The following is a 129698-nucleotide window of genomic DNA, read 5'->3' on the forward strand; positions in this document are numbered from 1 at the left end:
TCCGTTCTGTATCCGTTTAGCACTATTCGAATCTGTCCGAAAATTAATCGGATGCGGATGCGGATATAGCACTATCCGAGCAGAATCTGATCCGTTTACATCCCTACCTACCCCGTTGTGTTCACAAAACCGTCTGTCATGAAGAAGTCGGAGAGATCATCCACGTGTTCAATCCAACAATGTTTCCTGTGATGCAGATGTAATTCTTAGGTAGGATGAGACAACGTAAGTAGTCCTTGACGGCCACTAGTTGGTGACGTTTCGTTCATTCGTTGGTTTCATTAGCTAGACCCAGAGAGCAAGTAACCATTAGCTCGGTTTGTTGGAGGCATTGTCGGTTGAGTGCATGCCCCCCCCCCAGCAGGTCAAGGGCTCGACTCTCTTGGATTGCATTTGTGCTATAAATGGCACCCCCTCTCCCCCTTCCCTCCTTGGTAGTTGTAGATTCTATTGGCTTGTCTTAGCCTTCCTGAATTCAAGCTTAGATTAGACTAGGATTGACCCAAAAAAAAAAACAAAAAGCTAAACCTAGATCTGGCAATCTTGGTGAGCCATGAAAACCTTTCCCTCCCCGAAGGCCATGGATTTTACAGAGCTGGAAAAGGTTTTTTTGTCGTTGAGTGTGTCAATATGTTAGTTGTTTGTTAGTGTGAAGACGTTGATTTCATTGCTGGAGATGGCGATGCAATTAATAACTCTGTAATCTTTCGTACCTCAAGACCTAACGCAATTAAAACTGTTGTCCAACTATTTCTAAATGGACATGTGACCTAAATCTCTATTTGACAGTGGACACAAGGAACCTATGTGATATGGATGAGGATCCTTTGTCCATAGATAAGTAATCATAAGTTTTCGGATGGGGGTCATGTATTTTACTTTGTGATGGTAGTTTTGATCATTTTATTAGTTTAACTCTCAGTTGGTAGCTGCATATTTGAACTATGGTTTTATAGGGAAGCCATAAGAGTTAGAGATACGGGGGGATACTTCAAGGGTTGCAAGGAGCAAAGGAACATGGATGGGCAAAGGTAGAGGTTTGGATGGACTACCAAGAAATTGTACTGTGATTAATGCAAGGAAACTGTGAAAGATTGTCGTGAGAATATTTTCTTTGTTCTATATGATACTTATGAACTGATGAAACTTTTCTCTAATATACGTATTTTAAAGAAAGATAAGAAAATTGTTTCAATTGCTTGGGCAAGGAGGGCTAGAACCTCTTTTTTTGGATAGAAGTGCTAGAACTGATAGAATGTGCAGATATATTACTCTGAATGTTTAACTTCTTTTGTTTAGTCACGTTTTAATTTTATTTTCATCAGAAAAAATAATTGGCAATATAACTTTGATTCTAAATCAAATACAGTTGGTTCTGAAATTTAGAACTTAATTAAACTACTAGGGATATAAAGTTCAAAAATTTTCTCATAGAAATTTTGTATCAACAAACCCCATATCGAAAATCTGGTTTTAGAATAATTTTCGGTGGTTCTTTCATCTGAGGCTATAATATATAAATAGTCAAAAATATTTGTAGCAGGACGTAGAGGTGAGGTGAGTTCTGCATGGGAGGGAAGAGACAAAGGGGAAGATGAATTCAAATGGGTTTTGCCTTTTATCTTCAAATTTGTGAATCTCATAGATTGCTTCAATAAGGGGATGAAGGATGAAATAGAACAGAGCAAACCACAACAAATCATCATCCGAGTTACGAGCAATACAACCTAAATCCCATTTTCTTATATTGGAATCCGTAGCACCACCATCTCTCTCTCTCTCCTACACATGAAATCATATTTAGAGGAAGGGTTCCATTCTTCTCTTCCTCTACAATGTTCTCCTTTTGTTCTCCGAAGGGATCTTACATTGGGATACTAGTGGGGCATAATGTTCTTGTTGAGTTTTATGTCATGTATTCTATAGACCCACACAATTATTATTGGTCTTGTATACGTTTTAGGTCAAATTTTGGGTCCGTTACATGTGCATGAGTAAAATTGTAATTGTATAAGGATTAGGATTTTTAGGATACCAATATTTTGTCTCTGTGGGAAAAACCTTAGATACAAATAAAGGAGATTACTTAGTGAGGTGGAGAGTGGTGTACAAGGTTTCTCTGGCTTAGTGAAAAATTATTTGGTTATCTTAGGTGGATGCAGGCATTCGTGCCAAAATCATGTTAAATTCTTGTATTTGATTGTTTGCTCCTTTTTTTGATCATGTTTGCACATTCATCCCAACTAGTGGATCAAAATGAGATTCGACAGATTGTCACAACTGGTACATGGGGATCTAAGAACAAGTTGTATGCAAGGAGCTAGTGAAAGAATGTATAGTAGTTGGTAATTATTTTTCTTCATAAGAGTGCTCGGAAGGGATATAGGGATCTCATGATGTTGTGTCGGTGATAGAAAAGTGAGTGCACACAACCCTTAGAAAGAGGGAAGTTGCTAATGGTAAAGGAAGAAAAAAAAAAAAAAAAGCGAGGAGACGGTATGAATGGTAAAAAAAAAAAAAACATAAGTAGGAAAAATTTTCTTGTTGCATGAAAAACAAAATGGAAACATAAAAAAAAAATAAATAAATAAGAAAAGGAAATGAGAGAAGAATAATGGTGGGAAGAAAAAAGAACATGAAGAAGAAAAGGGGAGGGGATGTATGGTAAAAAGGGGGATTATTATCCTCTCCAATTCCTTAGAGCTCAGCAGTGCGGTAGTACTAGGTGGAGATGCCGACACATGGCAGCTCAGATGAGCTGCCAAAAGAGGGGGATTATTATCCTCTCCAATTCCTTAGAGCTCAGCAGTGCGGCAGTGCTAGGTGGAGATGCCGACACATGGTAGCTCAGATAACACATGGCAGCTCATCTGAGCTGCCATGTGTCGGCATCTCCACCTAGTACTGCTGCACTGCTGAGCTCTAAGGAATTGGAGAGGATAATTTTCCTAAAAGGGTTTCCTGAGTACCTCTCAAGCAACCCAAGTAAGAGAGAGGGATTCGTCCCTAGTATACAATAAAAAGGAGAGAGTGGGAGGGGGTTGTTTTGAAAATAACAAGAATTTGTCTAGGGTGTTGTTCGTTGCAAAACGTGTCCTAAATTTTTCTGGCATGCTAGACTCATTGAACAGTCCAGATTGGGCAGATTTTGTTTTATTAAGTTGTGCTAGTCCATGCAAGATCAATGTTGATTAGGTTTGTTGAGATTTTTTATTTTTTTGATGATTAGATAGAACAGACTACCTTGTTAAGCTTATCAAAATGACCCAAATATCTATAATATGCCAGTTCGAATGAGGACCCAAATTTTGTGGATAAATGGACCCAAAGGTACCATTTTCATGTAAAATTTCAGTCCAAACAAAATTCTCCAAGTGATATAATATCGTTTTCAAAATTTAGGACTATGGAGAGTGAATAAATAATGATTAAAGTATTATAGGCGTGCTTGGACATATAAAGAGAGGCAAGCCAATACAAGGGTGAGTATTGTTTATTGAATTGGACTTTGAAATTTGACATGGCTTAATCTATCCAATTGTCACAATTGCCACATTATCATTTCAAGTGGCATAATGAGGATGAGACATTTTGATAAGCTTTTATGGGCAGTGAGAATGGAGGGTTTTTTTCCTGATCAAAATAACATAGAATAAGCATAATTATTTGAGAATTTTTTGTTTTGATAGCCCTTTTTTGATAAAGATTAAAATAAATGGATACCATAAAGCAAATTGAGGAGAGCGGCTAGTGCAGTGAGTCTAGCTCCCCCACTTGAAGGTAGGGTTGTAAACGGATCGGATTCGGCTCGGATAGTGCTATATCCGCATCCGCATCCGATTAGCTATCGGACGGATTCGAATAATGCTAAACGGATACGGACACGGATACGGATCGGATATTTTATCCGTTTACATGTAAATATAGCTTTTCGGATAGCTATAGCCTATTCGTATCCGCATCCGTTTAGCTTTTGGACAGATTCGGATAGTGCTAAACAGATACAGACACGGATACGAAAACGGATTTCGGCTATTCATTTACACCCCTACTTAAAGGTCTTAAGATTCAGTCCTATCCGATTTGTGAATCCGGTCTACATGGCAGTTGGTGTTGGTCAATTGACCATTAGATTAGATTGGCTGTAAATCATATGGATTAGCCACATGGAAAACTTCAAACATTTTCAATAAAAAACTCCATGCATGCTTGTATTTTGCAGTCCTCTGTGTATGTCCATGAATGTCAATAGTTTCTAAATTTTGAAAGATTTTTTTGTCATTTGATGAAATTCGTCGGGCCTGATACTTTACATGTAAATAGTGAACATTTAGATTTTCATATCCGCTGAATTTGGGCCGCATCCGGTCTACCACGCGGCAGATATTTGGGCCATTAGGATAGGCTTATCAGTGGCTCATTCGAAAAAAAATGACCTGATTATTCTTATCTTTTAAAACATAGTAAAAATAAATTACTAATAATTATATGATTTCAAAATGTAATCAAAGTGGACTTTTTAAAACGATACATCATATTCATACATGACTACTATTCAAATACCGAAAAGATATCCCATTCGTTTTCGTTATCAGATTATCTAGATAAAGATTAGACTAAATGTATACTATAAATCGAATTGAGGACAGCGGCTAGCGCAGCTGGCTTGAGGCTAGTACGGTGAGACTAGCCCCCCCTCCTCTTGAAGGTCTTAAGATTCAATCCTATTAGATTTTATGAATCCTGTCTACAAGACAAAATGACCAAGAAGCCCTTCCCAAAGAAGGAAGATAGAGCCAATGGTATATTGGATCTTGTAGATTTGACTGTTTGTGGACCCATGAATGTCCAAGGAGGTTGGTTTTGAGTTTGAGACTTCCTGTTCCTCATCTAAGTCTATAATCCCCCCACTCAACATCTCACCCAAAAAAAAAAAAAAAAAAAAAAAAAAAATTTCCAAGTATCCATTTACGTATCTATTTTGAACACCCCTAATAAGTTATAGACTCGTAGTACCCCCCAAAAAAAAAAAATGCACATTGCCTGGTTACTGGTTAGGTTAGGTCCAACCAGGAGTGGGAAGGCCAATGGTGAAGGCCCTGAGCAGAGAACTAGAAATTGGGCTTAACTACAAAGCTGACCCAAAAATCACTATGGGCCCCCATATGCAAGCTACAGACCAGCCCAACCCAACCCCAGCACCGTTGGGCGTTGGTACCCAAGGGCCAAGGCGGCGTAACAGTTAACACCATCATAACGTTAACGTCCTAAGAAGCTAAGAGCTCTGTTTGTAGTTTCAACTCGAGTACGGGAATAAGGAAAGGAAATAAAGGTCTTAATCAGTTCAGGACCCAAACACAAGCCTCTCTCTCTCTCGTCTCGCTCTTGTGTTTGTCAGAAAGCCGATCAGGGCTTCGCGGGAAAAAGGAAAACAATAAATAGAAAATCTTGATTCATAGCGTCTTGGGGCTAAGTTCAGAGCTCGATACCATCAGATTTTGAGGAAAAAGTGAGGTACAGAGAGAGAGCGAAGAATGGGAAGACCGAAGGGAGAGGGAGCGAGGAGCAAGAACCGTCCTTCGAGCAGCAGGTTCTTGAGTTCTAACTCTTTTTCTGTTTTTCTTCCCGATATTGATATTGTTGTTGTCCTTTTTCAGCTCCTTTCCGTAAAATTGAAAACAAAATTTTAATTTTGGATTTCGAACTCTTATCAGCCTCGCTGCCTCGCTTTTACCTACGGGAGCAACTTCCGTCGGATTCGGCGGCTATGTTGGAAGTTCTCGGCTTGATTCTACTCATATAAGCGAAGACGCCAATCCTTTTCCGGTGTGTTGTCTTACTTTCCTCTGACATACATTGTTTTCCCTTTTGTTCTATGGTTGAAGTCTAAATTCTCTCGACATTCAAAATTTCACAAACATTTTTTTGGTATTAGTAATTGTCACATGTGTTTCGGAATATACTAAAAATATCAGAATGGATTCTCAAGTGACATGAATCTTCGATTCTCCGGTGGGATAGTGAAGACTTGCTTGCTTGGGTGTCGGTTGCTCTATCCTTGGTGGTTCTAAACCAAAGATTATAGATTGTGTGATGTTTGTCCAGGATAACTAGGGAAGTGTCTCTTGCTGCCACTTCTTTTATTGGTAGTCTCTTTCTAATGCGGTGTTGATTTTATGGCATGTAGGATGTGGATGGTGAAGTGGCGTTACACTTAAAGAGGCTAGGCAGAAAGGATCCGACAACAAAGGTAGAAAATCACAACTAATTGTTACAAGTTTAGAATTCTGGTGTCTTGTTTTGTTTACTTTGTGCTCTCCATCAGTGCTTAGGTTCATTATAGACATTTTCTGTTTTGGTATCCATCCCTGATAAATTTTACTTATTCGACCCAAAAAAAGAAAAAAAAAGAGAAGGTGTGATTTTCGGGTGCACTTGTCAGTTGCATGCGCTTTTATATATTTGATTGATGAAAGTTTCCATGTTGTTGAGCCTGCTCATGCTTGAACCAGTCTCTAGCCACACAGTTTTCTATAAACCAAGATAGAACAATCCTCTGAGTGCCTCTAACCGCTATGTTACCACCTTCTGGAGTGCCATCAATGCCACTGATGTAGAATGGGTCTAAAAGATGAAGTAATTTTTTGATGAGTAAAAGATGAAGTAATTGCCCCACAGGTCTATACTAGTGATCTCAATCAGCTATTGAAGAGGAATTCTTTGAGAACATGATTTTCAATTCCACAATATGCAGATTGGATGCACAGTTTCTCCAAAAATCTGGAGAAGGGGACATGAATTTAAATCAATTTTGCTTGATATATTTCCAAGACTCCAACATCCAGAGAAGGGGACATGACTTTAAATCAGTTTCGTTTGATATATCTCCGAGACCAAAGTTCCTCTTTGAAAGTGAAAGGCAACCTCAAATTGGAAGTGCTTGATGATTATGGAAGTGTACGTTGCATAAATTGTCTCTCTTCACCACCGCTTACCTTTCTTTAAATTACCTCTTTCCACCACCGTGAACCCCAATTAAATTCAGGCATGATACAATTTTTAGTTAAAATAGTTGTTGAGAGAACCCAAGTACTTTCTTTCGGATCCTTGAAACAACTCTTGATGTTGAAGAAAATTTTGTACATTGGTGAAAAAGTAAATCAAATTAAGGGAAATGCATGCATTTATATGTTTTCAATTGTATTATTATGCAATTCTAGTAATGCAAGCCAAAGAAAACAGTCAACAAGAAATTATGATAGAAAGGAAACATTAAAGGACTATTGAGTTAGCTTATACCCAAGTGATATACAGAAGTTTCCAAACAAATGTTTAGCTGTATCCTAGCAAGTGTCCAAGTTGAGACGTAACACACACTAAATCTACCACTTGGGGAGGGGGGGGGGGGGTGGAGTGTCCTGCAAGTCATAGCAGAAAAGTTGATATTCAATGCTTAGCCTAACCAACCTAGGCTTCTGCAGGCTCCCACCATAAAAAGGAACTACACAAAATATCTCTTCCAATACACCAATAGTAATAGTTAAAACTTAAGGTGTATTCTTCTACTACTAAAAGCAACACGGATCATTTTGGGTCTGGTCACCCTTTATGAAATGAATGGAAGTACCCTTGTCTTTGTTTGTTATGTAGTAAAGCTTTTATTGATTTAAGAAGACTTTTTTTTTTTCTTGAGAGAGGGGAATGGGTAGCAACTTTTAATAATCAAAGAAATTGTTACACAAGCATATAGTAAAATAAAAAACAGAAGCCTAGGGCTGACCACAACTAAAAGAGAGAATACAATCTGACATCCCTCCTCTCATAAAGGAAAGGCACTCCCGGAACACCATCTATATCTCATTAAGAAGACATTGGATAATTATTATCTACTTATTTAATTTTACTTATACATTTTTAGGTTTCAAATGCATTTGATTTTCCTTCGTGAAATGACTTAATTACCTTTAATAGTGTTATCTAGAAATAGGTTTGTTGAAGAAAACTAATATGTATATTTTTCTTCCATGTAAGTTCTCTATCACATTGCTAGGTTTTAAATTCATTTAATCATTTTTGAGGTATTGTGATAAATAGAGCAGCATATTGGGTTTTGGTTCTCCTATGTCTCGAGGGATTTTGTTTGAACGGTAGATAAGGGAATTCTATTTCCATGACCAATGCTCCTATGGGTTCAATCAATACTTCAAGACAAAGGAGAACCAAAACCAATTGTTTTTTACTTATATTTAGAAGCAAACTTGAGGTTAATATGCATGATCTAATTCATTGTGAAGCTTTGGAAATAAACCCAGTCTTCTATTTTCCGTCTAACTGATGACTGAACTTTACCCCCTCCATTCAATTCATTATTTAATTAACATGCTGCAATTGTACAAGGACTTAACTTATCTTTGCAAGTTAAAGTTGTGATTAGAATAAGCAAAAGTATTGCAAGATCTAGTTTCCAGAGAATCATTTTGGTGTTATTTCATTATTTATCATCGTTTGATGTTTCACTTTATCCGATAAAAAGAAATTGTTCTTTGTTTTTTTTTACAGCTTAAGGCTTTGACATCTCTATGTGAACTTTTTAAGCAAAAATCTGGCGAGGAAGTTGCACAGATTATCCCACAATGGGTATACTTGTTATCTCTTCTATCTCTCTTGTAATTCCTTTGTGAGTGTTGAGATTGATATTGTCAAGATAGTTTCATGTAAATTACTTGAGTTTATTTAATTATTTTTTTTGAGATATAACAAACAGTGTGATGCGGATCCAGGGTCTGGAAGCCCTACTCAGATCGCTTATGGGCACACCCAAATAACATAAGTCCAAATAATAGAGGAGCAATGGCAATTTCGTAATAACCAGAATTTTCTAAGGGGCTGTTAGGTAAATAAAGAAGAAGGGATGCATAGGGGATTACTATTTACTAACTAAGGACAAACTTGGAAACAAATATATGGTATGGGACATGGGGGAATATAAGGTGATGGAAAGGGTATATTTGTCAATAGAGCAATAAATACCAAGGAGAAGGAATTGTGAGATATGAAGGTAGTAAGAGGAAATTGAAAACTATGACAGAGGGAAATCGGTAGTAAGAGGAAACTGAAATAAAAGGAACAATTAAAGAGAATAATAATGAAGATGGGGAAGTAAAGACGGAGATGAGAGAGGATCAGAAGAGAGGGAAGGGAGTACACACTCACCAGTTCTTGGTTACAACCAACAAACTCAATTTTCATTCAATATTCTCAAATCTGAGTGTTGCGTAGGTTACAAATTGTATTTAAAGATGAAATAAAGAGTCCTAATGACAAGTTAAAACTGAAATTATATCCTAAATCAACTCTATCTTTAATTAGCCTATTAAAACATAAAATGACTCTACCACTAATAGGTAACCCATTCAAAGTAAAAGACTACAAGAGAAAATCCCAATAATAATTCTAAATAAATAAATAACTAAATATCCTACTAAACCTAAAAACCCATTTGGACCTGGTTTGTCTTCATATGGATCCCCCAATAGGTTTAGCCCGGTCCAAGAAATTGCTCATGCATCACAGTGCTTGGCTTCTTGCTTCTATTGGAGGCTTCTTGTGAAAAAAGGAAGTTGCAATAGCTGCTTTTCATTGCTTTACACATGGAACAAGAACTCACCGAGATCTCGGTGGTCTAGGTCATCTCTGTGGGAAACGGGTATACAAACACTTATTTATGCCAGAAGCCAAGACAAACACTTATTTATGCCAGAAGCCAAGACAAACACTTATGCTAGAAACTAGGACACTTATTTATGCCTAATATCATTTAAGTAAATGTTTTTATGTTTACTTAAGATATTATTCATAAATAAGCAAATATCCCCTATTTGAATCCAATAAAAATAGTTAAAAAATCAAATTCCAAAAGGATAAAAAGTCAACCCCCCACAAAAACAGGATTTTCGGCGGTAGGTGCAATTTTCAACTTTTAAATGCTGGGAGTTTTCTCAAATCTATAAATTCCATAAATTAATTTGGTAAAACATTGCTAAAAACCAGAAGTGCAGTATAATATTCATTTGTTTTGATATGTAAAAAAATATTTTCATTTAGAGCGATTTTGATAGCATTCACGCACATCAAATTAAGTTTGACCGAAACATAACTCCTTCAATATAAATCAGATTTAAGCAATCTTGGATTTGTTTGAAAGCTTTGTTGGAAATATAAAAATATTTTCATTCAGCCAAGCACTGTGGGAGGTACTTGCCCTTTAGATTGACCTTCATATCATCCCAATTAGTAATGGGTGTGTCTCTATCTCAATTCCTCTACTCCTGTAATCTCCACCGCTCTCTGGCTGGTCCAACAAGTTTAGTCGTGACTAACTTGATTTTTCTAGCTTCTACCATGTCATACTAGTCAAAGTAGTCATCAATCGTATTTACCCAGTCAAGGAACAAATGTGGATCAAGCTTCCTGTTATACTCCTTCAACTCTAGCTTCACCTTCTGTGAATCATAAGGTCGTCTAGGGGGAAAACCAGCGTTTTTGTCGAAGAACATTGTCATGTGATCTTCAATGTAACCGGTGGTGCTTGTGGTGTAATAGTTCTCTGTGGCAGCCTTCCCTGGTTTCGGTGGGTGCTCTGAGATGCAGTTGGTGTAGGGTAATGCTCACCTCTGTGGTCCTCTGGAGTGGGCTGTTATGGGGATAATGTATCAACATGTTGTGACACGGTGTTCAGATGTTGCTCCATAGATACCATTCGATCAGACAATATATATCAGCCAACTGTTGCATTGAAACTTGATCTCTCGAATCTTTAGGGTAAGAACTTGGTGTAACCGTTGCTCTGATACCAATTCAATGAGGGGGGGGGGTAGGTAGGATGAACCCTAGGTTCAAGTTACACCCCTCTTACAAGATCCCAAGTAAATCCAAGTAAAAAAAGTCAACAAAAGTCAATATTTTCCGATGAAGATCATACTTTAACCAACACTGACAAACAGTTAGAATAGGTGGTCCCCAGAATTCAGCAGAGATCCAAGGACTGGATTAATCACAATCAAAGAATAATCACATCTGAAACACAAATTTCAAGAACGGAAGAAATTTAATTGCAGACAATCAGAGTCTCCGACCAGTCAACAATTCTGGTCGAAGGTCAGCCTTGGACGACTCTTTCAATCCCCAAAATATAAACCAGATCCAACGGTTAGATTTAAGATAATAAATTAATCTTCAGGTCTGGACTCAAAACGGAGTAATTTAAGAGAAATCGTATTAATCGGATCAGTAGACCTGATCATCACAATACCCTCTGGTCAAAGGTCTCTTTTAGGGACCTTGAACACCTCAAAAGCTCACCTTGATCTGATGGTCAGATCTTTCTCAGGTGAAGATTCGAATCTTGCAGAAAAAAGGTCTAAAACAGAGCATCCGCAAGGTTAAAACTTAAAACAATGACACCTCTGAGACAAATCAACACAAACAGAATAATAGGAATATCAGTTGATTATTAAAGGTTGAATTACTCGAATCAGGGAATCAGTCATGGGAGAGCAATATCGATTAATAAGAAGTTCAAAACAGTAACTTACTTGCAAGGAAACAGAGTATAAGAAAGGATAGATAGCTAATGGCTTCCCACCAATAACCTGGACCAGAAACTCACTGTTCCCAAGGATCTCTCACCCTATACTGAATCTCACAACAGTTCCATTGAAGAAGACAAGAAATCTCTATTGATCAAATTGTGAGGAGCCAACGGCTCTTACAAGTTATATATAGAAAACTAATAAAACAACCTAATCTTATTAGGAATGTAAAATCCTAATTGCTAATAGCAAATAAATAGTAAACAGCTCACACATAGGTAAGAGAGTTCAAAACTAATTAGACAACTTAAAAGCAAGGTTCTAAGACTCGGGTCTCGGTGGCATCTCGGCCAAGCTAGAAACCGAGTCGAGTCGAGATCTCGGCGAGTTGCTGCATTTTTTTTTTTTTTTGACTCGGACCCTCAACTTGGTGGGTTTTACACATTTTGGGTCTGAAACTTGGTATCCAGCCTATTTCAGGCCATTTAAACACAATGACATGCCCAGATTTGCCAAAAAAAAAGTCCAAATATGAGTTTTACTTTGGAATCCTACAAATAGGTGATGATTCTTGGACTGTTGGAGTTGAATCTTCACTTTAGCACTTGAATCACACTTCAAACAATGCAATCCACCCAAGATTTGAAAGAAAGAGGAAGAAATTTGAGGGAGAGAGTTGTTTGAGTGTTTTCCCCTTTGTTTAGAGAGCTATGGACAGAACTATTGACATTTCCGTGTTCTGTCCATTGCCCTCTTTTAATAAAAATGGGCACATGGGTCAAATGGGCAATTAAAATGGGTAAAAAACCATGTTCTAACCCGATACCGAGATCTCGGCGAGATATTGAACTTTTAAAACTAAAAAAAAACTGGAAAAAATGTGTACCTAGGCAATACCGAGATCTCGCTGAGAAAGTGTAATTTTAGAATGCGTATGGCATCTCGTCTCGGGATCTCACGAAACCGAGAAACGCGAGTTCTCGAACCATGCTTAAAAGACAACTTTAAATAAAAGACTAATTAATACTAAGCCCATGAGCTGGCTGGACTTAGCCGAGCTGGTTCTTCTTCTTCTTGTGGGAGTAAGTAAGATACTCCTTGCCTGCATCAAGAACCCTTTGGAATCTTTGCCTTGGTGCAACATGCTGGACTATCTGGAATGAGAGGAACTCTAGAATTTTAAGAGGAGCAAAATCTGCAACGGGAAATTTAGATCTGGATATCATAAGAACAGTACTTTTTGGGCTCATATTACTCTAGAGTGTAAGAATTGCACAGGGGCTGAATAGTAAATGGTAGTCCTTAATTTTTGATTGGCTGGTTTATCACCTTTTTTAAATGGTTCTATTTCAATTGGTACCTTGCCGATCCTTCTTCAATACAAAATCCGCAAAACTGAAAGTTCACTTTGTAGTATTTAATTTGTTCATTCTTTCTTTTATCTTTTCTAGTTTTACTACTCATCCATCTCATCATCCTTATTTCAGCTACACGAAGTTTGTTTATATGTTGTTTCTTCACTCCATATTCAGTTCCATAAATCATTGTTGGTCATATAACTGTCATATAAAACAAGTATGGTTTTGAATAGAGCTGATTGGGGGGGGGGGGGGGGAAGGATCCATGTAGCTGACCATATTTAGATGGGATAAGACTGAGTTGAGTTGGGCTGTGCTCCATTTTTTGGTGACTTGACAATTACTCCCTTTCTATCTCAGGCATTTGAATACAAGAGGCTCTTGCAGGACTACAATAGAGAGGTTCGGCGAGCTACTAATGAGACCATGACTAGTCTTGTCATCACTGTTGGGTTTGAACTTATCTTATGCATATTAAATTCTTTTTTGGTTGTTTAATATGGAACTATCATCCACTTGTCATCGGTGTTGGGCTTGAATTTATCTTATGCTTATTAGATTCTTTTCTGGTTCCTTAATATGGCACTGTCATCTCTTGGATATTTGCAAAAATTGATACAACAGTCTTGGGTATCTAGTAATCTGCTTGATAACTAATCTTCAAGTTTGGCTCCGTTAAGAGGACCGTGATAATGCTAATCTGTTATATATGCCCACAAATAAGATTAAATGATATTAACTTGTGTGTGAAAAATTGATACAGCATAGTCTTGGGTTTCTAATAATCTGCTTGATAACTAGTCTTCAGGTTTTGAGGGCTAAAATTGTTTTGATCATTGTTTTTGAAATGGATGCTATCATTTCTCACCTCACTTTAATGGGTACCTTTGACATAGAGACTTTAAGTGGATCTCTCTATGTTCTAATGTGCCTCTTGGTGAAGATAGTGTATTATCTGTTGTACCTGTTTCTAGTGAAACTGCATTTATGTTTGTTAGTGATTGAATAAAATGTAAAACAATAATCCACATCCCACTGTACAAGTAGAAAAGGCATATAAAATTACATTTTTTTGAATGCCGTGCATTTCGACACCTTCATAATCTCTGTAGGACAAACAATGGAAAGGTATTATCCTGAAATTAGTCTAACAGAGATATGCCTCCGATCCATTGGGTTCTGTTTACTGCACAGTCCACACCCTATGTGGGTATTTTCATATGGCTCTGATCAGAAATTAATCTGACAGATACGCCTATGAGAGATGAGTTGACTAGAGACATTCATGATCAGATCCCTTGGTGGATGCTTTTTGCTGATAATATAGTGTTGGACCTTTGGTGGATGAAACAAAAGCGTGGATAAATGCCTAGTTGGAATTATGGAGATCAACCTTGAAATCAAAAGGTTTTAAGATAAAGTAGAACAAAAACAGAGTATGTGGTATGTAACTTCAGTAACAACAGGACTGAAAGTGAGGTGGTGAAAATTGATGATACGGAGTTGCTGCAAAGTGAAAATTTTAGGTACCTAGGTTTAATCATAACTAAAGAAGGAGAAATAGAGGGTGATGTTGCGCAAAGAATTAAAATAGGATGGATGAAGTGGAGGGGTGGATGCGTCCGGAGTGTCGTGTGATCGACGTGTTCCTTTAAAAGTCAATTGGAAAATTTTGTAGGATAGTTATACAACCAGCAATGACGTATGGAACTGAATGCTGGCAGTGAAGAAACAACAAATAGATTGTTAGAGGTTAGTCATGATAGGGGGAGTGTACTTATTGTGGTATGTGTTGGCGTGTGTTGAATTATAGAGTTGTGTTTTAAGTTTATTTCTTTAGTTGTTTAGTTATTTAGTTTCATTGTAATTAGACTAGTACTCTTAGTAGGTTTCCTACTAAGAGTGTATTAACTAATGGTATAAATATTGGGATGGACAATGATAGGAGTACTCTGAATCCTATTGTGGTCTAGTCTTTTCCCTTTCTTCTTTCATCGTATTCTCTCTTTCTCCTTCACTTGTTATCTTCTTCAAGTTCTAAGGACTGGTTTTTAGCTTCTCCGTTGCTACATGGTATCAGAGCCACATTAATCGGTGCTATCTTCTATCTCTGGTTTGATAGTCTCTCAGAGAATTTTTCTTGAGATTGCAGCAACCTATGCTGCCATACATATTATATGAAGATAAATAGAGTCTCCTTGTATACATTACCTACTATTGAATTTCAATGTAGTCATCTACAGGAATTGATTTCTATCAACATAAAGGCTGGCGGTGCTCTGTTTCTATTATGTTATTTTGGCAGAATTAAGATTGGAACTTATCTTGCATCAAGCCACAGATTCTTCATGCTATTTTAGGGTTTTGTTGATCTTCATAGTCAGTACCTTTGATCCCCTGATTGATGCTGATCAGAGCCTCTGATGTTATGAAACAGATTTTTCCCAAGGCATGGCGATACTCTGTTTTTTTGACTTTTCTAGACAGCATCGATTTTGATATTATTAAATATCAGACCACCAATATTGTCTATTTTTTGGGCAGTGTTTGCCCATCTGAAAGGCAACTTTGACATTGCTTTGGTATCAGTCTGACACTTCGATATTCTGATCACTGAAATCACCAAAAAATCTGGCTTGGTAATTTTAGGTACTCTTATATTGCTGCTGGACCTTATTCTGCATCAGATTTACTTGATAGTGTGGGGTTTTTCTCTCCTCTTCGATTATTATGTATATCCAGATTTGGAAACCTATCAAAACAGGTTATCATAGTTGATTGTTACCTACCTATCAGAACAGTTTTTTACCACTGCCTTCTATTGATCTCCATTGTGATTGGCTGCTGATTTAGTTGCCGCCTTGCTGTTTATATCTGGTATTCTCTAATTGGTGATTCAAAACCCCCCATGGACTCTTTCAACATCCAAATTACGTCTATTAAACATTGGTGCATCAAATTATTTAATCTGTTCATAGGCTGTTGCCGTGTAAATCACCACCTGGTAAAAATGGATTATCTGACTAAGCCACCCCCTGCTTTGCTGCTGAGTATCTAGAATGGACATCAGAGAATGCCACAATACTTTGTTGGCTATGGAATAGTATAGAGCCTTTTGTAGCTGTCAATGTGATGTTTCATACCACTGCTGAGGGTATCTAGGCTGACCTAAAAGAAAGCTATTCTCAGGATAAGAACATGTCTTCTCCTTCAAGCAGAGTGGAAAATCCATTGGTGACTACTATAGTTCCTTGGAAAGGCATGTGGGAGGAACTAAATGTGTACCGACCTCTCTTTACTAATCTTGAAGTTCTTAAATCTCAACATGCTGAGTTCTTGGTTGCCAAAACTTTATCTGGATTAGACTCTGTCAACCAGTGAAAAGCCAAATTTTGGCTAGTGAGAAGATACCATCCATAAATGAGACATTTTTTCGGATTTGACAAGTTCTGTCTCCCTCCTTCACCAAGTTTGACTGGACCTCTAACAATAATTCAGCCTTTGTTTCAAATAGTAGGGGTCGTGGTGATGCAGTTAGATGTAGGTTTAATTAGGGATAACAATGTAATTTTTTTTTTAATCTTTATCTTTTTAGAATCCAACAATTGTTTCAGTTTAGATTAGTTAGAGTCGGAGTCGAATTCTATTTCAGGTTCAAAATAGGAATAGGATTTCTTTTTGTTTAATTTTATAAAAGGGCATGTAACCTACGATGGGAACCTGAATTGTTTTGAATGAAATCGAATGAAGGTGCTTACCTTGTAGCTGTCCAGAGCTGTGTGCGCAGGTCATTCCCCTCTGATATTTTCTTTACTTCTTCTTCTTTCTCCTTTCCTGTGAACCTCTTTCTTAGGCTTTATTTCTGTCATATTATCGTCTATTTACCCCTGCTCCATAACTGGCGGTAATACCAGCCCTGAAAGAACTGTTTCGAACTCTCAACTGGAGAATGAATCTGACCTGAAACTTCTCTGGTTGGATTATCACTCTAAGGCAACCCTGTATGAAAGTTTTTTGCTGGAAATCTTAATTGGATCGAAGAGCACAGACTGAATTCAGAACCAGTCCTGAACTCATCCGCCAAGAGCAGTTTCAGCAGCTTTACTTCTCCTGCTTGTTACTTGTTTGGGTTGATTGCTGCTCGTGATCGATAGATCCAGATGATAGCTCCCTTCGCTTGAGATCTTGTGTCGATTGGATATTTGGATTAGCATGAGCCATGAGGTGAGAACTATCGACTCGAAGTCCACTGGTTCACCGCTATTTGCTGCCCTTTTATGTTTCACCGTGAGGAAGAAGAAGAATCTTCTATTTGATTTTGAAGACCTGATTTCCTGGTATTTACCAATATAGTTGGATTTAAATTGTCTGAGTGGGCCCACAAGCGGTCCAATAAGGATTTGGGACCCCAGATCCGCATCACGTGGTCGTGGCACTGGTTTCTCTGATGAGGTCATAGTTCATGGGGAGGTCGAGGCAGAGGACAGCCACTCAATTAAGGTAACACATCAGTGTACTCACTGTGGTAAGATGAATCATACTATTGATACATGTTGGGCGAAGCATGGTAAACCTGAGTGGGCTCACCAACTGTCTGCTATTGCTACTACTACATTTGATCAAAATACTACTGCAGTCTGCAACATTATCCTTGGACAGCAATCAGGCTTTTACCTCTGGAGTTAATCAGTTTGTTTCCCCGTTAAACGATGAACTCAATTAATTACGTAAGCGTGTTCAACAGATTGAGACATTTGCTTTTACATCCATTGCTACCATCGCTCATACAGGTACTGACACACTTCTTGCCTCTTCCTCTTCTACAACATGGGTCATTGACTCTGGTGCCACTTCTCACATGACTGGTAAGTTCCATGTACTATCTTCACTTCAAAAGATTAATCACCCTTCTAGAGTCATACTTGCTGATGGCTCGTCAACTTAGGTATCCACTTTTGATTGTGTTAACTTTATTTTTTCTTCCTATGTTGAAATTTGTTCTTCATGTTCCTAAATTACCCTTAAATCTTATCTAGTTATCTCTGCAGTCAATTGACTAAATCCATTAACTGTTCAGTAATATTTTATCCGATATGTTGTGCCTTTCAAGATTTCCAGACAAAGAAGGCGATTGGTGGAGGGCGTGAGAAGGATGGTTTATATTATTTCAACGACGTCGATCCTACCTTTTCTTCTATTGTATCTAATCTGTCTTCCCCTCTATAATGGCATTACCAGTTGGGACATCTTTCTATTTCCAAACTCCAATGTATTGTTCCCAGTTGCAATCATATCCCTCTACTTGAGTGTGAGCTTGGAAAGCATCATCATACTTTGTTCCCTCCTTGTGAAGTCTCTCAAAGTTCCTCATTTTATTTAGTTCATTTTAATGTTTGGGATCCGTGTCATATCAAGAGTTGTTTAGGTTTTTTATTTTGTTACTTTAACAGAACAGAACCCTAGGTCTGACCAGCAGTGAAGAACAAAGAAGAAGAAGAAGAAGAAGAAGAAGAAGATGGAGAAGAGAAGAGAAGAAAAGAGAGATCGTTTGAGAGGGTTAAACTCCCTCATGATTTCTGTGTAAGTAAATAGTGAGGGGGGCAATCTTATTTATAATCTCAGCATTAATGAATTACAAGTAAACTGCCCAAAATACCCTTAAGACAATGGAATATACTAGAAATACAAATAAGACTAAAACACCCCCAGAAACCCTATAAACTCTAATCGACAACTCTTAACACTCCCCCTCAAGCTGGAGCGTAGACATCACCAAGATCCAGCTTGGAACAACCGCTTAAGAACTGAGGTCGAAACAAAGCCTTCGTAAACATATCTCCAAGCTAAAACTGGGAACGAACAAAGGGAGTAGTAATTAGCTTCTTTTGAACAGCATCTCGAACAAAATGACAGTCAACTTCAATGTGCTTGGTTCGTTCATGAAAAACGGGGTTGTTGGCAATATAAATGGCAGCTTGGTTATCATAGTACATCTCCATGGGCTGATCACTAGAATAACCAAGCTCACGAGCAAAAGAACGAACCCACATCAATTCTACAGTTGTATGAGCCATAGCTCTGTACTCAGCCTCAGCATTGGAACGAGCAACAGTGGTCTGTTTCTTGCTCTTCCAAGTAACCAAATTACCTCCAAAGAAAGTACAATAACCTGTAGTCGATCTTCTATCGCCATCAGAACCAGCCCAATCAGCATTAGAGAACCCAATAATGCTGGTGTGACCATGGCGACAGTAAACCAGCTCCTTACCTGGAGCACCCTTGAGGTAGCGTAAAATACGACAAGCAGCATCCCAATGTTCTTGTTTCGGTGTCTGCATGAACTGACTAACAACACCCACAACAAAGGACATATCGGGACGAGTAACAATAAGGTAGATAAGTTTACCGACCAGGTGTCGATACTGATGTGGGTCACTAAATTCCTTGTCATCAGAAGTACCAAACTTGACATGTGGATCCATAGGAGTATCAATAGGTTTGCAACTCAACATTCCTGTCTCATACTCTCATCAAGTAAATCAAGAACGTACTTCCTCTGGGACAGGCTAAGACCTCGAGAACTGCGAACAACCTCAATACCAAGAAAGTACCTGAGGCTACCCAAATCCTTGATCTGGAAGTTATCATGCAAATACGTCTTCACCTGTGCAATCCCAGAAGCGTCATTACCAGTAACAATAATGTCATCGACATAAACTGCTAAGATGACCACGTTAGACCCCTGACGTCTAACAAAGATAGAGTGATCAGAATAGCATTGAGAAAACCCACAACCAGCCACAACACTACTGAATTTATCAAACCATGCGCGGGGAGACTGTTTCAGTCCATAAATGGCCTTATGAAGGTGACAAACCCGTACACTATCCTCCCCCTGAGCAACATAACCAGGAGGTTGCTCCATGTACACCTCCTGTAGATCACCATATAAGAAGGCATTCTTCACATCCATCTGAAAGAGAGGCCAATTAAGATTGACAGCCAAGGAAAGCAAAATGCGGACAGAATTCAATCTCGCAACAGGAGAGAAGGTCTCGAAGTAGTCGACCCCATAAGGTCTGTGTAAACCCCTTGGCAACTAAACGGGTCTTGAGCCGCTCCACAGTGCCATCTGGATTGTACTTAATCGTGTACACCCAACGACACTTAACAAGATCCTTACTAGGCGGTAGGTCAACCAATGATCAAGTCTTACGAGAGACCAAGGCATCCATCTCCACATCCATAGCATTTTTCCACCCAGGGTGGGATAAAGCAATTGTATAAGAGTGGGGAATAAAGGTAGAATGAAAAGCAGCAACAAAAACAAGATGATGAAGTGGGAGATGAGAACTAGAAACATAATTGGCCAATGGGTAAAGGGGGGTCTGAGTGCAAGTGCGAGTATCTTTCCTCTTTGTAATAGGGAGATCATCAATGTCTAAAATGGGATCCGCAGGCAAGGAGTCAGCTGGTGGCGGTGGAGAGGCAGCCTCAATAGGTGGAGGTGGCAGTGGTAGCGGCTGCTGTTGGGTACAATGCCTGTAGACCTGCACCTGCGTGGGACCAGGATTTGCAACCAATGGGATAGGAGGAGGAACAAGTTCAGCCACAACACGATCAACCCCACAAGTATCAATAACAAGATCCACACCAATGGAAGAATCAGCAAAATAAGGAGAGTTTTCGAAGAAGGTAACATCAGCGGAAACAAATTGTTGGCGAGAGATGGGATCAAAACACCTATAACCCTTCTGGGTACGAGAATAACCAAGAAACAAACACTTGATAGCCCTAGGAAATAGTTTATCAAGACCAGGGTGAAGCACATGAACAAAACATTGGCAACCAAAGACACGAGGGGGAAGAGAGAAAACAGCTCGATCAGGAAAAACAATATTAAATGGAATTTGATTATTAAGAACAGAGGAAGGCATATGATTAATCAAGAAACAAGCGGTTAAAAGTGCATCAGCCCAATAAAGTTTAGGAACATTCATATGAAACATCAAGGACCTAGTAATGTCTAACAAATGGCGGTTTTTGCGCTCTGCCACACCATTTTGTTGAGGTGTGTAAGAGCAACTAGTTTGATGAATGATGCCATTGTCAGAACAAAAAGAGGAAACCTCACGTTGAATTATCTCTAGGGCATTGTCAGGACGCAAAATTTTTAAATGAACACCAAATTGAACACGAATTTCATTATAAAATTGTTTGAAAATAGAAACAAATTCAGATCTATCCTTCAAGAGGTACAACCATGTCATACGAGAATGATCATCAATAAAACTAACAAAATAATAAAAACCTAACCGACTTTTGACCCTACAAGGACCCCAAATATCAGAATGGACTAACTGAAACAAAGAAGCACTCCTAGACTCTGGACTCAAAGGAAAAACAGTATGATGATGCTTGCCAAGCTCACAAGCTTCACACTCAATGCGGGAGACAGATTTGTAGCTAGGAACAAGAAGGCACAGCTTGGATAAAGAAGGATGTCCTAGCCGATAGTGCCAATGTAAAGGAGAAATGTCCGAAGAAGTAGCAACCGCTGCCGTAGAAGTAGATGCCAAATCAAAGTAATAGAGGCCACCCTTCTCATGTCCGCCACCAATCGTCGTTTTTGTTGCAAGATCCTGAAAGACACAATGAGAAGGATGAAAGGTTATAGAACAATTCAAGGTCTTAGTTAATTGACTAACAGAGAGAAGATTAAGAGGAAGCTTAGGTACATGAAGGACATTAGACAAGGAAAGGGCAGAAGATAAGGGGATGTCCCCATGACCAGTAACAGGTATAAAAGATCCATCGGCAATAGAAATCCGAGATGGGACAGCGGACTGTGTAAAAAATGAAAATAAATTGGGCTTACCAGTCATGTGAGAAGAGGCACCGGAGTCAATGACCCACGGAGAAGATGAGGAGGCGAAACATGGGTAGATGTACCTGAGTGGGCAAGAACAGCTGTAGATGTAGAGGAGGATGCCTCAAGTTGCTGCACTCGTTGTAATAGTTGAGAAACCAGGTCATTGGAGAAACTACCACCATCAGTGGAAGACCCATAAGTAGTGTCAGGAGGTTGCATAGGATCAACCGCTCCATCAGAGACTGCAGCGTTAGCAAATTGCTCACGTGCCTATTGTGGTTTGCCATGTTTCCGCCAACATTTTTCAACAGTGTGGTTAGGACGACCACAATGAGAACACCATTGAGATCCACCATCACCAGAGGAGGAACCAGCAGAATTGGAAACAGCCCCACGACTACCATGACCAGCCCCACGACCATGACCAGATCCAGAACCACGACCTCGGGAAGAGGTACCACCACCACGACCACGCCCTCCAGTAGAGATAAAGAGGGCAGAATTATCCTTGGAGACAGGAGTTGGATCAGACTTCACCACCGAAGGAGAAACAACTCTCTGGATTCGACAATATGCTTCATTCATAGATGGAATCTTCTCCCCAGCCAATAATTGGCTTTTGACGAATTGAAGATCAGGATCCAATCCAGAGAGAAACTTAGCAACCAAAAACTCAGTCGTTGAGATTTAATCACAGAGGCATCAGTGGAGATAGGCTGGTACACATTGAGTTCTTCCCACATTCCCTTCAGTGAACTGTAGTATTCACCAAGAGACTTTCCTTCTTGCTTGAAAGAGAAAAATTTCTCATACAGATCATAAATTCGAGACAGATTGGTATCTTGAGAATAGCTTTCCTTGAGTTCTTCCCAAACACCCTTGGCAGTTTTATGAAACATAACATTAGAGGCTATGGATGGTTCCATGCTATTCCAAAGCCAGCAAAGAAGGGTTGCATTTTCAGCCTTCCAATCATCATATTTGTCATCAGTAGAGGCTGGCGGTGTCATAGTGAGATAAGACATCTTCCGGCGAGCAGTAACATAAATTTCAAAGGCTTGAGACCAAAGAAGGTAGTTGGAGGCACCATTCAGCTTGATTGTAGTAATTTGAATATTAAAGTTGTCCGTGGGAGGCTTAGGATCAGCCATGAGGTCAAGTAATATTGTCAGAAAATACCTAGGATAGATAGAGAGCAGGGACAGCCAACAATAATGAAGACAAACCAAAAATCGATTTCAGCCCAAACCCAGATTAGGGTAAAAAGTCGACAAATGCAGAAAGGAGGCTGAACAGCCCAAAATACAATCAATTGTTGGTGTAGACAATCACTAAATAATGAGGAATAAAAGTCCCAAAACCAGCAGCCAATATGGAGAAGAAATCCTAGGAGAAAAAGAAACTTGATTCTCACAAGGTTTTGAGAAATCGATCACTTCATGCAGCAGAAATCTCGAACTGCACTTGGCACAGAAAACACGATCATCCTTCAGCAAAGCAGGGAACCTTAGTCCTTCATTACGGTATGACTAGGGTTCAGACAAGAATATACAACATCTGGTTGCTGCAGACCACGATAAGGGAGCAAGAGGAAGGAGAAGCCTTCAAAACAGCAACAAAGGAAAGTCCTGTTGATCAGAATTAGTGCTCTGATACCATGTAACAGAACAGAACCCTAGGTCTGACCAGCAGTGAAGAACAAAGAAGAAGAAGAAGCAGAAGAAGAAGAAGATGGAGAAGAGAAGAGAAGAAGAGAGAGATTGATTGAGAGGGTTAAACTCCCTCACGATTTCTGTGTAAATAATCGTGAGGGGGGCAATCTTATTTATAATCTCAGCATTAATGAATTACAAGTAAACTGCCCAAAATACCCTTAAGACAATGGAATATACTAGAAATACAAATAAGACTAAAACACCCCCAGAAACCCTGTAAACTCTAATCGACAACTCTTAACAGTTACCTTTGTTGATGATCATTGTAGGGTGACTTGGTTATATCTGTTAAAGGATCAATCCAAATTTTTGTTTGTTTTAAACGATTTTATAATGAAATAAAGACTCAGTTTGGTGTGTCAATTAAAGTTTTATGCTCTAACAATGCTCTTGAGTATACTCAACGAGAAATATCCAAATTTTGTTATAATCTTGGGATGATACATTAAACTAGTTGTATATATACTCTTAAACGTAATGGTGTGGCTGAGAGAAAAAATTGGCATTTGTTGGAAGTTGCTCAATCTCTTATATTTCATATGCGTGTTCCAAATTTTATTGGAGTGATGCGGTTTTGACTGCCTGCTATTTGATTAATCGCATGTCATCTGCTGTTCTTAACAATCTATCTTCCTTTTTTGTGGTTTTTCCCAAATCGTCTTTGTTTGGCTTACCACCATGGGTGTTTGGTTGCACGTGTTTTGTTCACAACCTCCGTCCTATTCTTAATAAATCCCCACGTGTTACCAAATGTGTTTTCTTTGGATAAACTCGCACTCGAAAGGCTATCAGTGTTATGATCCTGTTATGCATCAACATTTTGTCAGTGCTGATGTTTCTTTTTTTGAATCTGCACCTTATTTTCTTATGCAAGTCCTAAGTTGGATGCTGATCTTCTAGATCCACCACTTATTCCTATATCCCTTTCTCTTATTGACTCCGCTATTTTTACTTTCCCACACAAGCAATTTCAGGTATACAAGCGTCGATCTAAGTCAACTTCAACAGTTCCGGCTGTTCCTACGATACCACCCTCTACTTCATCATAACCTTTGCCTGGAGAACCTACCTCCATTGACTTGCCAGTCGCGCTTCGTAAAGTTATTTGAACATGTAATCAACAATCTAATTTTGTCTATCCTATTGCTAAATTTGTAACAATTTCTCATCTTCCTTCTTTGCTTCGTAATTTTGCTTTGTCTTCATCTAGTGTGTCTGTGCTTGCTAAGTATCAGAAAGTATTGTTGCATCCTGGTTGGAAGAACGCCATGGATGTAGAAATGGATGCGTTGTTAGATCGTAAGACATGGTCTCTAACTGACTTAGCCACATGGAAGGAACTTGTGTGGTGTTGTTAGGTGTACACTGTTAAGTATATAAGTATATACTAGATGGTTCTGTTGAGCAACTGAAAGCTCGCTTGGTTGCCATAGGATATACTCAAACGCATGGCATCAACTATTTTGAGACCTTCTCTCTAGTAGCTCATCTTAGCTCTGTTCGTGTTCTAATATCCTTGGCTATTAATGTTGATTGGCTTTTGTTTCAACTTGATATGAAAAAATGTTTTTCTTTATGGTGATCTTAAGGAGGAGGTGTATGCGGAGCAAGCCTCTAGGTAAGTTGCTCTGGGGGAGAATGTATCAAAGGTTTGCCGTCTTCACAAGGCTATTTATTGGTTGAAATATTCCCCTCATGCTTGGTTTAACAAATTCAGTAAGGTCATTGGTGGTTATGGGTTCACACAGTGCCTCTCTGATCGTTCTGTATTCATTTGTCGACATGGGTCCAAGGTGGTTATTCTGGTTGTGTATGTAGATGCTATCATTATTTTTGGTAATGACTTTTTTGGGATTAAGGTTGTCCAGGCGTATTTGCATCGACATTTTCATATGAAAGATTTGGGAATGCTCAGATATTTCGGTATTGAAGTTGTTTGTAGTGCAAAGGGAGTCTGTCCCTCTTAGAGGAAGTATGTGCTTGATCTTCTATCTAGATTGGGATGTTGGACTCGAAGCCTGTGGATACGCCTATAGATCCTCATTTGAAGCTTGGAGCGTGGAAAGACAAAAAAAGTGCGGATTAACATGAGTAAAAGCGACTTGTGGGAAAACTTATTTATCCATTACTCGACCTGATATTTTATTTGCTATGGGTATTATTAGTTAGTCCATGGAAACTACCAAACAAGCCTATTGGATGCTGCTTGTTGCATTTTGAGGTATCTTAAAGGTGCTCTTGCGAAAGGTCTTGTTTATCGGCGTAATGGTCATTATACTGATATTATGGTTATTCTGATGCTGATTGTGCTGGTGCTGAAGGTGATCAGAGATCTACTATTGTATACTGTATGTTTGTTGGTGAAATCCTTGTTACATAAAGGAGTAAAAAGCATACTATAATGGCTAGATCGAGTGCAGAGGCTAAATATAGAGCTATGGAACATATGTGGTTGAAGTCTTTTATTCAAGAGTTGGGATTTTCAGTTACTAAACCTATGGAGATGTATTGTGTTAATCAAGTTGCGATTTATATTGCGAGTAACCCAATTTTCCATTGGAGGGCTAAGCATGTTGAGGTCGACTGTAATTTTTTAAGGAATGTTATGCAAAAACTGATCTTTGCTATTTTGTTAACTCCACCGATCAACTTGGTGATATTTTCTCTTAGACGCTGCTTCGGCCTGTGTTTCTTACTGGTTGTTCCAAGCTGGGTATGGGAGATATATATACTCCAGCTTAAGGGGGAGTGTTAGAGGTTACTCATGATAGGGGGAGTGTCCCTATCGTGGTATGTGTTGGTGTGTGTTGAGTTATAGAGTTGTGTTTTTAGTTTATTTCTTTAGTTGTTTAGTTATTTAGTTTCCTTGTAATTAGACTTGTACTCTTTGTAGGTTTCCCACTAGTCTATTAACGAATGTTTATAAATATTGGGAAAGACCACGATAGGAGTATTTTGAATCCCATCATGGTCTAGTCTTTTCCTTTTCTTCTTCCATCGTATTCTCTCTTTCTCCTTCTCTTCTTCAAGCTCTCTAAAGACTGGTTGTTAGCTTCTCTGTTGCTACGTAGATAAACTTAGTGTAGCTGAAATTTGGATGTTGAGATGGATGAGTAGTAAAACTAGAAAGGATAAAATAAGGATTTAACAAATTAGAGCTAATTAAATAGTGGCTTCGATACATGGTAAGTTGTGAGAAAGTCGTTTGAGGTTGCATGGGCATGTGCAACTGAGGCCTTTGAATTTTCAACTATGGAAGGGTGATTTGATTCAAATTGAAGGAGCTAAAATATCCAGGGATAGGCCTAAAATGACCCTAGGAGTGGTGGTGAGGAAAGACAGGTATAGCTTAGGATTAGTAACAAGTATCGCGTCGAATAGAGCTGATTGGAGGAAAAGGATCCATGTACCAAACCTCATTTAGTTGGGATAAGGCTGATTTGAGTTGAGTTGAGTTAAGTTGTTTACTTGTTTTCATGTCTCTCTCATGTTTTTTTTTTTTTTTTGCGCTTGCATTAGCACATGGATATCACCTTGGCTTTTTGGAGTGGGAAATAGCCTTTTGATTATGCTATGTTCTGGTGTTTCTGATCATATATACATGTTCAGAGATTATTGCTTTATCTTTGGACCTTGAAAATTCATTATTTGTTGTATTTATTTAAGAATTCTATTGTGGGGTTTACCCCCAATCCCCATGGGAAATAATGTGTTGCAAGTCTTCAATAGTGTCTTTTTGAATCTTGATGAAACACACAGAAACAGTCGAGGTGCAAGTTCATGATAAATGAGCAGGGTTAAAGTAGCTCTAGATAGGAGAAGGATCGTACTAAAGGCCAAGCAATAGGGATCTATAAGGGGCTGCTTGTTCAAATGGGCAGAATTAGGGAAATTAAGGCAGAATTAGGGTTAGGTTTAGGGTAATGAAGGTAAGTCTTATATGCTTTTAATAGGAAGGTCTATGGGAAGCTAATGGCATAGGTTTGATGTTGTTTGAATGAGAAAATTAAAAAAAAAAAAAAATTAGGGTTAGGGGTTCGGGTTTTGGGAAACAGGGAAAGCAGCTAAAACTAGGGTTTAGGATTGGGATTTTGGGATGGGCTTTGGGTCGAGTGTAGGGGACAGTGGGAGGGAGGTTTGACCCAAGTTTGGGCTGGATCTGATGGCTAGGTCAGGCTGAAGGGTTTGTGGAGCTTTAATGGAGAAGAGGGAATTAGGGTTTCAGATGGAAGGAAGGGACTGAGGTTTGGATCGAGTGAAAGGGGTGGGGGGGGGGGGGGGCTGTAGACAATGTTTGAATGAAAATTAATGAAGAAACAAGACTGGACAGAGGTGATCTTACTGGAAGTTGCAGGTCTTCAATGGCAACAACTGAGAACTTAGGAGGATAGAACCACCTTCAAACTTAGGGATCCTCCAGGCCGTCACGGCGCAAGGAGTTGTAGGAAATCCACCTACCCTTTCCACCTTGATAGAACCACAAGGATGCAACCTCACAAGGAGCAGCAGCAGCAACAATGGTGGCAGCACAATTCTGTTTTTTTTTTTTTTAAATTACTCAACCGTGGGGGAGCCTCCCACGATATTCTTTTATTTATAACATGGCCATAGACCAAATCCTAATACAATCTAATTACTCCCCTCACTTAAATCGTGGAGGGGTGGGGACCTAATAAAACAACTTAAAAACTTGAAATAAAAAGACCTAATTGTCCCTAACAACTTAAAATAAAAGACTTGTAAAAATCACTTAAATTGAACCATGGTTTGAACCGGTTCAATTTAAGTTTACAAATAGGCTGAAATAAAAATTAAATATGGAAAATACTAAAATGCAAACCTAAACTACGGCTCCCAAACTAAGCTCTAATTTCAGGGCTTCTTCTTCTTCTTTTTTCTTCCTTCGGGTGTGGGCACTTGGTGCTGCATCAGGGGTTGCTTACCCTGGGTTTCTCTTGTCCTTTGCTTTATATTCTCCTTAGTTGAGGTGGGTTGTGGTGGAGGCTGGTTATTGCTTTTTAGAGGTGGAGCTCTGCCAAGGTTTAGGGTGGCCTGGAGCCTGGAGGTGATGGCATATCTTAACTCTGTTTCTTCTCTTCTATTTGCTGGTGGTTTGGTTTTGCCTCTCCCCTTTATGCTCTCTCTTTATAATCGTTTCTTTATTCTGTTTCCAATTAAATGAAAAACAAAGAAACCATGCATTTAGATTCCATGTAGCAAGTTGCTCCTTTTATCTCATCTTTGTAGATGTTTTCTGTTGATATTCTTGATATTATGAATGACTTCCACAGGAGAGGGTTAGCTCCACATTTGAAGTCCTTGATGGGACCATGGTGGTTTTCCCAATTTGATCCAGTTCCCGAAGTTTCTCAGTCTGCAAGGCAATCATTACAGGTGTGGCAAACGTTTTTTATATATGAGCCTTTGTTGTTAAAAGAGTTGCTGCTGCGCTGATATGTTTAGGAATTTACCTTCTCTCGTCCTATGGTTCTCTTGGTTGTGTATTTTCAAGCTATTGGGAAATTTTCTTCTGTGTTGATTAAATATAAAAAGAGTTGAGCTTTGCTATGTCCCTTTTAATTTTTGACATAGACGGTCGATCTTAGTTTGTCTTTTCTGACTGCTGTCTTTTAGATTCGCTGGCATCCTAGAAAAGAGTACACTGTTATGATACAAATACAATTTCTTGAGAGGCCTTGAGGAATATTAAAGCATTTTATTAGTGAGATGAATTGTGCTCCTCAAACTGAGCTCCTGTTGAATAATTATGCTTCTTTGTTCTGTCAAAGAAAAAAGGGGGGTAGGACAAGGGAGATAGAGTCAACTGTTGAATATGTGTATTTCACTAGTAATAGGGGCTTGTAAGTGGTAAACCTATTTACATTGTCATGAAACATGTTGTTCGCTACCGTTTCACCTAAAAGCTCGAACTGTTAGGGAAGGGCAGCGTCAATGTATACATCAACACTCCCCCGCACGTGCAGGCCAAGATCCCATGGTCCTTGCACGTGGAGCTTGCGCAACATTTACTTCGCACAGCACTGAGGGAGAAGAGATGTCGGGACAACTCTTCTGATGCATTTCTCAAGAGTCGAACACTTGACCTCCCTGCGGTGATACCATGTTCACCGTTTCACCTAAAAGCTCGAATTGTTAGGGAAGGGCAGTGTCAATGTATACATCAACACATCTGAATGTTGTGGACAAGTGAAGTTGTTTACAAGATGATGTGATCTATGGAGTTCATTTGTATATATTAGTTATTAGATTTTCTTTGCAGGTTAAGGTTTCCACTTCCCACATATCTTCCCCCAATGACCCCTTACCCCAACAAATTTTTTTATTGTTGAGGATATCTACGTGCCTGTAACTGCCCATTTGTTTGCATCTAGTTGGGGGTTTCATCATATGGATCAGGTATGGATTTTATTTCATTTAATAGGGTCAAGGCTGATTTTCAGGAACCACTGGACCTTGAGGGATATTTTTGTTTCCCCTTCTGCCATGTCCAAATGCTATCCCAAATGCTTGCTATCAAGAAGCTGTTTGGAGAGGAGTTTTCAATGAAAAATATGATGCTAATAGTAGAGAATGGAACTCAATAAAAGTAAGAACTTATATGGTTCTAGTGTGTGGGGATTACACATTCTCTAATATATGTAGCGACTTGTTAGTGACAGCTGGAATGCATTACTAGTTTACTACCTGCCACATCAGCAAACATGGGTGGATCCATGTGATAGAGGGCACCATCTCACCAGTCAGGTTTTAGCCCAAACAGGGAGGGAAAGTGCCTTAACATTAGTTTGAAATTACAGAAAACCACAAACACTCCATGTGAGCTGACACTTGTAATTCTATGTTGAACTCACATTTTAACCATTTCCACTGCTTGTTTCAGGCTGAAATTTGACCAGTGAGATGAGTGTGGGCTCTCTTATCACATGGCGCACCCATGTCCATCCAAGTTTGCCAAAGGGCAAGAGAACATGAACTCATACCAAAATAAAAAATCACTAACAGGTCGTTATCTATATTTTCCCTTTATGAAAGTACCTTCATGGAGGTTTTACCTGTGGTGGATAATGGTAAGTGTGAGAATGTGGGAAGATAATTGCAGACGAAGGTGAAGCTACATTAGCACACAGCTCTAGAACTTGCTTCCATTCAGGTCATTTTGAAAATCTGAAAGGGCAGATAGAATGCTGATTTGGAATCTTTTAAGAAATAAACAGCCCTGCAGACAGCAATATGAGGCCAGAAAATCAAAGGAAACAAAGCTAATACCTAGTAGGGTTATGACTGAAAGCGGAATTAGGAAATGCATGGCCATGTTTTAAATTTCTGAAGATGCCCATTGTAGTAGCATTGGTGAAGACTCGAGAAAGTCTAACAAGAAGATCAAAAGGGATTTTCACATTTAAATCATTCTTCTAAAGGAACAAAAAAATCTCTCACCTATAAAAGGAATTTGGAAAAAAAGTTGGGGCTTCCATATGGAATTTGATTGATTTTAAGATAAGCTGCTACATAATGGAGTGTACTTGGCAAATGAGTGTGTAATGTGTGAAAATGATGAGATAGATGCACATTGTTTCTTTGTGGATTGCCTCGTAAGTTATAACAGAGGCTTTATGGTGGTTAGTTTTTGGTGTATCTAATGTCACTTGAGGTGGTGTAAGGGGTTGAAGGGAATTTTTACTCGTTGAGCCTCATATCCCTTTCGGGACAAAAGGCAGGTTGTGGAAGATGGCCCATTTATAGTCTAATGTCACTTGAGGGTCACTTGAGGGAATGAAAGTTAATTTTCCCTGTGGAATTAATCATAGTATTCGTTTTCTTGTAATTTTGAGGAGTAGGCTTAAAGAATATATATAAATTTCCTGTTACCATTTTTTTGGGGGGCGGGGGAGGGGTGTGTGTGTGTGGAGTAGAGACCTACACACAAAAAAAAGAAAGAAGGTTTGTGTATTAGGTTTTCATTGTTTGGTTTGGTCATTTACTTTAAGCTAACTTTTCACCGATGGATAACAGGCAGCTTTTCCAGCGCAAGATAAGAGACTCGATGCTTTGATTTTATGTACGAATGAGATATTTCTTTATTTGGAAGAGAACTTAAAGCTCACTCCACAGACTATGTCTGATAAAGCTGCTCCATTGGACGAACTTGAAGAAACACATCAGCAGGTGCGCATCTAGTTTCTGCATTGTCATTTTTCCTTACCTATAAGATATTTGGCTGAAATGATTCACCTTTGGTTAATGATTAGCACAAATTCATGTGGTAATTCTGATGAATAATCCTCTCTCATTTGCTCAAGGTTCTAAAACTCATCTCGTTTCGGTGTTTTGGTTAGGTCGAAACCACCTTCGGCGAATTTCGCCGAAACCTTGCATTTTTTCTCAGCTTATTTTGTTTTGATCTTTCGGTGGGAAAATGGCCACATTAGGCTCCAAAACTTTCGGGAAACCTTGTTTTAGGCTTAATAAACATATGCAAATCTTCAAATTGCAAAAAAAAAAAAAAACAAAAAACAAACACAAATTGGTGTTTAAATTTGCACCCTTGGTTGTTAGTAAACATCAAACCCAGTTGTATATTTTATGTAATGTTTTCTATTCTACACATTGTTTTAGTACTATAAGAATACTTGGCAAGTAAAACCAGTAAATTATGCAACAATGGATGAAGCAAGGAACTAAAACTCGGAACTCAACCAAGTTTCGACCCTGGGAAAAACCGAGTTGACCCGAGATATCTCGAGATCTCGGTCGAGTTGGTGCATTTTTTTTTTCAACTCGAAACCTGGTTTCGGTGGGTTATAGACCTAGTTTGTGTCTGAAACTTGGTACTCAGCCTATTTTAGGCCATTTAAACACAATGACACTATCAGATTTTGCAAAAACAAAGTCCAAATAGGAGTTTCACTTAGTGGGAAACCAGGACTTTAAGCCTAAAATCATTTAAGTAAATGTTTTGTATTTCATTTACTTAAGATATTATTCATAAATAAGAAAATATCCCCTATTTGAATATAATAAAAATAGTTAAAAAATAAAATTCCAAAAGGAAAAAAAGTCAACCCCCTAGTTCAAGAACAAAAACTGGATTTTCGGCGGAAGATGCAATTTTCAACTTTCTAATGCTGGGGTTTTTCTCAATTCTAAAAATTCCATAAATCTTAATATGGTAAGACATTGCTAAAAACCAAAAGTGCTGTAATATATTCATTTGTTTTGATGTCCAAAAAAATATTTTCATTCAGAGCGATTTTGACAGAATTCGTGCACACTAAATTAAGTTTGACCGGTACATAACTCCTTCAATATAAATCAAATTTAAGCAATCTTAACTATTTTTATTGGATTCAAATAGGGGTATTTGCTTATTTATAAATAATATCTTAAGTAAATAAAATACAAATACAAATACAAAATCATTTACTTAAATGATATTAGGCATAAATAAGTGTCTGTCCTGGTTTTTGGCATAAATAAGTGTCTGTATACCAAGGTTTGCATAGATAGTTGTCTGTATACATAGATTTCCCAATGAGATCTCAGAGATCTCGAGATCTGGCACTCATATAAAGAAGTTTGGGTCGAGATTCCGCCGAGATCTCGCTCGAGTTGTTGCACTTTTTTGTTTCGTATGCCATCTCGTCTTGACCCTTGAAAAAAACGAGATCTCGCGACCTATTTATGCCAAAAACCAATGAGCAATACATAGACACCCAAGTACAGTGAACAATGCATGTCACACGCACCCTAGTCGTTCATGTCCCAACGATACAAGATTGTGACTGTCTACTGATATGAATTATGACGTGGTGGATCGAGTTCACTCATGGTCCGATGGAGCCGACGTGCATTGACCTCCGATTGTATGCTAAATGCATGTCACTCATAGTTCAAGGTCTCGCCGAGATCTTGGGTCTTATCCTTTTTTTTTTTTTGTGTTATTGAGTCGAAAGCATAGGGGAGTTAGGGAATCAACAAGGCTTCGGTCAAACTTTCAGCATCTTGCCGAGATTTCGGACCAAAATCTCTTATTGGTCGAAACTGTTACCATACTGTTGATATAAAAGCCTCAACTCGACAAGACTTGGTCAAAATTTCAACCAACGTTTGTCTTGGTGGGTTTCGACTGTGAATACACAACCCCCAAAATGCTGATTTTTTGATCAAATCTTACACAACCAAGCTTGTAACAAGAAGTGGATTTTTAAAAAACTTAGGGTTTTACTTGAATTATAAAAATTTCGTTCCTATTGCTTAGTTAAGCTGTTTTACTTCAATTATATGTGTTCTAATGCTAAAGATTGTGTGGAATTGGTATATATATATATATATAGTGTACACTACCAACCTAGGGTCCTAAGTCAAACTACCATTTTGGGTGTGATTTTTAAAAAGCTAAGGCCCCGTTTGTTTGCCAGATAAAAAGGGGTAAGAAACTTGTGAGGGTGGGACCCATATGTTGTGGGTTGGGTTGACAAGGAAAGGAAAGGAAAAGAAATAATGGAAAATGCATTTTGTAGTGGAGTGGGATTTAGTGGGAGAGAGAGGACATGGACATGGGGTGGGATTCCATGGGAAAGAAAGGAAATAAGAAGAGGAGAGAGATAAACTCAAACGTAACTTTTTCATTAATAGTGCCAAAGTCCTACCAATTTTGGTAGGACTTTGAAAGTGAATGGGGTGGGAAAAAGAGGGGTGCCACCTCACCAGACGAGAATAAATGCATTTAATGAGCTTGTCTGGAAGTTTCCCATCCCATGTATACAAACACACACATCCTTGGTATTTTGTGGGGAAATAGTGCACTTTTCCCACCCCTTTTTGCCTATCCCACTTTTATCCGGCAAACAAACTGACCCTAAGGGTTCCACCATATTTATAGGGCCTAAAATAGTCCGTCCTGCAAGTTTTATGACCTAATTAGGTCATATGGCCACCGAAACCAAGGGCCAAAATTTGACATAAAAATGCACCAACTCGGCCGAGATCTCACCGAGTTACCGAGACAACTCGGTTTTTTGGCTATCCGAAACCAGCTGAGATACCGAGACCTTGAACCTTGATGCCACATCATATGTGCAAGAAGAAACGAGAGTAGTTCTCCACAGCTGCCCTGCAAATAGTCTCATCTACATATTGCAGGTAACCTATCATTGGGTATAGGTCACTGTAATGTGAAGAACCAGCCACTGAACCATTTTCAAAAGATGGTGTTGGCAGCATGTACGGCTGTAGGCTGGGTAGGAGAAGTTGTCGACAAAGGACGGTCTAGTATGTCCCTGTGAGTGGGCATCATACTCAAAATTAGGAACGGATGAAGAAGATGCATGCTCCCCAACGCTAGTGAAATGACCATATGGATTGTACTCTAACCAGTCGCTCTCTCCAGTATAGGATGGCCACTTCCTCTATTGTCCCCTATACTCATGCCTCCAAGAATGCTAGAAAAACTATTAACATCCATACTGTCAGCCTGCTCATCTGCTTAGAACCGGCGACGAGGCCCTTGTGTAGCCTGCACGTGGGGCTGGACGTACACTGTGGTCTGTGGAACGTGTCCTGTGTGGCATGATCAAAATAGGTCTCCCTAGTGAATCGAATCGACTCTGGCTCTTGCACTGCCACTGCTTGGTCATACTCCTCTTGTAGTCCTACATATCTATCACCACCACCATCATCATCATTGTCATCTCCATCACCTACATGAGTAGACGATTACGGTATGCGAGTCTGACCACCTAATGAAGTGGACCAGTTAGGGTCATCATCATCATCATCATCCTTGCTAGGTGTGGGATCGAACGGTCGGGGTGTCTGTGAGTGTATCCGACCATCTGTAGCCATGTACTCTTCAACATCAACACCCTTCTCACTGGCTATATAGGGTTCAGGCCTACCCACAGCCTAATCCATCACCGACTCACCTCTATCCCTTGCCCACTCTACTAAGGGATCCTCATCTTTTGATTCAATCTGAAAAACATCGGCGAGCTCGATCTGGTTAGTGTCATTGTAACGCCCCAACCCCATACCAAGCCACGATCTTGTCTACTTTGGGGTGAACCCCTCACGGTTTTAAAACTCGTCGTGACCTTGGAGGAGTACTTAGGGTTATCAACTAGCCTAGTCTTCGACTGTGGGACTAAAGAGCCTGCCCCCCTTAACGCCTCTCTCGTTTCTTGCCCAACCTTTGGGGTTCAACTGATTTGAGTCGTTTCTTGGGCATGACATTCTCCCCCCTTACGGCACAACATCCCCGCTGTGGCCCCACACGGTGTTGGGGTCTACTCTGATACCATTGTAACGACCCAACCCCTCCCCTAGCATGATATTGTCCGCTTTGACCCTAAGGCATGGAACTGAATCTCGGTTTTGCAGCTGATCGAGATGAGTTGAAGGGAGAGTTTAAAAAATGTAATGTTTTGACTAGTTTCGACCTTGTTTTGACCATATTTCGGTAATTTCGCAAGTTTTGACCTGAACACCTGTATAAATCCACTTATGCCCATCAAAACTTGAGGAAACCTGGCTCAAAACAAGTATAAATACTTATTTATGCCAAAAACCAGGACAAACACTTATTTATGATTTACTTAAGACATTGTTCATAAATAAGCAAATACTCCCCTATTTGAATCCAATAAAAATAGTTAATAAAATCAAATTCTAAAAGGATAAAAAATCAACCTCCAGTTTAAGAACAAAAACTGGATTTTCGGCGGTAGGTGCAATTTTCAACTTTTAAATGTCTGGGTTTTTTGTCAAATTTAAAAATTCCATAAATCTTAATATGATAAAAAATTGCTAAAAACCAAAAGAGCGGTAAAATATTCATTTATTTTGATGTCAAAATTTATTTCCATTCAGAGCAATTTTAAACAGCATTCGCACACACCAAATTAAGTTTTAGTAGAACATAACAACTTCGATATAAATCAGGTTTAAGCAATCTTGGATTTGTTTGAAAGATTTGTCCATGATTGCTTATATCTGATTTATATTGAAGGAGTTATGTTCCGGTCAAACCTTACTTGATACCATGTCCAAGAACAATATACACTATCAAACTTTGGTCAAATCCACAAGTATTGTTTTGAGTGCTCTCTATGTGAAACTAATGCATGGATTGGGTTCAGTAAGTCAAAAATAGGCTGCACAACAAGAATCAGGGCACAAAAAAAAAAAAAACTTTTGGGCCTTGAAACCAAGGTTCGAGTTAGCTTGGAGAAAGTACCAAGTTTCAACCGAGATACGGTCGAAACCAAGTTAATCTCGATTTCTGGCTGGTCGAAACCTGGGTCTTAACTCAGATTTGGAACCTTGCCCCAAGGGCCTCATAACTTTTAAATGCATCATACCAAGTAGATAACCCCAGGCCTCCCCAACATGTCACGACGCGTTTTAAAACCGTGAGGGGTTCACCCCAAAGCAGACAATATTGTGGCTTGGTGTGGGGCTGGTGCGTTACAATGATGCCTTGACAACTATTGTCGCATATAAGAATAGTTATATAAAATTACCATTGCTATATTATATATATTACGTATGAAAAATTGGATCTCTGTCCAACGGATTACACCTGCCAAGAAAAAATATTTTGTTTTGGTTTGACCCGTAGTTACATACATAGTTCGAGAACTCGTTTCGTTTCGGTATTTCGGGCTGACCGAAATATTCGAAATTTCGGATATTTCGGTCGAAATATTGTATTTTTCTGGTATGTTTCGATAGGTCATTTCGGTGGGTTTTAGGCCAAGTTAAGGCCTGAAACTTCATGGAAACCCTAATTTAGGCTATATAAACACATTTAAATGTTCAAATTGCAAAAATAGTCACCCAAAATGGTGTTTTGGATGTGCACCATTGATTGGCAACGTACGGTCGAACCCTAATGTATAACTTAGTTAATTACACATTTACACATTCACATTGTACATTAAACAAGTAAATTGACTTGGAACTAAGTTGGAAACATAATGACTCATAAGTTAAGTCATAAATCATAATATTAAGTACATAAGACATCAAGTCAATAACAAGTTAACAAATAACAACTTAAGAGTTAAGATTTCAGAAGATGATATCAAACATTCCAAATCACAATATGTCAATCACCTTAAAAAAACCAAGCAAAAGTGTAAAACCAGAGTTGTTTCTCAGTCTCGGTCGAAATTTCGACCGAGACTGACAAAACATGTTCATTTATATAAAGCAATTTCTCGAGAAACTCGAAATCTCGCGAAATTTTGAAAAAATCTCGAGATATCTCGAAATTTTGAGAATTTTGATCGAATTTTGGTATTTTTTTTTATTCGAGGTGGCATTTCGTTTCAAGGAGGTCGAAATATCTGAAATTTCCAAAATCTCGATCGAGATTTTGCGAGATTTTGAACTATGGTTACATATGAAAGAGCAAAGAGAATAAATTTAGCAACGCTTTTCTCACAAGATCTGTTGCAGGAAAGGGATAATGTGCAACTTCGAGTTGTCAATTATATCCTTTATGGAAATGGCAAACACTATGTTTACATATGGATCCCTACCTTGTTACATTATGTTAGCAGAACAGATTAGGGTTGTAATGCTTGAATGATCAATGTGATCAGCCAAGCTCTTTCTTTATAATAAAATCTCAATAGGAAAAATTACATATGTGCTCCCACTCTAACCGACTCTACTAGTTAGAGTCGGTGGAGGGGAAAAAAACCAAATATGCCCCCACGGCATACTCTTACAATTTAACACTCCCCCTCAAGTTGGAGCATAGATATCACACATGCCTAACTTGAACAAAAAAGGATGAAAATTTTCCCTCCTAATCCCTTAGTGAACACATCAGCCAATTGATCATCAAACTTCACAAAGGGTACGCAAACCAATCCACTTTTAAGCTTCTCCTTGATGAAGGGTCGGTCAATCTCCACGTGCTTGGTGCGGTCATGCTGCACTGGATTATGGGCAATGCTGATCGCAGCTTTATTATTAAGTATAACATCATTGGAAGAGGAGTAGGAACACCAAGGTCTTGGAGTAAACTTCGAAGCCATAACAACTCACAAATTCCTTGGGCCATTGCACGAAATTCTACCTTAGCACTTGATCTAGCCACAACATTTTTCTTCTTGCTACGCCATGTAACTAGATTGCCACCAATAAAAGTGCAATACCCTGTAATAGACTTTCGGTTTGGAGAACCCGCCCAATCAGCATCGTTGAAAGCTTCAACCCAAAATTATCATGAGATAAGTATTCCCTTTCCTGGTGCTGACTTCAAGTAGCGGAGAATACGAAGGACAACATCCATATGAGTGGAATAGTGATCATACATAAATTGGCTTACCAAGCTCACAGCAAGGCAATGTCAGGTTGCGTATGAGAGAGATAAATCAACTTTCCTACTAACCATTGATAACGGCCCTTGTCAACTGGTTCACCATCACATTCCTTAAGCCGGTATTAACCTCCAAAGGTGTGTCACTAGGGTGACAGCCAAATGATCTCATTTCGGATAGGAGATCTAGGATGTATTTCCTCTGGGAAAGAAATTATGCCCTTTTGACTACCGGGCAACTTCAATCCCAAGAAAATACCTTAGCTTTCCCAGATCCTTTATTTTAAACTCTCGTCCCAGAAAATCCTTGAGATGAATAATCTCACCATTGTCATTCCCAGTGACCACGATGTCGTCAACATATATGATGAGAATGGTAACCTTGTCACCAGATCATTTGATGAACAAGGTGTGATCAACATTGTTCTGTCTGAATCCTACAGAGGTCATAGCCTTGTGAAATCGGCCAAACCTAGCTCGAGGGGACTGTTTCAGCCCATATAACACACGCTTCAGCTTGCAGACTTTGCCACTGGTTGTATCAGATGAAAAACCAGGAGGAACTTCCATGTACACCTCCTCATCAAGTTCTCCATAAAGAAAGGCATTCTTCACATCAAGTTGCCGAAGATCCCACCCCAAATTTACAGCACATGATAACAAGACCCGCACAATATTAAGCTTTGCCACTGGGGCAAAAGTCTCCTGGTAATCAATTCCATGGCTGTGTGAACCCTTTAGCAACCAGTCTTGCCTTGTATCTGTCCACACTACCATTAACCTTCTGTTTGACCATAAAAACCCACTTACATCCAACTGATTTCTTCCCTGGAGGAAGAGCCACAAGATCCCATGTATTATTATTTTTCAAAGCCTTCATTTCTTCTACCATAGCTGCTTTTCACTTTGCATCTGCAATAGCCTCTTGCCAATGTTGTGGAATGCGAACAGAGGAAAGAGAGGAAACAAAGGTACGATAGGAACTAGGATGTTGGGTGCAAATCCTGGAACATTTACAAAGAGCAATAGGTAACTGAGGAGAAGACTCAGGAGAAGAAATATTATCAGGAGAATTCGGTTCTGGTTCAAGGGACTCCAATTGAACAAGTGCAAGTATTGTAGTGGTGGTGGTCTCAACTTGCTTGTTTCTGGCGTGACTCCTCTGATAGATCTGACGATTGGGATCGTCAATTTTCTTTTGAACACGTGGAGTAAGCCCCCCATGAATTGAAACAACAGTATCTTCACCATCCTCCCCCTGAGAAGCAGCTTTATCAGGAATAGGGACAGCAACACTATCAAGTGACCGAATAGGAATAGTCTCCAAGAACTAGCACATCATGCACATCTTTACTATTGTACTCCCCTCGTAGAGGTGGAGAGGAATAGTAGGAGACAGTCTCATGAAATATAACATCCATACTCACTATGGTATGGCGAATAGGTGGATAATATAGCACTTGTATCCTTTCTGGGTAGGAGAATAGCCCAAGAAGATGCAGCGCAAACCACAAGGCTCCAATTTACCAGGGAAACGTGTGTCCCTGACATAGTAAACACAACCAAAGATTTTGGGAGGAATAATAAATGAGGAGGATCCCTGCAACACTTCAATAGGTGCACAAGCATCCAAAAGGCGAGTGGGCATACGATTTATGAGGTAGGCAACGGTAAGGATAACATCACTCCAATACTGAGAAGGAACATGACGAGCAAACTTGAGTGCACGAGCAACTTCCAATAAATGGCAACTCTTCCGTTCGGCCACCCCATTTTGAGCAGGGGTATCTACACATCTTGTTTGGTGAACTATCCCATGGTCAACAAGATACTTCTGGAACTGGCCCTTTGTGTATTCTTTGTCGTTATCACTCCAAAGAATTTTAACGGTAGCTTGATGCTGGGTTTGAACCATTTTGTGAAACAACGGAAAGCATCAGAACACTTCACTCTTATGCTGCATCATGTAGACCCATGTAGTGCGAGAGTGGCAGTCAATAAAGGTTACTAACCACTTATGACCGGAAATTGAAGCTCTGCGAGAAGGACCCCACACATCAATATGCACCAAATGGAAAACAGAAACACTTCTTTTATTAACTGGTAAATAAGTAGACCGAGTCTGTTTGGCCAAAAGACAGGCCTCACAAAAAAACTCGTCTTTATTACAATGCTGGACTAACTTAGGAAAAACACAGGACAAAGTTCCCAAAGGTGGATGACCAAGTCGGCAAAGCCAGTGATGGAGTTCTAAAGAGGCCGAATGGAGCTGATGTAACTGAGAAGGTAATGCAACAGTAGTAGTAGTAGTAGGAGAACCATCTTCAACCAAGTAAAGACCACCATGCACGTTACCACATCCAATCGTCTTCCTTGTCACCAGATCCTGAAAAATGCAATTGGATGGAAAGAAGGTTACTTTGCAATTCTAATCTCTAGTTAAGCTACTAATGGAAAGAAGATTAGTAGTAAAATTAGGAATGTACAATACAGAGGATAAGGTAAGAGATGGAGAGCAGCATATGGAACCCTTTCTGGATACAGAAGAAAGAGATCCATCTGTTACTCGAACTTTATCTTTTCCTGAAGGAGAATATTTATGAAAAAGACTTGAAGCATCTGTCATATGGTCAATGGCACCGGAGTCGATGATCCAAGGGTTGGAGACAACCGATGCACAGTGACCCCCGAAAGGGATACCTGAGTGAGCAAAATGGGAACCTGAAGGATTAGGAGCTGTTGCAGCGGTAGTGGATGATGCAGTGGCAGCAGATGAGCCCTTCAACATTCGACGGAAAGCTTGGAGTTCTTCCTGGGAGAGACCAATTTCGGTAGTGGGTGCTATGGTGACTGTCTCAGTGTGATTAGCCTTTGTCTTGGACTTACCACGGGCAGCATGTTTGGCCTCAAAATCAGTAGGTTTTCCATGGAGCTTCCAGCAGGTAGGTTTGGTGTGATATGGTTTGTTGCATGTTCACATTTAATTGGCCCCTTGGATGAAGCATCAGTGCGAGAAGATCCATCAGTATTGGAAGTAGGGCTGGAAGCAACCTGTAATGCAGATCGATCAGTAGTGGGTTCTTAGAGCATGGCAGCTCGACGGCTCTCCTCAGTATGCACCAAGGCATAGGACTGCTCCAGGGTGGGAAAAGGTGATCTTCTAAGGACTTAAACACGAATCTGATTGTAACATTCAGACCAGCCAAGAAATCATACTCTGATCTTGTCCACATACTTGCGATAAGCGGCAATGTCGGTTGCTCTAGTAGGCTAGTAGTCAATATAATAATCCAATTGTTGCCACAGGCTACGGAGGGCAGCATAGTATTGAGAGATGGACAATTCTTTGTGTGTGGTGGCATGATTTCTTACAGAGTTCATACACCTGAGCATCATTCCCCACTTGTCCGTAGGTTTCTTTTGCAGCTGTCCATATCTGAGTAGCAGTATCCAACAACAAATATCCACTAGCAAGATCTGGTTGCATGGAATTAAATAGAAAGGACATTACCAGAGAATCATTGGAAATCTATCGATCCTGAGCAGGCCCTTCTTCAAATGGTTTTGCAGTATTCCCAGTGATGTGTCCCATAAGACCTCGACCAGTAATAGTCAAGTATGTAGACCTAGACCACATCAGTCATCAGGTAGTTGGCACCATAAAGTTTGATTGAAGAAGCAAAGGGAAGGTATTCATTGCGAGTCTGTCCTTCAGATCCAGAGGTGGCAGTGGTAAAGTTAGACATCATGACGCAATAAAAACAATAGAACCAGCAAGAGGTGCAGATCGATGAAGGCAAGGCTACCTCCCCAAAAAAATCAGATCGATTTTTGGGAAAAATACTCTGAGATGGGAAAAATCAATAACTTCAATTATAGTTGACAGAAAGGGCTAAAAAAGGGATCGAGTGCTCCTTTAGGGTATACCAGGCTTCCCTCAAAAAATCAGCAGCTTCTGTAAAGGGCATCCCCAAAATCGATAAAGTCAGGGTTTTGGAGAAAAACCCTGAAAAGTTGAGATCGATAGAGGGGATAGATCTTCTGTTGCTGATGAAAAAATTGGTAGATGCTGTCCAAGATTGCTGATATGGATCTCCAACAAGGGAAGACTTGATCTTCAATACTGAGAAGAACTCTATCTTCAAGAGAGATGAAGATTCCAAAATTGCAGAAAGGGGGGAGCAGCTATTGATCCAAAATAACTTTTAACTCATTGATTGATTGAGGTAAAGTGGAGGGCTGCAACTAGATCAATTGATCAACTCATTAGTGCTGCCCTTTGAGAAAGGTTAGAACCAAGGAAATAAAGAGAGGGAAGGAGATTGAGAGAAGAAGAGAAGAGAGAGGGAGGCGATGGAAGGGGGGGAGGCTGTTCTGTAACCTAGATCAGATGTTTTGGCTTTGATACCATGTTAGCAGAATAGATTAGGGCTGCAATGCTTGAATGATCAATGTGACCAGCCAAGCTCTTTATTTATAATAAAGTCTCAATAGGAAAAATTACATATGTGCCCCCACTCTAACCGACTCTACTAGTTAGAGTCGGTGGAGGGGAAAAAACCAAATATGCCCCTATGGCATTCTCTTAAAATTTAACACATTCCATTTAGGATTAGGAATAGGCGTAATCGGACTTGCTTTTTACATATCTCTCGTTATTTGGGTACCATATTCACTTCTTTGTGCTGCTATTGAATCGAGAAATAGGTTTGATTGTACATCTTTGATATATATAAGGTATCCTCCGGATAATTCAAATTGAAGCAGTGGATGCCCGCTTTTAATTGGAATAAGAATTTGGATCTTATCTCTTTTCGATGTGCGCTTAAACAAGAAAAGACTTTCTGCTCAAATTTCTCTTATTTACATTTCATTTGATTTCATTTAATTCAATGACCTTGACAACTATGCTTAAAGTTATTGCTGTGATTCCTCATTACATGAAAGGTACACTTTAAAGGGCTATCCATGGACACCATTAGTCAGTTCTAGAGCAAGGTACTAAAACTCGGGTCTCGGTACCAACTCGGCTCTTGGAAAAACCGAGTCGAGTCGAGATCTCGCCGAGTTGGTGCATTTTTTTTCTTCGTTGAGTTAGGTAAATACATAGTAGATGGATCATTTCCATGGGTCAACCCGAGATCTGGACCCAAGATCTCGCCAAGATATGTCGAGTTCTGTCGAGTTAGGTGAGGTATTTAAGTGGTAGGTGGGTTAAAAATTTGTTTTGAAACCAAGACCCGAACCGAGATCCGAGATCTCGCTGAGATCTTGGCGAGATATTGCACTTTTGAGACTTGCAGGCAATATCGTCTCGGTTTTTTCAAAAATCGAGAAACTCGGCGAGATCTCGCAAGTTCTCGAACTATGTTCTAGAGTAGCACATTGCAATTTCTCTTGATGCATGGTCGAACATCATCTCCTTTCATTTGTGGATGTAGGCAGGATTCTCGAACCTTGTTAAATTCTTGCACTGTTGTGGATTTGTTTGTGTTTGCACTTTTATTTTGGTTGTGTTGCTTTTTCAGTTGCATTTTGCTTGCACTCTCAAGCATTGTTCGAAATATTCAAAATTTCGAATAGTTCGGTCGAAATATTGTATTTTTCTGGTATGTTTCGGTAGGTCATTTCGGTGGGTTTTAGGCCAAGTTAAGGCCTGAAACTTCATGGAAACCCTATTTTAGGCTATATAAACACATTTAAATGTTCAAATTGCAAAAATAGTCACCCAAAATGGTGTTTTCGACACCGTGAAGTTGTAGATCGGCTTCCGGTGTCTAACATATATTTATTTCATCACAAACAAACATATTGATCATGCATTTCCGTAAAAAAAAACCAATTTTGAGAATATGGTTTTACCTGGAATAGTGGAAAGGCTTCACAGATGTGCTAAGAAGTTTGAATCTTGTGTTCTCCAAGTGGTTCCGGCGTAGATGCGGCAAGGATTCAAATGGGAAGTGGAAGAATGGAGAAGAAATGAGCAAAAACCAAGCAAAAACCAAAAAACCCGAGCTGTTTTGAAGTCTCGTTTCGACTGAGACTGACAAAATGTGGTCTTTTATATAAAGGGGTTTGACGAAAAATTCGAAATCTCGCGAGATTTTTCCAAAATCTCGAGATATCACGAAATTTCGAGAATTTCGTTCGAGATATTGTATTTTTTCGATTCGAAGTAGCATTTCGTTTCGAGCAGCTCGAAATATCCGAAATTTCCGAAATCTCGATCGAGATTTCGCGAGATTTTGAACTCTGCTCTCAAGCACATGATGTTTACCGAGGAAGGAAATGATCTTGGTTAATCCATTTGAAGAGTAGCCACAAGAAAATGCAGGGTACTGATAGCAGAATTAACTTAAAATGAATTGGAGCAGATTATTCATGATGGCATTTTTCATAAAGCATATAATTCATGATGGAATTTTACAACGTATATTTGAATATCATGAGGGAAGATCTGATGAATGGTCTTGGGAAGTTAGTTTCCGGCAGTGTATTAAATTCAACATTCCAGATTTCTATGCAAGAGAATGTAGTAGATGCTTAAAAAGTGGCTGTGTGGCCAAGTTTCTTTTCAAAGTCCAATAGGATTTGAGCAAGGTGGCCCCACTCCTCCAATCCATTACTTTTAACAGCCGAGGTTTAGCTAGCTAGATCATGATCTAGAAGGAGAAGAATTAGGACCAACTGAAGGCTTCTGAGTAAGATAATAGCTATGGATGCATATCTCCTCCGACATGTTGATAAACTTGTGTTCTTTGGCCCATCTCATGACCAAGTGTTCAACCAAGTTTGTTATCTTGGGTATCATTGAGGTTGGTTGAGACAATTTCTGGATTGACGGTGAAGACAAGGAAAAGTGTTCTGATAGATGTTGGTTAAGTGGAGGACATTGTATGTGCGGGTGCTGGTTTTTTGTTGCTCTATTGCAAGTGCTTCATGTAACATTTATCCACTATATGGAACATGGTGTTAGATTGAGCAAAAGGGTTGCATGTTGGAAAGACTTTCATTCTGAGTCGCCACTTGAGGTTCCTAAATTGGTCGCCACACAAATGGAGAAACTTCGAAGGAATCTTTTTGTGACTGGTCTGAGGGTATTAGAAAAGTGTCACTTATATAAGTGGAAGGGAATGCCAGCCAAAAGATTTCATTTTGGAATTTGGAATATTGATGTCATGAACACAGCTTCTCCGATTATATTATTGTCAAAGCAACACATTCCATTTAACACACTGAACCATATTTTATGCTTACACATGATCCCTTATGCATTTGTATGCTAGTTTATTTCTTGTTCTTCTATCTCCTGATTTGAAATTCAGTTGGGTGCAACATCAATAAATTCAGTATATTTCCTTTTTCTGGTAGTAGTGTAATCCTGGATTCATTATGTTGAATACAAATACCATCTCTTATCTGTTGGTAATATAAATTCTTTCCAAGGTGTTAATCATCTTTTCTAACACCATAATTTTGCTTTCTGGTTCTTCGATCATAGGTGGTCTCTTCGTCATTATTGGCATTAGCCACACTTATTGATATCCTGTTTGGAACACAATTACGGAGACCAGGTTTTGACAACATTACTGCTGAACCAAAAAATGCGTCAAAGGCTAGGGAAACTGCTATTTCTTCTGCTGGAAAGATATTCTCCACCCATAAATATTTTGTGGACTTTCTCAAATCTCAAAGCCCTGGCATTCGTTCAGCTACATATTCAATATTGGGGAGTTTTATCAGACATGTTCCTCATGCTTTCAATCAAGAAACTATTAAGACTTTATCCGTCACAATACTTGGTGCTTTCCAAGAAAAGGATCCAGCGTGCCATTCTCCTATGTGGGAGACAGTTTTGCTTTTTTCTAAAAAATTTTCCGACAGTTGGACTAATGCCAATATTCAAAAGACTGTATTAAATCGATTTTGGATTTTCTTGAGGAATGGCTGCTATGGGTCACAGCAAGTTTCTTATCCAAATTTAATTCACTTCTTAGATACCATACCTCCTAAGGCAATAATTGGAGAGCAGTTTCTGCTAAACTTCTTCCAGAATCTATGGGCTGGAAGGAACCAATCCTATCCCTCATCTCTAGATCGATTGGCATTCTTCAAGGCATTTCAAGAATGTTTTCTTTGGAGTGTACATAATGCATCAAGGTATTTGTTCTCCTAACTTTTATTTTCGTATAGTTTTTAGGACATTCCTTGACTGTTGTGGAAATGCTGATGATCATGGATGTTCTATGTTTTTGTTTTTGGTTTTTTTTAACTGCTATGTATTCTTTGTTGTGCATTAGAGAGATTTAAGGTTTATCTACATCTCCAATGTCAGAATTTTTTTCTTTTCTTTATTTTAGGACATAACCGCTTATTTGTGTGCAGATATTGTAATGGAGTGGATGCTATTTCTCAGTTCCGGGTCAGTCTTATGGAGAATATCCTTCTCCTGCTTTTGTGGCATGACTACCTTTTGTTAGTCAACCCAAAGAGTCAGGGTTCTGTCTTCTCTGACAATGGCAAGTTCAATGGTGGCTCATCTGAGGATAGCATTCAATCTTCAGGAGAAAGGACTAAGGAACGCAGGTATCCCATGAGTGATATGCAAGAATTAGGGAAATGCATTATTGGAATTCTGTCAGATCTTTCTACAAAGGAAGGCAATTTGCTCAGCACCTTTTGTGCGAAGTTTCAAGAGGATTGTCTGGAGATGCTTCGGCAAGAAGAGCACTTACAGAAATCCTCTGAACATATTGAACAGGTTGTGAACTTTTTCTCCTTACTGGGGAATGAGGCAGTGCAGAAAGGTGAAAAATGGCCATTGGATTATTTGGCTGGGCCATTGATGGCAAAATCTTTTCCACTGATTAGATCTATGGTAAGTTGCTGTGTTGTATGTGGCTTTGTAGCTAATTTCTGCCTTGACTACTCTTAGATTGGTTCAATACTGAAATTACTTAATCACATGCTCACATGCTTTCTTCTGCTTTTGTAAGATGTGGTAGTTTCTTCATTTAATTATTGATTTCTCACTTCACTCCATATTCCATGGTATCTAATACCGGTGGGCATAGACTGATGCATGTTCCTTTGTACACCCATGTCTTCCAACTTGCAGCATACTGGCACTGAACTACATCCTTAGGCATGCAAGGGCCAATAAATGTACAATACACCTATTGTATTTGCACAATATGACAGATGTTGGGAGTGCGATATGAAATTGCTGTCCTATCCCCAAGACCTGAAATCTCAACTTGCACCTTTCCAGTCCTAGTATTTTTTCTACATAGGTTGAGTCATTGAGAGCATTTAATTTGCTCTTTGTGCAGTCATGTTATTGGATATAGACACACAAGGGTGCCTCTTGGGGCCAAGAAGTCGGTTTCGACACATTATTTTGGGTTTCAACCGAAATCTGGTTGAAATTCTGTAGTGGTCAGTGGTTGGTTTTGTTTGCCCATTTTGGTGGTCAAACAGCCATATTTTAGGCTGAAACTTGGTAGAAGCATCCTTAAACACAGTGGAACCTTTAGATTGTTGAAAAACACACTTAAATTGTTAGTTTGGTTTCGTATCCTAGGTTGGTAGTGTACGCCGTACCTTGCCTGTATATTTGTCAAAGATAGCCTATGCTACACATGATTTAGTACTATTAAATACAAAATATAATGAAACCATTTAAAATATGCAATTGCAAGTGACAAATGGACAAAAATTATTTAATATTATTAATTTTCAAAATATTACATCAAAGGTACAAGTACAGAGTCATTGACTTCACAAGTTGACATCAAAGGTGCAAGTAAGCAAAAGTCCCGTGCCCTTCCTCCTAGTCTCCTATTCTATGTCAATACCATATAGAGTTCCAGGCAGGCTCGAAAGAAGAGGAAGATTGCTGCTGCCGACGAAAGCGTTCTTCCGACTTGATCACTAAAGTTGGCCATGTCATGGTGTGTAGGAAGAAACGCTCAAGGTCCATCACAATAGCCTGATATGTCTCATCATCCACTTACTCTAGGTATCCCAACCTTAGATATAGATCATCGGGTTAGGAAGATGATGCGAACGTGCCTCCATCGTAGTTGTTTGATGGACTGGACTGATAGGTCTGTTGGGGGCCTTGAAAGGAGAAGATGCTATCCACGAATGATGCCACACCTTATGACTGATCATTATGAGTAGTGTGGAATGAAGATGTACTCACCATACCCATCATACCTGATACTGGATGTGTTTGTGGGAAATGATGGTGCACGCCATTGTCCCAACTACCCGAACCCATTACCCTCCAGGCTGAGGCCTTCAAGTGTGTTAGACATGGAAAAAAAACATCTATCTCCTTGTCAACGCTGTCATGCTCCTTGATGCAGATTCATCACCAAATAGGGCTTGTTTGCTTAGGAATAAGTCTAGGGTTGGGTTATATACATGTTGGGCCTTTGATCCCATGGGTTTTCTATGTAATAGGCCACTTTTAGGAATTAGTGGTCATGTGATCACTTAAGTGATCAGGTGACTTGGTTAAGTGGTCATGTGACTATTTAAGTTTGGCTGGCTTATGATTTATGACTCTACAAGTCCAGCCATGTTTTAAGTGTATTTCCTTTGTTATTTCAGTTTCCTAGTCAGTTTAAGTTACCTAGTAGGTTAAGGATTGGGTTACGCCTTTCCTTTTTAGTGTAGTAGTCTATTTTTGAGTCTTTTATACAAGGTTGTAAGGGGGAGCAAGTATTGAACACGAATTTTGATATTAATGAAAAGCTTTTGATGCTCCTCTTCTCCATTGAAGTTTTTTGTCATGTGTTTGCTCAAGGCTGGTGGGATCGTTGTTTGATCCAATTGACACCTTGCGGTGGGAAGCCCTGGTGGTTCGTTGGTGGGATTGATGTTGATCCAATCGTCACCTTGCGGTGTGAAGCTCGGGTGGTTCTTTTGAAGCTCTCCTTCAAGTTCTAGTTAAAGATTCAATTTTTATCCAAGTTTCTCAATCAAACAAGCAGCTGCCAAAGAAATTCTGCAACAACAGTGAGTTTGAATCATCCCCATCCCCAGCAATTCTTCTTCTAATCCTCTCACAGCCCAAACCCTAAATTCCCCCTTTTTGTTTTCAATTTTCCCAAGACCTAAATTCTGCCTAGACCTAACCAGCCATCAAAACCCTTCCATATTTAGTTTGAATTCTCCCCTCACCCACTGGGAAACTCGATCTAAGTTTCTCCCTCATCTTACCATCATAAACCCTAAAAATCCATCTTTTCCTCTTTTCAAAAACCCAAAACCCTAACCCTAACCTGCTGCCCATTCAAGTTTACATACTTCCCTCCATCAAAACATCTCAGGACCTTCACTGATAGACTCCCCTACATCAACTTGACCTAACCCTACCATCAAACCCTAGGTCCCATTAAACCCTAACCCAAATTTCACAATTTTCACCTATTTTGACCTAGCCGATTTTCCTAGTTCATAGCAGATCCTGGTTATTGGCTCCTAGTTGGTCTTCTACCAGTCTAGGAGACTAGGACTACATTACTCCTCATCTGATCTGAACCTGTGGCGCGGATCTCTGGTATAACTTGCACGTGTGGGGGCCTGTGCATCATGGTCGGCATCCTAGGTAGCATGATCAAACCATAGTTCAAAATCTCTCCTAGATCTCGGCGAGATCTCAAAAAACTCGAGAAACTCGAGCTTCTCGAGACGAGTTATTATACGAAACAAAAAAATGTAAAAACTCAAAAAACAAGACCGAGATTTCGAATATTTCAAGAATCTTGGTGAAAATCTCGAATATTTCGAGAATCTCGACCTCCTCAGTACTCATAGAGTCATAGTATTGTATTGTTGGGACTTGGGAGTTAAGACGTGGAAGACTAGGATAGTAAGGTGTCTATGACTTATGTATTATTCATTGTACTTAGGTTGGGTGTCTATGTAATATGCATTGTGAACTTTTCATTGTATCTTGTGGTTTGTAGTAGAAACTTTAAGTCTTTAACTATTTCTTAAATAATTATTCTTTTATGTGCATAATTTACTTGTTTTACTTGCTAATTATGTCTCATATCATTCAGACAATGTGTAGAATAGACAATATTACATTAAGGGTTCGGCCTTTACTTCCAACCAAGGGTGCAAATCCAAAACACCAAATTGGGTGTTTTTTTTTTCTTCAATTTGAACCTTTAAATATGTTTATTAAGCCTAAAACAAGCTTACCTTAAAGTTTCGGAGCCAACTATGGCCATATGCCCACTGAATCATAATTCCGAAACATAAAAAAAAATACACTGTCTCGCCGAGATCTTGTAAAACTTGACCTGGTCGAGACCGAGTTTTAGAACCTTTGATCAAACTAAGTCTCTCCTATGAATCGGATAGTCTTCGGCTCCACCTCTGCCTGGTAATACTCCTCTCGAAGGCTCACCATCACCACCATCATCATCATCACCATCAACATCATCTCCACCAGCCGAGGGCGACGGTGTGCTAGTGCGGCCACTAGAATGCAACTAGTCAACAGCCTCATCATCCCCGTTAGGCTAGGATTCAAAAGGTCGGGTTTTTGTGTGTGGACTCAACCCTCTCGAAAAGACATGAACTCGCTAACGTTGTCTCCCATCTGAATAGCAACCTCAGGGTCGGGCCTACCACCGGCCAGATCCATCATCGGGTTACTGCGATCCTCACCCACTCGTAAAAGGGATCCTCCTCATCTCACTCCAACTGGAAGATGTTGCTGAGTTCAATTAGGTCTTTTTCGTTCTCCATCCCCATGTGTGTGTGGGTTACATCTTCAATCTCATGTTGTAGTGCACATACACCAGCAACTCAAGACGTTTATGACCCAATCAGGTCTACCTCTTCAAGTGAATAAGTGAAAATGTACTCCAGTTGTTCTCGCATCCAAAGGCGGAACATGTCTGGGAGAGCACATCATTGCTATCTTCTTCAGGTTAGGTGTATCTCTCCCATTAAGCACCCACCATTCACCTGCATTAGAATATTCTTGGTAAGTGCTAGAACTTGGATACATATAAAGGCCGTACCCAGTGCACAAAGCTCCCACGTTTAGCAAGGTCTGGGGAGGGTCAAATGTATGCAGCCTTACCCTTGTTTCCAAAGAGGCTGTTTCCAGGACTTGAACCCGTGACCAAGCGTTCAACAAGTGAGCACTTGACCAACGTGCCAAGCACGACCTTCTAGAACTTGGATACATACATATATGAAATAGTGAATTGAACAAAGACACTAAGTTAATGGATCTACCAAGAGCAGTTTTTTCCCAACCAGTTTGCGCTGCAATACAACCAAAGTGCACCCCTAAAGGTCTTTATCTATTTCCGTTGCAAACATTGATAAGTCAAGTAGTCAACACCAATGTGTTAATGAAACTAATTGAATTGATTGTAATACTTCAGAAACTACAAGCATACCTCACTAAGGGGTGCACTTTGGCCGATTGGATATCTGCGTCCAGCTCCAACGTGCCACCAAATCCTCCACTGCATCTATCAACTCTTGATTCATCCCAAATCTGTGCTTGTATTGGTACTTGGGATAATGGTTTTAAGTATTAGTAGGTATTGTATCTTGTCGGCCGATATGTATTGGTATTGGAGGGTAGTGATACGATATATATTTTTCAAAAAAAAAAAAGTTTGTATCAGCTGATACAGGACCGATACAGTCTGATATGGGCTGATACTGTCCGATACTGGTAAGATACTCTTGATATGCCTCCTTTAAACCTGCAAAACAGAAACTGTGAGTGAGATACAAAACTGAGAGCAACCGAAGGCCTGGAAAATTTGTTTTTCTCTTCGATTTGAGTTGGAGGAAATCATCTAACATAAAAAAACCACCCTAATCTTTACCATTTCAACAAGTTTAGGGGACTTACAGAGTTACAGTGCTCAAAATCACAGATCAAAACTATTTTGGGATAAAAAGTGGTTAAATTGCAGGTCTTTTCCTTTTCTTTTTTTTTCACCACTAGATTCAGTAAAAAAACTCAAATCCTTGCATCAAGATAATATATATTACATATTGCAGCATAAGGTGTTTATGCTTCAAAACTGCATTTTATATGTATCATAAGTGCATCAATGCATTTCCATGCGTATCTTTAGTGTGTCTTGCGTCTCTCTAATATGATATGATACGATACGTCTCTCAAAATCACTCCTCCAATATGATACCCAATACCAATACTTAAATCCTTGTCTGGATTAACATACTATTACTCAAACTCTTCTAACAGAACCTATCAGCAACTAATAGAACTCAAATTAATAATTCTGAAAATTACAAATATTACCGCCAAGACAATTTCTTCAGGCTCTTCTATCCATGTTGGTTTCACCAGCCCCTATTGGCCTTAAAATATGGACCACTAGTGCTGTATTTTGGGCCAACTTGTTTGGGCTTAGGCTGCCAAAGACTATACCATTTGTCAAGCCAACCGGTAATCCATTTGGCTACTGCATCACATCCAGTGAGCAGGCTTCATGTTTGACCTGTACTATGGCACAACTGGTATTTTTAGAAAGCTGATATACATAAAAAGTCATTTTAATGGAATAAAAAATGTAGCTACGATTGAAATGTTTATTAAGCTCAAATTCCACCAACCAAGCAAGGTACTAATACTCAGAACTCGACCCTGGGAAAAACCCGACCGAGATCTCGAGATCTCGGTCGAGTTGGTGTATTTTTTGTTTTTTCAACTTGAAACCTGGTTTTGGTGGGTTTTAGACCTAGTTTGGGTCTGAAACTTGGTACTTAGCCTATTTTAGGCCATTTAAACACAATGGCATTGTCAGATTTTGCAAAAACAAAGTCCAAATAGGAGTTTCACTTAGTAGGAAACCAGGACAAACACTTATGCCAGAAACCAGGACAGACACATGGCAAACACTTATTTATGCCTAATATCATTTAAGTAAATGAAGCATTTACTTGAGATATTATTCATAAATAAGCAAATATCCCCCTATTTGAATCCAACAAAAATAGTTAAAAAATAAAATTCCAAAAGGAAAAAAAGTCAACCCCCCAGTTCAAGAATAAAAACTGGATTTTCGGTAGTAGTTGCAATTTTCGTTCTAATGTTGGGGTTTTTCTCAAATAAAAAAATTCCATAAATCTTAATATGGTAAAACTTTGCTAAAAACCAAAAGTCCAAGATTGCTTAAATTTGATTTATATTTAAGGAGTTATGTACTGGTCAAACTTAATTTGGTGTGCGCGAATGCTGTCAAAATCGCTCTGAATGAAAATATTTTTTTGGACATCAAAACAAATGAATATTTTACCGCACTTTTGGTTTTTAGCAATGTTTTACCATATTAAGATTTATGAAATTTTTAGATTTGAAAAAAACCCCAGCATTAGAAAGTTGAAAATTGCACCTACCACCGAAAATCCAGTTTTTATTCTTGAACTGGGGGGTTGAGTTATTTTCCTTTTGAAATTTGATTTTTTAACTATTTTTATTGGATTCAAATAGGGGGAATTTGCTTATTTATGAATAATATCTTAAGTAAATGAAAACATTTACTTAAATGATATTAGGCATAAGTAAGTGTCTGTCTTGGTTTCTAGCATAAATAAGTGTCTGTATACCAAGGTGTGCATAGATAGGGGCCTATATACCAAGATTTCCCACCGAGATCTTGAGATCTGACACTCATATAAAGGAGTTTGGGTCGAGGTCTCGTGAGATCTCGCTCGAGTTGTTGCACTTTTTCAACTCGTATGCCACCTCGTCTCGACCTCCCAGAAAACCGAGATCTCGTGAGTTCTCAAACTATGCCACCAACTATAGGGTTGGCACATGCCCAAGACGTCAGTATAAATGGGTTTTGGCCATGGTCAATTTCTGAGGAAAGATAATTTCACGTTACAAGGTTAGAATTTAAGATACTTATTTGGATATTTTGATCTTATTTTTCTGCCACATGATATTGCAACTCTTCTTTTTGTTTTATACATTGCATCAATTTAGTAACTTCTACAATCTACATAATGATATATACATTCATATATTCATTCCTCCTGACAACAGGACTCACCGGAGGCTGTCAGGCTTTTATCTATTATGGCTTCAATTTTTGGACCGCAAGAAGTAGGGTCACAGCTCTTTGTTAGTGAAACAAGGGATTCCAGCATTCATCTTTCTGGTGATGGTGACCATGAATCAAGAACAAAGCATTTTTTGCAGGTCTTCAAGGAAGATGTTGTCCCTTGGTGTTTAAGAAGAAATAATCGCTCTATGAGTGCATGTTTAGATCTCCTACTTGCCTTACTTGATAATGAATGTTTTGTTGAACAATGGTCCAGTATTCTCACATATGCTACAAAGCTAGAAAACCCCAGCCCTGTGCCTGGTCCTGTGGACTTCGATCATGTTGCTGTTTTAGCAATGCTCATGGAGAAAATAAGAAAGGAAATAAGCAAGAGGAAGAGGAAGGTAGAACCTGAATCTAATATTTGGCAAGGGTCTGACCTAGAACGATGGAAACATAAGTTATTAGATTCAGCTGCTGTTTCTGTTGCCTGTTGTTCTCCTCCCTTCACGACATCCTATGCTTGTTTTCTACGGTATGTATATTTTTAATATATGCCCAACATTTAAGTTCTTACTACACCAAATTATTGTGGCATGCGGGAACTGACTTAACAAAGAGCATAAGCATTTGTCTTTTTATTTGATTGAAATCAAACTTTATTGTAAAGTGGAGCAGATGCATCCCTTACAAGGCTCAAGAAGAGCCAAACAGCACACAAGTCAGGAAAAAGGGAAAGTGCGTGGTGGTGCTGGGGAACAAGGCAATCCACGATAAAATTAGTAGTATGACTGGAAGTAAAGGGACCCTTAAAATCCTGCCTTAGGAAACAGTGAACTACCAAAAGGCAGGGTTTAAAAACATGGAATCGTGATCCAGATCATTCCCGGGCGATTTCGATCCGTTTGGCCTGGAAAACCCTAGAATTGGCCTGTAGATCCCTAACCCTACCAATTGAGTTGGGATCAGTCCAATCCAGATCGGCTGGAATCAGGATTGGCCTCGGCCGATTCTGATCCATATTGGCCCCAATCGGCCGATCTAATCCGATTTTTAAATCCCTGCCAACAGGGCCTCCTTACCACACTTGCATTGCAAGAACAGCATTTTTGTTCTGTGGTCTGTGAAATTTGTCCATTATGCATATAATGTCCCTCCCTCCCCCTTGTTTCATTCTTTCTTTCTCATTTTCTTTTCTGTTTTTTTCTAAATAGAAATGCCACTAGTTTGTTGGGTATTAGGGTGAAGATGGGTTTTGAAACTAGTTTTTTCATGTGAAAGACTTCACCAACTTGACCATTTGGGAAGTTGCATTAAAACAAATCTATCAGGTATATTCTATAGAATTTTAAGAGAGGGAGGGAGAGAACACATAAAAATGAGGGCGTTGAACTGTATGAGTGCCAAGAATTTGCAGGAATATACAACTATAGCAACAGAGATGGGAAAATGCTGGGGCCATTGCTTAGAGGCTAGAGCAATGGTAAAAGGTTCAGTCAGCCAGGGAAAATGCCTGGGTTCGATCGAGTCTTGCGGGCGGCCACTTTGCGCAAAAATGCCAAAGGTTAGGACCGACCCCAAACTTACCCCTCCCTGGACCCCAACCCCGCATAGGCGGGACCAGCACTGTGTAGTGGCCCTTTTTAGTGATGTGAAAATGCTCTGAAATAGTTTGATCATGTGTCATCAATGGAATGAGTGATAGGGATTTTGTTTATCCCTGCCCACTGCTTGAGACTTCCCTTCAATGAAGTCCAGCAGTGGGCGATGGCAGCTCATTCTTAATCGGCGCCATTGCCCAGAAAATTACACCTTTTAATGAAAACATTGCTCCTTGCCTGCCCCATCATCCATTTCCACCGTCTTCCTACCTGGAATGTCTGGTGATCTCATACTTCCTACCAGGGTTTTAAAAAAAAAAAAGAATCAGGAACCAAATTGGGTCCAGCCAATTCTGATCCAATTCCATTCTGGATCGGCTGGATTCGGTTAGGAATCTGTCGGAATCAGCCATAATCTGTGCTAACCCTAGTTTTTGGACATGTATTGGCAGATTTGAATCAGCCAGAATTGGGATTGGCCTCAGTATATTCCGATCCTAATGGGCTGATTCGGCCGATCCTATTTCCGATTTTTAATTTGTGCTTCCTACACACACACACACTGAACAAAACTGTGACAAGTTCGCTCCCTGGACCCTAACCGAAGGTTACAAGCACCTTCCAATACCAGTAAGAGTCTCTGAGATTCATCACTATTGTCCATGGACCTTGTACTATGGGATCATGTCTAAGTAGCGTAACTATTTATGTTTTAGCTTTCCTATTGTAATTAGACTTGTTAGGCTTAGTTGTGTGTTTTATTTTTACTTTAATTGTAATTGTAATAGGTCTTTGACTCTTAGTCGACAGCCTACTAAGAGTCGTTTTTTCATTAATATAAATAAGGGCTGCTCACGATAGAAATTCAATCGATCGTGTTCTGCAGTCCATCTCTCTCACGCTTCAAGATTTGGTGTGGACTGGTTACTAGTTTGTCTTACCAGTTGCAAACTGCATATAGCTTCTCTTGAGTTATTGAATTTCTTTTTTATTTATTTTTTCATCTCAAAAGAACATATGTTGATGTGAACTTAAGTACTTTTCTCTCTTTCGTTATCTTATTCTTTTTCCTCGTGGTGTTCTGCAGGTCTGTTCTTGGTGGTTCAGTGGAAGATGATAAGACTTCTTTTCTTTCCAGAGATGCAACAGTCAGGATATTTGAGGAGGTCCTGAAAAAGATTATCATATTTCTGATGAACTCCTCTTTTCCATGGGCAAAACATGCAAGTTCTTTAATATTATTGACTGGAGAAAAAGATACATTGCCAAAATGTGAATCTTATGACAACGCGCTTGAGATGGCACAATTCGCTCTTGAAGTTCTTGAGGGTAGTTTCTTTTGCTTAAAGACATTTGATGAGAAATGTGAGCTTGTTTCATGTATTTCAGCTGCCATATTTATTATTGACTGGGAGTGTAGAATGGCAGCACAGGTTACTTTAGATGAGGGTTCAATGATATCTGAGTATGTAGGTGATGGTGAATCGAGGAAAAAGTTTCATGTGAACATTGATTTTGGTGAATCAATTCATGCTTTTCGTTGTAAGATAAGTACTGATTTCTGGAATAGTCTAAGCATGCACAACCTCAACAGGTTGGGAAGTATTTTGATTCAGACTATCAGATCTACCATTATGGAGACAGATACCTCCTATATGGAGAAGATCACACCTTTGTGCTGTCAATGGATGTTGGAGGTTCTTGAATACCTCTGCTGGGACTGCACTCAGGAGCAAAACATGCTAGACCAGCTGTTGGACGAAGGCTCATACTGGCAGTCATGGGTATTGGCAACCCTAAGCAATGTATCAAGATCAGCCACCTCTAAATTGAAAAACGCAGTAGATACTCATGTGAGTAATAAATTTACATTTTCGGTCACTCAGATTGCCCCCCCCCCCCCGGCATGGTTGTCATGAGTTCTTTAAAATGATCTTATTTTATATTTTCTCTTCAGGTTTTCAAGAACATTCATCTTGGTTTAGCTGGTATTCTTTAATAGGTTCTATGTCCATAGCTTATGTTCCATGTTGGAATTTTTTTTTAACTTTAACTAATTTCTGAAATCAAACAGTCCCAAGATTCTTGCACTCACTGTATTCTAATTTGATAATGTTTCCGTTTCTACTTTTCCTCTCCTACCCACAAAATAGAAATGATAATATAAGGAATGAACTAGTATCTCTAATACATGACAATTTGAGAGAAAGTTGTTTGAGGTGGCATAGACATGTGCAATGAAGATCTATCAATGCACTCATAAGGAGTCATGATTCATAGTGGCCAGAGTTAAAAGAGCAGGGCAGCCTAAAATGTCGTTAGGGGTATTGGTGAGAAAGGACATGCGTGGATTAGGGTTGACACCAAGTATGGCTTTGAATGGAGTTGAATTGTGAAACAGGATCTCTGTAGTTGAGCCCATTTTTGGGTGAGGCTTATTTTGAGTTGAGTTCCCCAATTGAGGTCACAAGTAGCAAGAAATCATTTTAAGGAAAGGGAAACTAAACTATTTACAAAGCAAGGGTAATGGTATTCTAATTTCTAACCACCTAAGAATATTGGGGTTTAGAAAACCTTAGGAAAATACAGAACCGCGGATAAGGAATTAAGCAGTTTAATGGAATTTTAATAACTCAGAGTCGAAGGCCCGTCATAGCTGGGTGAATAATCGTGTCGAGTTTGATCTGAATCTGATGGGCATATTATGCAGTACAGGTATGGGACTTTAATTCAGAATTCAAATAGGTCAACAAACAGAGATTAACTGATAAACTGAGATTCAGAAAATATGAACACAATTCAAACTCAGGAAACCAGATTTTTAGGACGTGTACCTGAAGTAGGTTTCCTGAAACCAACTAGAAAGTTAGGGTTTTGAAAATAGAAATCTAGTCTAGATTTTTAGATCAGTATACTGAAGCTAAACTGAATTCAGATTCAAAATATCGTCACATACTGAAATTTGAGGAGTTGGATTTCAAGTAGGAAAACTAGCATTCGATCTGTTGTAAGGACTTAACCAGAACCAGTAAAAGAATTTCAGAAACAGAAGAACAGGACAGAATACCTATCCAACAAAATAATATTTATTAAACCAAATAGAATTGAACAGCATAGGAGAACTAGTATGCACAGGATCGAAAAGAAGCTCAGAAACTTACTTTGATTGATGTAGAGAAAGGTAGAGAAGAGAAGAGAGATATAATCAGGAATCTCACCTGATTTATAGGGCTGGAATCTCACCAGTACCTCAACCTGGAGTCCCACAAGGTCTTCTACTGAATCTAACAGCAGAACGTGTTCTGAATCTCGCAGAACCAAAGGTTGAAAGCCAAATTTCCATTCATCAAAATTATGGGAGGCTGTAAGCTTTTACATGTGTATATAAACTAGTGCTGGACCAAGTAGACTCTACAAAAAAAATTTAGTGTCTTAACTGAATTGGACAGCAAAGAAAGAAAGCAAACAAACTAGGAATGTTCCTCCAATTGCTAGCTGTGATGAAGTCTTACACTACTAGGACTCTGCAACAGAAAAGGAAATCAAATGACAACAGGACTGGAATTTACTACCATCCCAGCCTGTCTAAACAACTGGATAGTAACTAAAATAATAAAACAAAACAGCCCTACCAAGCCCCATAATTGGGTGATCCAGGTCTGAACCAGATCTGTGAACTGAACCAGAAAACTGGTCCACAAATAGAACTGCAGGCGATAAAATTGCTGGCCTGTTTTTTCTCCTGTGTTGGTACTTGGAGTGTACCTAGCATCTGCAGCACAGGGGAAGGAGGAAAATCTGACCCCACAAAAACAAGAGAGAGAACAGCATATTGAAACCCTGGGTCTAGGTAGGGAGTTGGTAAATTTCATTGGCCATTGTTGGAGCCCAATTTTGAACAAGATGTTGGCTGCCAACTTGTATGTTCCACTTCATACTATAAGAATATACCTACATGCTTTACACTTTTTCTAGATATGGCACCTGGAATGCTCCAAAATCCTTAAGTGTTGTGCTGTTGTGGCCAATATTCCTCATATATGGGCACACTCACCATGTGTTAAAGGGCTCAAGTAAGAAATATCCTGTAACTGTTGGAAACTGAGGATTTGATTTCAAGGATTGCTTATGGAGTGCTTACATAAATCTGAAACCTGAATCCCTTGTAGATGGGGGTTTCCTCACATTCAAGAGACAATCCTCTGAATATAAACCCTTATTGGTGGATGGTTAAGCCACCAAGTTTTACCACATTCTTTCTGTAAATTATGGGCAATACATAATGTTGTAACATAGGTTCAAGGGTATTTTTGTCATAGGGGTATTTCATTCCTTGTACCTATTCTAGAATGTTCCTTGTATCATTAAAAATAGAGGCTGTGATCATAAAGTCACAAGCCATTATTCCTATTCTCAACATGGTATTAGAGCTAGGATCTACATCGGGATCCTAACCCTAATGCTCACCATCCCGAAACCCTAGAACTTCCTCTCCCTTCCTCCCTTTCTCGTTTCTTGCGCCAAAAGCCCCACTAGCTTCCATGTCACCCTCTCTCTCTCTCGGTCTCTCTAAGTATCGCCAAGTACTGCTGTTGGCTCCCTTTCTCTCTCGTCTTGCTAATGGCGTCACCGCCCTCCCTTTCTCTCAGTCGCGACTCCACCACACGCTTTCACCTCTTCTTCACCCTTGGTGGTGAGTTATCTCCCACCAAGGATCTTTATCCCTGCCATGCTTTAAATCTTTCCTCTATTTGGGATTTTTTTATGTTCTTTGGATCCATTGTTTGTTTTTGATGTTCTGTTGAGTTCTTGAGATTCTGACCAGCCAATATGATTTTACTCTGAGATATCTACCACATCTACTGGACACGAAGGAGAAAATCAATGGATCTTCTTTAGTTCCCTGTTAGCTCCACTAAATTGAATAGGAGCAATTATTTGATGTGGTCAAGGTCCTGTTTACTTGCTATTGGTTCCCGTGGTCTTTCCAGCTTTATTACAGGAACCTCTGTTTAGCCTATTGATGCTGGCCCTCCTCAAGATAAATGGATGACATCAAATTTTCTTGTGATGTCATATCTCATCAACTCCATGGATCCTTAATTTGTTGGGGAGTTGTCTTCTTCTTGATACTGCTGCCAAGATTTGGAAGACTGCCAAGGATACTTATTCACAGGTTGGTAATGCTGCCTAGTGTTCTGAACTCCGCCAAAAAATAAATGCTACCAAGCAACAGGAATTATCTCTTTCCCAATATTATTCCAAGCTTCGTAGCGTGTGGCAACAACTGGATTTTTATGGGCCCTTTACCACAACTTGTGATGTTGATGCTACTGCCTTGAAAAAGTGGGAAGATGGTCTTCGGGTCTTTGATTTCCTTGCTGGCCTCAATATTGAGTTTGATCAGATTTGGGCTCATGTCTTGAATCTTGATCCCTTTCCTACACTTGAGCAAGCTTATGTCGTGGTTCAATTTGAAGACGGTCCTCGCAAAGCAATGGTTCACCCAGTTACTCAGGACCGATCAACCCTCTTCTCTAGTCCCCATAGTTCTTCCCGAGGGGGCCTTTCTTGTGGTACTGGTGTTCGTTCCACTCTTGAATGTGTTAAGGTGAAGTGTGATTTTTGTGGCGAGGAACAACATACAAAAGACAGGCGTTGGAAATTACATGGGTGTCCCACTGATACTCGGGGACATGGGCAAAGTCATTCTTCTTCAGCCAGAGCTAATCAGACTTCATCTGAGGACACTGCATCAGACCAATATCTTTCTCAAGAAGAACTTCAACACCTGCGTCATCTCATGGCTCGGCTTGACACTTCTTCTTCATCAGCACCTTCTGCAGCTTCTTCTACCTCCCTACCAGAAACTTCTGCTTCATCTTCATCCGTTCTACCAGGTACTCTTTTTGGTGGCCACTGTGCCTCAGTCATGCCCACCTCTTGGATAATTGACTCAAGCGCCATTGATCACATGACAGGTTCTCCTACTCAATTCTTTCAATACTTTCCTTTGTCAGGTAACGGTAAAGTCTATGTGGCTATGGCTCCCTTTCCACTATTTCTAGAAAGGGCACCATTAAGTGTACTCCTTTGTCTCTTTCTTCTGTTTTGCATGTTCCCAAATTTTCTACTAATTTACTCTCTATTAGTAGTCTTACCCGGGATTTGAATTGCAAGTAATTTTCTTTTCTACCCATTGTCTTTTCCAGGACTTGGAAACGGGTCGTACGATTTGCAGTGATAAAGTGGTTGGTGGTCTCTACATGCTTGATAGTTCTCCATCAGATTTGGTTTCTCAGGCTACTCTTCCTGACTCCTCGGCATCTGCTTTGGCCAAACTACATAGGTGGCACCATTGTTTAGGCCACCCTAGAGACTTTATTTCCTAGTTTAGTAAAGCATTGGTTAATCCAAACAATCTTTCTTGTGCTACTTGCGTTTTTGCAAAGCAAACTAGAGCCGTTTACCCAGTTTCAGATAGTAGATTTCAATTCCATTTGGTTTAATTCATTTTGGTGTTTGGGGCCCTGCTCGTTGTGTGTCCACATCTGGTTATCGGTGGTTTGTCACGTTTATTGATTGTTTTAATCGTACTACCTGGGTTTGTCTTATGCTCCAGAAGAGTGATGTTTTCTCCTAGTTTCAACTGTTCCATAAAATGATTCAAAGTCACTTTGATGCCAAGGTAAAAAAATTTCGGATAGACAATGGGAAGGAATACATGGACGGATCTCTTCAAAACTATCTAGCTACTCATGGCATCAAACACCAGACATCTTGTGTGGACACTCTAGCCCAGAATGGCATGCCTGAAAGGAAGAATCGTCACCTCTTGGAAGCGGTGATGCGGTACTTTCTGCCTCCTATCTTATCAATCGGCTACCTTCCCGAGTGTTAGCAGCTCGCTGTCCTCTTGATGTCCTATTGGGTTCTTCTTCCTTTATGGTGCCTCCTAAAGTATTTGGTTGTGTAGTGTTTGCTTGAAATCACCGTGTCAATGGAAAATTTGATCCCAAGGGACTTCATTGCATTTTTTGGGCTACTCTGGTACCCATAAGGGGTATAAGTGCTACCACCCTCCTACCCGGAAGTAACTTGTCACCATGGATGTCATTTTTCGGAAATCTGAGGCCCTTATGTCTCCACCCATGGACCTCTTCTGGGGGAGTCTGTAAATGTAGAAGTGCCACTCATTGAGCGACTGGTGGATGTGCATGTACCTACAGTAGAAGATCCATCCATAGAACTTGAGGATGGTATAACAGGGCAAGAACAGGAGTAGCCTTTCATTTAGGGGGAGGAGGAGCAGTCTTTAATTCAGGGGGAGTCTGGGGAGCCCAACACCTTGAAGACTTTCTCTCAAGGAACGTGGCATAAAAGAACCATCATCACTGCTCCTACACAATCGGTACTACCTGTTCCAAGTTCTCCTTCTGGTGAGTCTATTTCTGATCCTAGTCTTGTCTTACCAATTGCTATCCGTAAGCCTTGTAGAACATGTACCCAACATCCCATCTCTAATGTTGTTTCATATAACTCTCTTTCTCCTTCTGTGAGACCCACCTCTAAATTGAACTTTTTGAACTTGTGTGATTGCAGGTTCTGGTTCAGTGTCCATGCTTGCCTCTATGTTGTGGGCTGCATCGGTGGTGGATTCGGAGCAATCCATTGACTCGCCTATGGAGGATTCCGAGGAGCCAGCACAGCTAGCCATCCTTGAATCCGAAGATCATGCCGGGTCCCAGCACATCAGCTTCATATGCCAAACATGTTGGATCGAGCATATGTAGAACCTCACAATTTCCTAGGCTGCGTTAGGCAAGTATTTGTCTTTACAAATAAGACTATAATTTTAATAGTATAATGGGGGGCAGAAAAGTAAATTTACCCTTGTGGGACCCACATCCCTTGTGGTCTGGGGCTCCCTGTGTGCCAACATGCCCAGGCCCACAATTATAGCCTGTCAGGTTTAAACCATAACTTAATTATAAGACTTAGGTAGTTAAATACCTTTTAAATTAGTTTAGAGAAATACATTTTAGAAAAATTGATTTTACTAACCTAAGCCAAACAGCCCTTAGTACTACCCCTATATATAAACTAACCTTAGTCTAAAAATTCATTTCTATCTAAACCTAAAACCGATTCAGCCTAAGGAGGAAAGAAAGAAAAGGGAGATGGAAGGAGAAGAAGAAGAAGGAAGATTAGGTTTTGAAGGATTCTTGTCAAATAGAAGATTGGAAGCTTGGAGAGAACCCTTGGTGGAAGATTTCACTTCCTATACAGTAAGGATAAGGTGAGTTTCATAAAATTCTGGAATCTCCTCTCTTCCTCTCTTCTTCTTTAATTTTCTTTTGGACCCATGGATCAACCAGCCCAATTACCTTGTAATTAGTTAGGATAGTCAATTAGAACCCTAAACCCTGACCCAATTAGGTTAATCCATCACTCTAGGGCAGCATCCCAAATCCTTAAGCCCCAATTACCCTCTTTCCATTATGACCTGCCATTTACATATAAAATTTAGGAAATTCTTTCATTCCTTTCTAGGGTTGGAACCATGGCATGGATCATACATGCAAATGGGTCATAATGGACCCATGGCAGTACCCTAGGACTTCCCTAACTCAATTTGGGTGCTGGGGTTCCATGCTAGGCATAACCTATGAAATTAACACCTAAAAACAGCTATTGGTTTGCCCACTGGATTCAGCTTGGTGAATCCTACGACCGACCAGATTCAGGCCAGTTCTGAATCCGGTCCTCCTTGCTGTCCCTGTTTTGTTTCCATATGGTTGGGGCTTTTGCTTAGGGTTATCTTAGGACCTAATACATGTTGTGTATTGATAATTTAGGCTGTGTATCATTTGTTGGTGAGGTTAAAGTGTGAGTTGGAACTCTCTTTTGGCTAGGCTGTATCTCCAACTCCAGGTAAGGGGATTTTGACTTTATTTTGTGGAGTTTTTACTACTGTCTTTACTCCTATGCCTGCTGCATCTGTCCATACATCATGTTAATTGTTAAGGTTCATATAGGTTTATAGTCTTTTCTTTTGCATTAGATATATGCATGATTTTAGGATGCATTTCATATTGCATTTGCATAATATTATTATGTTCTATGATTGTTATGAATGAGATGTTGATGGAACTGAATTACTACCTTCTTACTGCTGTAACATATGACATTATGTTAGAATGCATATGGTTAGGTTATCATAAACCCTGTGCTACGACCCTTGCCAACAGGGATGAGGTGTTGGATAACCCATGGCAGGTCTAAAGGGTATATACCGGAATGCCATTCATTGTCCCAAGTCTGAAGGGTACATACCAGAATGGGAACAAACAGTAGGGTTAGCATTGAGGGTCCGCCGGGGTCTGATGTGTTCATTCCGGAACTGGCGGGTCTTCACTCTAGTAGAGTGGTATTCTCGGGTGACCGATGTTTGGTTTGCGTTTCCGGGACTGGGGATACCATACCTACTACAGTAGTACTTATACCTCATGAGGCCTAGAACTGTTGCTAGTAGCATGCTTAGTTTAGGTCATGCATCATGGACTATATGCACATGCTTGTATGTTTTCCCTTGCTGGGCTCAGTGGAGATCACTCCTGTGGATCCCTCTTTTTCAGATAGTATGGCTGGTTCTAAGAAACCAGATGATAGACCTGTTGCTGCTTCGGACTTCCACACCGATGAGGGTTGTACGGTGCAGGAGTTTGAAGTACATGATGTATCCTGCGGATGCGATGCGTGCGCGTTCACGTGATCTGGCCTGACGGAGCAAGCTATTCTCTTTTTGTGTTTATACATTACTTTTGTGTAGTATAGTCTACAGTTACTTATGCTTTTGTCTTGTAGTACTTTTGCGAGAACTGTAAAGATGAAACAAGTTTCAGTCAATATAAATATCCAGTTATCACTTGATCTCCTTATTTATTGTTGTTATTATTACTTTTTATTCTCTTCTACTACGTTGATTTACTGTGTTATGATGAACTGTGAATGGGAGTACTGCACTTGTGATCCTGGACGATTGATTGGGTGCCAATTGGCATCCGGTCACACCATGCCGTTATTAACCGGGCTGGGGTGTGACATTTGAGTGGTATCAGAGCGACTGTGCTCTACTCATAATTACAGCCAAATTCATAACACAGCAGCATCTTAGACTCATTGACCTGAAGGTGAGTCTATCTTAGGATGAAATAAAAGCTTTAACTAAAAACTATAAGTATAAAAGAATTTTGGAGTGTAAAATGCAATGTAATGGAAAACATAAACTTTAATTTATATTTAGAACGTTAGATACAAATTTCAGCAATATGTGCTGATGGGATTACATCCGTTAAGTAAATACGGAAGTAAATCTAGAAATAGTTAAGAAGAAAGCCAACAGGGCATCACGGTTGTGGTGGTGGTGGTGGTGGTGCCTGTCCTGAGAAGTAAGACCTCCACTGGCCCAACTCTGCCTCTACGGCGCCCACTCGGCCGCTGACCTTGGTGAGATCTTGCTTCATGTCTGTAAATCCACATGCCACTGTCCTCTCTAAGGAGTCAAGGCGACTGAATAGCTGTCCCCAAGTGCTGGCATCACCTGGGATGTATGGGGCAGCAGAAGAAGAAGAACCACCAGGGTGTCCAAATGCATCAGTGGGCTGAGTGCCTATGGGAATATCACCTGGCACCTCCATGTAACCACCCTCTTCCCTCTCCTCAACAAGGACCTCCCCTGCAGCCCCCTCCGCCCCCACAGCTGTGCTAACTCGGTGCAGTCTGGGTGACCAAGCTCTGGGGTAAATGGTGGAAGCTGAATGTGCATCTTGAGAAGAGAGACTTGACTTATGTTTACCACTCTCTTCGTCGAAGGCTCCTCATCCACGAGTCGGACACCATACCGACGAAAGTTCTTGGTGAGCAATCTCCGATAAACCAAGTTCTCATGTCCGGGGTTGTCATGAAGATGCGCCATGGTGCGCATAATGGCATATGGCAGACATATCTGATAGCATGTGTATAGACAGTAGCTGGCAAGGACCTGCATAGATGAAAGCTCAGTGCGATGGCCCGCCTTCGGTACGACGTTGTGTCCGCATATTCTCGAAAGCACTCGAGCAGAGGGTATAAACTCCAACTCTGAAAGCACCCTCTCATACGATGCCCCATCGGTGAGCACCGAAAATAGCCACTGCCTCTCGATAAGTGAGAGGAACTCTGATGTCTCTGTTCTCGGAGAACAGTATCTCCTCTCGCCCTCGTTGGATATCACCAACATTGTAGCCAACAGGGAAAAGTATCACCTGAAGAGAGCTTTATATGGGCTAAAACAGTCCCCTAGAGTTTGGTTCGGTCGGTTTCATAGGGCCATGGTGTCTATTGGCTATAAATAGAGTAAGGTCGATCATACTTTGTTTATCAAGAAGACGAGCCAGCATATTACAGTTTTGATTGTCTAGGTGGATGACATAGTAATCAATGGGAGTGATATTGATGAGATAGGTAAACTAAAAATCTATTTGAGGACAAAGTTTGAAATTAAAGACTTGGGGAAGCTTCGATATTTTCTTGGGATCAAGGTTGCTCTTTCAACTCAACGTGTTTTTCTCTCTCAAAGAAAGTATACTTTTGACCTTTTATCTGACACAGTCAAGGTTCTAAATCTTGGGTTTCGACCAGCTGGAAACCGAGATATGGTCGAAACTGGTCGAAACTTGATACTTTTTCCCGGCCAACTCCAAAGTCCAAACTATGGTTTCGCAACCCATAAATGGTTTTTTAGGTTTGATTTTTTGTATATAGCCAATTTTTGACATTCTAAACACAATGCATGAACTATTTTCACACCAAAAAACACTCAAAATGGTACTTGTGGTTATTGAATATTAACCCAAGTTTACTAGTGTACGTTGAACGATACACTAAATCTGGTATTATAAATACTTAGTTCACATAAAGTTAAAGTACAAGAACGCTGAATAATACATGTTATCCAAATAAAACATTAAGGTGCTCAACAGTCAACACTCTCAATTCCATGTGGAGTTTCTTGGTGGATCCAATCCACGAGCTGCGTACCACTAAATATTTCGGAGCCGTTCCTCTAAATGTACCACATATGTATCCCATGACATGCTTTGGGCCCAATTATTCTGATAGTCCATAACTACCCATCTATAAGTCCCATCATCAACTTGTATAAGATATCCCAACCTAGGGAAGGGCTCACCGTGACTGTAAGAAGTTGGAGCCGACACACATGGCTAGCATGGATATCCGAAGAGATTGTCGACATAGGATGACCCAGCACCTGACCCATCCCTATTGAGAAGAGAGGTTCACACACTGGATTAAGAGAGTTGATGTAGGTTGTAGATGCACCAAACAAAGGAAATATGCGAAGAAATCCATAATTTTTAGCCAAACTCCCACTCCCGGTGTCAAAACCACCGAGATCTCTTATGTTTCGATCGAAACTTGTCATTTATATGTGTCGGTTTGGGTTGGTTCAACTGGTTTTGACCAGTTTCCACCGAAACTAGTCAAAACTGATGAAATATGAAGAATATGGGAGAATGACTTGTGTCAATGTGACACAGGCCAACTTTATTTATAATAGAATAGAGGAACATTCCAGAATAGAGTACAAGACCAAAATACCCTTATGACAGTTCTACCCTTGTACCCATATTACAACACTCCCCCTCAAGTTAGTACATATATATCTATCATGCCCAACTTGCTAACAACAGAAACAAATAACTTAGAACTCAATCCTTTGGTAAGAACATTAGTAAGCTGATCATCTGAAGGAACGAAAGTAATGCACATCTGACCACTATCAAGTTTCTCCTTGATAAATTGACGATCTATCTCCACATGCTTTGTTCGATCATGATGAACAAGATTATGAGCGATGCTGATTGCGGATTTGCTGTCAGCCTGTCAGAGTACAACCGCATAGGCATCTCAACCTCAATTCCAAGATCTTGCAATAAACCTTGGAGCCAAAGGGCCTCACATATACCCTGGGCCATAGCCCGAAACTCGGCCTCTGCACTAGAACGAGCAACAACAATTTGCTTCTTTCTCCTCCAGGTAACAAGATTCCCCCCAACATAAGTGCAGTAGCCAGAAGTAGAACGCCTGTCATCAGGTGATCTAGCCCAATCTGCATCTGTATATGTTTCAATTTTCATGTGATCATAGGGGGAAATAGAAATTCCTTTTCCTGGAGCAGCTTTCAAATATCTCAAAATTCTGTAGACAGCATCCAAGTGTGTAGAATAGGGGCCATGCATGTACTGGCTTACCAGACTTATTGCAAAGGCAATGTCCGAACAAGTGTGGGACGAGTAAATCAAACGTCCTACCAGTCGCTGGTACTGCTCCCTCTTTACAGGTTCTCCTTCCTTTAACCGAAGGTGACAATTAGGTTCAACAGGGGTGTCTGCTGGCTTGCATCCCAACATACTTGTCTCAGACAATAGATCCAATGTGTACTTTCTTTGAGATAATGAGATCCTTTTGTTAGAGTAGGCAACCTCCATACCCTAGAAGTACCTAAGCATCCCCAGGTCTTTGATCTCAAACTCAATGCCCATAAATTTTGTTCAAAGAATCCAACCCTCATTCCAGAATAGAGTACAAGACCAAAATACCCTTATGACAATTCTACCCTTGTACCCATATTACAACAGAAACCAACCAAGAGTAGATGTAAGCCTGTTGATACGCCATTAGAACCTAACACTCATTTTAAGAGTAAGGATGGAGAACCGGTGGACAAGAGCAGCTACCAAAGGTTGGTTGGAGTTGGACGACTGATTTATTTATCTCACACATGGCTAGATATAGCCTTTGCCATGAGTGTGGTTAGCCAATAAATGCATGACCCTCATTCCACTCATCTGGAGGCAGCATATAGGATCTTGAGATATTTGAAGTCTTCCCTAGAAAAGGCATACTCTTCTCTCCTCAGAACCATTTAAGAGTTGAGGCATTCACTGATGCTGATTGGGCAGGATGTCCAGATGACAGAAGATCTACCCACCTCAAGCTATTGCACCTTTCTTGGAGGTAACTTGGTTACTTGGCAAAGCAAGAAGCAAGCTGTAGTTGCTCGATCCAGTGCAAAAGCAGAATTTTGAGCTATGACCTATGGGATATGCGAACTCCTTTGGCTCTAAGGACTTCTTCAAGATTTATGTATCAATGTTGAGCTACCTATGCGTCATTGTGACAGCAAATCAGTAGAATAAGTATTGCTCAGCAGAATAAGTATTGCTCATAATCTAGTTCAACATGATCACACCAAGCACGTGGAATTTTTTTTTTTGGTGAATAAGTATATATTACCAAACCCCAGGAGGGGGCAGGAGGAAAGGGGAAAAAGGGGGGGGGGGGGGAAGAGGTCAAGTCCTCCTTAAACTAGAAGGGGACTGCAACAAACTACTATCCAGACCCCAGGTAACAACAATGTGCCTGTTCCTTGGGGTATCCATGAAGGAACGGTGAGGGATAATGGTGATCTTTGAGGAAACTTCGGAGGAGATATCTTTCCAAATCAAGTCGAAAGATCTGGATTTGGAAGTCCATCTCCTTAGATTCCTATCCATCCAAATATGATGGACAGCCGAGCCGAAAACAAGTTTGCCAATATTGTCACAGATGGTGCTGCCTTTAAAAGCGTTGGTCAACCATATGCATTCCCAGTCAAATGGAAGGTGTCTCCTGCTTCGGTACCAGATGGAAGAAAGGGCTTTTTTCCAGATGGTAGAAGAGAAGGGGCAAGCGAAGAAGAGATGGGCAGTGTCCTCAAAACCATTCCAGCAAAACGTGCAAGAGGGATGGACGGGGATGTGACGGTGCAAGAGAAAGGCTTGGGTAGGAAGGCAAAGGTGGAGCGACCTCCAGGCTATAAGGCTATAGCGAGGGAAGGAGCCTTTGAACCAGACTAGGTTGTGCCAGGGGACGCGGGCGGAAGGGTTACGGACATGGTTCCAAGCTGACCTAGTGGTATAGCGACCAAAGGGGGAGGGAAGCCAAATTGCCATGTCCCTATTGGCAGGAGAGGGTAGGTTAATGGGGGGGAGGGTAGGCCAAATTTGGGTTAGGATAGGGGGAAGGGGAGAGGGTAGGCCAAGCACGTGGAAATTGATCGTTACTTTATCAAGGAGAAGTTTGAACAAGGAGTAATTTGTGTCCCTTTTATTCAGTCTAGTGAGCAGTTGGCTGATATTCTCACTAAGGGAATTAGTAGTAAGAGTTTTTGTTCTATAGTTAGCAAGTTGGGCATGTTTGATATTTATGCACCAACTTGAGGGGGAGTGTTGTAATATGGGTTCAAGGATATTTTTGTCATAGAGGTATTTCAGTCCTTGTACCTATTCTAGAATGTTCCTCATATCATTATAAATAAAGAGAGGCTGTGATCATACATTCACAAGTCATTATTCCTATTCTCAACACATACATAGAGTGATCATATTTTGTCATGGATACTGTGCCTGGAGAGATAAATTCGTTCTTGATATCTCTATAAATCATTTCTGTAGTAATTCCTTTAACTCCAAAGGAATGAGATTTGGCAGTGGAAAAATCTCATTGTTTTAAGTGTTAACAAATTGTTAGTGCTATGGACTTGTCTGGGGACTCTGGACTCTCATGCTTTTATTCCAAGAGATTTAGTTACAAGGATCCTGTAAGAAATTCTCGCTCTGTTCTTATAATGCTTACCTGTATCCAGATGAGAATGTATTTCGGTTTATCTCATGATTTTATTCAAGGATAGAACAGGATGCAATAGAGACCAGTTACCCATGGGAAAAGCACAACCAAACACCCCCCCTCCCAAAAAAAAAATAAAAGGGCACACCAACAATCCTCAATGATTTTAGCTGAATCCCCTTCAATTATTAAGTGCTCAAAGTGGATATGAAGCTAATATCTAAACCAGTTACCAACTTCAATTCTCTTATAGAATCAGCTACACATTTGGCCCATGGGAAGCCAGAATGTAGTATCCTTCACAATCCCTAAACGCACCTATAACTCCTGCTGGGCCCTGGTTTTCCATACTAATAGCACCAAATTGTAACTTCTCTCCCAAGAGATAGCAGGATCCACATACCCTATATATCAGCTTATGGGTTAGATCTAGTAATAACACTCAGACTCGCGTTGGGGTAAATTTGCACATTGATTCATTCCCAGATTTGTTCCGACTTCTGAATTTTTTAGAATTATCGCTGACAAGAAAAATTGTACATGTTGGAAGTTCTAATGCTATCTTTCTTATAATCAGATGTATGACTAATTAATGACAAATATTACTGTGGACAGACATCTAGGCACCACCAGTTCGTTGCCTTTGTTGACAAGCTTATTTCAGCTCTTGGAGTTAGTAAGGTCATAGCTGGTTCTGTCCTGCAAACTGCTTCATCTTCAGCAGCAGAAGCAGCGGGAGAACTGGTTCAGTCACATTCTTATTCTCGGGCATGGCTTGCAGCTGAAATGTTATGCACTTGGAAGTGGCAAGGAGGCAATGCTTTGGGTTCTTTCTTACCTTTATTAAGTGACTATGCAAAAAGTGAAAAATCTGTTCCTGGCGAGAGCCTCTTAGATTCGATCGTCAACATTTTACTTGGTGGGGCGTTACTTAATGGATACAGTGATGAACTTAGCTTTTCCAATATATGGCCCGCGTCGGATGATGAAATAGAGAGCATTCAGGAACCATTCTTGAGAGCTCTCGTATCTTTGCTTTCAACTCTATTTATCAAAGCTAATGTATGGGGAAAAGAGAAGGCCGTGTCGCTATATGAATCCCTTGTAGATAAACTTTTCATTGGTATGACAGTAAACAGAATTTGTTTGAGGATTCTTCCTTTCGTTATGAACACTATTATTAAACATTTACGCAGTAGAAGTATAGAATCTGATGGATCTTGTGAAGATGCTCAACTTTATTCATTAAAGAAAAATCAAATACAAGGTACCATGAAGGACTGGCTTCAAAGAGCACTTTTGTTGCCACCTTTAATCACCTGGAAAGAAGGGCAAGGTAATGACTGCTTTTTCAGTAGACTATTTTCTTTCAAATTAATAATTTAATGCAATTGTTAGCAAAATTTTCATTTGAGTGGACCTTAAGGATGGAATACAGTTCATGATCACATGTGTGGTATATTATCCACCATTTGATGACTTACACCTGGAAATCCCCTAAAAGGGAGCCAGATCAGGTGACTGTACTAATATCCTCTGTCCATTCTTCTAGACATTGGTTTGGCAGCCCAGGGGATGTAATATGGAAAATGGTCCTTGGTGAGGATGCATCGTTAAGATGGTCCAAAAGGTACAAATTTCACATGAAGTTCCATAGGTTTGAATCTCAATTGGTGGTTCCCACCTGTGTCTCCGATTTATATACTGGTATGCTGTCATTTCAATGTCTGAAGGATCTACCACATAGACATCTTTGGTTTCGTATTTGCTTCATTGTCTTGGTAAAGGTAACTTATTGTCTCCTATTGCAGATGTGGAAGAGTGGGTGCAGCTGATAATATCCTGCTATCCTTTAAGTGAAATTGGAGGCGTAGGAACAATAAAAATGGCATTGCGGAGAGATCTTAGCCATTCGGAGGAAAAAATGCTATTAGAATTATTTCGCAAGCAAAGATGTGATGGTGATGCCTCAAATACAGCTAATCAGTTATCAGCAGTGCAGGTGATACTATCAAAGTTAATAGTAGTCTCAGTTGCATATTGCTGGAAGAATTTTGATGTAGATGATTGGGACTTTGTATTATCTCAAGTACGGGGGTGGATTGAATCTGCAGTCCTATTGATGGAAGAAATAGCTGAGAACATAGATAACCTTGTCACAAACACCACTGCCTCTGATAACTCTGAAGTTACAGCAAAGAAACTGGAGAAAGCCATTTGGATTTCAGACCCATATATTATGACCATTGCTAGGAATGCCCTTTTTGCATTCTCCCTATTCTGTGGGCTTATTGAACTCCAACAAGAAGAAAATGCTGAGCTAATTACCTCTTTGCAAAATGAAAAATGGGACATTATTAAAAATAGGATTCTTGAAGATGTTCTGCGCTTATTCTTTGCTACAGGCATTGCAGAGGCAATCGCAAGCTCTTGTTGTCCTGAGGGTGCTTCTATTATAGCTTCAACTCGACTTGCACATCTTCATTTCTGGGAGCTGGTTGCATCAAATGTTATCAGTTCCTCTAATCATGTTAGAAATGTGGCAGTAAAATCCATTGAACTTTGGGGTCTAAGTAATGGGCCCATTAGCTCCTTGTATGCCATCCTTTTCTCCTCCAAACCGACTTCTTCATTACAGCTTGCTGCTTTCCTCATTCTTACAACAGAACCCCTCTCACATTTGGCTATCACCAAAGAGGATACTGCAAGCTGCTTGGGCTGTGATAGTACGGACAATCTGGACATCAACCAATCTCGTTTTGATTCATCTGCAGAAGAAACTGTCCATTTCAGAGAGGAGATCTCTTGCATGATAGAGAAATCATCATATGAAATTCTTGAAATGGAATTGGTGGCACAACATCGGGTAAATTTGCTGCAATCAGTAAATCAAACCTTTAGTAGTTTTTGTTCCCTTTATTTCTCATTAGCTCTTTCAGTGTTGTACTGCATATGGACTTTTCAGTTGCATTTTGTGGGTTTGATATTTACAATGATTTCTTTTCTTTTTTTTTTGTTCGGTCTGCAGGTAAATGTCTTCATTGCCTGGGCTTTGGTGGTGTCACACCTGCATTCTTTACCATCTTCATCACCAGCAAAGGAGAGAATAGTTCAATGTATACTTGATTCTGCTGATTCAATCATATTACATTGTATTTTTCAGCACATTCCTTGGAAGTTTGGCATGGGCCAGAATTGGAAGAAAGATGTTCAGCTTCCAGCTGGAGTATCAGAGGCAGCTACTGCAGCAGGACGTGCCATCACAACCGGATCTCTTCTGTTTGCAGTGGAATCACTTTGGCCCATTGGAACAGAACAAATGGCATCACTTGCTGGTGCATTATATGGTTTGATGCTTCGTGTTCTTCCTGCTTATGTTCGAGACTTTTTTGCTGGATTACGTGATCGTTCTACATCATCTACAATTGAGTCATTCACAAAATTATGGTGCAGTCCTCCTCTGTTGGAGGATGAAATGTCGCAGGTGTGTGATGATGGCTTTATAGTTTGATTACTAGATAATCATGTGACATAAAGGGTCTGAAATTCTTACTTGTACTGAATCAATGTTTTGAAATGCTGTTGTTATTGTGGAGCATAAGCCTACAAGTGTGAAAAAGTAACCTCACATCAAAACATGCCCTTTTCTATGAATAGATTAATAGGGATACATTAAGTATGTTCCAATCAACTTAACTGCACTAAATATCATCCAGATATGCTAGTTGGAATCAGATGCAGGAATATTGGTCTGCCATTATACATCTTTTACCTCACAGGCAAGATTTGAACCTTAAGGATCACTCAATCTAGTTGATCCTGGCCAATCTGGATTGGGGTCAGTTTGTATAAATCCAATTCCTTAACCCAATTCCCACTTCATAAACCAAACTCATTTCCTTCCCTCCCTTTGTCCCTATAATACCTTCAACTTGCCCCTTATCACTTCTCATCATAGTCTGGTTTTCCTTGCACATGGCTGAACTATCTCAATCATTTTTTGTCTTATTTAATTATGTTGGAACCTACTTGAGCTAATTTTAGGTTCCCTAAATACATTCTGCTCATAATCCTATGTGTTGAGAGATTAGAATTAGGAGTCAATGCTTGGATGGTCTAAGGTAGACCCCAAGTCATATATTTATAATAAGGAATCAAAGTTACATGGACAGAATTGTCCCTATCATAGCTGACATGGCTGTACATGAATTAAAACAGTAAAAAGTCCAGAATACCCCCCACAGTATTCTGGCCCATATAATCCAACACTCCCCCTCAAGTTGGAGCATATATGTCGTGCATGCCCAACTTGACTAAGATAGGAAATAACACTTTGCCACTTAGTCCCTTGGTGAACACATCGGCTAACTGATCGGTAGACTTCACAAAGGGAACACAGATGAGTCCGGCTTCGAGCTTCTCCTTGATGAAATGTCGGTCAACCTCAACATGCTTAGTACGATCATGCTAAACAGGGTTATGAGCAATGCTAATGGTTGCTTTATTATCACAATAAAGCATCATGGGAAGATGGACAGCAACACCAATATCCTACAACAATCCTCTAAGCCACAAAAGTTCACAGATTCCTTGTGCCATTGCACGGAACTCTGCTTCAGCACTGGACCTTGCCACAACATTCTGCTTCTTGCTACGCCACGTGACAAGGTTTCCACCCACAAAAGAGTCAGAATTTGATTTTCTGTCAGTAGAGCCAGCCCAATCGGCATCAATATAAGCTTCAACCAGATGACCATTGGGAGAGAGAAGAATTCCTTTTCCTAGAGCAGACTTCAAATATCACAAAATACGAAGGACTGCCTCCATGTGAGAGGAATAAGGATCATACATAAACTGGCTTACCAAACTTATAGCAATGGCTATGTCAGGTTATGTGTGAGAGAGATAGATTAGTTTGCCCACTAATCGCTGATAACGGCCTTTGTCGACAACAGGTTCACCCTCTTTCTCCCTAAGTCTTGTAGAAGCTTCCATAGGAGTATCTGAAGGATGACAACCTGGCAACCCAGTCTCAGACAATAGATCTAGGATATATTTCCTTTGAGAAAGAAAGATGCCCTTTGAAGATCGAGCAACTTCTATCCTTAGAAAATATTTTAGAGTCCCCAGATCCTTTACTTCAAACTCACGGCCAAGGAAGTGCTTCAATTTCTTGATAGCATCACCATTATTACCAGTGACCACAATATCATCCACATAGACTTTGAGAATAGTTACTTTGTCACCAACTCGTCTGATGAACAAAGTGTGATCAGCATTGTTTTGTTTATATCCTGCTGAAATCATAGCCTTGTGAAACCTGCCAAACCAGGCTCTAGGTGACTGCTTCAAACCATAAAGAGCACGCTTCAATTTACAGACCTTACCCCTGGTCCTGTCATCAGAGAAGCCTGGTGGAACATTCATGTATACCTCTTCCTCAAGCTCCCTATGGAGGAAGGCATTCTTTACATCCAACTGTTGAAGATCCTACCCAAGATCATAGTTATCAAGGCGGCAAGGCGACCATGGCGTTTGAGGGCCTCCCTAAGCGCCTTGGCGCTAGGGCGGCCGTAAGGCGTCACCTTGGCGAACAAGGCGTTTTAGTGTTCTTTTTTTATATAACTATTTTATTAGGCACAAATAGCATATTAATTTTTATATAATTCTACTTATATACTAAATAAATATGAAAGAATTGAAGTATATAATCAAGGAATTGCAAAATAGCATAATCATAGAATTACAAAATCAGTGAATCACATAATTTCAAAATCAATGAATCACATAATTACTCACTCACATGATGTTAGAATTAAACTCACATAATCACGGAATAAATAGTTACCTAACCACAGATTGCATAACTTACAATAACACATGCATTTCATAAATTATACTAAGGAATGCACAATTTACATTGAATTGCAGAAATTACAGCAACAGCCACTCCGGCAGCAGCCAAAGCCACCGGCCATCACTAGTAGAAGCCAGCCACAGAAGAATAAGGTATCGGAGAATAAGAAAAATAAAAAAAATAGAAGATGGTCAGACATGGAACAAAGAAGAGGAAGAAGCTAGAAGAATAAAAGGAAAAAATGCAGCTGCCAAAGCCATTGGTCAGTGGCCTGAAGAAGTGAAGAAGTGCTGCTGGCCGGAAGAAGAGAAGAACTAAAACCGAAAAAAAAGGACACTTGCTGCAGGCCGGAAGATGCTGCCGGAATGCCGGAGTAAAGGAAGACAGCGGTGCCGGAAGATGTAAAAGGTCACCGCTGCAAAAGGAAGAAACATAGAGAAGGTTAGAGGAAGGGTTTAGACTTTAGAAGGAAAAAAAAAAGGCACAACACTTCCTGTGGAAGCTGGAGATGTCGCCGGTGGGGGTGGAGGCTGGAGATTGTTAGAGAAAGGGTTTAGACTTTAGAAGATAGAGGTTTAGAAGGGACAAGAAAAAAATAAAGCACAATACTTACCTTCAAGGCTGGAGATGTCGCCGGACGCCGGTGGAGGTTGAGGCTGGAGATGGAGATGTCGGTGGAGAGTGGAGAGTGGAGAGTGAAGATGTTAGAAGGGGTTCAGATTTTTGAAGGAAAAAAGCAAAATACTTACAAGGCTGGAGATGTCGTCGCCTCACCGGACGCCGGTCGAAAATGGGGACTGAGAGGGAGGAGTGAGGTCTGAGGGAGTCGCGACAGTCGCCCTCGCCGCTGCTCCTTTTTCTCCTTTTCTCTTTCGCAGGTTTTCTTTCTTCTCTTTTGGTTATGGGTGAGACGGTGAGGAGTGAGGACTTTCGTTTTTTTTGTTTTTGTTTTTGTTTGGCTTAGGTGATTCCATGTAACACAATATACAGAAATAATGTATACAAGCCTATGAAAATATAAGAAATAGAATAAAACTTTACATATTTTAATTTTGTTTTGTTTTTAAATGATTCGGTGCATCGCAGTGTAAGAAAATCATATACACATAACCAATAAGAACATAGAAAATAGAATAAAATGTAAAAAATATAATAAAATAATGAAGTAGCGCCTTTCCACCAAGGCACCCAAACGCCTTGACTCTTCAAAACCGCCAGGACGCCTTGGCGACGCCTTAATAACTATGCCCAAGATTTGCAGCACAAGATAATAACACCCTTACAGTGTTGAGTTTCGCCACTAGTGCAAAGGTCTCCTGATAGTCAACTCCATAAGTTTGAGTGAGCCCCTTTGCAACCAGTCGTACCTTATAATGATCCACTGTTCCATCTGCCTTCTGTTTGACCACAAAGACCCATTTACATCCAACTGGTTTTTTCCCTGGAGGAAGAGCCACAAGATCCCACGTATTATTTTTGTGTAGTGCTCTCATTTCTTCCAACATTGCTGCCTTCCACTTTCCATTTGTAGATGCTTCCTACTAATTTTTAGGAATGGAAACAGAAGAAAGAGAAGATACAAATGCACGAAAAGAAAGAGAAAGAGAACTATAAGAACAAAACGAGATATGGGATGCAGAGTGCAAGTCCTAGTACCTTTGCGATGAGCAATAGGTAGGTCGGAGGAAGAGGGCTTACCAGGAGAGGAAGGATCTGGATCTTGAGCAACTGGATGGGTATCGGTGCTACAGTGGATTGAAGCTGCCCCTTTTGGTGCTTCCCTTTTTATAGGTGATCATATTGGAGTTGTCAATCTTCTTCTAAAACTCACCAATAGTTCTCTGGACAGGAGTCAGCTCCCCCTGAATAAGAAGATCAACAACACTCTTTCCTATGGTCTCTCCCTGTAAAAGACTCCCTTCAGACGAGGGGGGAACAGCCAGAGAAGGCTGGGAGGCAGCCAAGGGAGATTGGGCAGTAGTCAAAGGAGGCTGGGCAGCACCCGTAGGTGGCTGGACAGCAGTTGTAGGTGGCTGGCCAGCAGCCGTAGGGGTTAGAAAAGGAGGAATCTCAAGAGGAGGAACCTAAAAAGACAGCACATCTTCACTAGAACTCTCCCCCTAAAGAGGTGGTGAAGAATAATGGGAAACGGTCTCATGAAAAATAACATCCATACTAACCATAGCCTATTGATGAGATAGGCAGTAGTGAGGACAGCATCTCCCCAATACTGAGATGGGATATGTCTAGCAAACATCAAAGTCCTGGCCACCTCTAACAAGTGGCGGTTTTTCCTTTCTGCCATACCATTCAGGGCCTGATTTTTGTGTGTAAAAGATACACCCATGTGTGCCTAGAGTGACAGTCAATAAAAGAAACAAACCATCGGTGACCAGAAAGAGTTGTTTTACGACTAGGACCCCAAACGTCAGAATGCACCAATTGAAAACAAGAAGAACTTCTTTTATTTGATAAGGAATAAGTTGATCGTGTCTGTTTGGCCAGAACACAAGCCTCACAAAAAAAGTTATCCTTAAGGCATGGGGTGACCAAACTAGGAAATAAATGTGCTAAAATTCCTAATGGAGGCTGACCTAATCTAGAGTGCCATTGGTAAAGTTCAGAAAAGACCAAGTAGTTCTGAGGTAGCAGAGAAGGTAATGGTGGTGGAGAGGGACGACCATCTTCAAGCATGTACAATCCACCATGTACTTTACCCAATCCAATTGTCTTCCCAGAGCCTAGATCCTGAAAAACACAATGGAAAGGAAAAAAAGTTGCTTTGCAATTAAGATCACAAGTAAAACTACTAATAGAAAGAAGGTTAGTAGTAAAATTAGGAATATGTAAAACAGAGGACAAAGGAAGAAAAGAAGTATAGTTGATGATTCCTTTTCCAGATATGGAGGAAAGGGAACCATCAGCTACTTTGACCTTGTCTTTCCCAGAAGTGGGAGAATATCGATGGAATAGGCTAGAGGAACCGGTCATGTGATCTGTAGCTCCAGAATCTATGATCCAAGGATGCGAAGCTACAGAAGCACAGTGACCACCAAATGGAATACCTGACCGGGCAAAGTGTGAACCTGAAGGAGCAGCGGAGTTGGCAGTATCAGCAGTTGTAGTAGAGGCAGCAGCAGCGGAAGTCCTTAGCACATGTAGGAATGCCTGTAGATCATCCTAGGATAGACCAATGTTAGTAGCAGGGGCTGTAGTAATAGTCTCAGTGTGATGAGCCTTGTTCTTTGGCTTTGTCTTTGTCTTGGCAACCCTTTTTGCTTCGAAGTCAGCTGGTTTCCCATGAAGTTTCCAGCACTTCTCTTTGGTGTGGTAGGGTTTGTGACAGTGCTCACAAACAACAGTCCCTGTAGTAGAATCACCAAGAGAAGCAGTGCCAACAGGTGCAAGAGTAGTCGGGGCAGTAGCCTTGAGGGCTGATCTATCAGTAATGGGTGGGTGCAGCATAGCAGCCCTACGGTTTTCCTCAGAGGACACCAAGGCATAGGATTGTTCAAGTGTGGGAAAAGGCTTATGGCCTAATACTTGAACACGAATCTGGTCATACTCCACATTTAAACCAGCCCAAAAATCATACACCCTGATCTTGTCCACATGCTTCTTATATGAAGCAATGTCAACAACTGTAGTAGGGTGGAAATCAGAGAAGTGGTCCAATTTTTGCCACAGACTGTGTAGAGTAGCATAGTATTTGGAAACTGAAAATTTTCCCCGAGTAGTGTGGAGGACCTTCTGCCTGAGTTCATATACTTGGGCATCATTGCCAAGCTGCCCGTAAGTTTCCTTGCAAGCAGCCCAAATCTGAGAGGCTGTATCAAGGAGAAGAAAATTATGTTGCAGATTTGAAGTCATAGAACCAATCAGGTAGGACATGAGAACACCATTGTTGGCAAGCCATCTTTCTTTAGCATGACCAATCTCAGTTGGCATAACAGTGGTGCCATTAATGTGACCAGTAAGGCCACGGCCAGCAATGGCAAATGAAGCAGACCAAGACCAAAGCAAGTAATTAGAACCATCTAGTTTGATTGGATTAGTAGGAAAGGTATGAAATTCTAATTTGCCTTGGCCATCACCAACAGAAGTTGCAATAGAATTAGCTGAGTCACCCATGATCACAAAGAAGTTAGTGTGATGAGAAACCCAAGAATCCCTTCAAGTTAAGGGCTGAAATTTGGGGGAGAATCCTCTTTTAATATAGGGAGAGATGTCTCAAAAAACCAGCAGCATCTGACAGAGAAATCCTTGAGATCAACATTTTCAGGGTTTTGAAAAGAACCCTGATTTTGGTGAAATCGATGGAGGGCTGATTGCTGACAAAAAAACACCAGATTTAGCTGAAACTTGGATCGAGTATGCTTCTAATAGGACTGAAGTACTCCAAAAACCAGCCCCAATGGAAACTTGAAACTCCTAGATCGATATTTGTCAGGGTTTTGGAGAAAACCCTGATTTGATGAAAAGAAATCGATCTAGGTCTTCAATCTTGTTGGCGATAGGAACTGAGCCAAAGAAATAAATACTGCCGCAGTTCTTGAGTCTTCAATGAGGTAGATTGGTCCCTTGGCAAGAAGTGGAAGCAATCCAAAATAAAACTGAAGAAGCAAATATCGCAGGCAGCAAGAGCTTGTCCCTATCGATCAAAAAACTGTATCATAGGATGAGGTAAAAGGGAGGCAGCAACTGGATCTGTCGATCACCTCATCAGTGCTGCCCTAGTGGGAATGATGGAGAGAGAATATCAAAACAGAAGAGGGGGTGGGAAGAGGAGATCGAGAGTGAAAGAGAGGGGGGGGGGAAATCAAGAATGGAAGGAAATTCCCTAATTCAAACTTGCTCTAATACCATGTTGAGAGATTAGAATTAGAAGTGAATGCTTGGATGGTCTAAGGTAGACCCCAAGTCATATATTTATAATAAGGAATCAAAGTTACATGGACAGAATTGTCCCTATCATAGCCGACATTGCTGTACATGAATTAAAACAGTAAAAAGTCCAGAATACCCCCCACGTTATTCTGGCCCATATAATCCAACACTATGCTTCCTGCATCCTCATCTCAATTGAACTCATTTTTGTGATGTTGTTTCTTTGTTGCTGACATTCAGCCCTACTGCTGCATACTTCAGCAACAACAATAACAAACTCAGCCTTATCCCAACTAAATGGGGTCGGGTACATAGATCCTTGCAAAAAAAGTAGGGAAAACTGACTGAAAGTAAGAGGAATGAAGAATTAAGAGATGAGAAGTTTGAAATAAGAAATGAAAGTAAGAGGAAAGAGGCACAGCCCAGGAAGCCAGGAAAATCTCAGCTAAATGGGGTCGGCAACATGGATCCTTGCCCTCCAATAGGCTCTATCCGAGGTCATACTTGGTACAAGACCCAGACTACGCATGTCATTCCTTACAACCTCTCCTATGGTCATTTTAGGCCTGCCCCTAGCTCTTTCAACTCCTTCAATCTGGATCAGATCACTCCTCCTTACTGGGGCGCTCCCAAGCCTCCATTGAACATCGTCATACCACCTCAAACGACATTCCGAAGCTTGTCATTGACTGGGGCAACTCCCAAATCAGCTCTATTATGTTTATTCCTTACTTTATCCTTTTTAGTTTTACTGCACATTCATCTTAAAATCCTCATCTCAGCCACACACAGCTTCTCTATATGGCACCTCTTAACTGCCCAACATTCCGCCTCATGCATCATATCCGGTCGGACAACAGTCCTATAGAACTTTCCTTTAAGTTTTAAAGGAATACGTTAGTCACACACTACTCCAGTCGCCCCTCTCCACTTCATCCATCCCACTTTAATTCTCTAAAGAACATCGTCATCTATGTCACCTTCTTTATTTATGGTTGACCCCAAATATCTAAAATAGTCACTTTGCGGTATATCTCTCTCCTCAATTTTCACTATGTCAGTATCCATCATAGCGTGACTAAAGTGACACATCATAGTTTGATCTACACATCATAAACTGCTGCGTACATCAAACACAAATATTCTAGAAGCTTCTCCCATTTATTTGCCCAACTATAATTCTATATGCAATATCTTCTCCAGTCCCTCCCTCTGCAGTGATGATTGAACCAAGATATGGAAATGATTGCCCTGGGATATATGTCTTTGTTGTTGATCTTAACAACTACTTCATTTCTACTCCTATTTTTCTAGGAGTGAAAATAAATACGCAACATGTAGGAAATAATATAATTCACATATACCAATTGCATTTAAAAATTTCTTATCTGGTCTCTTAAAGTTGCAGTTTGTTTGAAATTCATTTGTATTCAACAAGAGTATTTGTACTGGGCTGTTCCCTGAAAATGGTTAGCAAATCCATTCATTGATTACTGGGGCTTACCACCTCCATACTGGATCATTCTCCCTGCACCAAAGAATTAAGTACAGAAAATAATTACATAGTGTGTTGGAGATCCAGTATCTCATAATTCAACTGTGAATGGCAAACTTCAAAAGTATTTCATTCTGGAAAAGTCAAACAAGATCGGAGACCATATGATTGCAGTTTCTCTTTGATTCTTCTTCCCTTGTGAATTCCATACCTTGTCATGCTTCGGAACCAACAATTTAATTCAGACCAGGACCAACAATTTGATTCAGATGACCTATTTCAGGATTATGAAGAGCCAGCAGGTCCAACAGGACTTCAACCACTTCCACCATAATAGATCATTGCTCCAAAGTTTAAGGCGCTAAAGAACCATGATACTTTCTGATCCAGCCATCCATCAATTTTCCCACCTAATATATTACTAAAATTTCATTAAAAGCATTGCAGTTTATCTGTCTCCTGTATTTGTGACACCTTTCACATGTTCCCATCCCATGATGGTTACTAAGTGGTGCTTTGACAGTGTCATTACCTACCTTATTCTCTTTCCTTCCCCCCCCCCCCCCCCAAAAAATCACCGCTCATATATCCTTGGTATCGTTAGTTTCTAATCATAATCCCACAAAATTCCTCCAATTAGCCATTAAATCCAACTAAGAACTCAAATAATCTGACAGAAGCTGATTGGAGAAAGCATGACAAAGATGAAATGACATAAAATACATAACAAGGCAGCAAAGATAGAGCAAAATCTTAACAATTTCATATATTTCCCATGCTTCCATATTTAAAATTTAAAAAACAATATAGTCCATTGCAACTTTGCCAATGCAGCAATCAGATTTCCATTTGGAGGAAACAAGTCAGAGCATGTGAATTGAAGAACTTCAATGGACACTGGTAACTTTTAGAAGCTTTGAAGCCTGAAAAGTTATTTGGAATGAAAACGAACATTGAGTAGTTGACTCAAAATAGCTTTACAATGTTTTTTTCCTTGCATAGAGTATATTTTAAAATAAATAATTCCATCCATAGTTTGTATTTTTTATTTCCTGCAGAAAAGTTTCTTTTATCAGCCAAGAAAATGAGGTACATTGCATCCATAAAACGGAGTCCAAGCCATCTGTAACAGAATATGGACATTTATATAACTTTTTTTCATTTTGAGGTGAAAATTTTTTACATGTTCCCTGCCTGTCTTTTCTGTAAAAGTGTATTGTCCGTGTGCTTGGAAGGTTGCCTGATTATATCACAGTTACAGCAACATATGGTATCTGCTGCGCTATGGGAAATCCTCTTCATGATATGAGATAAAATCCTTCAGCTAAACATCCAAAGTCTCCATAAGTTCTGGCTTAGTACCTCAGTGACAGCTGAACCGAGGGACTCACGTGTGGTTTGCATGTTCAGTTTTTTACATTGTGAGGACTTGTGTGTATGTGTTATATATGACAAGCATATAAAGATAGAATGACCCATTAGACCATCCGTTATACTCTAGAATCATATAATTCCATCTCAGTTTCAAAAGATTCTTTATGCAGAAGCAACACAAGACGGAGTTTTCTTGACTGAAAGCCAGAAAAACTGAAGAAAAATAGTTTATTTCTGAAGTAAACAAATTACAGAATTGATAATGGCAAATGGGGTGCCACATAACCGTTATGTATAACACACAAAATTTGAAAATCCTACTAGAAATCAAATTATCTCTAAATGACAATCTAGGAGCGACCAAATAAGCCTAATAGTACATAAAACAGAAACTCTTCAACTATAAGGGAGGAGAAACTCCTAGCTTTGTTGGGAGTGGCTGCCAACTCTTCAAACCTTTTTTTATTTTTTGTTCTTCAAAATTGGCTTGGATTACTAAGACTAACTAAACCGACACTATATGACCTGGTGGATCAACAAAAAGAAGAGTTGAAGAAAAAACTAAAACCTGAAGTTACCAAGTGACATAACTTCATGGTTGAGTCTGCTTCAAATGGAGTTGACGGACCTGGATGCCAACTTGGACAGATGGGAGGACCAAAAAATGATGTGAGCTGTATGGGTTTGACTTGATAAAATCAGATTTCAATGGATAAAATTACACGGTGGATGCTCTGTTTTACATCTTAGATGGCGGCCTTGTTTTAATTATTTCTTCTTCTTATTTTCCTTTCTAACCCTGGTGTTTTGGGAGAATTACTCCTGTGTCCCCTTCGTCAATTCTTTTACCGTTTATTGAAAGACATCATTGTGCATATCTCAAATTCCATCTAGTTACTCTTTCTGTTTGAGTGTTTTCAGTTAACAGATATTATCTTGGACTTGTTCCAATGTATTAAATATTACAAAACAGCTTTGATTTTTTTTTTTCTTCTTTGCAGATCAAGATGGCCAATGTTGCTGATGAGAATTTCTCCATTAGTGTGAACAAAACTGCCTTTGAGGTTGTTGCCACCTATAAAAAGGAGGAGAGCGGAATGGATTTGGTTATTCGTCTCCCAATATCTTATCCCCTGCGGCCCGTGGATGTTGACTGCACAAGTAGCCTTGGCATTAGTGAGTCAAAGAAGAGGAAATGGCTGATGTCGTTGACGGCATTTGTTCGTTATCAGGTGCCTCATATAGTATTTTCTGTATTATTCTAGTTTTCTCTTGTTCCAAGACATTTGCACCAAATCATATATGACATGACATTCTACAATGATATGGCCATGGCAATATTTCAGATGCATGCGAATATACTTTTCCATTGTTTCCTGCTGATTGAATTTTCTTTTCCTTATTGCTTCCTAAAGTATTTCCTTTACATATCTTATCATGCCCTAAGCTTTTCATTATCTATAATTGTGATGCTGATCATAGTTGTCAAGGGGTCGCTTAGGCGGTGCCTAGGTGTCCTGGCAGATTTCTTGGGGTCTAGGCGACTATTGCCTAGGGGTGTCAATGGGTCGGTTCGGTCCGGTTTCGGTTCAGGCTTTTCGGTTTCGGTGTGACTTTTATAGAAACCGAAACTGAACCATTAAGAAATGTTCGGTTTCGGTTTCGGTGCGGTTTGGTTTCGTGTCGGTTTCGGTTTATGATAATGGGTTGATATCGGTTTGGATTCGGTTCGGTACCAGTTTTATATAACTAATTAACTAGTAAGGTCCGGTTAGTATTATATTCCAAATGCAACAACTAGGTATAGAGATTCCCAATTCATATCTAACTAGTAAATGGATTTAAACACAAGTTCTTACAGGGGTTGGTTCAATATTAAACCATAAACGAATTAGGAAACTAGTGCAATGAATGCTCTATAGTAATTATTACAGAAGCAAGTTTCCTGGCATTAAAGTATTAAACCATGATCGCATATAGGATGAGAGAACATCCATAAAATTTATTTGATCTCAACAGGGCTAAACACTTTTAAAACTGATATAGATGGGTACATAAATCCATAAAATTTATTTGTTCTCAGCATTTTATAGGGTTGGGTTCGGGCCTAACGGTTCGGGTCACCGGTGCACCGTCGGGCTAGCCCAAACCGAACCGAAACCGATTGCTCTTTAGATCCACAAACCGAACCCAAACCAATAAGAGATCGGTCCGGTGTGGTCTGGGCTCGTTCGGGCTGGTTTTATCGGTTCGGGTTGGGTATTGACACCCCGCAATGTAGTATCACTATCAAACCAGGTTTGGCCCTTATTTATGCCAACTATCATTTAAGTAAATGTTCATTTACTTAAGATATTATTCATAAATAAGCAAGTACCCCCCTGATGCAGATTCATCATCAAATAGGGCTTGTTTCATTGGGAATAAGTGTAGGGTTGGGATATATATATGTTGGGCCTTTGTTCCCAAGGGTTTTCTATGTATTAGGCCACTTTAGTGGGCCTGAAATAGGGGTATATAGGTTGCATACGGGATTAGCCCAATACTTAGTTTTTATTTTGTGTTTTTAATTGAACCGATTTAAATTGGTTGCATCCAATTGGTTCAATTGGTCTAATTTAAGTGAAGTGATCCTATTGGCTAAGAGGTTCTTATATCCTATTGGCTACTAGGGAATCTTCTTTATTTTAAGTAGTTTAAGTTGTTTTAAGTCATTAGGACTCTATTTTGAGTCTATTTGAGTTTCCTAGTCAGTTTAAGTTGCCTAATAGGTTAGAGATAAGGTTAGGCCATTCCTTTTTAGTGTCTAAGTCTATTTTTGAGTCTTCTATATAAGTTTGTAAGGGAGGCCAACATTGAAGACGAATTTGATTAATGAAAAAGCTTTTGTTTGCTGCCATAGCTACTGTTCTGCTCTGTTGAGTGAACCGTGTGAGTAATATCAAGGCTACCTTGTGGGTAATATCAAGGTGAAGGGATTGGTGGACTCCGATCGACTCCTTGCATCTTGTAGATCGGGAGGTCCTTCTTCTAGTTCTTCAATGCTGCTACCATTGAAGATTTAATCTTTCAAGTAAGTAGTTTATTAATTCAGCATTTAACCTTCTTCTTCTAATCCTCTAACCTAAGCTCCATCTACTCCTATTACCACCCCTTCCATTAATCCATAGATCCATTAGAACCCTAAAACCCTAAATCCAATTCTGCCCTAAATTGCAGAATTTTGTAACTCATCCAAACCCTAACTTCTTTATACCAAAATAACCCCCTAGACCTGCTCATTAATACCCTATAAACCTCTTTCCTAAAATCTGCCCCTAAACCCTAGATCTCACAAACAGTCCATTTTCATAAGGCCTCTAACCCGAAACCTTAGATTTCCAACTTCATCCAAATTGATCCAAACCTACACCAATAGACTCATAAAATTCTGCACATCATTACCAAATAAAACCCTAAGTCGAAACCCTAACCATAACCCTAATTCTGCCCTAATTAGCCTAAGCTGTCCCAATCGGCCAGCCTTGTTAAGAGATCCTATTACCCTGGTTCCTAGTGGGATTACTCCTACCTAGGACTACATTAAATTGGTATCAGAGCTATGGCGGAGGGAAGCTCCAACCAAGCCTTGAAAGACCCACCAAATAAAACCCTAAGTCGAAACCCTAACCATAACCCTAATTCTGCCCTAATTAGCCTAAGCTGTCCCAATCGGCCAGCCTTGTTAAGAGATCCTATTACTCTGGTTCCTAGTGGGATTACTCCTACCTAGGACTACATTACCCCCCCTATTTGAATCCAATACAATTTAAAAAATCAAATTCCAAAAGGATAAAAAGTCAACCCCCCAGTTCAAGAACAAAAACTGGATTTTCGGCGGTAGTTGAAATTTTCAACTTTCTAATGCTGGGATTTTTCTCAAATCTAAAAATTCCATAAATCTTAATATGGTAAAAACCGACATTTTAATATGATAAAACATTGCTAAACATCAAAAGAGCGGTAAAATATCCATTTGTTTTGATGCCTAAAAAAATATTTTCATTCAGAACGATTTTGACAGCATTCGTGTACACTATATAAGGTTTGACCAGAACATAACTCTTTCAATATAAATCAGATTTAAGCAATCTTGGATTTGTTGGAAAACAGTTTTGTGCTCTACCTAATTCAAAAAAGTCTCATGTAAAAATAAAATCATTTGACCAATCAAACTTCTTAGAGAACAAGAAAATTTCTCTAAATCGAGAGCAATATAATTACTTATGGATAAGATCATGTTTTCTAAGAACAGGATGAACCAAATGTGAGACTAGTTATACCAGGACAATGACCAATTCCAAGAACAATATAAACCAAATGTATGTTTTGATTGTTTCAAATTTCCAATAGCTTGCTTCTTCAGTTTTGATCTCTTCTAGTTCTATGTTGATTGTTGATGACTTGATGTGCCTTAATATTGAGTTTTGATGACCTGATGTGACTTAGTGTTGATTTTTGATGACTTTACGTGGCTTAAAGTTGATTTTTTATGACATAGGGTATATATTGTAGCATACTAAATAATGTTAGAAAAGAGGGGAAATAAAAAATCACACTTAGGTGCCTTGGTGACCTAGACAGCGCCTAGGCGGGTGCCTTGTCGCCTAAGCACTTAGGCACCCCTCCACGCCTTAACAACTATGATGGTGATAGAGTGAGAAGCTAAGAAATTTTTGTAGGGACTTTTGCTTCTAGTTATTGCAGAAATAATTGTCTTGTTTACTTGAACCGATTGAGCTTCTTCTTGGTGGTGAATGAGCTAATTTTGATGGTTCAATGAAATGCAGAATGGAGCATTAGCTGAAGCGATACGGATATGGAAGAGCAACTTCGATAAGGAATTCCTAGGCGTTGAGGAGTGTCCCATCTGTTACAGCATCATCCATACCAGTAACCACAGTCTTCCTCGTCTTGCTTGCAAGACCTGCAAGCACAAGTTCCATGGAGGCTGTCTCTACAAGTGGTTTTCAACCTCTCACAAATCTACTTGTCCATTGTGTCAATCTCCATTCTGATCAAGAACAAAAGGAGCTGAAATGTTCATATTTATGTGGCTTTAAACTGGCCTGGAGTCGTGCACTCATTGATTTTCTGATCGTAAAGGGCATATTTCCTCAACAAATGGAAGTTGGCTAAGTCAAGAATCAAGGCACACCTAGATCAGAATAAGAGTTGTAAGTAGTCCAGATTTAACTCTCTTTCTTTGTCTGATGAAAGCTCCAGTGGGGGATGGAATGTGATTCCTCTGTCCTCACCTTGCTTCCATCATACATATCTGTCATAACAGTACTTTTGTGCTTCTGGGCATAGAATGACAAAATCAATCTTTAATAACCAGGATCAGATTAGGAGGAGAAGAGAGAAGAGGCTGTCTCACTTGTGGGAGAAGAAAAGAAGAGCCCACAATTTAGACAAATTAATCTAAGCGTACGGTAGTATATTGATTTTGTAATAATATGATTACAATCATAGACTTCTATAATGACAACTTCATCTAAATATAACTAGACTTCACCACATACTATAAACATCACCATGACTATTAGACACACCTAAATACTACCACAAATTATAAATGTCACCATGACTACTAAATTTCACCATTTTTACTGAACAACACCATAACTTTATCACACCCCCTCAAGCTGGAGCATATATATCTCCTAGGCTCTAGCTTAGGACAACAAGAACATACACAGCCAACAGAAGCAAAGTTGAACAGATATAAGTAAAAAGACAGTAGCCATATAAAAACTTCCTCCCAGTCGCAGGCTCTCTGCATCAACAAAAGTACAAAACATATCAGCCACCAGCAGCAGCAATAGAGAAAATTCTTCATGAAGAAGACATCCAGATAACAACGAACAATATAAGCGGCAGAAAAACATCAACCACAGGCCAGAAAAGAGTAGCGAATAAAAGAACAAATCATCGTTGCAGGCCAGAAGTCTTCAACAGCAGCAGCCATGGCAAATGCCAAGAAGAGCAGCAGAACTGCAGAAGGAAATGAATAAACCATCGTTGCGGGCAAATAACCTCCAACACAAAAATAGACAAATAATCTTCATAAGAAGTACCATGTCGCTCATTGTTGTTGTCAGTCTTAACTGCAACATGACCATAGTTGTCATGGCGACGCCATGGCGTCCTGGCACTGGAGAGGGTTGCATGGCGACCCTCTTTGATTTCTTCTTCCTGTCTCTCTTTCCCTCTTCGATTTCTTCTTCCTGCCTTCGATTTCTTCTTCCCTCTTCGATTTCTTCTTCGATTTCTTCTTCCTGTCTTCTTTCCCTCTTCGATTTCTTCTTCCTGTCTTCTTTCCCTCTTTGATTTCTTTCGATTTCTTCTTTCCCTCTTCGATTTCTTCTTCGATTTCTGAATTTTCTTCTTAAAACTTGAGAAACAATAGAGAAAAAATAAAACATGGCTTGAGTATACATCTATTAACACATTAAAAATAGAGAAAATAAAAAATAAAACATGGTCGACATGCTCGCCATGGCGGGCGACATGTCGATATATCGACATGACACCCCTCCACCGACTTGGATCGCCGTGACGCCGTGACAACTATGAACATGACAGTAGTTACAAAAGCACCTTTTAGTCAACATGCTTATTGCAACCACTCTTGTTTTATAGACGTGTGTTTTCCTATTTGTCAGAATTCTGCTCCATAAACATGTCTATATCAGCTGTCTTATAAAATCCCTTTCAGTTCATCCACCCTGCTCTAGTCTTCTCTCTCTCATGGATGAATGAATCAAGGAAAAGGATATAGTCACCATAGTGGGTCTAATTTGAATAATCTGATCCAAGTCTAGATTACTTAGTGGAGGATTTAGTTACAAGGACAGCCTGTGGGCCATCAAGGATACTAGACATGTTCAAGATGAAGTTCCACGGTATGTGCTTTTTGCTGAAAACATAATTTTGGTTGCTAAAACAGAGGAAGCAAATCCCATAATAAAATTGTGAAGGAACTTGTTGGAATCAGAGGATTTGAAAGTAAGTGTTACTAAAACAGAAATTGTGGAATGTAACATTAACAATAAGTCAATAATAGAAGTGAAAATGAAGTGGTTATGATAGATAGTAGGAAGATACCTCAACAGCGATGGGTTTCATTAAAAGAAAATGGGTAATTGAAGAAGATGTTGCTTATAGAATTAGAGCAAGGTGGGTAAAGTGGAGGCATTCTTCTGGATTATTATGTGATAACGCATCCCACTGCTCCCCTCTGAGAAGGAAATTTTTGTAGGGTCATTGTAGGATTGGCAATACTGTACGAAGAACAACATATTAAAAAATTAAGTTTAAGTGAGAATTATGCTGAGATGGATGGGTGAAAAAAAACCAAGAATAAGGTAAAAGTAAAAATTGAAAAAAAAAATTTCACAGATGATTTAGGAGTGCCTCAATAATAGCTCAAGTTGGAGCATGGTTTGATGTAGTATGGGCCTTTACAATGGAGGCCATTAAATGCACAGGTAAGGTGGAGATGATGCAGATACACTACCTTGGACCAACCCAAACCCAGTTCGGTATCCAGATGGAGATGAACCAGATCCAGTTTGAGTCTTGGATCCAGTAGGATATTAGGAATTTATTTTATTTAGGTAAATAATATTTTATTCGGTCAATTTTAGAAAGTGGGATACGTTTGCAAGTGTTAGAGTTTGTTAGGAATTTTAGGAGATTGTTTCCTTTGTTAGAAAGTGGGATACGTTTGTAAATAATATTTTATTCGGTCAATTTTAAAATTTGTTTCCAAGTTTGATAAGTTTCCTTTGTTAGTTGGATTTTCTTCTTTTAAATATAGCTTGTATTAGGATGAAAATTTTCAGATTGAAAAGAATGAATTGAAAAGTTTGAGTTTGGTTGAAGCCTTTGGGCTGGTGTGTGCGATTCTCTTTTCCCCCACCCCCTCCTTTCTTATGCGAATTGTTCCTCTCCCTTGCAACTCTGAGACCCCTCTCAGGCTACTTCTTCCCTTCTCCTATCGGCCCTCCACCAATTTGGTATCAGAGCTGTAACCTGCGAAATTAGAGGAGAAGAAGAGAAGAAGAGAAGAGGGAAGAAAAAGAAGAACTCACATACCCGTGAGTAGTCAATTGAATTCTTAGAAAAGAGATGTACAAAATAAATATAGGGTTAGGGGCAAAACAGTAAAAGACCACCTCATATAGATCGAGGCTAAGAAGGCTCTCGGTATTAGCGCCAGACGCTAATCCTGAGAGCCATTATTGGCCCCACACACTAATATCTAACACTCCCCCTCAAGCTAGAGCATATATATCCATCATGCCCAACTTGTTACAAATATAATCAATCCGCCCACTACCCAAAAGCTTCTTAAACACATCTGCCAGCTGCTCTCCGGTTCTAACATGACTTGGAAGAATTAACCCATTCTGCATCTTCTCACGAACAAAATGACAGTCCACCTCAATATGCTTCGTCCTCTCTTGAAATACAGGGTTGGAAGCAATATGAACTGCTACCTGATTATCACACCATAGTTGCATAGGAACTGAAATTTTAAAACCCAACTCAGATAACAATTGTTGTATCCACATCAACTCACATGTCAAGTGTGCCATAGCTCTATATTCTGATTCAGCACTAGAGCGGGCTACCACACTCTGTTTCTTGCTTTTCCAAGAAACAAGGTTTCCTCCAACAAATGTACAGTACCCTGTAGTCGATCTCCTATCAGTTGGAGATCCTGCCCAATCAGCATCCGAAAATCCTTCAACTCGATTGTGACCATGATCTCGCTAAACTACTCTACCTAAAGCCTTTTTAAGATATCGTAGAATACGAATAACTGCATCCCAATGAGAAGTCCGAGGAGAAGAAAGAAATTGGCTCACCACACAAATAGGAAAAGCAATATCTGGTCAGGTAACTGTTAAATAGTTTAACTTACCCACCAGTCTTCTATACCTCTCCGGATCATCAAGAACATCTCCCCCTTCAGCAGTAAGTTTCATATTGTGATCCATAGGAGAGTCAATAGGTTTAGACCCAAGCATGCCTGTTTCAGTGCTTCCTTTGCAAAAGAAAAACTCCCTTCAAAGATTGAGCTACTTCAATTCCCGGAAAGTACTTCAACTTGCCCAAATCTTTAGTCTGAAATTTTTGCTTTAGATATGACTTCAAATCCACGATACCTGTTGAATCATCACCAGTAATGATAATATCATCAACATATACTATCATAAAAATCCTTCCTACAGTTGATTGCCTATAGAAGAAAGAATGATCACCACCACATCTAGACAAACCAAACTCCAGAACAACTTCAGTAAAATGCCCAAACCACGCCCAAGAAGACTGTTTCAGTCCATACAAGGACTTTTTCAATCTACAAACCAGTCCAGACTCCCCCTGAGCAACAAACCCCAGAGGTTGCTCTATATATACCTCTTCTTGCAAGCTACCTTGCAAGAGGGCATTTTTGACATCCAACTGAAACAAGGGCCAATGACCAGTGGTAGCAAGAGAAATCAGAATACGCACAAAAGCAAGCTTGGCAACCAGAGAAAAGGTATCCAAATCAACACCATACACCTGTGCATACCCCTTCGCCACAAGTCGTGCTTTCAAACAAGCAAGAGAGCCATCGAGGTTAACCTTCAAAGCATATACTCATCTGCAACCAATGGCAGTCTTCCCTGGGGGCAGCGGAACAAGTTCCCAAGTCTGATTCACATCCAAGACCGACAACTCTTCTTCCATAGCTGTCTTCCAACCGGGACTAGATAATGCTTCAGTCACAGACTTAGGAAGGGGATGGGCATCAACAATAGACAAAAAGGAACGAAAAGGGGATGACAAACCAGAATAAGAAACATAATTAGAAATAGAATGTTCAGTGCAACTACGAGTACCTTTTTGCTGAGCAATAGGAAGATCAAGGTCAGAAACAATGGGGTTAGCTGGAGGAGGACTCTCGTCAGGATCTGCAGTGGAAGAAGACGTGATAGAGTACGCAAGTACAAGAGGGGCAGCAGTGACCTTTGGTTGGGGGTTGTAAACCTGGGTAACAGTAGGGCATTGACGAGGAGCAGCTAGAGCAGAACGTTGTGACAATGGAGATTGAATAGTGTAAACGGGAAAATCATCATCTAACTAGGATGCATCGATTGGTTCAGCATGATATGGAGTGGATTCAAAGAAAGACACATCAGCCAAGACAAAATATTTGCGCAACACAGAAGAATAACATCGATACCCCTTTTGGGTACGAGAGTAACCAAGAAAATGCATTTAATTGCCTTAGGATCCCTCTTAGACAGACCTGGCCGATGATCACGAACAAAACAAACACATCCAAATATGCGAGGAGGTAAGAGAAACAGTGGTTCAGTAGGAAACAACAACAGATGAGGAATGCCATCCTTCAAAACAGAAGATGGCATGCGATTAATAAGATAACATGTTGTCAAAACAGGATCAGCCCAGAAGAACTTAGGAACTTGCATCTCAAACAATATAGAACGAGTAACCTCCATAAAATGCCTATTTTTCCGTTCAGCCACACCATTCTGTTGGGGTGTGTCAAAATAGGAAGACTGATGGATAATACCACGTTGAACCATAAATGCAGAAAAAGGGGCAGAATAATACTCTTTGGCATTGTCACTACGCAAAACTTTCACACACCAAATTGATTATGAACTTCAGAAACAAAGGCACAAAAAATAGAGAATAACTCAGAACGATTTTTCATTAAATATAACCTAGTAACTCTTGAATAATCATCAACAAATGTAACAAAATATTTAAAACCCAAGTTGGAAGAAACTGGACAAGGACCCCATACATCCGAATGAACTAAAGAAAATAAACTAACAGACCATTTATTGACTCTAGGGGGATAACTCACAGGATGAAGTTTCCCAAACTGACAGGACTCACATTCAAAACTAGAAAGAGACACAAAACTAGGATCTAATTTTTTAACTCTCCAAAGATGGATTACCAAGCCAGCAATGTATCTAGTGGAGGGAAGCGACACTGGAGCACGCAACCAATTGAGCATCTTCAAGCAAATACAGCCCCCCTGACTTCTGTCCTCTACCAATCATCTTCCTCATAGCAAGATCCTGAAAGATGCAAGAATCAAGATAAAATGTCACTGAACAGTTAAGGCTTCTGTTAATTTACTAATGGACATAAGATTAAAAAGAAAATTGGGAAGGTAGAGAACAAAGGATAACAATAGAGATGCACTAGGACGAACAGTGTCAATGCCTTTAACCTTTGCTAAAGACCCATCGGCTAAAGTAGCACTGGAAGATTACGGGGACAAAGAAGAAAAGATACCTGGCATCCCAGACATGTGATCGGAATATCAGATGCCCCTGAATCAATGATCCAAGGGCGAGAGGTAACAAAAAGATACGCAGTTGCATTACCTGTCTTCACCAAAGTAGCAGTGGTCACTGGAAGAAGTAGGCTGTGAAATCTGGAACTAATTGTACCATGCAAATTCCTCCTCTGACATTACCACAACCTTACCCTAAGAGGGTTGATACTGAGGGACTGAATCACTACTAGTGGCAGAATTAGCAAATTGCTGAGTTGTTGGTTTCCCATGAAGCTTCTAACAAAACCTCTAAATGTGACCAGGTTGGCCACAATGATGACAAATTCTTACATTACCCGAACCATTAGAAGTAGTACCAGATTGGCCAAAACCTGTTGAGGTTGACTCCTTCCTGTACCACGACCATCTCCACGTCCACGGCCTCCCCCACGATTTCCACCATCTCCACAGCCACCTACACCAGCCCCTGACTGAGACAGCAGGGTTGAACTCTCGGTTGTAGGTGTAGCATCAGTGCATCACGAGAACTCTCACGGGACACTTGAAGAACTCGAGAAAAGGTATCCGTGAGTGAAACAACAGTTTCACCACCAAGAATCTGTGACCTAACCGACTCAAAACTCCTGTCCAAGTCCTCCCACAAACCCATAACAGCCAATTGCTCTCTTTGGGTCTACATCTGGTTCACATCGGAAGTAATAGGAAAAAGTGAGTTTAATTCCTCATACATTCTCTTGAAATCAGCAAAGTATTGGGTGATAGAACATCCCTTTCTCTCAGTCCAGTAGAACTCCTGAGACAACTCATGTATGCGAGATAAGTTATTTTGGCCAGAATACAAAACACTCATATACTCCTATAATTCTTTCACAATATCGATGTGAGTAACCAAATCCACTATATGGTTCTCCATCAAATTCAACATCTGCCCAAGAATCCGGGCATCAATAGTATCCCAAGTTGGATCATTAGCAGGTTTGCTTCCCGTCAAGTGAGCCTGCTGATCATGACCTGTCAAGACAAGGTTCACAATCTTCCTCCATTGCTGAAAGTTTGTGATACCCTCAAGCTTCTTTCCTGTGATTCGATTGGAGGATGAGGAAACCACCTTCGTAACCATTGCATTCTTCCTATCATCATCTCCCATATTCTCTTTTTTGGGAATTTCCACCAAAAAATTCAACAAATATTTACTCAGACACACCATCGGCAACCTACTGCCACTAAAATGATCAAATAAATTACCAATCACCACAAAGTCACCAGCATTGTTCGAGAACTCGTTTCGTTTCGGTATTTCGGGCTGACCGAAATATCCAAAATATTCGAAATTTCGGATATTTCGGTCGAAATATTGTATTTTTTCTAGTATATTTCGGTAGGTCATTTCGGTGGGTTTTAGGCCAAGTTAAGGCCTAAAACTTCATGGAAACCCTATTTTAGGTTATATAAACACATTTAAATGTTCAAATTGCAAAAATAGTCACCCAAAATGGTGTTTTGGATGTGCACCATTGATTGGCAACGTACGGTCGAACCCTAATGTATAAGTATAACTTAGAGTCTTAGACTACTTAGTTAATCACACATTTACACATACACATTGTGCATTAAACAAGTAAATTGACTTGGAACTAAGTTGGAAACATAATGACTCATAAGTTAAGTCATAACTCATAAATCATAATATTAAGTACATATTACATAAGACATCAAGTCAATAACAAGTTAACAAATAACAACTTAAGAGTTAAGATTTAAGAAGATGATATCAAACATTCCAAATCACAATATCCCCAATTGTCCCCTACAAGTCAAGTAGTCATCATTCATCCCAAATGTTTACAAATTTGCTAATAATAACTACTCCGCCGTCCAGGATGAACCCCAATCATGGTCCGCTGGAGCCGACGTGTATTGCTCTCCGACTGTAGGACAAATGCATGCCACGTCATAGTCTGGGAGAAGAAGCGAGTGTAGTCATCCACAGTGGCCATGTAAACTGCATCATCAACATGCTAAAGGTAACCTATCCTAGGATATAGGTCACCAAACTGTGAAGAAGTACTACCCACTGATCCACTATGGTATGAGTCATATGACGGCTCTGGGAGCATGTACCGGTACGGGTTGTACGGCTACGGCTGGTGGGTTGGGTAGGAAAAGAAGTCATCCACAAAAGACGATCCACTATATCCTGTGAGTGGGAGTCATACTCAAAACGGGAATGGATGGAGAAGATATAGGTGCTGCCCCCAAGGGTACGCCTGCATCGCCTTCGCCATATGGATGTGAATGAGATGAACTATGCTCGATTGGCTGGAGATGGACTGCTGTCTACATGAAAAGATGGGGCACGGAAATGCCCACTTGATCTACTGTCTCCATCGCCAATACTCAGTCCACCAACAGAGCCAAATAGGGCATCAATGTCCATAAGCTCAGCCTGCCTACTAGTACCACTACCACGACCACCAGGACAGGACTGGCCACGCTGCTTTCTCGAGTAGGTCGAGGTGGACGATGTGGGCCATGTGGCCGATGTGGGGGCACGGATTGCCTCTTGCTGCTCTTGTACCACAAACGGGATTCGAGTTCCCTGATATGCTTGACCACCATCACCATCATCATCACGTCCATCATCACCTCCATCATCACCATCTCCACCATCACCGCCACCAAAGGACATAGACCAATCTTCATCCTCCTCATCAACACCATCAGTAGCCTAGAACGGTATGGGTGACGCGTCCCGTGCGTGTACCTCACCCTCTGCAACCATGAAGTCATCCACATTAGCTTCTATGTGTTCAACTATCATGGGGTCAGGCCTACCTCCAGGCTGATCTAACACTGGCTCACCTCTATCCCTCACCCAATCAACAATAGGATCTTCATCATCTGACTCCACCTGGAAAATGTCGGCGAGATCGATATTTTCCCTGATACCCTCTTGTCCCATGCGTATGTGTTGCATCTTCAACCTCAAATTATAATGCACATACACTAAGTCAGAGAGACGTTCAGAACCCAATCTATTTCTCCTCTTGGAGTGGATGAAAGAAAATATACTCCAATTCCGTTCACAGCCAGATGCTGAACATGTCTGAGAGAGAACCTGGATTGCTATTTTTCTTAAATTGTCTGCCGAACCCCGATACAACACCCACCATTCAGCTGCATTACAACAAAAGAGACATGTCACCTTCATTTCAAAAGAATAAGATATTGAATTGAGTAATGACTAATGAAGTAATGAGTACTGGCGTCACCGCGTGTCCAGCCTTGCTCTGCAGCATCGGTTCCAAAACTTCCCAATGCATCCCTAAAAGTCTTCAACTATAATCATTTGGAAAATATTTAAAATTAGTAATGACTCATTACTATTTAGTATTGAATTGAGTAATTCCAAATGAATTATAACTTATAAGACTCACCTCATTGTTGCATATCGCCTGTAATTTACTATTCGGCTCCAACTTGGCAACTACTTCTTTAACTTTCCCAGCGCTCCTTGATAATTTTGAGATAGTGTTTGCTACCTCGTGGATTTGCATTGTAAACACCTTCATTCATCAAGTCTATGGCAGCATATAGATGTGGCATGGTTGGTCCCTTAAGAGCAGAATCAACTATATGCAAAACCTTGACCACTGGGTCCAGAAGTTGTACCACTTTATGCATCTTTGACCAAAAGTCATCTGATGAAATGGTAGCTTGTGCTTCCCTACCACCATGGGTATTGGACCCATTCCAGTTGAACCAGTCTTCAGAAGCAAACATTGATCTCAGTCCAGACTTCTTGGTCTCTATACTCTTGAGTGCAATGTAGTTGGTGGCGAATCTAGTTATGCCTGGCCTCACTAAGTCACCCCCACACTTCTCCCTCAAGAGGTTTAGTGCAAACCCATGGTTGTAGACAAAGTTGGTCATTTGCCTTGCCTTTTCCACAACATGTTGTATCAATTTGATCTTTCCCATGTCCTTCAACATGAGGTCTATACAATGGGCAGCACATGGAGTCCAAAACAACCGGTACTTACTGTTTTGCATCAACCTCTCACCGGCACTCTTGTAGTTGCTTCCGTTGTCCGTTACAATTTGGACAACGTTCCCCACTCCTACATCTTCTACCACTTCCTTCAGCAATTTGTAGATATACTTTGCATCATTTTTCTCCTTGGATGCATCAACAGACTTCAGAAAAACTGTTCTCCCATCACAATACACCATAAAGTTGATGATGGACTTTCTTGTAGGACCAGTCCAACCATCACACATTATGGTCACCCCACAGTTCTCCCACAGCCCCCTCATTTCATTGATGTAGTCTTCAAGCTCTCTCTTCTGCTGGGGCAAATACACATTCATAATCTCATATGGGGTGGGCCCCTTATACCCTAGGCCAGCCTCAGCAATGGAATCTATCATAGTCTGATAAAAGGGGCCTTGTGTTGTGTTTGCTGGGATGGTATGGTATAAAATCCACTTAGTTATAGATTCCTTCACCATCCCCTTCAGATTTTTCCACGCTCCCTTGATTTTTGGTTGTTTGTTGCCTTTCTTTCTATAAACACCAGGTGCTTGATGAAGTACTCGGTCATCTCGTGGTGGTGGAGGCGGAGGCAGAGCTGCCCTCGTACTCTGTGATCTCCTAAAGGGATTAGGCAACCCACCTCCTCCACTACCACTAGCACCAGCTCTAGAGGTACCAGCTCCTTCACTACCACCAACTCTCTATCTCTCCTGATCCTCATGATAACTGGCTCTGCTCATCATCTGTGCTCGTCTCCAATCCCTAGCCTCTCGCTCAGTCCCTATATCATCAGGAACATAGACATCATCACTGTCATCATCATCATCATCACGATGGCCTGATTGGCCTCCCGTTGTACACCTCACTGCTTCCTCAAGTTCTACTCTTGCCTTCTCCCTCTGAGCCTTCCTCTTACTCCCTCCCTTCATGTAATCAATGACAGTCGTAGATACCTCCATAGGGACCATATGACATGCGGCCACTTCAAGAGAATTCCCAGCTAGATGTTGTTTGAGTCTAGTGGCACCACCTCCCAAAAACTACATGTGACAATAGTTGCATTAGGATTTTCTTTTATCCCCATCAATTGGAGTGCCATGCAACCATGCAATGTCACCCCTAGTGCACCCGGGTGTGCTCCCCTCCCCCTGGGTCCAGGCCGGCTGCCTCTCGCTCTGTCGTTTACCACGGTCCACCATAATCGGACTAGTTTACTGTTGCATGAATAAAAGACAATTCATTAATCAATAATCACTGAAACACATCAATTCCTTTAGTTTAAATGTTTAAGAATTAAGATTTAAGAGCACTAACACAAGTATATAAGTATATAACTATTTAGTATTTTTCCCCTAACCCTCATATTTTTCTCATATTTAAAAACAATTTTTAAAAATATTTTTCAAATAAATATTGGCCTAGTACAACAAAACCGAAATTATATGCAAATGGGCAGCAATAAAACAACATGTAGAATTTACTTATAGCTATTTTGTATTTTTCCCCTAACCCTCATATTTTTCTCATATTTAAAAATAATTTTTTTAAATATTTTTCAAATAATTATTGGCCTAGCACAACAAAATCGAAAAGATATGTAAATGGGCAGCAATTAAGATGTACAATTTACTTTTATATTTTTCAGTAATTTTAAAACAAAAACCTCATTTTTTCTTATTTTTTGCTATTTTTTTGAATATTTTAAATAATTTTTATAACTTTCAAAAATTAAAATAATTAATTATTGGCAGAAAAATATTTTTGACACCATGAGGCCGTAGATCAGCCAATGGTGTCTAACATATATTTAATTCATCACCATACAATATACATAACCCCTATTATTTTTTTATTTTTGTTGTAAATAAATCTAATTTTTGAATCAGAAAAATAAAAAAATAATATATATACCAAAAAAAAATTTCGACACCGTGAAGTCGTAGATTGGCTTCCGGTGTCTAACATATATTTATTTCATCACAAACAAACATATTGATCATGCATTTCCCTAAAAAAAATCAATTTTGAGAATATGGTTTTACCTGGAATAGTGGAAAGGCTTCACAGATGTGCTAAGAAGTTTGAATCTTGTGTTCTCCAAGTGGTTCCGGCGTAGATGCGGCAAGGATTCAAATGGGAAGTGGAAGAATGGAGAAGAAATGAGCAAAAACCAAGCAAAACCAGAGCTGTTTCTCAGTCTCGGTCGAAATTTCGACCGAGGCTGACGAAATATGCTCTTTTATATAAAGCAGTTTGTCGAGAAATTCGAAATCTCGCGATATTTTGGAAATATCTCAAAATTTTGAGAATTTCACTCGAGTTTTTGTACTTTTTCGATTCAAAGTGGCATTTCGTTTCGAGCAGCTCGAAATATCCAAAATTTTCGAAATCTCGATCGAGATTTTGAACAATGGTCAACAGCACCTTGCCGCAATCAACACTGCACACAGAACTCCAATAACATCAAGCAAACATCAAGCCGAACTCCAAAAACATCAAGCCAGCAACCTGCCGCCATCAATTCTTTCACCAAATCACCATAAAGTCCTTTGGAAATCTGCTTTTGTATTGGAATAGAAGCAGATTCACAGCATCATCACCAATATTCAATCCGCAGCCAGGAACAGACAAAAAGAAGGGGTGAAATCACCCCTGTTCTGAAGATCGTAACCTCTGGTTAGGGGAAGCAGAAATCGCAGAAAAGAAAAAAAGAAAAAGAGGAAGAAAATCTTGCAAGTTGTGCACTGATTTAATGGATCAGCTCTGATACCATGTAACCTGCAAAATTAGAGGAGAAGAAGAAGAGCTCACATAACCATGAGCAGTCAATTGAATTCTTACAAAAGAGACGTACAAGATAAATATAGGGTTAGGGGCAAAACAGTAAAAGACCACCTCACATAGATCGAGGCTAAGAAGGCTCTCGGTATTAGCACCAGGATCCATCATCCTTCCCCATCAATCTCTTTCATTCCTTTCCCTACAAATCCTTCTCGTCTCATTCTCCTTCTCTAATCTCTTTTCCCATACTGTTCTGCTGACAATTAAAAAAAAAAAAAGCAAACCCCTTTCCCTTCCCCCCCCCCCCCCCAACTGTGACTACCAGCAAAACAGATACAACAGAATATCCCCCACCTTCTTCCTTTTTCTTCTTAGGGTTCCATCAAGTAAAAAAAAAAATGAACAGAAGAGGTGGTGAGAGACAGAATCAAAAAAGAAAAAGAGAAGACAAAGAAGAATTTCAGAGGAAGAACAGTCGGCATCTCTGGTTGCAGCTCCTCGTAATCAAACCAATACACTCCGGTGTGTGATATCTCAGCAGTTGAAGTCTTAATCGAACTCAATCAGAACTCGAACCTGGCTTTCCATCATCATTCCTTCTTGTTTGTTTTTCCAGCGCAAAACTCTCTTTCCAGAGATCGAAGACGACCCAACCACCCCCCCCCCCCGGTGTCAAGATAAGTCTCTTTGATTTGTTATTTTCACTCTTCAGTCCTCACCAGCAACCCTTCACAATTCTAAGTTCTTTCTGTTTTTTTTTTTTTTCCATTTTACCCCTGTTAGAAGAGAGCTAATGGGTCTCGGGATTAGCACCTAGCGATAATTCCGAGAGCCCCCTTTTTTGTTCTGGTGTTTTTCCTATTATGCCCCTAACCCTATATATCCACTTGTATAAGCTTATTATTGAATTGAATTGAACTCACGATTGTGAGGGTTCTCTTCTCCATCTCTCTTCTTCTCTTCTTCTCCTCTATTCTCTTATCTTCTCTGATTTTTAGCAACCTACATGGTATCAGAGCAGATCCACTAGGACTGTTCCCATCTTGTGATATTCCCTTTCTTCTTTTCCCTTCTTTTTCTTTTCGCTTTTCTGTGATTTCTGGTTAGACATAACCAGAGGGTTACAACCGTGAGCACAGGGGTTTCTTCACCCCTTTGTTGTTTGTTCATTCTTTGGTTGTGGGGTTGAAGGTCTTGCTGATGGAGTAAACCTGCTTCTTCTCAACTATAACAGCAGATTTCGATTGAGGTTGATGATGTCGGTTGTGAAGGAGTGATGATAGCAGGCTGTAGATGGTGTTTATGGTACTGTATTGGATTTTCGGTGGTGTTTTTTTTTGGGAGATTGCTGCCTTCGAATGCTGGGTTAGTCTTCCTATATATATATATATATATATATATATATATATATATATATATATATATATATATATATTTTATACTTATATGATGTATTTCGATAGTGTTTTGTGGTGCTTCGACTGTTGAGAGCCCTGTTATATTCTCTATTTTCTGGTTATTTGTTTCGATGGTGTTTTGTGGTGCTTAGACTGTTGCAAATCTTGTTATATTCCCTGTTTATGGTGATTTGATTGTTGAGAGTATTATTCGATTGGAGGCCGCAAGGTTATCGATTACTTGGCTCTTGTTCCTCTTAATTTTCTGATTGGTAACTTCTTTGGTATTTTGAGTGAGCAATATGGGTGATGATGATAAGAGGACTGCTGTGGTTATGGAGGTTGTGTCCTCATCCTCCAATCGTATTACAGAAGAGAAACTTGAGGGGATTACTAATTTTCAGCAATGGAGGAAGATAGTGACCTGGTTTTGATAGGAAGGGATCAGCAGGCCCATCTATTAGGCACTAGACCTGCTGATGATCTAACCTGGGATACAATTGATGCCAGAATCCTTGGACAGATGTTGAACTCCATGGAGAATCATATAGTGGATTTGGTTACTCATATTGATATTGTGAAAGAATTGTGGGAGTATTTGGGGGTGCTATACTCTGGCCAAAACAACTTATCTCAGATATATGAGATCTCTCAGGAGTTTTATCGGACTGAGAGGAAGGGTCGTTCTATCGCTCAATACTTTGCAAACTTTAAGAGAATGTATGAGGAACTAAATTCTCTTCTTTCTATTTCTTCAGATGTGAAGCAAATGCAGACTCAAAGAGAGCAGTTGGCTGTTATGGGTTTTTTGGGAGGCCTTGGACCAGAATTTGAGTCAGTTAGGTCCCAAATTCTCGGGGGAGAAAATGTGGCCTCACTCACGGATACCTTTGCTCGTGTTCTTCGTGTTTCTCGTGAGGGTTTACGTGATGCTACACCTATAGTTGAGAGTTCTGCCCTTGTGTCACAAACAGGGGCTGGTGGAGGCCGCTTAGGAGGCCGAGGCCGTGGAGGTGGCCGTAGTGGTGGTCGTGGCACAGGAAGAGGTCAAAACCAGCAAGGATTTGGCCAACCTAGTACCTCATCTGATAGCTTGGGTACTGTTCGGACTTGTCATTATTGGGCCAACCTGGCTACATTCAAAAGTTTTGTTGGAAGCTCCATGGCAAACCAGCACAACAACAATTTGCTAATTCTGGTACTAGTAGTGATTCAGCACCTCAGCCTCAACCTACTGAGGGTAAGGTGGTAGTCATGTCTAAGGATGAATTTGCATGGTACAATCAGTTCCAGATTTCACAGCCCACTTCTTCCACGGCTACTCTAGTAGGGATAGGTAATGCAACTGCTTGTCTCTCAGCTACATCCCATCCCTGGATCATTGATTCAGGGGCTTCCAATCACATGTCTGGAATGGTATCTTCTCATCTTTATCTCCTTATCCTTCAGTGTTACTTTGGCTGATGGATCATTAGCAAAGGTTAAAGGCACTGGCATTGTTCACCCTAGTTCATCCTTATCCTTGTCTTATGTTCTCTACCTTCCCAATTTTCCCTTTAACCTTATGTCTGTTAGTAAATTGACTAAGGCTTTCAATTGTTCGGTGACATTTTATCCTGATTCTTGTGTCTTTCAGGACCTTGCTACGAGGAAGATGATTGGTAGAGGCCAGGAGTCAGGGGGGCTGTATCTACTTGATGGTTCACAATCTATTGCTTGCTCCAGTGTTGCTTCTCATCATCAAATTCATTGTTGGCTTGGTCATTCCTTATTGGAAAGTCTTAAAAGATTAGATCCTAGTTTTGTGTCTCTTTCTAGTCTTGAATATGAGTCTTGTCAGTTTGGGAAACCCTAGAGTCAATAAGCGTTCTGTTAGTCCTTTTTCTTTAGTCCATTTAGATGCATGGGGTCCTTATCCTGTTACTTCCAACTTGGGTTTTAAATATTTTGTCACTTTTGTTGATGACTACTCAAGAGTTACATGGTTATATTTAATGAAAAATCGTTCCAAGTTTTTCTCAATTTTTTGTGCTTTTGTCTCTGAAATTCATACTCAATTTGGTATTTATGTGAAAATTTTACGAAGTGATAATGCAAAAGAATACTTCTCTGGTCCTTTTTCTGCATTCATGGCTCAGCATGGTATACTTCATCAGTCTTCTTGTTCTGACCACCTCAACAGAATGGTGTGGCAGAACGGAGGAATCGACATTTACTGGAAGTTACTCATTCCTTGTTGTTTAAGATGAAAGTTCCTAAGATTTTTTGGGCAAATATTATGATGACAGCTTGCTACCTCATTAATCATATGCCTTCTTCTATCTTGAAGGGAGGGATTCCTCATTCTTTACTGTTTCCTACTGAACCATTGTTTGCATTACCTCCTCGTATTTTGGGTTGTGTATGTTTTGTTTGTGACCATCGGCCAGGGTTGTCTAAAATGGATCCCAAGGCTATCAAGTGTATTTTTCTTGGTTATTCCCGCACCGAGAAAGGGTATTGTTGCTACTCTCCTGTTTTGCATAAATACTTTGTCACGGCTGATGTGTCATTTTTTTAATCCACTCCATATCATGCCGATCCCATTGATACTTTTGAGTTAGATGATGCCTTTCCTGTTTATATTATTCAGTCTCCTTTGCCACAAGTGCTGCCGCCTTCTTTGCCACGGGGTCCTGCTCTTCGTCACCGACCTCCTGTCATCCATGTTTATCATCGGCAACCAACGGTAGCTGCTACCCCCTCTGCTCTTTCGGAATCTATCCCATCATCTTCCAAAGCAAGTCCTGCAGAGAGTCCTCCTCCAACTGACCCTATTATTTCAGATCTTGATCTTCCTATTGCCAAACGGAAAGGTACTCATAGTTGTACTCAACATTCTATTTCTAATTATGTTTCTTACTCTAGTTTGTCATCCCCATTCCGTTCCTTCTTGTCCACGGTTGAGGCCCATCCTCTTCCTAAATCTTTGGCTGAAGCATTATCTAGTCCAGGTTGGAGGATAACTATGGAAGAAGAACTGTCGGCTTTAGAGGTGAATCACACTTGGGATCTTGTTCCGCTGCCTCATGGCAAGACTGTTATTGGATGGAGACGGGTCTATGCTGTGAAGGTGAATCCAGATGGTTCTCTTGCTCGGTTAAAGGCCAGACTTGTTGCGAAGGGTTATGCCCAGGTGTATGGAGTCGATTATTTAGATACTTTCTCTCTTGTGGCCAAGCTGGCCTCTGTTCGTATTCTGATCTCTCTTGCTGCTTCCCACCGTTGGCCATTGTTTCAATTAGATGTCAAAAATGCCTTTTTGCATGGTACCTTACAAGAAGAAGTCTATATGGAGCAACCGTCGGGGTTTGTTGATGAGGGGGAGTCTGGTCTGGTGTGCAGGTTGAAAAAGTCCTTCTATGGACTTAAACAGTCTCCTCGTGCGTGGTTTGGTCGTTTTACTAAAGTTGTTCTTCAATTTGGCCTGTCAAGGTGTGGTGGTGATGATCACTCTTTCTGTTACAGACAATCAGGTGCAGGGAGGATTTTTCTAATAGTATATGTTAATGATATTATCATCACTGGTGATGATACAGTGGGTATCGTGGACTTGAAGTCATATCTTCAACAGAAGTTTCAGACTAAGGACTTGGGGAAGTTAAATTATTTTTTGGGAATTGAAGTAGCTCAGTCTCAGAAGGGAGTTTTTCTTTCACACAAAAAATATGTTTTGGATTTACTTACTGAAACAGGTATGCTTGGGTCCAAGCCTATTGACTCTCCTGTGGATAACAATGAAAAACTTATTGCTGAAGGGGGAGATATACTTGATGATCCTGAGAGGTATAGAAGACTAGTGGGTAAGTTGAACTATTTGATAGTTACCCGACCAGATACTACCTTTCCTATTAGTATGGTGAGCCAATTTCTCTCATCCCCTCAGACCTCTCATTGGGATGCGGTTCTTCGTATCTTACGCTACCTCAAGAAAGCTCCAGGTAGAGGGTCACAACTGAATTGAAGGTTTTTTAGATGCTGATTGGGCAGAATCTCCAACTGACAGGAGATCAACTACAGGGTACTGCACATTTGTTGGAGGAAATCTTGTGTCTTGGAAAAGTAAGAAACAAAGTGTTGTTGCTCATTCTAGTGCTGAGTTAGAATACGGAGCCATGGCTCACCTGACATGTGAATTGATGTGGATATAGCAGCTGTTATCTGAGTTGGGTTTTAAACCTTCAGTTCCCATGCAGTTGTGGTATGATAGTTAGGCGGCAGTTCATATTGCTTCCAATCCTGTGTTTCATGAGGGGACGAAGCATATTGAGTCCTTTGGTCAAAATAAGCATAAGCAAGATTTTGAAAGAAAAAAATCCTTCAATTTTAAACTCATAACTCTTTGAAAATTGAAAATTTTTTGGAGTCCGGTCGTGAGGTCTGAATAGTAGGTATGAATCATAGTTCAAATATTTCTTGATCTATTCCATATATTCCGTGTTCCGAATACTCAAATTAATATCCAATGAGGTAGAACCATGACTGTCACTTTGTCCATGAGAAGATGCAGAATGGATTGATTAGTCCAAGTCATGTTAGAACTGGAGAGCAGCTTGCAGATGTGGTTACCAAACCTTCGGGTAGTGGGCGAATTGATTATATTTGTAACAAGTTGGGCATGATTGATATATATGCTCCAACTTGAGGGGGAGTGTTAGAAGAGAGCTAATGGGTCTCGGGATTAGCGCCTAGTGCTAATATCGAGAGCCCCTTTTTTGTTCTGGTGTTTTTCCTATTATGCCCCTAACCCTATATATCCACTTATATAAGCTTATTATTCAATTGAATTGAACTCACGATTGTGAGGGTTCTCTTCTCCATCTCTCTTCTTCTCCTCTATTCTCTTATCTTCTCTGATTTTTAGCAACCTACAACCCCTTAGTACCTTTTTATTTTAGTAGCCTTTTTAATCCACTTTCCCATATTACCCCCTCCTTTGATCTTAATTCCCTCATATCCCATACTTTTAACTTTGCTTCCAAATTTACCCTTTCCCCTATATGTGACTCTCTTTTGTTCCCTTTTATTCTGTTTTAGATTTTCGATAAATTACAAATCTGCCATTGACGACAGGTTTTTGGGAGCTTGCCAGCATTAACAACTTCTATGATAAGATGTCAAGCATGATACAATCGTCAAAAGGTGGATCAGATGTAGAAGAAAATGTGGACAACGAAAGCGACGTTCAGACTGAAGTATCCAGTCCGATCAAGTTGCAATTGAAGATTGATCGACAGTATGATTTCAGTTGTGAAACCCCACAATCAGATTCACATCGAAGAGACGTCGTTTGCTAACGACCATCAGAGATCGTGACGGTTGATCATTAGGTGCACTAGATCATCGCCCCCATCAAAGTTGGTATTCGTCGATGTCGATCGAATGGTGTTGATTCCCTCGTTTTACAATACTCGTGAGCGAGTTTTTCTTAACACCAGGGGAATTGATGCAGATACGCTGCCTTGGACCGATCCAACCCAGTTGGGTATGCAGATGTAGATGAACCAGATCTAGTTTGAGTCTTGGGTCCAGTAGGATATTAGGAGTTTAATTTACTTAGGTAGATAATATTTTATTCGGTCAATTTTAGAAAGTGGGATACGTTTGCAAGTGTTAGAGTTGGTTAGGAATCTTAGATTGTTTCCTTGTTAAAATGTGTTTCCAAGTTTGATTGGTTTCCTTTGTTAGTTGGATTTCTTCTTTTAAATAGCTTGTATTAGGATGAAAATTCAGATTGAAAAGAATGAATTGAAGTTTGAATTTGATTGAAGCCTTTGGGCTGGTGTGTACGATTCTCTTCCCCCCCCCCCCCTCCCCTCCCCTTTCCTATGCGAATTCTTCCTTAGGAGATTGTTTCCTAGTTAAAATTTGTTTCCAAGTTTGATAGGTTTCCTTTGTTAGTTGGATTTTCTTCTTTTAAAAAGCTTGTATTATGATGGAAATTCAGATTGAAAAAAAATGAATTGAAGTTTGAGTTTGATTGAAGCCTTGGGCTGGTGTGTGTGATTCTCTTCTCCCCCCCCCCCCCTTCCTATGCGAATTCTTCCTTAGGAGATTGGTTCCTTGTTAAATTTTGTTTCCAAGTTTGATAGGTTTCCTTTGGTAGTTGGATTTTTTTTCTTTTAAATAGCTTGTATTAGGATGAACAAATTGAAAAGAATCAATTGAAGTTTGAGTTTGGTTGAAGCCTTTGGGTTGGTGTGTGCGATTCTCTTCTCCCCCCCCCCCCCCCTGCAACTCTGAGACCCCTCTCAGGCTACTCTCCCTTCTCCTACCGGCCTCCAGGAGAGATGTGATACAAGATTAGAAGACCAAGGGTAGACCAAAACTGTGAATTGTAGTGTCTTGTGCACGGTTTTAGGTATTGGTATCAATGTCGGATCGGCCGATATGATACGGACATCCATTTTCTGTTCAGAAAAAAAAAAAAAAAGTTATTTTGATCCCATATTGGCCTGATATGGCTGATGCATACGTTATTGATATCACCGGCAACCGATACTGTTGTTGATTCCGTGAACTAAATCATTGGACTAGTGTGACATGCTTTACCACCTAGGCTTAAGTATGTAATTGCCTATCATGTTTCTCTCTGACATGGGATAATCGTGTATATGGGCTTGCTTAACAATTTTGTTATTACTTATTGTTAATATGATGCATGCAGGTAAGCTGGTTCCTCTGTCATGTCATGACCATCAGCACCTTGTAGGAGCATCAGAATATATGATCATTTGCACTGCTCTATTGGAGAGCCACACATTTTTTAAGATGTTGTCTTGGTGACTTGCGGCAGGTGTGTAGGGTTTTTTATTTTTTATCTCCTTTTTCTTTTATTTATAAAGCACAGGGGAGCATTGTAGTTCTGAAGGCACAGTTTTCACTTTGATATAAACTATTATAGTTTCTACATAACACAAAACTGACTAGTGTATAGTAAAGGAAAAGAAGGTAATTATGATTTTCTAGCCAAACTATTTAAATTGGAAGAAATGGCAATAGAGCTTGTAATTACTGCCAAGATTATCATCATAGCTGCCAATATCCTATCTCTTCTTGTGGATATCCCATGAACATCTCTGCCCAAAACAAAAATGGTGAGGTAAGACAAATTTCCAAAAGGTAAATTCTCTTTAAATCAATAATACACATATTTGGTAATCTAATATACTGAAAATTGTACCTCAAGACAATGGCACCAGGGAAAATGAATGTAAGACAGACGGCTGATGTCGATCCCGTGAACTGAAAAAAGTACCATATATCTGGAAGGGCTATTGCCGCAATGTAAATGATACCCAGAAGACAACAAGTGTGAAAGACAAATCGGGTGGTGTCTAAAGCAGATGGAGATGATTTGTTGAAGAGTTCATGGATGTTGGCCCTAAGAGAGAAATTTAGTAGAGGGAAAACCAACACTAGATGAAATGCGTAACTTAACCGAACTGTGTCATCAAGCAACTTGCCCATAGGAGAACTAGAATCTCTGTCAAAATTAGTTAGTATGTCAGACATGATGGAGTCCCCAAACAGTAAGTAACCAAAGAACCCAACAGTCAAATAAATTGCTGTGCATAGTACTAGTGAGATTCGCACAGCTGAGACCATTTTGGAAGGATTTGGTAGCTCTGCTGCAATTGGATGAACTTCGTACATGGAAGAGCAAACATAGCTTGAGGTAAGAATTATGGAGTTGTGGCATTCATTGATAATTGATGAAATCTGATAGACTAAAGTTCTTGAATAAGTAAGAAACTTGAAACCCAAACCTTACCATTGAAGTGGAAGGTGAAAGCTGTCACAATGATCGGAACAGCAGTGAAAAGTTCGAAGTAAGATGATAGGCTGGCTACCTCTGGTAGCAGTCTTGGACTCTGTGTTTTCCCTTCCCAAAGGGCGAGTACAGCCATCACTGAACTAATGCCAACAAACACAACAGCAAGAAGAACTGAGACGGCTGAAGTGAACCGCAACGATTCTGGAGAAACCACAGTGCACAACAAAACGAAGGGGTAAGGTTACTTGGGGTCAGATGATTAGGATACTTGGATCGATAATTACTAATTGCCAATCGTAATTGTGGCGTTAAAGACACTTGACAATCATGAAGTGGGGGAATTAAAATGGTTTTTATATGTTCCTTAGGGATAGCTTCTCTCAACGAGCCTTGGTTTTCTACCATATGGAGTGTTATGATTCATCTCAACTAATATTGCCCATCATGTGCATAAAAAATATCACTTGCACTATAAACAATCAAATAACCAAGCAAGCAAGTCTACTTGCATTTCCATTTTTATTTTATTTCTTTTAGTCATTAGGGGGGTCAATGAGATTAAAGAGAGAGGGGAAAGGGTTCCTTAAAAGGCAGTGTGGTCCCTATCCAGCACGGGTCAAATGAGAATGTGTAGAAACATCAACAGAGGCGAAATTTCTGCTTTTCATGGGGCCGGGGCAATTATTTTGTACTCCTCTGTGTTTGGCAGCAAGGGACGCATTGCCATTCACGGTTCTTTTTCCCTAGAGAGATCCAGTGTCCCAGCCACTAGCAGAGTGAATTTTTTTCTTTTAAATTTTAAACCACAACCCCTCTTCCAACAACAAAAGGACCGAGTTTTCTCTCACCCATAGTGAAGTGAGAATCTCTCAATCCATATTAGTGTCGAGGGCATTTAAAACTTCCTGGAACACAATAAGATGTAACGGGGATGACACCGAATGACTAGATTCCCTTCCCTCACAATCAAGAAAATCCTTCTTCAAATAAGAAAAAAGAATGTTGAGAAATTGAAAAGGAAACAAAAGATAACTTTCACTAACCTACATGACGCAACAATGCAAGAGGAAGCACCATAAAGAGTACGGTGAAGAGAATTGCGATAGCACGTGTGTTCCACCATTGGATGCCAAACCATTCTTGCAGAACACCGAAGTGTATTGATCCTTCGGATTGGCTCCCCGACAACACATCACCTACATTAAGCAAATGGATCAAATGGTAAGAATTATAAGATTAACATAGTCTTCTTCATTATTACATTCAATGAACCATATATGTGCAACTAATTCTATTAACCTCAATGATCAAGACACAAAAAGGATACAAGATTGTATAATGATCTTTAACCCTTTCTTCAATAGAGCCCCAACGGCTCAATCCAGTAAGAAAATGGTATAAGACCCAGTCTTTCAATCCCAGACAACTCTAAAGGTCTTGGTCTCAATATCTTTTCTAAGAATGAGTGCCTCAAACCATGGTTCAAAGTATCGACCGATATGATATGATACGGATCGATATATATCAGTATCGGTCAATATCGATACGATACATACCGATATCTCCCTTTTTTTTTAAAATGAACTGTCTCGAATTGTATTGATCGATACGGGTCGATACGATACGATACGATACGATCGATACATATTGATACCATCGATACGTCCAGTAACGGGTTCTGTGGGTGGTTTAATATGTATCGATACGTATCTGTCGATACGACTCGATACATATCGATACGCACCGATACGTATCCATACTATCGATACATTCCATAAAAAAGCCATTTTCACTCACAGAGTCGATACAATTCCTAATCTAACAAAAAAATGAAGGAAAACTCTCAACCAAGAGTCTAAAATCTTGCATTTAATCTTGGTTTTTCACACTTTTAAACTAAAAAAAAGGAATCAAAAAGTGCTACAACATCATCCTGTGCATCATCCAATACTCTTCATAGCTATAGACGATTACAGCATGTAAGAAACCTCATCTCTTATAACAATTTCAATTTAATGAGGAATCAAAGAGTGCTACAACATCATCCTGTGCATCATCCAATACTCTTCATAGCTATAGACGATTACAACATGTAAGAAACCTCATCTCTTATAACAATTTCAATTTAATACACTTGTTTGGTTATACATTATTCACCATTTTAGGTTTTATGTATGGCACTTGTTAATTGCTTATTTATATTGTTTTTTGTTCCAAAAGTGAATTTCCAGATGTATTTTGATCATTTTTATGCGTAATTATATTGTTCGATACGTATCTCCAAAATGATACGATACGATACGTCTCATAAAATCACCTGACCGATACGATACCTGATACCGATACTTTAAACCTTGCCTCAAACCCTTAAGAATGAACATTTTGAAAGAGTGAAATCAGCCGAATTTTTATCACCTGTGGTTCCCTTGCCCAGTACGGTTCCCTAGTGCCTCTAATAAAAAGGGGGTAGACCTCACCCAAGCAGTGTGTTCGGTCAAGGGGTGACATGGTTATTTCAGTCCCCCCCTATGAGAAGAACCGCACAACAGTACCGATCAACGAACCTCAAGGGATAAAGGTCTGAAACCAGCCACAGTCCCCCAATTCAGGCTCTTGAAGATGAACAAAGCAAGTCAGGGTCTATGGGCCTACCCACCTAATGGATCTAAACATTTCAGGTGCTTCTCTTAAATTCTCATCATTTGGGAATGAGCTTGTAGTGTAATGGGCACTGCCAACTATGGTCTGGTCGAAAGACGCAGGAGGTCTGGTGTTCGACTCTCCATCCTATTCACTTTATTCCCCTCCCCCCCTCCGATGGGCCCCCAGTCCATAGACTGTAGTTGATGATTGGATAGTCACTGACCCCAAAAAAAATATTCTCATCATTTATATCAAATCAACAAAGATTAAGAAAAATTCCTATACAATCATACATTTGTATGCACACGTAAAGATCGATACAGATCAGGCAAGTTTACCCTTGATTTCCTAAAAATTTAATTTTTTTTCTGTTTTACCTTTGATATGTAACGTTTCACCTATATATGATATTGGCACGATATCAGCAGCTAGCGATACCAATATGGATCACCCGATGCCGATAACTCCAATCATGGTCTCAAGTCTCACCCCTCACTCTCAAGTCTCGACATCAATTCGTGGATTCATATGTCTCATCTCGTATGCTCTACTCTTTTTTTATTTTTTGATAAACAGGTGAAGGGCACCTGGTTGTAGGAATACAAAGTTCCATCAACCAAGGAATGGAGTTCGGTCAGACTGTTATACACCTCATAGACAGGGCCTTTGGAGTTAGGGAGTTCTGAATAATTATCACCTCCAATTTGCAGGCACCTTCGTCTTTGATTCCTCTAATAGGGGGAGTGGATCCCACCTTAGGCAGTGTTTTTCGGACAAGAGGTAAGATGGTCATTTCCACCCCCATGTGAGGAATTAGAGGAATTAAAGGGGATAATGATTCGAGGGTTGCAAAAGTATTTGACTCCCTAGGAATAATCACAAAATTACAAGCCAGTAAATCAGCATTCAACCAAAACATTACCCTTTCCCCTTAAGACCCAACGTGAATCTCGCCATTATTAAAAAAAAATTTAAAATGTCCGGTAAAGATAAAACTTATCCTCTAACGATAAAACACGTGTCGATAGAAGAAAATGAACCCCACCTCGGCCAGCACACAGCCATTATCATTTTGCTGGCCCCGTCCCGCCCAATCAACCATGCAAAGGCAAAAATGCTTCAACAGAATGCTAGAGAAAGAGAGAAACCGAGTCACTGAGTCACGAAGAATCTCAGCTCAGAGAATTCGCTAATTTCACAGAAACAATCTCACTGGTCGCTCACCGTCCCATTCCATTCGAACAAATCACATGGATCGATCCTAGGCCTAGGTAGATGTGAATGAACAGTAAAGCTCAAAAAGAGTATTTGATTTCGATCGAAAGGTATGAGCTAACACCTAAGGTTTCAATTTTCTGATTCAATCACCGAAAATTCGAACGGTAATTCAATAAAAACAAAAATTGAATGCTCACAACAGATTGCTTACCGATTATAATGAGATAAATGATCAATGAACCGATGGTGGTGATCATGACACAAATCTGCAACGCAACTGATCCAACTCTCCCGAATGCTTCACCCATGACACCGGCATATGTCGTCGACTTGCCAGCATTTGTGAACCTCAATAGGAAATCGACAGAGAAATCGCAGAGGACACCGACGATCACGATAAGCGCGAACGCTGGAACGACACCTAAAACCTTGACAGTTGCAGGAATCGACATAATTCCACATCCGATAATGCTTGTCGATACATTGAACACTGCGCCGGGAACTGAAGCGACACCGCCGGTGGCGGATCTCTTACTCTCCAGCACCGGCGACTTAAACTCAGGGAGGAACGGCGCGTGTATCTCATCTTCTATCATTTTGGAAGACGAAGAAGACGTCAGTCTCGATTCCGTTTTATATGAAAGGGATGAATGAGGAAGCTTAGCTGGCCTGACTGTACTCCCAAACTGACATTGCTAAGGAGGGGTGGACATTCCGCATTTGTAGAGGAAGAAGGGAAAGAGAAAGGTTAATTTGGTAATTTTGGTGTATCTGTATTTTCAAAAATGTTTTCTTATTAAGGAGTTGATGAAGATGAATCATGCTAATATGACGGTGGCATGCCTGATTATGAATCGAAGCATGGAGACGGATTAATGGGATAGATGGATGGATGCGTATGTATGGGGACGGAAATATAGGATAGGTGGGTGTTTCTGTTTGGACTGTTTGTTGACTTTGTTTGATCATACATGGATGACGAGTCACATGAATGACAATTACTACTGTCTAATTTAGAAAACGAAAATTTTGTGTGTGATTTAACCCGAGGGGCAGCGAAGTTGGCAAGGGACGAGGCCTAAGAAAACTGAAGGTCATGAATTCAATTCCGCCTCCTCCCTTGGGCCACCCACCTGAAAATTCCCTAGGGAACATGGGGCCCCAGTAATTCTTATTTGCATTATGGTTGTGTTTGTATGTATAATTTTCACTGTTTTTATTAGGGGTGCCAACTGGTTGGGCTTGGTCAGACGTCACGATGCTTAAAGCCCGCACCATTACCGCCCATTTAAGTATTCGGGTTGAACCTAGTCGGGCTTCGGGCTTTAATAGATTAAGAATAATAGAATAAGCAACTAATATTTTTCTTCCTCGTTTCTTAGGTTTATTAGTTTATGATCAACAGTGAAAAAAAAATCCTAATCATGTGATCCTCAAAATATGGGTAAATAAGTTAATCAAGATATCAATCAAAGTCCAACGTCTCTTGGGCTTACTCATACTACATGGGATCAAGTTACTGCATCAGTTTTGATATGAGAGTGAGACAATATTATAACATTATTGACCTAGACTGTATTTCAAGAATGCATACCAAACACAACTTATAATTGCATCCCCCTATTTTTTTTCGGTTTGTTTCCTTGTAAAATGTTACTTGTTCAAAAAATTTTCAATGTTTGTTTCGAAGAGAGAAAATATGATTCAGCTAATTTATCAAACACCTCATCCCCAGTTCTCCCTTACTTAGAATACATAACTGGATTGAGCATATGGCACATTAAGCGGTTAGAGATGCTCTCCTCTTGGTGCGGAGTTTTAAGTTTAGAGCATCTTCTTGTGTTTTCTAACTCTCAGACTCTTATTACTTTTCTTAATTCTCCTACTTCATCTTTTGATTGGATAGCTCGAGTGGTGGCAAAGGACATTCTCTCTCATAGGCCTGGTTTTGTTCAGGTTAGGTTACTGTTTGTTCCTCAGTGTTAAATAGTGAATTTCATTTGTTAGCTACTGGAGCTTCTAGTTTTTCTTTGTCTAAAGTTTGCTGGTTAGATCCACCCCCGTGGTTTGTATCTCCTGCGTTTTCTCGCAGACCCTCTCATTCTGATTTTAATGAAATGTTTGGGTAGCTTAATTTGGCTGCTCTCTTTGGTCACCAAAAAAAAATCTCTTATTAAATTCATGAAACGACGTCATTGATCTCTCTCTACGATACCTCATCAAAAACTTGACGTACTTCTTCTAGAGCATCACATCTAGCACACATTGTCACGAGAGCATTGCAAACAAACATTGGACTTGAAGCCACGGGTGCATATATATGACACCATGGACAACAACACCTCTTCAAAAGGAGGGAAACTCGTCGCAAGCTTTGAGAATAAAAGGGGAAGTGTACTTGTCAGGCCTCCATTTCAACTTCCCCATTTAACGGTAAAGGCTAAGCGTGCCATCGAGAATCTAAATCAAACATCGCGCCTAATGAGGGCATTCCTAAAATCATAAGTATTCGCTACTTTGTGAAGTCAACTTCTGGACGCTCTTATTGTTGGAAAGCTCAGAATCTGAGCAACAAATGCCTAACCAAAAATCTGGTGCCACGATAGTATCAAATTTCTTTAGATGGTCATGGTGGAAGATCCACTATTTTTCCTAAATGAGAGATTCCCAGCCTTCAACAAATGAAAAAATGTTGAGGGATAGTACAAGCACGCCTTGACGTAAATGAGGCAGGTCCTTCTACAAAATCGATGTAGATGGGAGGATTCCTCGATCCAGAAGCGAGAAGAGCAGTACTAAAATATAATCCTACTTTGATCCCAAAACGAGAGATTCCTAATGAAAGACCAAGTCAAACACAGGTGAACGTTGGCTCTCCTAATCTCCAGCAGTCTCTCACAGTTGGAGATAAGAATCCATCTCCTACAATCTCTCAACTAGAGATAAGATAATAATCCCCTTCCCGTTGTTGTAACAACAATTCAAAATACAAATTGTAACTATCTCTACGGAGATATTTCTTGTACAAATTCTATAAATACAGAACTCAACCTCATTGGTTGAGCAAGCTTTACAAACCACTTCCGCATATCACTTTCATGGTATCAGTCGCCTTCTATTAAGATCCGTTCCTTTATTTTTATTTTTTTTTCTCTTTCTTTCAAAACCCAATGGCCAATACCAACAACACTTCTAATCCTTTCCCAATTACAAATCTGTCCAATCTAGTGTCTGTCAAACTAGATGGCACGAACTACCTTCTTTGGAAAGAACAACTTGAATCAATCTTCATCTCTTCTGATCTTATGGGCCATATAGATGGCTCTGTCACAGCACCAACCACTCAAGTTCAACCAACAGATCCTGAATCTACCACACTAATACCCAATCCTGCATATCACTTATGGAGGAAAACCGATCATTTTGTACGTGCTTGCATTAACGCTACACTTGATCAATCACTCTCATCTCACATCCTTGGTCTCACCTCTGCAAAACAAGTGTGGGATGCTCTTGAAGAATTATTTCTGCAACAGTCAACTGCACAAAAATCCTATCTGCGCAGTGAGCTTCTAACAATCAACAAAGGAAGCTCCACCATCACTGAATATCTGCAAAAGGTAAAGTCTCTTGCTGATTCACTTGCCGCCGTCGATGATCGAGTGAAGGATTCTGAACTAGTTGGCTATACTCTAAATGGCCTTGGACCGGATTATACTACCTTTGTCATAACTATGGAGAACATGAATCCTCCAGTTAAGTTCAATGAACTGCGAGCAAAGTTACTCACTCATGAGCAACGTCTACGTAAAGGCTATGGTAATCACTCAACTTCATCTGTTGATTCCCACATTGCACTTTACAATACTGATACGGCTCGTAAGTTCAAGCCTCGTGGCAATGGTAATCCAAGGTACCAACAAACCCACACTCTCACCAACCCATCACCACGACCTAATCAAACCACAACCCAATCCATTCCATTTCAGCAATCACCCACCCACCCTACCCACGAAAACCAACGTCCATCATCACCAGCCACATCACAAATCAAATGTCAAATATGTGCCAAATTTGGACATACTGCAAGTAAGTGTTTCTTCAGGTACTGGCCGGAACAGTGCACTAGCACCTCAAACCAATCCTTATGTTGGTCTTCATTCAAGCATCATCATCAAAGGCACCAAACTCTGCGTACAATAATGATGCTCAATGGATACCAGATTCGGGTGCTACATCTCATATGACATTTGATCCAGCCCAACTACAGCAGTCCAATCCTTACAACGGTGAAGACCAAGTGTCTGTTGGTAATGGTAAGCGTATCTCAATCTCTCACACTGGTACTGCCATTTTACCAACAAAATTGACACCTTTGAAACTCCAAAATGTGTTGGTTGTTCCACAAATTGCAAGGAATTTACTTTCAATTTCTCAGTTAACCAAGGATAATAATTGCTCTGTTGAATTCTTTCCATGGGGTTTTTCTGTCAAGGACCTGCAATCAGGTACAACTCTAATGACGGGACCAATCAGGGATAATCTCTACACATGGCCGAACCTTTCAGGAGGAGATATGGCACTCTATAGCTCCACCGTACCAGCAACAACTTGGCATCATCGGCTAGGCCAATCATCATCAAAAATTCTTCATCAAATAAGAGCTTCGGATCCTTCTTTAGCAATTCCGCTAGTCAAGAATAATACTGTGTGTGCCTCTTGTCAAATGGGTAGAAGTTGCAAATTGCCATTCAGTCAGTCTGGTCGAGCATCACAGCCTTTGGAACTTGTCCATTGTGATTTATGGGGACCCACTAGACACTATTCCAATAGTGGTTTTAATTCTTACATAATTTTTATTGATGATTTCAGTAGATTTACATGGTTTTATCCATTGCGATTCAAATCTGAAGCTCTACAGTGTTTTCAACATTTCAAGAAAATGGCTGAAAATATACACAAGTCAACAATCAAATATTTCCAAAGTGATGGAGCCTTAGAGCTCACCAAAGGGGTGTTTCAAGCCCATCTTGATGACTGTGGCATTCTTCCAAGAATCTCTTGCCCACACACACCTGAGCAAAATGGTGTCTCTGAAAGGAAGCATAGACACATTACGGAAATGGGGTTGTCACTGCTATATCAAGCCCATATGCCAAAACAATACTGGCTCGAAGCCTTCACAACAGCAATTTATATTATTAACCGGCTACCCACACCGGTATTACAAGGCCAATCTCCATATGAAGCATTGTTTGGCAGTAAACCAGATTATCAGGCATTACGGGTTTTTGGAAGTGAGTGTTTTCCTAACCTCCGTCCATATAGAAGTGATAAACTTTGTCCCAAATCCAAGTCTTGTGTATTTCTCGGCTATAGCCTATACCACAAAGGCTACAAATGTCTAGATCCTACCACAGGCCGTGTCTATCTTTCACGCCATGTAAAGTTCAATGAGGCCATTTTCCCATTTGCCACAAAAACTGATAACTTAGACACCCCCAGCAGTCCCTCACCCACCACAACCTTAACAATCCCAACCACCTTGGCTACACAACCAAACCCAATACCACTTTTTTCCCCAACAACATCTTCCACACCAAATTCCCCACCATCTCCTCTAGCATCCAATACACCTTCTCCAACACAACTTACTCCATCATTTACTAATCAGCCTCAAACCAATAACCCACAACCCACCCAAACACAACCACCTCAGCCAATTACCAATCCAGCCTCAACAACCACACAACAACCTTCACCATTACCCGCACCCCCTCCTCTACCTACAACCACTCATCATCCTATGGTTACCCGAAGCCAAACTGGCTCCAGGCGTCCCAAAATCCAGATGAGTTTGTTGACCACACGCCATCCTTTACCTATGGCTCTCACAGTTCACCTTACAAAAATACCCCCTGAACCAACATCATACAAAGTGGCTTCAAAGAACCCCTCATGGGTTGCGGCAATGGATGCTGAGTATAAAGCCTTGATGCAAAATCAGACATGGACTTTAGTTCCACCATCTAAAGAAATGAATATAGTGGGCTGTAAATGGGTTTACAGAATTAAGACCAAGAGTGATGGGTCCATTGAACGGTACAAAGCCCGTTTAGTTGCAAAAGGGTTTCATCAACAACCAGGGATTGACTTCACTGAAACCTTCAGTCCTGTTGTTAAACCAGCCACTATTCGCACTGTTCTCTCTATTGCAGTATCACGTGCGTGGCATGTCAAGCAACTTGACGTAAAAAATGCCTTCTTACATGGCAACTTGAATGAGGCAGTTTATATGCATCAACCTCAAGGCTATGTCAACCCTACGGTTCCAGAATATGTATGCCATCTTAACAAGGCTCTTTATGGTCTTCGTCAAGCACCACGAGCTTGGTTTCACAAGTTCAGCAATTATCTGATTCAAGAGGGTTTTCGACAAAGCCTAGCTGATTCCTCCATGTTCATCTATAAAGGTGAAAGGGGCATGATTGTCCTACTTCTTTATGTAGATGACATCATTCTCACAGGTGACAGTGTTGATCTTATAAAAATGGTAGTTACCCGTTTAAGTCACAACTTTGCTATGACAGATCTTGGTGACCTCCATTACTTCTTGGGCATTGAAGCAAATCGAAGTTCCAAGGGCATCACTCTCACACAGACCAAGTATGCTCTACAGTTACTAGAACGAACAGGCATGACACAATGTAAGCCTATCAATACACCAATGCCTAGTGGACACAAATTATCAACACAGAATGGTGAACCACTACCTGAAGCACATGAGTATAGGCAAATAGTTGGGGCACTTCAGTACCTCACAATGACCCGTCCAGACTTAACTTATGCTATGAATCAGGTCTGTCAATACATGCACAAGCCAACAACTGATCACTTAGCTGCTGTGAAACGTATCCTAAGGTATGTTAAAGGAACAGTCGGAGCTGGAACAACTATCAAACCGAGTTCTCTCAACCTACTAGGTGCATACACTGATGCAGACTGGGCAGGCTGCCCAGACACTCGACGGTCAACGTCTGGATTCTGCACCTTTTTGGGGAGTAATCTTTTGTCATGGGGTTCCAAAAAGCAACCCACTGTCTCCCGCTCCAGTACTGAAGCAGAGTACAAAGCATTAGCATTCACCGTCTCTGAATTACTTTGGTTGTCTTATGTTTTCAGAGATCTGCACTTGGACATTACTCTACCTCTAATTGTATGTTGTGACAACATTTCAGCAACACAAATGTCAGCCAACCCAATTCTACATGCTCGTACAAAGCATATAGAGGTTGACTATCATTTTGTGCGAGATCTTGTCATCAACAAACAAGTACAAGTTCGCTTTGTTCGCTCCCCTGAACAAATGGCAGATATCTTCACAAAGGGTTTACCAACACCTCTCTTTCAGCAACATGCAACCAAACTCCTTTGGCTACCGCCCAAGGGTTTGTGGGGGGATGAAAGACCAAGTCAAACACAAGTGAACGTTGGCTCTCCTAATCTCCAGCAGTCTCTCACAGTTGGAGATAAGAATCCATCTCCTACAATCTCTTAACTAGAGATAAGATAATAATCCCCTTCCCGTTGTTGTAACAACAATTCAAAATACAAATTGTAACTATCTCTACGGAGATATTTCTTGTACAAATTCTATAAATACAGAACTCAACCTCATTGGTTGAGCAAGCTTTACAAACCACTTCCGCATATCACTTTCACCTAACCTTCAACGTACAAATGAGGAAATGTTAGGGGCCAGTGGAAGAGCACACCTTGATGTGGATGAGGCAAGTCCATTTACAGAAGCGATGTGGATGGCAGGATTCACATATTTAGGATTTATTGATGGATGCATCGGGCTTTTGAAACAGACTTGCATTCCTTCAAGAGGGAGGCAAATTGTACGACAATGGCGGTGGAGATCTCCAACAGTGCTGGTATCTTGAGCTAGTGTGTTCTGGGATCAACCTCCGGTACTCCTTTGGGTTTCAGTTCAGAAATCTGACGACAAAGGAGTTGAAGAGAGGCTGAGGAAAGTGAACTAGGGATCGTATGATGGGAGTGAGGAGAGAGACGAAGCAAAGTTGGAGAGAAGGATGATTGGTTGTCTCAGATATCGAGGGACTGAGCAAAGTGATCGTCCAGGAAGAAGGAACGAAGAATAACTTTGGAGCACCAACTCTAATTCACACAGAGACGCAGATACCAAAAGACAGAACAAAACTGTCGAGGATTGCACGAAACATTTGCAAGGAACATTTTATGGTTTTATTGGCCGAAAAACTTGTTATCATCTATTTTGAAAAAATACGTGATCTCCAGTAAACATTTACTCAATTAAAATTTTACTTTATAAAACAATTTGGCAGAAAATTTAATTTTACAGGAAATTTTTTCATTTTCACTTATTTTATGTCGAAACAAACAGAACCTTAGGAACAATATGAATAAGGGAAAAGCTTTTCTATAGATGGGGACTTTCGATTAATCTTTATATCACCATCTTCGTATCATTCCATTTTGGGCTATTAAATTTTTGGGTTAATTCCAAATGTCTCCCTGAAAATGGCCAAACGTATGGTTGCCTCCCTGAACTTTCACTAATGCAACGTGCCCCCTTACTTTCCAAACTAAATACTAATATAGTCCCTCCCGTTAGTCTACGTTACAATATAATGGATCCCAATTTTTTAACTTCGATGGACCATTCTGCCCTTATAGGTAAAAGAACCAAAATGATCTTACCTGGAAAAAAAAAAAACCTGCAACTCATTTTTCCTAAATCGTTTAGGGTTTGGGGAAGATGAGTTCTTGAATTAGATGCCGGACAAATTGGGGTCTGAAGGGCAAAACCCAATTTTCAAAATCAAAGAGATTCACAATGGAGAAACGAGACTTGGTCTGCAGATTCCATCTTCTTCCTCTCTCCACTCTTCCCACTCTGCGCCCTTTCCTGCATTTCCTGCAAATCATCCCCAAATCAAAAAAAAAAAGAAAAAAAAACCAGTTGAAGACTCGAGGAGATCTGAAGTCCCTAAGCCCCTTCTCTTTGTCTTCGGCCTTCCCATTCTGTGCCGTAGATTTCCTCAAAACATCGCCATTGGATCCGACTCCATTTCTACCTATCCGATTATAGTAGCCTCAACGCTTCTGATTTTGATGTCAAACTTGGATCGAAGGAAGGTCCTGGTTGTAGGAAGGAAGACTCCAAATATGAACCTTGATGGATGCAAGGCTGCTGAAATATAATGAGTTGAAGTGCAACAATGAAGAAATAGAGAACCGTAGGTGTTGAACTTAAGATTTCTGATTCCTCAAAAACAAGACTCAGATCAGGCCCTCTTAAGGATCTAACGAAGCTCTGGTGCAGGGGAATGGAGTTCCAAAACAACAACTCAATAGATGCTCTGGTTGCAGAAATCGGCCAAGTTGATTAAGCAACTCAAAATTAGGAACTAAGTCTGCTGCGCCGTTTCCTGCATTTCCTGCAAATCATCCCCAAATCAAAAAAAAAAAAAAAAACACTAGTTGAAGACTCAAGGAGATCTGAAGTCCCTAAGCCCCTTCTCTTTCTCTTCGGCCTTCCCATTCTGTGTCGTTTCCTTCAACTCATCCCCAAGTCGAAAGATAAAAAAAAAAAGGAAAAATTTCACGGACACCCACTAAAAATATCTAATATCTCAGAAACTTACCATATTTGATCAAAATGTCACAAACACCTTCTATTTTAAGAATTTGTTTCAATTTAGTCCACTCCGTTAGTCTTTGCAGTTAAGTGTTTGTTAACTCTTTCTAAATAGTGAAATTACCCTTACCACAGTGAAATCCCTATAATACCCTTAATGATGAATTAATGATGTTAGAAGTTAGTTTTTTTAAAAAGACAATTTTGCCCTTGTTTTTATTCAATACTTTTTTTTTATTCCTTTTTTCTCCCCTTCTTCTCGTTCTCCTTCTGCTGTTTCTTCCGCCGCCGCCACCACCACCGCCACGGCGCCACCCCCTCCAGCCCTCCTTCTCTTGCTCCCCTACAACCCCGCCACCACCCTCTCCAGTATCCCCCACTCGACCATGCTCTCAGCAATCCAACCCCATAAAAACCCTAACTCTACAAATTAAAACCCTAACCCTATTCGGTGCGGTTGCTCTGAATCCAAGACCTTGAACCATGATTATCAGTTCTGATCTGTTCTTAGGCCTGCACATCCATCGAAGTCAAAAGTGTCCTCATTCTACCATACTTATCTGATTTCAAAGTTTCTGAGTTTGTTTCAGAAATCTTGTTTCTGTTATTTGTTCATGCATCAGTTTCTAATATTCTTGCTTAATTACTTTCTTAAATAATTCTGTTGTGATTTCGTTATTTCTTAATATCGATTTCTGGTTCTTGAGTATTCCACCGTTAGTAGAATTCTTTCATATCTCAGAATCTGACCCTTGGGTTGCTTTCATCTTTTGATATTTTGTTCTCTTGAATATCCTAAGCATTCGACCAGCTTATTAGCCAGATCAAACTCTTAGATTTTCTGATATTTAATTTCTCTTGAAATCTGGTTATTCCTATCCCTGCAATTCTTGAATTTTACTGCAATATCTGATACCTAATCCTTAGGTGACTTAGAAACCCCATTAGAAAGCATGGCTTCTTTTTATTAGGTCTTATTCTAGATACTACATTCTGGTTTCTAGATTTTTCTCTTTACCAAAATATCACCCTCTCTGACTTAATGGAAACAGGAGATGAAGAAGAAGGTTGTAGCAGCAACGATTGGGCATCGTTGGTGCTCCAAGATTCAGCGATTGAAGAAGACAATTGGAGCTTATATCAACGCTTGCAGTAGAGGAAAAAGATTCAATGGCAAGCTTCACTCTTCTCCTTGTCTTCTTCCTCCCTCTCTATTTTCCTCTCTTCCGGCAAAGACTTCAGAGACCATTGGAGTTGGAGCAAGTGATGGTCGCCGGAGCCGGAGCAAGTGATGGTCGTCGGAGCCGCAGCCATAGGGGGAAGAAGATGAAATGATAGTTTTGTCCTTTTATTTAAATAACTAAGGGGTAAAATGGATATTTCATCTTTGGATACTACCTGTGCTTAACGTTTGGGGTGTCTGTGACATTTTGACCAAGTATGGTAAGTTTCTGAGATATTAGATACTTTAAGGGGGTGTCCGTGAAATTTTCCCAAAAAAAAAAAAACTCAGAATCTGAAGTCTAAAGGCGAGATTGCGAGAATCGTTGAACCATTGCGGCTCTAAGGGCGATTTGTGGCTGGTAACAGAACCCTATGCGTACGGCTCTCCTCTTCCGTCTACAGTATACTCTGTTATTTCTTCATTGTTTCTCCATTTCTTTGCTTCTTCCAAGTAGATAGCTTCGTTTCTTTTTGTTGGGGAAGATGAGTGTGCAGGAAATTGTTCTATTTCAAATTCAAAAATTCATCTTCCCCAAACCCTAAACAATTTGGGGAAGATGAGTTGTAGGGATTTTTTTTTTTTTGGTTTTTTTTTCAAATAAGGGTGTTTTTATCATTCTATCCTATCAAGGGGGCAGAATGGTCCATTAGTTTTCAAAAACTAGGTTCTGTTATCACTTCACATAGACTAATGGGAAGGACTATGTTGGTACTTAGTTTGGAAAGTAGGGGGTACATTGCATTAGTGAAAGTTCAGGGGGGCAATAGTACGTTTGACCATTTTCAAGGGGGCATTTGAAATTAATCCTAAATTTTATTTCACTTTTCATTCAAATCTCTTGGTATGAAAAGTAAAATAAAAATTAAGAAATATTACTTAAATTTGGATTTTATTTCATAAAATTAATTTTCTAACCTTCATTTTAACTATTCTACCCAAAACAAAGATGGCTATTTCAAAATTATCCAAAACAATACCCACTCCATCACCATGTACATTTTCTTTGAATTTTACCCTTGATTTTCATATCTTGTTCTCTTCTCTCCTCTCTTCCCCTTTCCTCCCTGATTGCCATGACATCCTCCCAAGGAGACCTTACTCCGCTAGATCAATTGCCTAAAATACCTCTTCATCGTCTACTTCCTCACAGTCAGCATCGGGGCCTCCGACGGCTCCCTCTACAATGCTTCAGGTTATAACCCCTTGCAAGAGGTCCTCTGCCACCACTGCTCCGATATCCTCTGCATCCTCCATCGTCCTAGCTGGTTCAAGTGGCGCCACCGCCTCCCTTGCCTCTTCGTCACCCACTCTCTTCACAACAACTCCATTAAGAATTCTTTTCCTTTTAAAAATCATCAACTGCACTCAAATTCAAGCTCTTGACCCTAGCCATAATCAACCCATTGGGGGACCTCCGTATACAAAGCTTCACTCCTCTACTTAATCTCACTCTTTTCAATCTCTCTTACAATCATTTCTCTGAAAGTAAAATGTCAAATTATCAGTCCATTGCAAGGTTCAACTCCTCAAACTTGCTTCACCTGAGTCTACTTCTGAACCACTAGGGATTCAAAATCAAGGCCATGATCAGCTACAATTTCAATTGA

The 129698-nt window shown here is 40.0% G+C and overlaps 2 protein-coding genes and 1 long non-coding RNA gene across 5 annotated transcripts; 1 reads left to right on the plus strand and 2 right to left on the minus strand.

The window, feature by feature from the left end:
* Window positions 1-5368: 5368 nt before the first annotated feature.
* Window positions 5369-112561, plus strand: LOC122671908 (E3 ubiquitin-protein ligase listerin). Of its 3 annotated transcripts, none has more exons than XM_043869388.1 (17): window positions 5369-5590; window positions 5715-5826; window positions 6188-6250; window positions 8560-8637; window positions 13310-13401; window positions 28828-28930; window positions 31571-31723; window positions 46390-47048; window positions 47274-47766; window positions 54958-55496; window positions 57650-58415; window positions 72910-73630; window positions 74106-75160; window positions 75323-75778; window positions 86909-87139; window positions 90737-91123; window positions 112208-112561. In XM_043869388.1, the coding sequence occupies exons 1-16, from the start codon at window positions 5535-5537 to the stop codon at window positions 90962-90964; spliced, it is 5805 nt and encodes a 1934-aa protein (XP_043725323.1). In that variant the 5' UTR covers window positions 5369-5534; the 3' UTR covers window positions 90965-91123; window positions 112208-112561. The 3 variants fall into 3 exon arrangements, with proteins under 3 accessions (XP_043725323.1, XP_043725325.1, XP_043725326.1); XM_043869390.1 differs by having other exon boundaries at window positions 54961-55496; XM_043869391.1 differs by lacking the exons at window positions 5369-5590; window positions 5715-5826; window positions 6188-6250 and having other exon boundaries at window positions 13310-13351.
* Window positions 93831-104288, minus strand: LOC122671910. Its single transcript, XR_006334413.1, has 3 exons — window positions 104260-104288; window positions 99359-99361; window positions 93831-93979 (listed from the first exon to the last, which is right to left on the minus strand). It is a non-coding gene; the product is annotated as an uncharacterized LOC122671910 (long non-coding RNA).
* Window positions 112478-117803, minus strand: LOC122671909 (amino acid transporter AVT6C-like). Its single transcript, XM_043869392.1, has 5 exons — window positions 117390-117803; window positions 114361-114513; window positions 113315-113518; window positions 112724-113186; window positions 112478-112619 (listed from the first exon to the last, which is right to left on the minus strand). Exons 1-5 carry the CDS (start codon window positions 117772-117774, stop codon window positions 112496-112498), a joined length of 1329 nt encoding a protein of 442 aa, XP_043725327.1. The 5' UTR covers window positions 117775-117803; the 3' UTR covers window positions 112478-112495.
* Window positions 117804-129698: the final 11895 nt, after the last annotated feature.

Source organism: Telopea speciosissima, chromosome 8 (assembly GCF_018873765.1).
Source record: "Telopea speciosissima isolate NSW1024214 ecotype Mountain lineage chromosome 8, Tspe_v1, whole genome shotgun sequence".
Taxonomy (NCBI): domain Eukaryota; kingdom Viridiplantae; phylum Streptophyta; class Magnoliopsida; order Proteales; family Proteaceae; genus Telopea; species Telopea speciosissima.

What these genes read in the sequence shown, in the direction of transcription:
- LOC122671908 (XM_043869388.1), top strand. Translation starts at nt 5,535, where the DNA reads ATGGGAAGACCGAAGGGAGAGGGAGCGAGGAGCAAGAACCGTCCTTCG. An exon ending in AATTGGTGGCACAACATCGG is followed by an intron (nt 75,161 to 75,322) that starts GTAAATTTGCTG and finishes TTCGGTCTGCAG; the next exon opens with GTAAATGTCTTCATTGCCTG. An exon ending in TGGAGGATGAAATGTCGCAG is followed by an intron (nt 75,779 to 86,908) that starts GTGTGTGATGAT and finishes TCTTCTTTGCAG; the next exon opens with ATCAAGATGGCCAATGTTGC.
- LOC122671909 (XM_043869392.1), bottom strand. Translation starts at nt 117,774, where the DNA reads ATGATAGAAGATGAGATACACGCGCCGTTCCTCCCTGAGTTTAAGTCG. An exon ending in CATTTATCTCATTATAATCG is followed by an intron (nt 114,514 to 117,389) that starts GTAAGCAATCTG and finishes TGCTTAATGTAG; the next exon opens with GTGATGTGTTGTCGGGGAGC. An exon ending in TGCATTGTTGCGTCATGTAG is followed by an intron (nt 113,519 to 114,360) that starts GTTAGTGAAAGT and finishes TGGTTTCTCCAG; the next exon opens with AATCGTTGCGGTTCACTTCA.